This window comes from Varroa jacobsoni, unplaced genomic scaffold, assembly GCF_002532875.2.
Source record: "Varroa jacobsoni isolate VJ856 unplaced genomic scaffold, vjacob_1.0 contig00059, whole genome shotgun sequence".
NCBI lineage: Eukaryota > Metazoa > Arthropoda > Arachnida > Mesostigmata > Varroidae > Varroa > Varroa jacobsoni.
Genome location: NW_019214402.1, coordinates 81178 through 225356, shown reverse-complemented (window position 1 = coordinate 225356; position 144179 = coordinate 81178). Strand labels below are relative to the sequence as shown.

At 39.6% G+C, this 144179-nt stretch overlaps 3 protein-coding genes and 2 long non-coding RNA genes across 17 annotated transcripts in view; 4 read left to right on the top strand and 1 right to left on the bottom strand.

Annotated features, from left to right (window-relative positions):
* LOC147752099 (uncharacterized) overlaps nt 1-7702 on the bottom strand; it is a 10229-nt gene extending 2527 nt beyond the window's left edge. Inside the window, exons 1-5 of one of the 2 annotated variants that reach the window (XR_015315037.1) lie at nt 7454-7702; nt 6123-6290; nt 2060-2220; nt 1511-1678; nt 524-881 (exon numbers count right to left, since the gene is read on the bottom strand). Coding sequence is in view for 1 of the 2 variants with exons in the window: in XM_086972587.1 (XP_086828713.1) it covers nt 774-881; nt 1511-1678; nt 2060-2220; nt 6123-6290; nt 7454-7517 (669 nt within the window). In the remaining variant the exon portion in view is untranslated. Of the gene's footprint in view, nt 882-1510; nt 1679-2059; nt 2221-6122; nt 6291-7453 lie in introns of both variants that reach the window. The other variant, XM_086972587.1, reaches the window with a different exon arrangement.
* A 26421-nt stretch (nt 7703-34123) lies between these two features.
* LOC111270695 (serine/threonine-protein kinase SBK1) lies at nt 34124-74382 on the top strand. Its single transcript, XM_022851065.2, has 7 exons — nt 34124-35025; nt 58151-58810; nt 61542-61676; nt 64530-64862; nt 67977-68158; nt 69870-70001; nt 70779-74382. Exons 2-7 carry the CDS (start codon nt 58610-58612, stop codon nt 71071-71073), a joined length of 1278 nt encoding a protein of 425 aa, XP_022706800.1. The 5' UTR covers nt 34124-35025; nt 58151-58609; the 3' UTR covers nt 71074-74382.
* Nucleotides 74383-78984: 4602 nt separating this feature from the next.
* On the top strand, nt 78985-96092 carry LOC147752098 (uncharacterized). 6 transcript variants are annotated; one of them, XR_015315033.1, is made up of 5 exons: nt 78985-79481; nt 80607-80751; nt 81673-81834; nt 93929-94101; nt 94565-96092. It is a non-coding gene; the product is annotated as an uncharacterized LOC147752098 (long non-coding RNA). The 6 variants fall into 6 exon arrangements; XR_015315035.1 differs by having other exon boundaries at nt 93929-94222; nt 94568-96092; XR_015315032.1 differs by having other exon boundaries at nt 93929-94222.
* Nucleotides 96093-99204: 3112 nt separating this feature from the next.
* On the top strand, nt 99205-112124 carry LOC147752097 (uncharacterized). The gene is made up of 4 exons (XR_015315029.1): nt 99205-99501; nt 109555-109839; nt 111311-111483; nt 111831-112124. It is a non-coding gene; the product is annotated as an uncharacterized LOC147752097 (long non-coding RNA).
* A 10000-nt stretch (nt 112125-122124) lies between these two features.
* Nucleotides 122125-143782, top strand: LOC111270687 (DGAT1/2-independent enzyme synthesizing storage lipids). 7 transcript variants are annotated; one of them, XM_022851036.2, is made up of 9 exons: nt 132470-132610; nt 132713-132884; nt 137363-137461; nt 138378-138562; nt 138746-138861; nt 139430-139551; nt 141624-141699; nt 142402-142465; nt 142783-143782. In XM_022851036.2, the coding sequence occupies exons 3-9, from the start codon at nt 137431-137433 to the stop codon at nt 142885-142887; spliced, it is 699 nt and encodes a 232-aa protein (XP_022706771.1). In that variant the 5' UTR covers nt 132470-132610; nt 132713-132884; nt 137363-137430; the 3' UTR covers nt 142888-143782. The 7 variants fall into 7 exon arrangements, with proteins under 7 accessions (XP_022706768.1, XP_022706771.1, XP_022706774.1 ...); XM_022851039.2 differs by having other exon boundaries at nt 137363-137575; XM_022851032.2 differs by having other exon boundaries at nt 137290-137461.
* Nucleotides 143783-144179: the final 397 nt, after the last annotated feature.

Sequence of the window (144179 nt, the reverse complement as noted above, 5' to 3'; positions counted from 1 at the left end):
GGCTGACATGCTACTTGAAATCGCTTGATATTTACATGACAAGTCATGATAAGCACTGAAAGAATACACACTCATAACACATTAGCACATGTCGTTTTAGCGGGCCTAAACCTTCTGCAGAGAAAAAGGAATCATTGGATCCCGAAAGTATATGGGAAGAACAATATAAACGGCTTATCGCCAACGATACAAAGTTAACCGGTGTAAATAGTGTGGAAGTTTACAATATTCATGTGTAAATCCATGAGAAATAAGATGAAGCATACTGTCACAGCTAACGTGACAAGTTTTATACCGAGTGCTTTCTAGAAAGCGTCCCATAAATCGAATTTCGGCACATGAACCTAAAGTACGTAAACATCAATCTAACAGCAGCCGAACACGGGTATCGTAAACAGTCCGTCTTCGTACTTGTTCGCTATAAACATGGCAACTCTCGTTCCTCCACATAGTCTCCTTCAGCTACTGTGAGCGTTTTCAAAAAAAGTCATATCTCTCTTTTATTTCGCACAACAAATCTTACCTTTTGATTTTATTAACGGGTCAATGGCGGTGTCATATGCTGGCTTGGTACACTTTTGCATTCGTATTAGTGCACTGAATGGAAATTCAGCCACTCACATTCTTTGCTCTATAGTAATGGCTAGAGTTACCGGGAGAGACCAAAGTAGGACAAGCTGTAACAATCCAATGAAGTGTTTTCCTTTGCTAGAGCGGCAGTGTTAACGACACAACGAAAAAGGGATTGTGGTGTATATATATTATAGCAGACGTTAGCAAGTGGGCAAACCAAAAGGGCACAGTTTAAATTTTGAGTTCCGTGGGAAGATTGGTGTGACACAACTTCCGAGGCGACATGTGCCCTGACGAATAACTGAGAACTGCGAAGGAAGACGGCGGCGCGTACAAAAACAACGTGAAGCGAAGTTAGTGCACAGTGGCTAAGTTTGTTACGTATGAACCTCATCTAATATAATTATTATTGTTTTACGCGTCCTGTATATTTTTTCTAATATCAAATGCATTATATCGCAACCATTAACAATAATAATCCTCGTTTGCATTATCGGTGTTTATATAGACTGGCCCAGTTAATAGACAGCCTAATATGTTTTTAGATGCGCAATCGCGGCCAGATATCTAGGTGCCCGTAGCACAACCGGTCTTGGCTGTGCCACGGGTACCCTAGGTCTAGGTATCACTAAAGGTAGGACATTGGGACGGGCTTTTATCGCCTGAGTTGGACAACTCTTACGGGCTTCTATTAGTTAATCTTACTCATTTCGGTAGACACGCGCTTTGAGTACAGAAGTGATCTGTGTTAAGTGGCCTGGCACTAGCAGCTATGATGTATTATCTACAATCAGGCGTATTGACATTTTGTACCTCTACGCTATTAGCGTTGTTTCCGTCTCTTTTGTACACAAAGAGGTTCTACCATGTTTTTCGTAAGTACCTAGCGTTTATGTAGCCTGCTATAAGAATCCTCTAGGAGGTAAAGGTTACTGACAAAGTTTGTCGTGCAGTTTGTGCCGTCCGGAGCAGTAACTATTTTCATGTGTTCCTTGAAAGCTGCAAAGCTAAAAGATTCAATGCTTTTCGTGCACTTTGCTAGACATCCCGTACAGAAAGACATCATGTAGCCTTGAGGACACTGAACGGCTCTCTGTACACAGTCCTATAACGTAGAGACAGTTAAATGAGAAAAAAAAAAAAACACGCTATGCTATACGTTATATGCCTTTATATTTTCGATAGACTCATATCTTCGTCTAACGCCCATAGCCCACTGTAGATGTGCGAAACAAAATTTATCCCGAAGCAAACGGATTTTTCGTACCTACAGAAGAGGTCCTTTAATGCCTAAATTATATTTTATTAAATAGGCTAGTCTTATCACTAGAAATATAGCTCTCATATTCTACAATTCATTGGGGTATGTCATACACCCGATTATACAATATATGCCTATTCTGCACAGTACCTTTTTCAAAAGCGAACGCTTACCTACTGTGTGGCAAAGGCCAAGCAGCATGTTGGCGACGTGAACCTGGCTTACCTGTGTGCTTAGTATGATGCTAATACCGTTACCCGGACCCCCAAACCCCACAGTGCCTGTCACAGAGGGACCAGAGTTTGGTGAGGACATATTGAATGGCGATCCGCTGATGGTAATTGAAGGCGGAAATAAATTTCCACTGGCTGTCACCGTCGCCAGACCTGTTATCATCAACAGCAAAGCACTGCACTAATTAATGATGTTTTCTTTAATAAGGGTTCGATTAGGTAATTCTTAGGGAAAGCAATGAAAAAATAGACGATGCTGCAGTAATTAGTAAGCGTGGGAATTAGGACAGAAGAACGGTCAACGTATTAAAGCCAGTTCAAGCATTAGCAACTATGGCTATGCCAAAACTTTGAAAAACTTACTCGTATCGTGCTCACGCCAAGGTACAATGACCACGACTGAAGATTAAAACTATCAGCGCAATTAGAAGCATTAAGGCGATCGACTATACACAAAAGTTTCTTTGAATTTTTCGCAGCATGGCCTACATATTTAACGACAGTATAAATTTAGTTTAAGAAAATATGACAATATTTAGAGGATATTTTTTATATCGTACACATCCTTACTATGAAAAGATTATAAAATACGAAGTTCTTCGACTGACCAGGGCGTTTCGAGGTAAGCAGCCCACTGCGTTAGTAGAAATCATTCTATCACATCCTCCTATCACGCATGTAGCCTTCAACATCATTGATGGCTTAAAATCAAACAGTCCTATGCAATGATAGCAAATGCAAGGTACAAAGGTTTCCCTCAAATACAAGTAAGCGTTATCACAGGCAATGACAGCACATACATAAGCGTAGAGTTTTAATGTACTTGATGGCTACGTAAGGGTAATGTTCGTCATCATTATGCGGCTCCTAGAGCAAATCGAATTTGTACGGAAGATTAAAGGAGGGAGTCACAACTTATCGGCTTAACAATACCTCGACTATATATTTCCGTGATAGATTAGTGGATAACGTGTTTGCGTGTCGTGGTCTAGGCTCGAACCCATAGGACATAGACAGACTTGTTTCGTGTTAGGGTCCAGCTGTAAGATGGATGGAAAATTCGAAATATACCGTAATACACATCCGACATGTTACGGAAGAATACCACTGGTGATTTTTATACATTTATTGCACTGCAGATAGCAACAACAAGCGTGTAGAGGATTCTTTTTATGAGACTGCACGGCGGAAATTCAATTTATATTTCCGGCTAAGTGCTGTAAAGGAAGCCGGGCTGAGTGATGCAGAAGATATATTACAAGCAAGAGGAACAAAGGGTTGGTTTTTCAGAAACATGGCCAAATACTAACCTTATTTAGATTTTGTGGGAACCAAAACGTACACGGTGTTACGTGTTGGTGCTAATTACGCATAGTTCTGTCATAGAGTTGTAAGCAACAGTGTAGAAGTAGCGTTAACGTTAGACGAAAACAAAGTTATCATCTCTTTCTCACCTTATTAGCTTCTCCAAGTTACTAATTAAATAATTGACTAGAGGTTAGGGATAATATTCCTGTTTGATTCGTACGTTTATTTATCCGGTTAGGTCGTAACTATTCAAGATTTTGAGTTTGAGACAATTCTTTGCAAAAAAGACTTACAAAGCTCTTGGAGCGATTCTAAGATTTTTTGTTCTGAAGTTATACATACTTCTATTCATGGCCATCATAAGATACTGAGTTCAAAATAATTTAGCCTATTATCAAGATAATATTGCATTATCTACAATTCGTTACCTCTGGGTAGTAATTAGAGGTCAGCTCAATCAATCAAATAATAAATCTTAAAACAATAATAAGCAATAGCAGATACTTGAAAATAGGACTTTTGTCCTTTTTTTTTTTTCAATTTACAGCATTGGGTGCATTAAACGTATTAAGTGAAATTTGCCAACCATGTGACCAAACAATAGGCAAACGTTCAAAATCGGCTACTCAGTGAGCGGTTAATCATGGGCTAGCACGATGAAGCGGAAATTGATATCTGAGCAAACATCGATGCGCTGCCCATTGGAGAGAAAAGTAGACCTGTAGGTACCCTATATCGAAGGATGTATAGGAACCGATATCCTCTAGAACGTATAGAATACATGTGATACCCATATAGAAAGAAATGAACGTCCTGATTCCATCAATTATATATGCTTAGCTTATAATTTTTGATGATTTCGATGTATTTTGAATGGCACAGATTAGCGAAGATTTTTCCGCAACCTTGAAAATTTTGTTCATGAAAATGCCTTAAGCGTGAAAATAAGTTTCCCTTTTTCTGACGCCATCCCGTTTTCCAGCAAAAAAACCTAACGCTCAAAATATATATTGTGTAATCGCAGACACCCTTTCATTATATCTGATGAACAAAAATGTACACGAAAATAACGAAAAAAAAAGTTTTAAAAACTAAGGCCATCTAATACGAAACTGTTATTTGGCTCATGGCAATGGCAGTGTACCAAAAGCAGATGGGTAAAAACAGATGCAAAAGGGTAAGAATGTTGCTGCTTGACACTTTTACGCGAATGTAAAACTAGCCGAAATTTCCTGCGACCACGCTGCTTCAATTGCGGACAAAGCACAAATTATATCTATCATTTCCTATTGGTAAAAGTGATCTTTCGAAGCGTACTAAAATCAACTAAAAATCAGAAAGGCCATGACAAAAGTAAACTTATTTAATAAAACTAGCTTATCTCATTCTACATTTCTACAGATGATTAACAGAGGATAACACAAAAACACGTGCGTTTAATCGCTTGATTCATATGTTTTCGAAACAGCGAAAAGCTAACAGGCGTTGTAACAGAATCTTAACTCAAAAACTCATAAGAGTAGGACTATATATAAAGTTTTCGTCCACGTAGTTGCGGTTTGCCTGATAAATAGAAGCAATGCGCCCAACAACACGAAACGCTGTCCCAGCAGCGCAATTATGTGATTTCGGCCTTTCTTCTAAAAAATCAAAAAAAAAAAAAAGATCTTTGAAGACTTCAGTATTTGTATATAAGAGTTACTAAACAAAAAAGTATTCCATGTTTCGGCAGAACCCTGATCGACCGTGACGCCATGATGAATTCGTTCAATGCACGCAACTAGGGGACTGCACGATGTTCACATATCAACGTTAGAGCAAAGTTAGATTGATCACTGGACATGCAACGTTTAAGGGGCTTCAATGAACAAGCGTAATTATCTCATGGATGTTATAAGATCTACTTAGAACTTAAAGACTGCATTTATAGCGAACGTAGATGAAGCAAAATATATTCCTAGATCATATTAGTAACCGACAAAGTCTGCTGAGAACGATTAAACAAAAAATTAGCAAGTTATATCTACCATGTTTACCATATAAAGCATACTATCCATGTAGTAGTTCTAGACAAAAATGCTACAAAACATAATATATAATTAACAATATATCAAGATGAGAAAAATCGTTGTTATTCTGATTATAATGAAACATTATGGTATTAAAGGTTGAACGGGGACAGGCGTTCTTGTTTGAAGTCTCTCCCCCCCCCCCCCCCTTACCCACACGTAAATACTATAGTGCGTAAGTAGTCAAAGTACATTTTTTTAGTGCATGGCCTTAACAGATATCATCAGATTTCTAATTGGACGAACAGTGGTTGATAGTAACGTTAGAATGATTTTAGCTGCTCAAAGCTATTGATCTTTTTCGTGCAGTCCATCCTGAACAATTTCACCAGTGGTATATGCTGCATAGAGAACACAGACGTGCACAAATGGCACACACATCTGGTCCACAGCCATCGGAATCCCGCGGACGGTCTCACGCGGCGAATTTGGACATAATACTAGCATAATGTAATCTCTTTGTGTTGTATACTTCGTCTCACTCTTCTCCCATCGTTCGGTTGCGCCTCTTGCGTTCTTCTTATCTATTGTCTCATAGGACGGCGGCGTTCTTTTTGCGCGTCGGCCAACCCGGGTGCTCTCTTTCCCTCCCTCTATCAATCGCTGTCTTATGACGGCAAGCAGAAAAAAGGAAACGAGTCCGAAGGGCTTATTGTCCTTTCTATTGGCTGTACGTACCCGTCGATGGAACTATATTTATCGCGCCGTCACCACTTGAACCGCCGCTACCTGCACTCGAGGCTCCCCCCGGCGTCACGGGTGGCACCATGGGCGACAACGAAGAAATAAAGCTAGAAGCTGTTGAGTCTGTAGGAAATCCTGGAAGCTGTGTGGGCACTGGTCTGACTGTGGACGAACGAGTAGCCGAAGAGTAGGCAGAAAGTCGAGGTAGTTGATATTACCGATGGCGACACCGCCCGTTCCGCCAATGTCAGCAGGACGTGAAGAAACGTGAAGAAAAAAAAACAAGTCAGAAAGCGATCGTAGCAATGATGAATCACTGATAGCAACAGTTACAATAATACAGCAAGTACTATAATAATAATAATCACGATTGGAAGAACCAACATAGAGCTCTGTTGGGTTAGTCAGCCTTATGTAATATCCATTGGCGACATAGAAGGAAAGGAACGGGGCAACTGTAGGGGTTTCCCTATGTCCGGCGTTTGAGAACGCTTTGCTCACTGTTGACTGTCACAATACGACAACGAAAAGGAAGGTGGAACTGACAACAACTGTTTAATGTCCTTGGCCCTCTTACCTGAGCTATCTCATTATTTATAAAGTTCAAAGGTGCGCACGAGCGAACATTATCGTTGCTTCTATATATAATAACTGGGTGTATATAGGCGACTTCAAGGTATTGAGCTTCACTTCTTTCAGATTACCTCGTTTACTTACTAACTGATAGTCATAGAATACAGAATAGAGATAAAAAAAAGTTGCCATCCTTTAATTATATAAAAGTAGGAAACGTATAGGGTTGGTATAATCAAGCCAAGATAAACAGTAAGCATTATGTCGACGTCTACAGAAAGCAGAACGCGATTTCGATTGGCAGTACCTAGCAATTATCTTGCTAGTGGACATATAAAGTTATAAGTCGTTAATAAACAGATATCCTAATAAATAACCTCGAACTCTGGACCTATGTGTTCATAGTCTAAAAGAGAAAGTATAGTGTCTGTACAATGTCTTATTAAAGTGCAATTGATTCACAGTGTCTTGCACAATGCACGTAAGACAAACGTACAACGACGTATAGCGAAAATTGCCTTTCCACTTAAAGATGAATTTAACACCAATGATTTTTGAGGTTGCTTAGCAAATACGGTGTGAGCCAGAAGAAAAGCCTCTTAGGCCTATTATATATCTATGATATTTAGCAATATTTATATCATGAATATTGTACGATACAGTGCGGCTTCAGGTAAATATACGTAATGTACGACGCATCGAGTTCTGCTTAGCGCAATAAAAAAAAAAAAAAAAAAAAGCGAATTTCTTACCCTGAGCTTTCGTCCCGTGGAATAGGAGCATGTACGTGAGTAACGCTCCTTTGATAACATACATCGTGTCTCTAATAGCGCTCTAAGCCTGCTAACGGCAAGATATTCCTCGCTTTGTTAGAATACACAGGTTTGATCGTAAGTTTGGAAATGTGCCTAAAACGTATTGAGCAGTCACGGCTTAGCTTGCTTCTGGCGGGCCCACAAACTGTGCCCCGGATTTTATTCGGCTAGCAGGGTCTTACCCGCTGTCATATACTTGCATATAGTAAATCAGACGAATCATACGTCAAAATCTGAACAAATTGTATGGACGAAGACCCATAGACTAAACCAATGACAATACAAACCAGATCACTTCGCGGATGATGTGTATTTACGCGAAATGATGATGCTGCTACACCTGACTGAGGCGACGTGTGGTCGCAACAATTGAAATGACTTGTGATTGAATGTAGAAAGCCTGCGAAACTGAGGGTGATGATGATAATGATACCAATAATAACGCGATTGCTGTCGTAATAACAATACTCAGCAATAACAGAAAGCAAACCTACGCACATCGGTCTCCGTTTTGATCTAGCTTAGTTATCTATACGAACTAGGAATACTAAGCTCGCCGTCCATGGAGCAAAGCCATAACCGCTAAGGAGATGATGGCAGCAGGGGCTACTTGATGACACCCGTCAGTTGGACTATAATGTCCTTTTGAGGGTCCTAAGCACGTTGCCTATGTACGCTTTGCTTATAATATATACAGCAATCACGTTGGTGGAGTGAAGGCTGAATGCATTATCAGCCCATCTATGTGAATAGAGGAAGCAGGCGTAAAATATAAACAGATAGACCCTACAAAGTAACGCCATATGTTTCCAGTTCAGCAGCAAAAACCCACCAGCGCTCGCCAATCCAGCAAACAACCAGAAGTAGTCAATGCTTAACTACTCAGTCCTTAGGCATCGTCAGGGCAGCATGCCAATCAAAACAAACTGTTTGGTTTCTTCAAGATGTTGCAAAGTACATGGACGCAGGAACACACATTCGTTAAACCTATTGTGATGAAGGTTGATGGGGGCTAACTGCTTGGTTGCTGACAGACGACGAACGGAAGGCCTTTTCCGTTGCTGTCGCTGCTACTGAGACCCAGCTGCTTGGTTTTCTGCTGACCTGCCTAGCTACTTGACGTCAAGCGGGTTGGCAGCCGCAACGACAACGATAAGAACAGTGGCAGGAACACAGCGACGCCTGCATAAAGGCCATCACGATGACGTAAAGCCAGTTACCCATTTAGCTTTAGCGAGCTAGAAAATACTGGCCGCTTAGCAAGTTTGAGTGAAGGATGAAGCATTGCCTGTCACTATTGACATATGTTATGCCTCGGCGCGGAAACCGAACGCGAACGAATCCGACCTGAGAGTCTCCTTTCGATACGAGGTGATATTGCGAAGTGGTAGGGAAATAACGTGAAGCTGGTAGCTGATAGCAAAATGGTTGTTTAATCTACGTACAAAAATGAGTGAACAACTGTTGAGCGAGAGATTGGGTGGTCATTTTGTAGATTCTTAAAATCAAACAAAATCTCTAAATAATTTAATAACAGATTCGACAGTTTGTGAAATGCTCAGGTCCCGCAAAGGTTACTCAAGCACAGAAAATCGATTTTTTTTTTTTGAAAATCATAAATATTAAGGGGACGTATATTGGTTAAATTCAATACACAGCATTATACGGCGTGTAAATAAGCTCATGTAGATGTTTGTGCTGAATTATATTATTAGTGATAAGACGCTGCATTTTTTCTGTGATCGTTTGTATTTACTAACTCATAGTAGCTCTCGGCAACGAACACATCGCGTAAAAGATAAGTTTTCATTGGTAATGAATAACGGTCGTTTAAGCAGCGTACCCGCTGACTTGACGTATGGCAGTATATTCTTAACCGTAAAGTCGCTCAATTTTACTATCGTGATGAAATACGACATTATACTTCTCAAACGATCACTTTTCAGCATAAACTCATGACGAAACATTGACACAGTTGAACCACGAAGTACTCCCCCACTGGCATTTCCTAAATACTCATCAATCTACAAGTGAGTTTGTGCAGACTAGATTTAGCGGCTTCAGCAATAGCTGCTTAAAGTAGTGCATGTATAATGAGGAGATAGATGAAGCCATAAATGAGACTTATTCGTACAGTGTGTAAAGTTCCGATTAACCGATAGTGCGTGTCCCGCCTCAATAAGGTCACTCTCTAAAATATGATATCGGTAAGTACTTTTGAGTGCCTTATTATTATTATTATTTATTCCAATTTATAATCGGAAAGGCTAACTATTTTCCGAACCAATTATGATTGCGTACTTTGGCATATCTTCGAAATCTCACGTAGATATGTTCTGCCGTAGATGAGACATTTTTTGTATTCCGCACGTTTGCATTAGCCTTTTTGACTACGAGCAAACTCGTCTGCCGGCACCTGCATCAGAACTAAATTGAGTATCAAACTATATAACAATTTTATCGAACACAAATAATCGCTGCTCTAAGCGGGTTTTAAAGTAGGACGATTGCAGTAGCAAGATACCCTTGCGGAACTGTATCAGTTTATTCAGATTACGGCCTAATGATAGTCCTTGTTGCAAATTGCTAGTTTATCCAAATGGAACGGCCAATGATTTAATCAAGACTGGTGAACCAGTCGTAACTAATGATGCCAGGCTAAGCATTCGACAGTAAATTCATTTAGCATTTTCAGGGCGATGTTTGCTTGCAGATATCAGGAGAAAGAACAAACTTTCCCGCCTTGTTGGCCATGTTTGACAGCTCTTTCTGCTGCATATGATGATCAGGGAAATCATCACCCTCGCTCCTAGTTTGTAACGCGCGTACCTAAAACAAAACTAGCTCTGGTTCCTACATTTAGTGATTTTTAGTGGCAAAAATGAAGCGAAGTTCAGAAAATTGTAATAATTTGTGTCAGGTATACACAAACCTCGCTTGTTGTGATCGGTACGCTACAGGGGTATGTATGTATGTCCTTCTTCGGCTCTTCTACTTCACTCGTCGGGTGCGCTATTTACCTGCATTCAAATCTGCATCACTTAAACATTAGTGAGCATTCAGTAGACGTACGTTCTTGAACAGGTCAATTACATAAACAGAACTAACTAGGCTAGACATGTCGAACGCCCATGGAGACATTCTGCTACTTTACTAAACTGCTATTTTTTTAAACAACTTCTAGAAAGCATCGTACAAAAAAAAGGTATAGTTTCCTAAATATCGGCCATGTGAGATAGAAAAAAAATTCTCAAATGTATGTCTTTCTTTATTAAACTGTGTAGCCTTCTGGGTTCAGAACCACCCCGCTCTGAGTGATAAAACGCCTCTAAGCGTCTGTGTAGAGGGACTGATCGATGGCGATCCAGCCGAGCATTTGCGTTGCGGAATCGCGCTTACCTGGGACTTCCTATAAACGACTCAATTTATTTTTTGTTGGCGAACGCACCTAAAATGTCTTACGAATCTATTACTGCAAGAATTATACAATCTCTATAAACGTTTTGGACGAAATAGAAATGAAAAATTTATTTAAGGGCAGTTGTTTCAAAGACTATTAAGAAGTACTTGAAAGGTGATCTTTTAGTTATTCTACCGATTCTTTCTATATTTTGCTGGCTTTCAGTATATATATATATATATATATATATGTATGTATATATACTTAAAAATAGCATAACATTAAGGTTAGCGACCACCTTGTTGGAGTTGTTCAAAGGTAGCCATTTAGAATAATAATTTTATATAATAAGTCTAATTTTTTTTATAATTTTCTAGCTAATTTTTGCTTAATCGATTAGATAAGTTAGTATAACATGCAAATGCTGGAAAATACCGCGGGTCACATTTAGAAATTCGTTCAAAAAGGATTTCCTTTCCTACCGAGACGCGTTCACATGGAACTGCTAGTCTCGGCACGGATTTGCTTGTATTTCACAGTTTTTCGGTCCTGTCTGATCAATTCTCCTGTGTTTTTCCAAGCCGTCTGTCCAATCTAAATGTTTCAAGCTTTGCATCCGGTGTTGGCGCTAAGTTTTGCAGACGATTGGCTTTTACCACGCAAACGAGTTCAAGTACTGAATTGAATTAAAGCTAACGTGGAGTTTTTTGGCGCTTCTAATTCAAATGTTTCTGAGAAATCGAACAGTGAAAGATACTTCTTACGATAAAGGCACTAAAAACGTTTGGGATGTAGCTGATACGCACTCATAAACTAGAAATGTTCTGAAAATTCTAGCCTAGAAAAAAAAAAACACTAAAAGAAGCTGTTTACCAAGACGGACTGTATCGAATCTGACAAGCGTCAAGCTCTTCCGTTGTACGGTACATAAAAGCGCGCTCGCGCCGTGTAAGCCTAAGCAAGGACTGCAAACCTCAGACTCGTCAGGGTTAGATCACGTCGAATTTTTGCTCATATTGAAAAAAATGCTCCCGTCGAAATGGTGAGACTTTTCGACACCGAGGAATCTTGATATGACAGCTTGGTACGTCTACTCAAAGTAGCCCATTATTCCCAAGTATGATGGATAGCTAGGAGCTACACACCTCCCTTATACTTAGGTAAGTGGAGGATCCTCGGAATGATTGTGTTTATGACAAGACAAAACCTCCGACAGCTCTGTGATATAACGTATGCGAAGTAACCTGTAGAGCATGTTTATTATCTAAACTAAATTTGCGCCTACAACTCCGTCTAATAGATGAACAGACGCCGGTTGCAAATATACTCGATCACAGTAGAAGGGAAATGTTGGACGTTACCAAGGGACGCTGCCAATGGAAAGTGAGTCATATCATTTTTGCAACCGTCTTTTACAGACATTTTAAGAAACCAATACTGCGAAGTGAGCTGTGATCACGTGTCGTTTTATGACATTGGTATATATTACTTACAAAATTAAACATACGATACATATCTCTGCCAGTTGCCATTATGCAAACGTTGCGACTTCGATCTACTTTTAACGAACCTCGGTAATTATAAAACACATACGGTTACTATTACTCGGGCTGGATAAATATCTAGGCACAATATATTTACATCTATAGAGGCGCCCGAGGAAATAGGCCTATTCAGACCCGTTTTTATTGTGGTGAAACAACCTAAGCAATTCCTTGTGAGATTCAGGAGACACATAAACGTCGAGTGGCGTTCACCACTCCGTGCCTGGGTCTGGGATATCGAGCATGGAGGGAGGCCTATTTTCCTTGATATTTATTAAACTAATTTTTTTCTCAAGCGTTATAGCCATATATCATATACACGTACACGCATCTAGCGATACAGGCGTTCCCATAGTCGCGACCACTTATTCCCTGAGTCCTCTAGAAATCACTACATAGCAATCATATACATAGCTAGAATTATATACACGAAACGTAGAAAACCAGTTTACTGATTGGTCTGATCTGCAACGAATGAAAATGACTTAGCTGGAGGTAGTTGAGTCATTTGAAGTTCTTTCAACATCTAACATCTTTTCCTGACTGAACTTGAAACAGATAGCAGTATTTAGTGCAGTACGAAACAAGCAGGGCCTAATCGATGCCACTGGAATAACTGGCGAAGCGAATTAATGAGGGATTATGATACCGACGATAGAAGGTAACTACTCGCTACTCCGAAAGAACAACAAAAGGGTAAACTTTAACAATAAACAGAAGAAAAGCGCGTAGCCTTTTTGGAATTCAAGTTAATTCAGTTGACACGATAAAAATAGTGTAATTTTTGTATTGAAAATAAGTCAAAAGGCGTTTCCGTTATACCGAAATATATACATATATATATATTTCGACTGTTCCAACTTCAAACGATTCATTTATTTAGGATTTTTCCTAAATATTATTTAGGATTATTAGGAGAGCTTGATTAGCTATTTAGGAGAAAGATTATTCGACAATGTGATATATTTGTCAACTAGAAAACTCAGCAGTTGCATCGCTGAACGTAACATTCTGATCTTATTTTCACCTAATTTTCGCTGGCGTTTGCAGAAAAGGTGGATGAGAGGGCAAGGCAATTTAAACTCCTACCATACATATGTGAACGCAAAAATTATGGGTGGCTTCTAGCGCTGAATTAGCTTAAATCTGAAGCATTGTTTCGCAGTTACGTTAAAAGAGCAGACGGACATCGTTTACCTATTTCAACTTTTGATTTTAAGAACAAGAGTAGGAACTGAAGAATACTTTTTGCATTACACCTCGCCAATTTCCTATCTCATAGCACAAGAACGACCCGTTTACTTTGGGAAAAGGATTCCGAACTCAGCGACCAACTAAACAACCTCTGACGACCTCTACGATAGCGGCGCTTGCAGCTAAAGCTTCTCACCTCACACACAAAATAGTTCGGATATCTTCACGTGCTTAGGAGTACGTCAAGATTAAGCTGATTGGGTACCATAAAAGCCCAACTACTTGGGGCGTTGCATTGGACAACTTATCATTTGAAACATACTCCTGGACCATTGGCAATGGTTACTCGACGTCTAGTGAAATGTCTTTTATTTATTCATTATTATTTTTAAGCAAAAATTAGCTTTTTATTTATCTGGCCAACCGATGATCCCAAGACTCGACTTATCATTGCTGTGCCACTAGAGTTGAAAGGCGTTGTGGCGAGGTTTGTCGGTATTTTTCGCACGCCTTATGTATATCTGTTTAGTTATGCACACTACCTCTGTAAGGAGTCACGTATAAATAAATAAAGCTTCGTTCGTCCTAGTTTATCCTTATTTAAGTTCAAATCATTGCCAAAATTTGATTTAGTCTCCATTCGCCTATAACTACGATAGCAGACGAACTTTTTAAGGGAGAGGGAAAAATGAAGAAGATGACGGATGGTTGAAACGGTTATTTCTTGCAAGATTGTTGCCGGGTGGTGTGTCTAGGCTGAGAAAAAGGCCCTATGTGTATAACATGAAAAGGAGCTTCTTTAATAGCAATGTTATAGAGCTTCAGCCGTGGTGTCACGGACTTGTTCAGCCTGAGCGACAGTAGGACTGAGAATTAGACGAACAGCGTAAGATCGGCCATCATAAGACCTGAAGCATAAGACCGCTAAGAGAGGCTGACGCAACGTTCCATTTAGCTTCTACCAGCAGTGGTCGATCTCGCACGAATAACTTGTCCAAACCGATGAACCTCGTACCGCTTTTACATAGAAAATCTGCATCTTCCCGGCTGGCCGGCGCAGCGGGGACAATTTTCAATTGTCCAACTGAACGTTCGCTGGCTAACAACAGTGTAATTATCTTTATTCGATCGTCGACGTGGACTGGCGTTAATAACAACAGTTAACGCATGACTGCTAGTAACTGGAATAGAGGTCAAGGTATTGCTGGGTCATCTTTCAGCCGGTAATTGCCGATCCGTTTTAAACTCATGTGAGAATGACGTGCGCTTGTTGTCCATTCACAGAGTTCGCTGTCACTCGATTCTACAGATCGCGGAGATTAGCAGAATAGAGATAGATTTTTCAGGGAGGATCAGTCTTCAGAGCGAACGCCAGGTAAATTTCATGGTATTTGTAAAAAGTAAGATGTTTTACAATTAAACATACTGACAAATTTGAACCGATTAAATATGTATCCGATAAAATTAATGTCTCTACAAGGTACACGCTATATCGTTTTGGCTCAACTATGCTAATACGGCACAACTATAATAGATGACCGTTTGAAATTTTCATTCTTTGATAACATACAATGTAGTATATTCCAGTGACGAGGCTAAGTAAAATGAACGGAAGAATATTGCCACTTAGTTCCGCTCTTTTCTTACGCATACAACGAGCATCAATGACTATGTAAGAATATAAAAAGACTATATAAAAGACTATGGGCGTGCATATGCTAGTTGGACGAACGGCCAGTCTTCCAAGAATTTAGCGCGAACGGAATCGTCCTGCCGCCAGCATCTTGCATGTCGCCCACGGCTCAGATTTAGAACTCTATACAGGACAAATACCCTAATTACGTTTTAGCGCAGGATCAGCACCGTGTCCTTTGTCGAAATGGCCTTTCGGAAAGACAAATGCTTTTAGCAACTATATAGAACTAGTTTCTCGACTCAGAAGAAACGAAAATAGATTACATAGCTCCATACATATACCTATACATAACTATACGTCTAAAGTTTGAAAAACTATTATATTATTTTTTAAATGAGTTTTTTTGGCAGGTCTCTTAGCATTTCGTTTGCGGCACTCCCTTGCTATATAGCTCATTCTATACTTATCGTACTATAAGTGAGCTCAAATAAAAAAAAATTGTATTTACACTTTTTTTTTCACAGCGAAATAATACTTCCCATATTAAGCAGATTGCCCGCCAACAACACAATCTCTGTGACTACAGAAAGTTATCAGTTTTATATCACATAGATGTTTCCTTTTTCTTCTGTCCGATTTCGTAAACAACGCCAGTACTACTGCACTATCACGGGGATCCTCCGTCCAGTTGTGGCACGTATTTTAAAAATATAACCAATTTGAATCGGACTCCATCACCTTCAATATTGAGACCACCATATTGCTTTTTGAAAAAAAACAACAAAATCACTCATAGGAGATAGAACTAACTGGTCAAAAATATTGGAAGAACACAACGGTGATGCCATCTTCCGAGCGTTCACGAAGACGAGCAGATGACTCATTTAGGCTTTTATCCTATGGTCGTCCAAAGCGAATTGCTATGGCGCGTCGGCCACGTAGAGCTCCACGTCCAGACGCCGTTCCCGCGAGGGTCATCAGAGGCAGTCACCGTGGCCCGTTACGTAATCGGAGACACAAGCGAGCTCGACGGATCACAGAAGTTATGCATCCGCCCGCACCTCCACCTTCTCCCTCTGTGAGCCTTCCCCGAAACTCAGCAACTGCAGAAGGTGGCGATGGATGGTGTAAAACTTAGTAAAGCTGAACAGTCCCCTCTTCAGTCTCGACTAAACCGACTGTTTATCCGTCCACTATTGTTTACAATAAACCAACAAAACTTATGGCCCTAGCTTAATGCAAACAAGATTGAAAAGCTCGTGACATCTGATCGCCATCATGAATGTGCGTGCTAAGGGCGCGGCAATTTTCAAATTTCCCGATGAATCCCCCGAAAAGATGTGCCGGTCTTTCTGGGCTCGAACGAACAAGTAAATTTAGAATGAACTCGCGCAAGTTCATTGAGGAAGCTAATTGAACCGATACCAGTTCATCTGTGGTTTTCAATGATAGGAATCAACCTCTCCCTCGCTATCATTTTTCATTGCTCGTGTGGCACTGATATGCTGATCAATACTTTACTCGTGATTCAGTCGATTCAGAGAGTAACCGGCTGCCTCTTACGTCTTCTGGGTGATAATGTATGAAAGCCCTAGGCAAATGTGTCGCTGTTCCACCCGAGTGACATCGACGATGACTTCAATACGATGCGTTCTACGGATTTTTTATAGTAAGCGAGGTGTTGTCATAGAAAACCATAGCTACAGCTAGGTAAGGATGCGCAGAAGAAATTCTTACAGTCGGAATTAATCTCGGGGTTACGACTTTTGTAAGTCGAAGGCCATAGTGATCGATTGGCTTCTTCTGCCGGCTGCATGAAAGAACACGACAAAGGATATAACAAAGGCAACCAAGGATACTTCTAGTAAACGAACAGATAGACTTGTACTAACAGGCACAGACTGCGTAACAAATAAACAAGTCCAGCTTTATCGAGCCATAAATGCCGCCACCGTTGACCCAAGTAATGGTTACTTAACTTTCGATAAAACTTTAGGTTCTCCGCGACATATTGTAAGTATCCATAGGGCATATTAGGACAGGTCATAGTCGTGGGTTTTCACGAGATAAGCAAGCAGGCTCGACCCAACAAATTGCTCAGACACAACCATGCTGCACTTGTTGTCGTATGTATGCTTTGAGAATCGCATAGTCGACATGCAAAATAGGTGACTGGACCAGGATTTGGATGGTAGTCGTGAAGCGTTGTACAATTCAGCCAATCCATCTATGAATAGGGAAATTTTCGATAAATATGGCGTTTTTCTATTTCATAGCGAAAAAGGACATTACAGGAACAGACTTGTGCGTAAACGAAGATAAAACTGACAGTTTATAGCGTGGCTATGTATTCCAAATACTTACGTTTGTTTTAGATAGTAGTATAATAAAATGTACGTCGGGCTCCATACTTCTCCTTACATAAACAATCGGGCTTTCCATACTTCTCCTTACATAAACAATCGGGCTGCGTGCTCAATTGTCCACACATCAGTGGCCTCACGCAAAAGTTGTTATGCAGCACAAAAATATACAATTAAAAAACTGTAGAAAATAATTTATTAAACATAAACAGAGTAGAAAAAGATTAAAACCAACGCGTGAGACTCTTTGATCTACTAAACTACAACTGATATGATAAAAGGTTAACAGGTACAAGCATGAACAGAGTTTTTTAGGTTCACAAACGTTTCCCAGTTCCGATCTTAGCTAGTGTAGTATGATTCAGGCGAAAAAATATTACGTTCCAGTTTACGTCTCGCTGCTTCTCTCTTTTGACGCGCACCCTTTTAAGTGCACGCTAACATGAGCTCACTCACATTAGGTAGCAATAAAGGACTATATGAGACTCGCGTTTATATATATTATATATACACAGACGTATATTTATACATATACCTGTTGCCAGAAGAAATACCCTTTCTTGATCTACTCCATCCCTGTTTGTGTGCTTTGACATTTATGTGAAATAGCCTCAGGACTCCATTCGGTTAGCTGAGCGGCGTGACCCCGCCCTTCGTCCTCCTATCTGGACATACGCTGGTCCATCGCTGCTGCTACATCTTTTGTGACGCGGCTTGTCTACCGTCCACCAACGATGCTGACGACTTCTGAAAAGTTGACGAGCTGCATTTCCACCGTAACATTCCCTTAAGCTGCGTGCTACCTAGTACGCACATTCGCCCATGCTGGTTTCTTTCCGTCAATTCTCTTTGCTTCTGTTATCATTATTCTGCTGGTCCTTACCCAAATCAGAATCCCATTTCAAGACTCTGATGAGCCCATTGCCACGTTGCTACTGATAGATATGGGAAGTCGCTTCGGCTCGTATCCTGAAGGTCGACCGACGTCATCGACCACATTCAGCTTATTTGCGTCTGAATACGTATGCATGTTCTCATATATATGCGGATACTTGCTGGTATACGTTGCGTGTTTCGATAGTTTGACCTTCTTTCGAAGTAAATTCTGGCGCATATTGAAGTTTATTTCTTCGCTCGCCTTTACTTTGTTCGTTACCCCATACTCTAGATGATCCTAGGCTTCAGTACTGATGACAACGACACCACATTCAATTATCGCGATGAAAATGACATTCGGCGACTCGCCCGTTGAAAAACAGTTTTTGCTCTTGTAGCACCCCCGACGAAGCATGAGGGTGAGTTAGGATGAGGTCATCCTTACAGATGGGGACCTAAATGTGGGGCCGTTTCTGTATCTGTGTGCCGACAAGTAAATGCTGTGTAATTTGGGCGTTACCGGTGGTCGCTATGCGACCCGCACTTTTCGGTAGTGCACAAGCAGAGTTGACTTGCCCTTTTAACATTCGCATGAATTGCTAGGTACGATTAGTAAGGTAATAACAATATCAGCGTTACAGGCTGCTGTTTGTTTGCCAGCCGGCGGTAGTATATGTTAGACGAGAAGTAAGAAAGGTATGCTATTAAATGGAGCCTTGTCTTTCCGTCTGTTAGAAACTTCAAAATGAGAAATCTGTGCGTGGTACTACTGATTGTGTCTGTTTTCGCAGACGGGCCACCCGACACTGAAGCATAGTAAATTTTAATCAGACCTATTGAAAGGTCCTTGGGTTTTCATGTCCGTGATGTATCGACCGACTTACGGCTGTTCTAACCTAACTTCGATTATGCCTGGGTAATACAGACCACGAAAATAGCGGTGAACATGTAAAGAGCTCATTGTTTCCGAAGTGGCACAAACAACGACGGACTAGATGTCAATTTTTGTATTTTTTTTTCCTGTAACGTTATAATTAATCACCTGAGATTGCTTATTTGTCTTTTATAATATTTACTTCTGTTCGCGTATATCTACTGTTGAGTAACTGGATCCCGAAGAAGCTAGCCATGCCCACCCAAGCAAGCAATTCTTCGCCGCAGACAAGAGGTGTTAAATGCAAAAAAAAAAAGATGGTGTAACCGTTCAATTTCCGTCCAATCTAGAATATTGAGACGAAATGAGTTTTAATTTCTCTTTAATTATATTACACCACCTATAGCTCCCGCCTGTTTCAAACTGAATCCTTTCTATTAATTTTGTTCGGTCCTTTTTAGGTTTCCATAACTATAGATGGCTTCAATGGAATCAACAGCACAATCGTTCCGTCTTAGAACGATGTTATAATAGCGACTTCGACGACCTAGGTCCATTCCGTGTTTACGATGACTATCTATTTCTTTAGAAAACACTCCAAGCTTTTTGCATTTTAAGTAGTGCAACACTGCTTAAAATGATCTTTTTTTTTTTTAGACGTAGCATAAACAGTAACATTGTAGTATTATAAAATAGTAGTTCTGTAATACGTATTGGTAGATTCTCACATCTATATCATAGTTATATTACGTTCTTAATAATCTTTATAAAGGCTTATCTAAACAATTAGTTCTAACAAAGCGACAGATCTCTCCAATCTGCGCTGATTGATCCTCCACCAGATCACCTGCATCCTCGTGTTTTCCAAAAAAGTGGCGAGTCGTGTGATGGGTTAATTGAACTAATATATTTATTATATCTGTATATTCACATAGCATGTTTATGCCGACTATATATATATATAGTAGCTGCATATAACTACTACTTTACTTTAAAAACTATCAGATATTTTCAGTCATATAAGACGCTGATGCTGCGGTATTTTTCATCCTAAACACCAAAAACTGTAGTTTCTGGCGGCTGGTATCAGCAATCTATGACCACTAGCACTTCATTTGTTGCTGCGTTACTATTTTTATCTCGAAGCAGTAGGTGAAGGCGACTCATTTTACGAAAACGACGACCCGATTTATTATCTACTACTCAGCGCTGGCTCGTTTGTCGAGCGCGCTTTCTATTTCCTCGGCCTACTTTTGCGCCCAGAACTTTGCTTTCATTTATTCTACTTGTCCACCTGTCATTGTTTTTCTCGGATTTACTCTGTGAGTGCGGAGAAGTGATCCCTTGTGAAGGATCGACTGTGCGTTCTGCTTTGGAAAGACTTCTAGCTCGCATTGGTCCTCACACCCTTGGCCTCATCTACTCCCGTCATTTACTTGTCGATCTGAGCCTTCCATCGTCAAAACGCCTTCAACTATTTTAATGTCAGTTATCGCTTCTGTGTAGACTGGCTTGCGCAACGATAAACTGAAGATCTTTTGTTTTTTAATGTTTGTTCGGAAACATTGCATACCTCTCCACAACAAACGATTTGTCGAAAGACAGATAAATAACACTTGGAGGGGAGGCACGGCCTTAATCGGGCATTTACACTTTCCATTGCAGCCACTTCGTCCAGAGAACACAATGTGTATCAACCAAATCATATACTCGCGCGAAACTCACGTGCGTACAAATCAAAATTATCGCTTCCTAGCTGATAGAAGATAAGTGGATAGAGATTTATGATGACCAAGCACGTGCCTGGGATCGGTAGCTTATTGTAGGTAAACTACACGGATAATAGTTAGAGCACTTGATCTCTGAATTAATATGTCTGCTACGCGTGAAGCTTCAAACATCGAGCGTCCTTTGGGTCTCAGGCAAAATGGTCAGGATTGCCATCGTAAAACTAGATTAGAGCGAATTTTTAGTGTTGTATTCTACTTAACATCAACTTATGTGGCCGCTGCTACTGCTATATGAGAGTGCATCTGTGAAGTATATAAAATCTATACGAGTGGGGGGTCCCCGTTTCGTTTCAAAGAACTCAAACGGGAGGGGGGACTGCCATCGTTTGTAGAGATACTTACGTCAGGATAACGTTGAAGAGAAACTGACCTTTTACAGGACAAGGTGAAGGCATACGTCATTTTAAAAGTTCAGGTGTTTACACTCAGCGAAATATTTGATATTAAATCAGTTCTTCTAATGAAGGTAAGATTAGTTCTCCTGGAAAAAAGTTGCTAGACCTATTTATGATCCTATTAAGGACGAAAGACCCACAAGAACCATTTCTGGTTCAGCAATAAGCGGATTTTTTATGCTAATTAATACGAAGTAATAGTGGAGGAAAGATATACTCTGTTGGAGAATGTATTCATCCGCAAATGGTCCGGAAACCTCCTCGAGCTTCTATATTGGATACAGACAATGACTCCCGAAAGGATGTTTCTATGTAGAGCGAGAATTGTTAGATTAAGTATTATATATAGTCAATGAGAAAAAACGTTACGTGTTTACTGAAAACCGGAACGTTTTTGTCTGAAAAAGTTTGGATTCCATAAACTACTACAAACACTAAAAGAGGGCCTTATCTATATACATTCGTTTCCCGTCATTTGTGTATTGCCTATACCGGTGGATCGGTCTAAGTTCAAACTTGTTCAAGGGAGAAAAAAGAATCAATGCTAAACGAATGGAAACACTATAAAATATAATGATATACATGTACGTTATTACAGCACGATAATTCAAATTTTTCAGTTAATAATTTAACGTCCTTCCCTAGCAGTCGGACGACGTTAGCAGTCCATCCACATCGTCACTTATAGCTTACGCTGAGGTACAATTCATCGATCATAAAAGTGTTTCATTTTTACAAATGCGACTGTTGAACCGAATGTTTGAACTACTTTTAAAAAGGCTGGCTTCGTTAGACTTCGTTAGACCATGCCGCACCATCATTCAACTCCTCTAAATTTTTAATCGTAAACCTTCATTTTCAAACAAACGAACGACCCAAGTCTAAGCCCTGATAAGTGGTTACCCCTGCATAGGTCGATCGAGGGTGTATTGGCCCTCCTTGCTATTGGTAGCTAGCGAGCTGCTACGCTTACTTTTCTCCGGCTGCCTTCGTGATCCTTTCTGCGAGCCTTTCTCTTCGCTGTGACTACAGCAAGGCCACGATGCTAGTGCATCACGGCGGCTTCAGTGTCCTTGTCGTCATTATCGTCGATAAAAACTGCACCAACCTACCAAGGACAGGACGAAGCAAGTACACATCTAAATCGGGTATGTCGTGTGATGTCTGTATTCGACTCGAAGAATTTCCACATGGCGACGCTGCCATTTTTACTCGTCTCAGTACCAAACGAACACTCTCGGAACTCACTCGTCGTACAGTTTCGACGCCAAAGCAGCTGTTGGCCGACTGCCAGCCGTGACGTCAGCAGATTGGTGGTATGCCGCGGCCTTCATCGAACCCCACGTCGTACTGTATGTTTTTCTGTTCCCAACGAATTTTTTTACTCCGTATGCCCCTCTGTCTCGGATGGATGCTTGAGGTAGAACACTTCTATAGAGTAGATGGCACACAAACCATTGTGTATTGCGCGCGGATATATGTACTAGAGTGTGCTAGATGTTCAGACGCATACCACCAGGAATCGGTTGGTGTTCGCCTCTGAGGTTTCGGTGTTCCTTTCCCTCCTCTATTGCGTTTCTCTTTTTCTATCAATATGTTTCATATCTTTGCCTCGGTTCGCGGATCTGTTACCTGGTTACGTAATTCGTCAACTTCGTCGTCTGCTGTGAATGGTCAAAAATATATCAAGTACATATAAAAGAGGGTATCTATATAACACTAAAACAATAAAAAAAAGTATATAGATTTTTTTTAGCAATAACTTTTATTTATTTAATATACTATATACATTTAGCGTGAGTATCTGCTGGGACATACACCTATGTCGCTGTGAAGAAGGCAACACGTTTAACCCAGATCTGCCTGCCGTCAACAAAAGTGCCGCTTGTCTGAAAATCTCATCCAAAAGAGTAATGAGCAAATCGCGCTTTGGCCCAAAGTGTGATAGAATTATAGATAGCCATGCATCGACTTGTTCTTGATAGCCAGTAGCTTTTTATAGTTTCTACAGGTCACCGACATCATATTCTAGTCTACAAACAGCCACATATGTATGCACGTGTTGCAGGAAATAACTAATGCTTATTGTTATTTATACGCTACATAATAAAGATAGGTTTAGAATCTGTTGACAAATAATTTAGAATTCAAGCAACATTCACGAGGAAGAGCTCCATTTGATCTTTGTTTATTTTTTCCCAATGGAAAAACGACATACACGTTATATATTTTCATATAGCAAGCTGAAATTCTGTCATCTATATTTGGATAAATATAAGCATGATTCTTCATATGACAGTTTAGTACCGTGGGTGATCAGCATATCGTGAATTAAGGCTACACTGTTTACTACCGTTAATTTTCACTAACTTGAAATGGTTCTGGTTCTTAAAATTCTTAGTCCTACCCACCGAAGAAGGGTAGTGCGTTTCGACAACCGACGTGTTCCGTACGAGCCTATCTAGCGTCGGTAGCAGTTATTATTATAACATATTATCTTTTTAACTTTATACGTTCCTTGAATCTATCCAGTCGAGCATCTTCAATGGGCCCAATCTAAGGAGTTTTCAGCAAACAATCAGTGCGAACGAGTGCTGCACATTATCAGGTGGCTTTATTACAGAGGTGTCGCCTCCCGGACCTTAACGAGCCTGTTTTTGAGCATCGACAGCCTTTCAACTTCTTGTCGACTGGAAATTAGTTCAGCGTAAATAACTGGTACTTGTTTTTGTACAGGACTATTTTATGACACCTCATATAAATAAACTATCTATCTTTATCAAATACAATATCGCTAGACCTACCCTAAGAAGGCGGTTGACTGTGAGCACAATCTTCAAGCATTTCTAGACGCATTTTAGCACTAGTACATTACTCGGTGATACCCCGTAACGCAGTAATAAAGTAAACAAATACCCTAGTTAGTGAACCTGCAACGTCTATATGATTATGATCTGATGATGATTTTTTTTTGTTGATTTTTGTTAAGTTTAAAATAGGTTTCCACATAGCCCTGCGCGGCTTTTACGCGTGACGAACCGTAGGCCTGGTTGGTGTTCTTGTTTAGCTCGAAGTAGTCCTCGTACAGGCAAACCAACCGCTACATTCGTCGACTACCTATCTGCAACGCCTCAATACAAAATAATAGAACGGACTATTGGCGATATTATGATTCTACCAGATCTGAACCGGGAACCACTTACCATTAGTAATTAGGCTTCTTCCTACTTTCGTTGTCGAACTGGCGCTCTTTACGTGACAGAATTGGTCGAACTGCCGTATCTCTTCTGTCAGTCTCATGAGCTTCTTTATTGTTACTGAGAGACTCGAGAGTTCTATTCGAGCTCCATACACGAAGTTGCAATCAGTACGTCCTGTTTGCCACAGGCACTGTGACTTCTTTGTCAGCAAATAGCTCTGCTAGCAAGTGAAAGCGAAACATGCTATCGAATAAGATTCTCCCTTCGGACGCTAGAAGTAAATACGGACAACCTGAGCGAACCTTGACGTGACAAGCTGGGCATTTAGTTGATATATCCCTAACAATTAAATACAATCAGCACCTTTTATTTAGGTCTTTTTATTTAGTAGTTGTAGTATCTGTCTCTGTTTTATTAGGAGAAACCTATCAGGCTCCAGACGTCCTGATAGACGCTCCATTCACTTTTTTGTCGTGTCAACAATATATCCTTGATGACATCAGTGGATCACTAAGCTGAACGGGTAGTTTGTGAAAATGATGCTGGTTAACATAAAAGGAACGCCGTATAGGTGTTAACTGCGTCTCACCTATGTTGGCATCATGACTGAGCAGCACACTGTAATCCCGTCAATAGCTTTATTTTATTATATTTGGACTATTATTACTATGTGAAAAGGTTTCTGAACTTATTTCTCTAGAGATGGCCAGGCACTTGGATCCGGAGTTGGAGCTAATCATACAGTAAGTTTTTCTCAACAGATCTATGAAATGGCAAAATAACTCTCTGTAACAATCCATTATAATAATCATTTTCCGATTTAAACCAATAATGGCTGCATGCTCATTTGCTTATGGCAAAGATAACTATTTAGATTATGCTATTTTATTATAGCAAAAACCCTATGCAGATATCGATATAGATTAACCATTGCGATACGTCGAGCCGATTGCGAATGCCGGATCACTTTTAATCTTGCGCGGGCTTTATCGTCCTTCCTATGGACAGTTCGAATAATACTGGCAAGAACGTTATGTCTGCTATCTGCTAAATTTCGTTCAGCTTTTTTGAGTGCACGTAGATGTTTTATCAGGAAAACATGGTCGTGGCACGACAATAACTAATAAGAAACATAAAGACATACATACTATATTAAGTTGTTTTGTCGATGTCAGACTGCAGAGTTACGGTGTTAGAGTTGCCCATTTCTACAAAGAACATAGCCCCTGTAGCGTGATTTCTGCGGACCGTTGATACCGTTTTTTACCTGTACTCTACGCTTGTCAATTATAGTTATCTTTGCAAGTTAGAGCAGCTTCAAGCTATTCGGACCCGTATCTACTATAAGTAATATTCTTTAAATCTAATTTTTTTCATGGCTTCTTTAATACGTCACATACAGATACGTGACGGCTTGAACGCGTACGCGATTACGCGCTTGAAACAATGTCTATATTTGTCGAAGCTCACCGTTTGCATATCTCTCTACTTGACGTTTTCCCTTAATTTACTTCTGCTTTTCTACGGTGATATACTGCAATTGCTTCCGAAAACGGAGTCTGACTAATTACTATGAAAAACTTTGATTGGCATTAAGCATCAGAATTTGAATCAAAGGGTCAAAATTTCTACTTACAGATTGGGCTACCGCTATCGTGCATCTACTACAATAATTGGAATAGGGACTTACGCTGCTTACTTAAAGAGAAAATAGAAAAAGACCGCTTACGTTCTCTCAACAACTTTCGAACTGAACAAAGGTACGCGCAAAAGATCATAATGACTGGCGATACGCATTAGCGAACTTGCGACTCCTCAACGGCAACTTCTTGCGTCCGTGTGGATATCCTAAACTATATCGAAATTGAAAACAACGCCTACCTGATCTACTTTATCTGACATTGCTATTTTGTTAAAAAGAGGAAGAGCATTCAGCACTTTAGCAAAATTATAGCTGAAATACTATTATTATGCCTAAAAAAAACTAACTTAATATAATATCAAGTTCCTCGATGTGTAGCAGAGGTCTATCGCAGATAGTGCTACAAGGTATAATATGTTTTCCATAAGTTACTGCATCTTGATTTCAAATTTCATTAAAAAAAAGAAATGTACAAGGTGTTACCTTTTCAGCGTCAACTTCTGTTGAGATTTTTTTTCTCTCCGACAAAGCATTTTTTACCTATATGATATCATTCGGTGTTTATACTGTGTTTTGTAATACTGCTACATCGAGTTTACCCTCGAAAGCAACGTTAATTGGGGGTACATCATAACAATTTGGGTTTGGTAATATGTATAGCGTTCCCGGCTGTGAAGAGGGTCAGCTTTGAAGTATAAAGGGTTAGCGGATATTCCTTCAAATACAGACAGCAAGTTCCACACTTGGTTCTACCTAAGGGGTGTTTACGGAAATGGTGCCTGATGTCCAATGGGTTCGTCCACTCGCTGTCAAAAAGGTTGATCATATAAAGCGACTGGAAAAGCGTACCGCGGATATTATGTCTATTGAATACATGAGATCACAAGAATAGCGATATGGCCAGAATAGGCTAGAGAAATGCGTAAATCGATATTCAGACAACAAAAAGTGTGTCCGTAGATTTGTATTTCCTGTGCAATCAGATTAACGTATTGGTTTGTATCAGAATATCTATACTAAGGGGTGCTGGTATATATCTATATGTATAATAATCGTAAGGATGTCCTGTAATTTATACATCAGTTTGGTGAGCGATTTTGGTGAGTTTGGTGGCAAGATCGAAAACAGCTGCATTCATTAAGTTAACATTCTAATTATCACAGTTAATTTTTAAACAATCCAGGGGCTTCAAAAAATCGAATACGCAGAAATTAATGGAAAATGCGTTTTTTTTTTGCTCTTAAGTCAGCAATGGCCAGCTTTTCTTACCGTACTTAATTCAAGACATTGGACTTAAGCAAAAGCAGCTAATCTAATTACGAATGTTTCGGATTTTACATCCTATTCCCCCGTTGAATACTATTCTAGATAAGCAATTTAATAGGCTCGGTCCATCGTATCGTTCTTTGACATGTTTCGTGCCATTATACACAAGGTTCCCCGTTATTCTCACGTTCTGCGCTCTATTAGTTGAACGAAACCGTCAATTCTAAACAGGTGCGTTGTTGTAACAGGTGTAACAGTTGGCAAGGCAGAATATTCAGCAGTTCAGGAAACGTTGCTATAGATAACTAATATCCCGTAGACGCTCAATGTACTTCAAACTTTTCCATCACCTATTCTCAAATAAGAATCATTCCTTTCATAGAGACGGCAACAAAGGCGCTTAACGAATAAAATGGTTCACTTTTACTAAGAAAGCATTTCATGGGCCATATCCGCTGGTCAAGAACTAAGTATGTGACACAGCCCACGTATTTATTCTAAACCACTTCGTTTGTTTTTTGGATTATGTATGAAAATAGAATCTCGTTCGCCCGGCACAATTGGCTTACGTTACGTTACGTTGTTGCACACTCCCGTATCTCCCACGTAATCATTGATATTATTAAACGTTCAGCTCAGTCTTGCATTTTTGCTGCCAACAAACTCCTACAGTCTACTTTAGCGGTTCCGCTATATAAACTTGTTACAGCAACTATAATTACGGTTATTGATCGCCGGTATAGAAGCGACGCAACGTCACAGATTGTGAAGCCTGTCATAGCATTGCACCGTAACGATCCTGGTGGTGCACACTACACGTCTACGATGTGGATATGTGCCTAGGTGTAACTATATGTCATCTTAATAGCCACAAAAGCTGATAGAGGGCGCTCGCTGCCCGTCAAGGTCAGCGTTGTTTTCCTAGCACTTTATTCCACTTCCCATATTCTCTCTCTTTCTGATTGTTCCAAGCAAACATGGTGTAAACTTTTGATGAGAAATGACCAACCGTTTAGAGTTCCCTTCATTCGGCTATTGCTGAAGCTATCTGAATCCCTGCCACTTCCATTTTCGTCGCTGGGTGTTGGTCGTCAGCGCGATTTCATGCACAGGTCAGATCGCGCGCTCGTAGGGATGCGTCAAACGCGATCTCCCGCTCATACACTTACGGACAGATAGCTTTATAGGTTTTTCTAGTCCCCCGATTTCTAGCCTTTGCTAGGGCACATGCCTGCTTCCCTGCCGCGCGTTACCCTCTATTGCCAATGGCGGCCGTTGTGAGAAGATATAAACGGCGCCTTTACGGTTTGCTCCGGCCTACCGCAACTGTATCGAAAGGCCAAATACATTTCCGTCACCACTTTAACATAGCCTTAACTCACAGCTGGGAAAAAGATCAACAGTGTTAGCAAACGTGCCAGGTCAATCTAGCTTGCAGCAAAGCCACTGCCGGTCGATGGAGACGGCTTGGGTAAAAAAAGATGGTATCTTGCTAATATGGCTATTTTTAGCTGAGCCATACACCGACCTTCTGAGGAGGTTAAAAGGTCGCTGGAATACCAGACATTAGGTATTTTTTAGTTCCACTAGTGATGGTTGCTGTGCTGCACTGACTGACCTGACAGTGTGCCGAAATGCGTGCTCTGATGATTTTATGCGATCTAATTTAATAAGAGCAATCTGTGAACGAACCCCACCAGCATTTCTACTGCTAATTTGGCATACCCAAGCACGCTGCCAGGTACAGGAATAGACCTCAAGTAGGGCTACAGAGACGGACACACATGGGTATTTGCATATATGGAGAACGGATATTGGATAGGAGGCCAAAACCGATGTATGCATGACATCATAGTTCGTATAGGAATTCTTTACAGTATTATACGTAGCTATGAAGCTAACGTTTAAGTTACGGTTAGGCGGATGTAACGGATAACTTAACGCATGAATGAGCGTACTAACATGCGTTGCCACCTAAATGCAAGAAATTAGAAGAAGGAAAATTATCTGATTATTAATTCAAGTCATGTAACTAACTAGTTGTTACCGGGAATTGTCATGCTGTGATCTCAGCTTCCTACTGAGATTATCTTAAAACTGCGCCGAATTCATTCATGTGATCCATGTGAACATAGAAACGTAAAATTCATGTTTAGCGTACGCTCATGAGGGCACGATATAAGTTGATTACCTTGAAAATAGAGTGTTCATTAAAAAGTGTTGATAAAGACAATGTTAGGTCGCTGTCTGTCCTTCATCAACAGACATGTTTTAGTGCATGGTACGTAGCCATTCCTTGGGGCTATTGTTTTGTGACGCTTTCATAATTTGTGATCTACGGCTTTATAGACAGATATGTCCATGGACATAAGGGTGCTTCTCCATAAAACCTCCATGTTTACCTCGTTAGTGTAGGAGGTGCATTTTATATAGGGAGACGATTTGACCGGTTTTATCTTAGTTGTGACATGACGTATCTCATAGCTCATATATCTCGGAAACGACTTTATAGATCATTTACTTTGAAACTGTGTCGGCACTTTGTCAGAGCCGGAAGTGAACCAGGTCTATCTATAAAATAATATATTCGTACTAGTCTGTACAAAGTGGGTAGAATTTTCAGTGAAACTTCTACATCATCAACAACTTAATATCGTGATGGTTAAGCTACTACTCACAAAACTTTGGCCGATCGACAGCTACCTAAGGTTTTATGTACTAATTTAGTATTTTCACCTTTGTAGAGAGCGGCGATTATATCCGGATACATTCTTATTCCACCTAAACGATATTAGGGGTCTAGCAAAACTTACGTTTCACCAAGTATGTTTTTACCAGGCAACAGTCGACTAATTTTCAGAAGTAACCATTTATCCCTCATTTTAGAGCTATGTTTCAGTTAACGGATCGTTCTCTAAGCAACACAGATGTACAAATACTAGAAAATACCATAGCAGACATGATCGACATACACATTTTTTCGTCGATACCAAAACAATTTGCTGTATTGTACGCAGAGAAATAAATATGCAATTTCTATATAAGATGCAGCCATTGTGCAGTCGTTTGCTTTGGTCTTCAGCAACAGTTGCGTACATGGGTCGACAGAGAAGTTAAAGGGTCTTGATAAGTAGTTGGCGGAAAGCGTGTTCAATATTAGATGCTAGCGTATGGCCGAGAGTAGATCGGGGGATACCGTTTTCGCGCAGGAACATTTTGCCTGGGCCAAAAAGCTGCGGTTTTTCTACTTTCCGTAATTGTGTGGGTAGCAATGGGTCACCAGGCGCTGGCAGTGACTGCTAGAACCTTTGTTAAACAGCAATGAATGATCTTTCGACGGAATCATCGGATATGGGAAGATACTTGCAAGGTAGCCTAGTATATACTCTAAAAAGAAATCATGCCGGACAGCTGACTTGTAGTCAGTATCAGCGGTAGCGTTTTTTTACTTTGTTCAATAGTTATTTAGTTGCGTATAATGTACCCGCATAGAAGCAGGTTATACAAAAAGTAAAGCGAAACAAAGACTCTGTTCGGTAAAACTGGTCTAGCAGGTTTTCTGTGTTTCCTGAAGCACAGCGAGATGTGTTGTGCACGTCTGTGTGGTGCACGTCTGTGCGGCGCACGCAATCAGCAAAAAGATTACGCAAGCCAAAAATAAGGGTTGTTGTGGCCTTTATATTCGCTGTTTTCGGATCCCAATTCGAAAAACAAAATAAATTTTTCGAGGTTGCCAGATAAAGCATACACTTTATCCAACACAAGGGTCTTACGCTTCACCGAATATTTCGATGAAGTTAGTTTGTTTCAGTGTGTCTACTGGCTCAACTCAGTCAATCAATTACCTTGCTTCAGTAGCTCTGCTTATGGTCTAGTTACTATTAATTTACTCCACGGACCGCATCCAACATAACTATACCTATATGAGAGTTATCCACCTGAAAAGGTTCAGTTATCGCAGGGTTGCAGTGATCGCGTCCTTTTCATATTAAAGTGCCTACTCATTGCATTTTTCATTTTTTTTTATCAGTTAGGCCATACTTCTCGTTAAGATATATTGTTGTTCCACTGCGATTATTCCATTATCACGTTGGACATATTTCATCACCGAATAGAAAAGAGCTATGAAACTGTGATTTAAAAGTGTTCAATATATACCCAAAATAAATTTTGGTTACGCCTGCATATTGAAAGCTGCTGGTAATCTTACCTTGCACACGACGCCAGTCTACCGCTGAGATCTCAGCTAAGCCAGACTCTGACGCAAGCGGATACTTAGATTGATTACTATCCTCCTCAGCCTCTTTATTCCTGCTTTCCTATTACATATTCTAGCGAATCGAACAGCTTACGGCATTTGTCCTATTTTCCTATATTTACCACAATCTATACGTTTCTTAGCCTCTACAAATATATAACTCAATAATTTTGCTAAGGATTGCTATTTTGATTGAAGCATCTACTTTCGTTTCGTAGAGTGCGCTTTAAGCATCTATTCAATCTATAACTAATGTCGTATCTGCAAGTTACTTTAAGACGAAACCCTATTGCGAAAAACCCGATCGAACTAACCACTTTACCTAGACCATGTTAGGGGAGCAAATTATCCAATATTCATACTCGCAGATAGACGCTCTTTTCGAATAATATAGTAAACATGAAAGCTACAATATTTTACACGGAAAACTGGCTGCGCCATTGTTTCTTCGCCGTGAATGGTGACCGAGGCCATTAATTAAAAGTTACACAACTCCTTGTAATAAATTACACAGGTCGTATACTATATAGGGAGCTTTTTCATGACAGTATGTTTCAAATTCGAGATTAACGAAAGATAAGTCTTGGAATACGGAAGGTCATATATAGGCACCAGGTTAAGGATGTGTCTTCATGCTAAAAGGTCTTTTTTTTAATGTGCGCGGCGGCTTCGACCGTACGGGAGATCGGCGTTGAAGAAGCTTATTGAGGAATTGTCAATGTATTTTTCGATGTAATTTCAATGTAATCGATCGTACCGTTTGTTTGTTCTACTGCTTCACATGCGCGTACTTCTGATTATACTTGGCATAATTTGTTAATTGTGTACCATAAATTAAATGTTACGAAAGAAGGATATCAGCTGAAATGGGCTACCACTTAGATATGTCATACATTTGCTTTCTCTGAAGCTATTTCATTTTTTTCCACGCAATCACTACTGATTACTTTTGTCGTACAATCCGAATACGCAATTCTATCGATGACCTTCACTAGTGTAATGCCAATGCTGAGTAGGCCATCGTGAGTTTGGTTTGGGCTAAAGGCCGGCCTCGTAAACCTTTCTCGAACTTTGACCTTTATTGGGTCGATGGGTACCGGTTACGCATCATTAGATTCAACAGCATTGGGTGCAGTTGTGCAAGGTACTAGTATACCTCGTTGGTCACGCAACAGGAACCTTGTATCCAGGTATTTTTACCACAATTGAAATTAAACCTTTATATATATACATATACATATATATTGAGGTTTCATTAAGTGAAGCGGAGCTTAGTCTGGTTTCGGCTCGACAGCTATTCTGTAGTAGAAGTTCGAAAACCTTTACCTAGCCGGACAATCATATTCATGTTAAGGCATTTACGGTATAGAACAAATAACAGTTACCGCAAAATCGATTGGCAATTGTATGCCATCCAGCTTTGTACGTTAGCAGCAAGTCAACTTCAACCTGATGGGATACCCAATCCTAACGTGAGAACCCTTAATGAAACTATGTGGATATGCATTCTTTTGATGCTTTAGTATCTTTATTGCAATACGTTGTTCTATACATACGTGACGCAGCCTACCTCTTTTCATCCTTTTCGTTTCTGCATATCGTTCTCTTCTCCCAACACAGCAGCTTACCTGAAGTTCAACAACATCATACGCCTATGCAATCTGTTGCAAGTGCACTCCATTTTGCTCCGTTAAAGCACAAGCGCCGACCATGTCCTGTACTTTGCATTGTAATTGGCCGCATCTGCGTTGGCCTGAGTCCGTCTATTTTCTTTTAGTAAACGCGAACGGTTCCATTAACCCTATACACTTGCTGCGATGAAAGCCACATCCCATATCCTTTCCATTTTGCTATAGCATCATCACGTTGCGGACCAAATTGCAGAATAGCAGCGGCGACAATGGTTGCACCGTTCGTGTGGTAGCGTGCGTGCCTAATTTGCGTCATCTACAACGGACTACTGGTTTAGGCTCCGTAAGGTCCCTCTATCCCTACAAATGTCAGGGGTCACCGCCATCCGGTGCGTTCCTATGCAGATCCTGGCTCACTCCTAAGCAGTTTTACAGGTTATCAAGGCAAACACTGCTGCCATCCCGCGCTTGTGAGGTACCCTTCGCTTCGTTGGAACAGACGAGCAGCCCATAGCTAGCTGCCAGCTAGCAAGCTCTTTAGCGAATGGCCTTTCCCTCAATAGGGAAAGGCTCGCCGAGCCTGGCGAGGGTCTCCTTCTTCAAACCATGTAGAAGATCCTGCTCGACAGCCGGCTGCTTTTTGGGGGGCACAGAAACACTGAGCCGTTTGCCACGAGTGGTGTCCGTCACATCGAATGAATGCGCGCCCACGACGCGCTTCCGTCGAGCAAATCGTGCAACGTAGAGTAACAGCAATGGTACTCGTGTTCGTGCGCTATTTCGTATCGTACTCGTGGAAGTAACTTGCAAAGTGATGAAATTTCGAAAACTTTTACCAACGTTCAGCAACCCGTCAATCTTGCTAAAGTGATAAGAAAGCGAAAGGGGTCGAGAGTGAGGAAAGGAAAAGTGTGTCTTGTTTTTTTGTTACAAACATCAAACCCAAGCAAATTTAGCAGCTATTTTCGTTGATCTGTGTCGCGTATGCAACAATGCGATAGAAGTTTATTTCGATCACGTTTGTCCCAACGAAAAGACGTAATTAATTCATTATTCATGTGCCTGTGAGGACGACGTCCACTTCACAGATTTAACTGAACTGTTGGCGCTGCCACCGAAAGAAGTACACGTAACTGCACACATGTATGGACCTATTTAGAGTCTTGCGTTATAGGTCAACAGGCAGAGAATCAAAGGCATAGCAAAGTGAAGAAGCCCTTTCATCAGTTGTTCGAAGTGGATTGTTGTGTTTGTTGCGAATCTTTTAGTAGCTGGTAGTTTGTTAATAGGTCGCGTACAACAGGATACCATCGCGTTGGCTTGCATACAACCTAGGAAGAAATATTTGTGATAGTGTCAATAATTGGCATCGTAATAATAAGACATCGACAATAACAATAGCTAAAAGCACAGCTGCCAGCCAATCGGTTAGTCTTTACGGTTAGTTTCAATTTCTCGATAAACGTTACATTTTTGCATAATTTCCACTGTTTATAAGTATCTTCTTTTGGCGCTCGTTTGTGTAGACGCTGCACTAGTAGTGTCGATGTACATTGAAACGTATATGCATTCTTTTCCCTAAAATAAGTTAACTCGAAACTTACCGACTAGTGGAACTGTATAGACGCAATGATACTCAGCTTCCTTACTACCTTATTGAATCCTATAAAGCGCTCTTATAGATCTATTACATAATTATGCGTCTGCCTACGAACGGCTCAACGCGTTTAGCAAAGAGCACTGTCCGACCGCTTGAAACTAACTGGTCGGGAAACAGCCGACTGCTTATTTGTATTTCTTTTCTTTAATTTAGTATGCGCGTGTCGACGTCGTCCGAGCCCTGAAGAACTTTGTACATTTTGGGCATACAGAATCACCGGGCTTGAAGAAGTCGATTTAAACACTCGATTCTATTAGAAACATGGGCTTTTTTCATCGTTCTCCTTCTTCCTTTTTTTTCTATTGAGTTCATTCGGACGACCATCGTTGCCCACTCGCGAGATGATCGTGACTTCGTGTTCAGGTCTTCTCTATTCCAGCGACTTTTAATGCAACTAGAGCGATAACGGGCGAAATACGGAGAGACAGCGACACGGGCAAATTGCCCGGCCTGGTGCGAAAGGACCCCACTAAATTTGATTCATAATCGAGAAACTTCAGTGGTCATTTTTACGCTATCTTTGATTCTGGCCCGGCCAGCGTCGCTTCCACCACATCTCTTCTAACATTTTATCCGATGCTTTGTTGTTGCTATCATCCCTATGGACCTCATCTAAAATATGCTTCCACTTCCGGAAAGCACCGGTAGCTTCGCCACCCTCTATTCTTTAGTACACTGCGGCTACTATCGACAGGAATTTTTGCCCCCTTATCAATGGTACAATATTTGACCATGGGAGGGTTTAAATGTAAGCTTGACAAAAGCGTTGGTGACGCTGGTGATAATTAAATGAATACAGTGATTCAGTGAATGGCGATTTACCTTCTTCTGTCGAATAAAGAACTGTCAATATTCTAGGGTCCAAAACCTTTAGAGAAAAGGAAAATTATTTTAAGTTCCGATATGTTCAGTTGGCAATTTAGGGGGGGAATTAAGCCTATTTGTAATTAAAGTGTCCGAAATAAAGGCATGGGCAATTTTTGTCAACTAACTGACATATCCTAATACATTGAATACGTTCGAGATGATTAACAATGTCTCTCTCACGCTACAATGTTACGAAATTCACTGCGTATCATTTGAGAATTGACACCGGTTATCTTCCGTGACACCTTCCTCACAGAGCGCTTAAGCTTACATGTCCAGTACTTTTAGACGCACGCCATTGTCGTATCTGCGGTTCGTGTTGCACGTTCGGACGTCGCAACCGTTATCCTTGTAACAAATACAAGCCTCTCAGTTAGTCCGCTGTTTGCGGCGTGCCTAATAAAGTCCATATCGATTAAACTTCATAGCCTTCTACTTCAATCGCAAACACTTTTTCTTATAAGCACACTACGCCGATACCTGTACAGTCGTCCGCGAGTTATAACGGTTTCGTCAACAATAAGAATGAATATCAAGATCGAGCCCCGTCTGTCGCGTATCGATCCGTACTCCTCGTTCGTTGTTAAGTATTGCCATTGACGACATTCGCCTTGCTAACTTTTACATACAATATACGTGATACAATTATTTCCCCTTTGTTATTCTAGCAATGGACATACGCGATTCTATTCATATCGTGCTCTAATAGGAAACAGAACACGGATAAAGCACACAAGTCTTAAACACTCTAATGAGAAATTATCGATCTGTCACTTCCTTCTTTTAGCACGCACCCACCCAAGGAGGCTTTCAGTAGCTTATTAGCGTATCCTGTAGCGTAAAACTTGCAGTTTTAAAGTGACAGTTATAATTGGCGAAGACCTACCCATCGTCCGTTATAACCCATGACCAGTAATAGGGATGGCGGCAGAAGAGTGTTTAGAATTTAATAAAAATACCATGTTGTTTAAACTAGCTATTTCGATTGGCTCTTCACCTGTTATTATTGTTAGTATCAATCTTTTTTTTCTTCCTTAACATCTCTGTTGCCGCCGGTAACATCTGTCTGTACGACAATGAGGCCCGTTTCCGTAAGGGCCATTTTTGGGGATTTGGAATTGCTTGCTTTATTTATGCTCGGCATTATTTTGTCGGGGCTGAGCGGTACATTAATTTTTTTTGACTTTTCAAATGAAGTGCCAAAAATTCAGCTGAGAGCTATGTAAAATCTGAAATTTAGATAGAAAAAAAGATACTTTACCGCAAAATTAGATTTTCATCAAAGTTTTATAGTTTTTTTTTGCAAATTTTCCTCATCAGGGGTATTACAATTTTTAAAAATTTATGGAATATAGCAATTTAAGCATAAATATCATTTGAAGATAAACATTTAAAATTTAGGTAAAATATACCTTTTTATGCTGTTAAATAGTAGATTTTGGAGTGGCGAATTGAAATGCTATAGATAAATTTATATTTTCGTTTCATATTGCCCTCTGAAGGGCAACATTTTAACACTGTGGTTTATGGGAGATATTATTTTTTTTTTCTCTTTCATATGGTGTGTTTCGAAAAATTAAGCCAGAATGTTAAATATATGTTTATATATAAAAATTTACAGCTCATGATATACAAAAAGCCGTTTTCACCTTTGTAGAACTTTTACCCATTTAGGGACATAGGCTATTTTGACCGTGTTCTTTTAATACAACATTTTTATACACGTCGACTGCAAAGTTGTACGACTGACGAGAGCTATATTTAGTGGTGTACCTATTTCCTTGTAGTGCCTTGTTAGTAAATAATAATGACAATTTGACAAAAGCTTCTAGAAAACTCTGACATTTTCGGTCCTTAATAGTGATTAGTAATTTTCGGTGGGTATAGCTAAAGCATAATTGCTAAAATGGATATTCGTTTTGATAACGCCGAAAGACCCATTTTTAAATTAATTTTCTATGTACATGAAAATAACGGTTTTTAGGTATTTGAGTGCTTTTCTGAACAAACTTTTAATAAAAATGTCGATTGAAAAGTTATAACTACTATACATTGTGGCTACCATCTTTTCACTGGAACTGCTTTTTAAAATATTTTCTATGTTAAATATAAAAATATAATGTTTGTCTAAGTCAAAACAAAACGCTCTTTACAGTTTTTTTCGCTGCCGATTGAAGGATTTCGACAAACTGACTGAAGATGCAATATGTATTCGTAGAGTGAAAAGGGGTGCGCTGGCATAAAAAAACGCATTATATGACCTGTTGTCTGTCTTGTGTAACAGTAGTATGAAAGTACCTTCTGAGCTATTTTTCATTGCTTTCGCACATTTTTTTAAAATGGAAGTCTATTTGAAAGTTGCAGCAGTAGGTGTGACAAACATTTTTCCCTAAAATATAATTCATAATTTTTTTTAGATAACCCCCCTTTTTTTTTTCTTTGTAAGACTTCTCTGTGGATGAAAATTTTTCTGCCGAGAAGTCTATGTAAGGGGAATTTTTCCTGATCCCAATAAAAAGGTCTCAACCAACCTAATTGAAAAGTGATATAAGTCTCGTTTTTAATGTCGAAAATACTGTTCATTCAAACAAACCATTCAGTATGGCGTCTCTTTAAAGGACGTTTTTTCTGCTGCCATTTAATAAATCTTGACGAGCCATGCAAAATGGCATATGTGTCATTATGACTGAAGTTTGTTTTTTTGAAGTGAAAAAAACAAGAATCCGAATGTCACATTTGCTATAACTCATGCGGTCAAAATGCCTTTTAAGAGCTTCCTTAACTGAAAACTTCAATTATGACGTCTCAGGAACGGTATTAATATCGCGTTGGTTAGTAGGCTAGAAAGTTGTAGCTTCTGTTAACCATAAAACTGATTATAAGTCAGCAAACGGTCGAATTGATTAAAGTATATTGTTGCAACATTGGCTGACCGTAGTCGTCATCAGCCGACTGCTGATTTTCATAGATGGCTGACTACATACACGTGCATCACTGCAATGTCAGCCGATGGCCGACTCCATTTACGTGCGTCAACGAAATGTCGGCCATCGGCCAACTTTATTTATGTACATCATTGTAACGTTGGCTGAGCGTATTCGCGTGCTTGCCAGGAACAAAAACAATTAATTAACGTACGTTCCTGAGACGTCCGCCGATAACCGATGGTATACATATGCGCCTGAAAAACAAAGTCAATTCAGAAAGCCTCCGCACGTCACCAAAGCGCAAAAATTTAGTTACCATTATTATTATTATTATTATAGTTCCTAATTGACACACAGCTCACAACTTCGGAAAATAGACTCTCGTGATTTACATAACCTAAAACAGCTCAGAGCATCGCTATAGGGCAGCTTATTCAGTAAAGCCGCTGAACTTCGTCCACTACGTTATCGCTCGGATTCGTTTAGGGAGCATATTGTTCACGTCGTAAGGCAAACAAACAAATCCGTGTCCCTCAAATAACTCCATTTCGATAAGTATACTAGCGGCATGTCAAAGTATGCCAATAAGTCACATACTGGCAACGCGTCGAGAGGAACCAGAAAGTATACTTGCACTGAGACCGGCTCCAGCATCGCTTGGGTTAAGTCGAGGTATTAACGATGATCTTCGAGGTAATGAAGATGAACACTAAACTAGCTGACTGATACCTAATTGCTGCGTCTGCCACTTTGTCCCTGTCTCCAACACTGTAGTCTTCTATCCCATCTCCCCATTGTGTATTCACTGATCCATGTTAGCGAGCACCGTTGAAACCGGCGCCTTCCTCATGAGCATCTGTATTTACATAGCTTGCTGCCACCGTATGAAAGAAAGAGCAGAGTTGGCAGCAGCTTTGGTGGCGTTTGGTTGTAGCAGAGACTATTGGTTTTTTTCGCCTCTCACTGGGCCTCAGTTCTCACGTGGTTCTTCTGTTTCAGGGCGGTGCCGCGTATACAGCACACGGGAGCTTGTGGATATGCGCAGGAGATCGCTTAGCCCCTTACCTTCTGCTTGCCCCCTTCCTGTTTACTTTCCTCGTAACTTCACCCCAACCTTGCTTGCTCTCTGCCACTACTTCCCAAATGCCCCTAATTCCGCTAATGAATAAAGTGCTGTGACTGCCACCGTTCAGCCTGCTATCCATGCCCAGCTAATGAGTACTCTCGTCGCTCGTACGAGAAAAACGCCAAAGGCATATTCATTGATATGAGTCAACCAATAATGACAATATCACAATTTTAGTCTTGTTTTTTTAATTTAAGGAACGGCCACCGGGGCTCATTGCAGTACAATAGCACCAGGCAAACGGTGCACTCATGTATTATAGTACGTCCATAACGTATCTTGCGTTCTTGCTCGCTTAGTAAACATATATACATGTATACAATATTGTCTATTTAAATAGAAAGCACTGAATGAAGCACCGCGTAAACAAATACGGATGACCGCTGCCGTTTTCGTTGTTGTTATTATATCATATAACTGCTGAAGTTTGTTAGAATTTTTCAATGGCCCATAATAACCCAGAAGTATGCGGTTATAATTTGATTTTACCTAGGTGTTAAGGCTTTGTTAATGGCGCGTATAGTAAGTCAGCATAAACGATAAGCTCTTTGAGAAAGATGAATGTTTTTAGGGATGCGAATTTCCGTGAGGTATATCAATGCATAGCATGAGAACGTCATCGCTGTACGGCCACCGTAATCACGTCTGTGCACAAGTTGCGTTGTCTCTAAGGCTATGCGAAACGGAAAACGTATTTCCTATTATAGATATTACATATGCATATGATGAAGAATCGATGCTGGTGACCTCATGCCGCAAAGCAACACTTCAGCTATCGTCTTGTAAAATTTCATCATCAGCACGAAGCTTCTGATTACTCATCGAATCCACTAACGCAGTTGCTAGAGTCGGTAGACGGTCAGGCAAATGCACCAGACCATTCCATCATTTAGTCTATATAGTAGATAGACTTATAGTAGATAAGTGCGAACAGTGAGTACTAGCTTTTATTGTGTGGATAACCTGTTGTTATCGGTTTGTCAAAGGGCTTTAATTGGCTGTAGCCTTGACTGCCGGCCCTATGGGAACAAGGAAAATAATACTACTAATATTGTGATTGTTTCGCTTATCGAAAACGCGCGAGCTGCTCAACTCTGACGTCAGTTACGCGCTGTTACCGATACTGAAGCCAGCAAAGAAAACAGCAGCAACTAGATATTGCGCCTCGACGGGCATAAACCCATTCTCACCGATAGCACTAATGTATAGTATACCGCCGATTCTAAAACAGTCTTATCTTTCGCCGGGTGCTGTGCGACCGGTCAGTTGCTGTCGACAGTATCCTTTCGTTCGCTGAATGCAACGCACAAGTGGTCCGGAAAGCAAAACAGTGGGCACGCCGTAACACGTAAATAATGCACCTTTTTAATATGGACTGTATCTTCAACGTGGCGGCGGTGATGCTGCCTATGTTGTTTACATAGGTACATATTTAACTGGCGACGGAAAAGGTAGCAGAGCTGAGTCTTTCCGCACTGCATTACTTACGCTCCATGATGGCTGTTATCGAATTTTGATCGAGTCTTCTTATATGTAAGCGACGTTTACTGCGGCTAGTATATATGTAGTTTTAATAATAAGCATTTTCTATCAACTAGTCCACAGATGATAGTTACGTATATAGGAAGATGCGACCATACATGGTATGAGAACAAATGACGTCACTTTAAACTGCGAACATTAATGATCGTCAGTGATTTCCAGAGGTCGTGTAGTTGACGTCTTAGGCTAAAGTTTGAGCGAATCTGCGGCCACTTTTGATAGTTGGTGTGTGCCTGCTCAGTAGGACCTAACAAAGGGCTAGCAAAATCTATCCTCTCGTAGCGACAATATAAAGAAGAGGGAGCGAGATAGACGGGGAAATTTTTGAAACTCTCTAGGTACGTATGAGTGTATGTCGGCGATAATCCAAATATACTTCTATACAAGGGTGTGAAGAGACGAACCACAGGCCTGTGGCTTACAACAAGAGTGTCTGACATACCTGATGCAAAAAGACAACCAATCACTCGTTTATCAAGGAAGAGCCGCACTAGTGTGCTGTCAAATTATAGAAAATACGAGATATACACAAAAGGTAATCGAACTCCATAAACAATTCCAGTGGCGGCTTGTGTAGAAGCGATTAACAAATTGGGTGATCGAGGCATAGAATGCTTAGTCCGAATCACTGATTGGGCTTGATACGGGCTTCGTTACTGCTACTAAGATATGTATGAGATCAACCTTCGGTTAGGGGAAAGAGTAAGAATAGAGTTATTATAGCATTCGTTAGCATTAGCATGAAAAGTGTCCTGAAGTAAGATGAAATCTAGGACCGAGGGCAGTGTATTGTAGGTTATTCGAATTAGTTGAATTCTGCTGGTGTTGTAGTGGCCTTTACTTCAGTGCTTGACCCACGTACTCGACGGCTTGATACCATAACTTACCTGTCACTAAACAATAACGTCTTATAATTTAGTCAAGAAGTTGGCAAACGCATGCAGCTAAAAACTGACTGCCAACGGCAGACGAGAACCGTTCAAATGATCCAGTTAACAAACCCACAAAAAACACGGACGGAGGTAGTACAGTAAGTTTTGATTCAGCGTGACGGACCAAGCTGATGGCTCCTCGGGGTTGTTATTATCCCCATCCCCGCCGCTGCATTTACCCGATGTAATTCACTAAAACCACGTTCCTGATACGAAGCTGTGCTCATAGCGTAGAGAAACGCGTCGTTAACAGAGCAACCTTTGTTGTTAATGATGCACTATAAATAGCTTTCTTTGTCCACTCTATAACACTAGCTAAAGACAATTGTGTAAATAGTCTAGATTTATATAATGACTATCGGGGAATCGTTGGCCTACATATTAGCTGGTAGGCACGACGCGGCTGAAGGGGCGTAAGGAAGCAATTTTAAAGGAGCATTTTTTGCATTGGTAAATGAGGCGAGAGCAGCAAATGAACGTTCCTTTTCGCTGATAACCATTGTGCAACAGCAAGGCGGTCGCATACGTGCTCAGTGTATTTTGATGTATAGGTGATTTGCACGTAGCAAACAGAACGCTTCAAAGTGCTCATGATGGGGCACAAGCAGATTATTATATTTAAAGATCCGAAACTTACTATTGCTATCATTGGAGAGACAGTGAAAAACTGATCTCGGCCCATGATACCGTTATCAGCATTGGCAACGGCCACAGAGGCTGCAGCTTCAGTAGCAGCAGCGATAGCAACGTGTCCAGCTGTAAGGGCAACAGTAAATAGAGTAGCAGATAAAGGTCTGCAGATGAGAGCACCCATGAACGCCGAGGTCGGCAAGCTGTCAACATTAATACTAACAATCACTACAGGCAACTTTCCTGCCACCACTACTTTTGTGAAGAAGGGAAAAATTAGGTATTTTCAGACAGCAAGCCCCCGGAAAAATCCAGAAGATTCACATTGTAGGAATCCAACTATACATCACTCAGAAACAGAAAAAAGTAACAAAGAGCCGCAAAATGTCGGATTGATCTGCCCAGTTCTAACGAGGAGATTACGCCTATGCGCCGAAGGATCAAACCAATCCGTAGAGAAAAAGGTCGATGGAGAAAGGAAAAAGAAACAGCGAGGACATCGGGTGGCTTCTGTCTGACCGATTTCTGCTTATTAGTCGGTATCTACGTGGAATAAAATTTTAAAGATCATCCGATAAACAGGCTAACCGGTTTATTCAAGTTAAGGATTAGAGGCACTGAAGAAATTGGGCACTCGGGCGAATCTCAGAGATGGAATCAAATACAGGGTGCAGCCAAGCGAATAGAGAGATTTCAGATGACGGTATCTCTAGAGTATACAGACCGATGCAAAATTCGAGAAAGTCTCTAGTACAAAAATATATTTGCGAATCGACAATACAAATTGACGCTAAAGAGACAGAGTGTGTTCGCAATGACATTATGTGTCTATACGATAGTGTCTCTTACTGACGTTTCGAGCTTTTTAAGGGTTGCCTCTTAACATGCCTACGCGCATAGACGATCAAAGATTTGTCGTGCTGCTGCCACTGGTCGTGTCTGGAGCAATAAAAGCGTTGAGCCAATTTCTTTTTAGCAGAGTCAAGCAAGAATGTTACCCGATTCTGAAGACTTGATCCAATAAGCCTTTACTTCCTCAGTGGCTTAAGGTAAAGTTGGCTTGACATTTAGAATAAAAATGAACAGGTAAGTACATTTCGCTCTGATTGGCGCCTGTAATAAACGATTTATCAAGGCCGACAAATACGGATGAAGTTTTCTCAAGTGTATAATGGCTCGAATCAGATACGTTTTTAAGTTGAAAAAGTTCACGTGGAATTGGCTTGAGCATAAACCTAATTTTTAAACTGATCGGCGCTCATTTCAGAGAAAAGTACATGATTTTTGTGTTTGCAACGAATTATATCGGCGCCACAAAGATATAGAAGTGCTAACTGGTTTTAAATATACAAAAGCATCGATGTTACAATATGTTGTCTGGGGTTCCATGTACAGCACCGAAGTTCGAGAGTTTTCCAGTCTTAATGCGCTATTCTCTACCAAGTCTCCACACAAGAGATAAGCTCTTGAAGGATGTAAAACGGGTACAGTGTGGTAAGTTGGTGGATTCGCTGAATATTGCTGATCAAATACACAATGTAGATTTAAGAGAAAATTCTCACATATTGCAGGCTAAACATAAGCACACGCTGTACACACGTACGAAACGTTATCTAATTTGGTCAAAAATTAAGCTGGGCATCCGACCAATTTCTGCTGCTGCTTTCCACAGACAATTCATTTAGCAGGAAAAAGGCAGGCAACGGTCCGTTCCCCTATGTCTCCATCGACCACCGGTTGGCGTTAGAAAGAATGGCGACCATACTAATTTGGGAGAAAAAAGCTAGGGTCGTTAGATCTAAGTAAGAGATCTACTTTCCTTATGCTTTTTAATGGCCGTAAAAGAAAACGAGAGGCTCTGACTTCAATAGATGCCCCAACTAGATCAATCTTCTCCGAATAATATTGTAATGAACAGAGCTACCACCAGGGGACGTGCACCCTGAATACGACATAGTACGACGCTTAAATGTAGCTTGGCTTGATAGCTGAGTAAAGCGCAAAAAGAATGATAAATAAATATAGATAATTATACACAACGTTTTAATCCGAAAGCTGCATTGCTACTTTTAATTAAAGCACTTGAAACACCATGTCGGATTCCTTTCAATAACCGCTTTATTTTGAGTAGCTCAGTTTAACTGGAGCTGATATGGTAGCATGTTATATGGCAAGGGAACCCTAACCCGTTAGACAGTAGACATCAAAATTGTACCTAAAATTAAAGCTCATATCTGTAAATCAACCTGTGTAAGAATAGCAACCAATTGAGGTTTGTTAAAACTATGAGAATCAGTTTAAGTAGAACCTGTGTGAAAGCTGTCTCCAAATCAAATCTGCTAAAGACTCCTATATATAATCTGTACGATACATAGACGACAGTGATCAGCTTTACCCGAGATTCTATATGTATATCAGTATGTACGGTAAGTCCTGTATATCTTGCCAATCCTTGAGGCTAATTTTGATACAAATAAAACCTTTTGTCGATAAAGGTTGGAGGAAAAACAGGTCTGGCTGGGTAATTTCTTTTACATGATCTCGTCATTTTTCTACAAAAAGCATTTAACTACTTACGAGCGCACCAACGAATAGTATTGTCCACGTTTGATCGTTTTGTATAATAACCAGTCAAACACAGTCAACAACTTGATTGCGTGAGCACAGGCTTTTTGCCCCTTAACGCGAGAATAGCTTGGAGCAGCAGACAAACTTATAAAAAAGTTTGGAACTAATTATCGTCACAAACTTGGATTGAAAGGTCCCTTTAAAGATCTTTTTTAATGTATGCACATATCGTTGAATATAAGTGCTAGCTATATATATATATATGTCTGGCCAGAGCTGCTTGGGTGTACGATCGAAAGTCCCAAGAATTCTCATCAAACTTCAACGACACTATTGGACCTGGTATCAACTATAACGCCTCAAAAATGATGATCGATGCCAAAAACTTACTGAAGCAGGAGGTGAGTTAGAAGTATATGAAGCTTTGAAAAGCTTTTGTTCAATTTCTTGTTGAGAAATCTAATAATGCTCAGCCTTAGGTTACATACTCTTATAATGACTGTCGCCCAGGTCAGGAAAGGCTCGAAAACATGTATTTAATTTAATAGGATCTAGTTAAAGCAGTGGTCAAGCACATAACTTACACAGCAATTAGAAAAGTTTAGCACGAGGGTAGATCGATGTAATACTTTGTGAATAGATTACATGCTCGAACCATACGTAAGGTAGTTGCCTGAGCCGATCTTCCTAAATACGAAAATCACCTACGACCGGAGATTGTAATTGAAGTAAAACCTTAGCCGAAGTTTTGTCTACAAGTTTGATTTACGTCGTTACAAACACTTTATTCAACGATATGTTAGTTATTGCTCTCTGCAAATACACCCCCGCAGATATTTTGAACATATCTTGGAGGTGCGTACAAAACACATTGCGTATGCTTTTCTTAGCAGGTGTTCCAGCTTAAAAATGATCCATGGACCAAGCAGATGACCTGAAGTACTCGCCGAATAAACACAGCTGTTTTTTTTTATAGACCTTAGGTGCCGGAAGATTAGTTAAAATCAGCCCCTTATTACTCCGCATTTACAAGCTGCTGTTTTTATACAGCGACTAGGGCTGCGTGCAGTAACAAGTCTCTGCAATCACTTGCCCTAATAACCAGGCGTCAGGATCTTCAGCTGTTTGTCCCCTTGGCTCTTAGATATATTGCTTCCAAATAGCATGTAACAGTGTTATTAATAGAACAAAGCAAAGTCTACCTTTCTATAAACGTTGATATTATCACAATGAGTAAAAAGGTAGAGGCTGCAGTTCTGCGATGAGCAGGGGAGTTCTCAAAAGAACCACGTAATATACAAGGAAAAGACAAATTTTCTCGCAAAATGGCACTTTAACATTAATATTCATTTGGGTAGTCTTTTTATAAGTGCTATCGTTACCGTGATGAGAATACGAAGTGACTGTTGTGCACGGTATGGGTGGCTTGGAGAAAGTCGAAGTTATTGGCTCGGATACGATTATCAACGCCACCTACTGGCCGCTATAGAACGACACCGTCGACCACTCCATTATCCACCATCAAAACCTGTTCCAGCTGTACGGGTGGGGACAGTATACAATATCTGTATGTGTATGGCTGTCGTTGCTCGATAGAATATTCTAAAAGTGATAGAACAACACTAAAGTATGACTTAAAGAGATTATTCATTTTTAAAAATAGATGCCTCTACGAGTCTCCAAAAATTATGTAAGCCAACGTATCAGCCAGCCGGCATGGTTAGGGCTGAAATACGAAGTGGTTGCGAGGTTATAACGTCAACTGGGTAACTACATTTGTGGGATTATTCTGATCTGTGCGGAAAGAAGTATGGTGAAACCAAGTTCTGCCCCTATAGATCTAAGCTAGCTTTAACTGAAAGGCGGCTAAAAGGTAAGCAGTCCTTCGAGGGGGTTTCTTACGTAAGTAAATTTCCTTTTCTCTAGTTAACCGCCGAAGACTTCAGGTGAGACCTGGAGCCGGCTGGGCTCAAAACGATAGAATCGATTCTCATAAGAATTCGTAGAAACAGGCGACTGGCTATTAAATGATCGCTTATCGAGGTTTGCAGGCTTATCGGGCGGTCTGCTTATGGACAGATCCGTTGGTCTGAACCGCTACACAGTTGAACCGGGCAGAAATAACGATACAACAAACGGTACACTTATGGACATGTAGAGTCGTGGTGAACTAAAGTCATCTTTTCCATTTGTAAATTCTTTGAACATCGACAAAAACTGCAAGTATGGGTTTGCTGACATTTCCCCAACTTGTGTATCAGCTCCGATACTTTCCAAAAAAGTCGCCTATTTTTAGCATTACGGTATAAGTGTAGTCCCTTCTTCCCCCATTTTCGGTGGAACCTACTATCCGATTTACAATATTTGTAGGTATCTTGTAGGTTATTTGTAGGTATTCGTGTATTAACTTCCATATGCGCTATCATCGCGTCATAATGAATTTTGTGAGTAGAATAAATATCACGTGTGACCATGAAATACACACTGAGCAAACATAGTATATGTGTCACTGCATAAAAAACAACAAATTCTCTGTATAAGTATACGTTCCATATAAGGGCTTTGCAAGTGACTGGTCACTGGGTAGCAACGTGAATCCGAATGCTGAATTGCGAGCTCTCATTGGGAAACTAGCAAATGTTTTCTCCGTATGTAAGCGGCACCACAAACCCATGTCGTCTATTCTGGCCTACTTTGTTGGGAAAGGTAATTCACGTAAGATTTTCTAACCGGACAAGCGAAGCGCGCATCCGCGTGATCGTGGTATATACATAGGAGCTTGCCTTCCTCGAGGATCTGTCAACCAACCATGCAAGCGTTGCACCGTGTGCATGAACAGGGAAGCGAATCAGTCGATTGACCTACCGATTACCCCGCCTTTTATTGGGTAACGAGTGCTATTTAATAACCTATAGGATTTAGGAAGTATTAGTTTGTTTTGTCTACTTAATTAATGTGACGCACTGCTTGTGGATGATCCAACCTCAAGCAGCTTCTGAGGTATCATGGCCTTTCGCCAAGTCGAACTCGTTCGTACGTATCCAGAACTAACTTACGCAATACAATCTCAATGCAGGTTAATGCTCTGGTAATAACTAACGGAGAGCTCTTAAAGCCGTGACTGCAAAAACGCAACATGTATTAAAAGGTAGTCGCAAATAGTAAATATATAATAATGTTCCGTATAATTGAGACTACGAGATACAGTCGAGCTTCGTCGACGTTGTTATTTCTAAGTGTCCTTAGATTAAAGGTCAAAGTCTACTCGTACTTGGTATCAGGACAGAGATGCTATAAACAAATAACGACTTTCGATAGCGAACAGTTTGGCTAAACAATTACATTGAGACGTAGTGGTTGAAACTCTCACAGGATAGACCTACATAATTAATATGATCAGCACACCCAAAAATTATGTGCCGTTACATGAAAATTGACATGTTCGTTTCAAGCAGCATGGTGGTAAGCTACAGCGGAGTTCGTGTGAAGCAACTTGATGGCGGAGTGTTGAGGATCACTATTTGGCGGTCAGTTTTACTATGTGTGTTAAATGGTATGGCGGTAACGTTACAGTAAGCTACAACTACAGTAAGTTAAAACTGTAAAACTTCATGGAATAAGGGAAACATAGCCGATCTGCTCTTGTCAGCAGAGCCTAGTTTCTGGACGGAACATCGCACATTCGAAACCGACTTCGTTTGTTGGCTACGACCATGTACTTTATCAGTGCTTCAGATATTTATAAACGTGAAGACGTCAAAAAAAGCAAAAAGGTAGACACATCAGTAGAGCCTTACAGTCACAAGATGAAAGACATGCGGTCGTTACTGGCCTTGTGTACGCGTGTGAAGACGTATTAAGGGCTATATGGTTGGCCTTGGCTTCAATGTTGACGGAAGAACCGAGTTAGCTGAACAACTTTGGTTATCGAGCCAGAGAGTATACTATGTGCATGAGATAAGGGGTATCCGTTGAATACGGGGATTGTCGATATCGATCGCAACGCTGGTAAACACTGACATAGGCTACAACAGTAAGGAGAGCTCATTGATTGCTAATCACTGCGAAAACTTTTAGCATGATGATAAACATCAGCAATAATTGGCTCCAACTATCTAACATTCACTTTAGTCTGTTAGCAATGAAATGAGGAAATGAGTAAACCATTAGAGCCCTCCGATTGTCCCAGTGATATTTCATGGACAGCTTGTAACTAAGATCTGCAACCCTTTCACATCAATAGCAGTGATATGCCATTGCCGTAAATGAAACGGCTGTCCGACTTGTACTGCACGTAACGCACGAAAAAATATGATCAGCGTTATACAACTAAGTAAAGCTGATAGCGTGACAGAAAGTGTCGACTCTAGACATTCTATGTATACATAGCAACTTATAAACAGTTATCACAACAGTCAAGATCCACGTGGTGATGATAACTTGAATATAACGTATGGAGTCGTCTTTGAACTATTTAAATGAAGAAAACGTTTGGCGAACCTGCTATTTTAAATTTGGCAACCCGAAGTGAACGGCTAGCGGAAATTGTCCGGACAGTAGCGGAAATCGAAATGTCACTGCTGTACAATCTGCTAAACCGTACCTTACGATCGTGGCGGGAAACAGTTTCACTAGAACGAACTATCATAATTGTACAATTTTTCATTAACTGTAAAGAAATGCGAGAAGCGACTTCAGTTCTAAGCTCTACAACCTAAGTTCCAGGGTTCTTGATTTAGGGTTATATACCACCGGACGAAAGTGCTGAGGCTTATTTTTATACCGAATTATGAAATCCAGTAACTTCTTCGAGTGCTCCATACCGAGCAAAGTATTTCAGAATAAAAAGTCATATATCTCACTCGCCTTTTCCTGTGTCCCACGAACCGCGCATCTTTCAAAAATTCCATCGCTTTTTCCTGCCCTCGTCGGAGCTTACCCCACGATACGCTTGCCTCACTACTTTTCGCCTAACCAGCCCATGGCAACCATAAGCCGTTGGCTGGCGGCAAAGGGAACGGGCATACCACACCTTTTTCACGCCAACTCTTGGCGAACATAGCGGTTTATTGGTAGAAACTGGTCGGTATTTATAACAGCTGTTTCGACCATTTCGTCATCTGAAGGGGAAAGCAAAAAAAGTGGCTAGAGGTTTAAGACGTAGATGGTGTGTTGATCCTCTCTAGTGAGCCAAATGCTAGCAATAAATCATTGTAAGAACTTTGTACAGAAAGGTATGCCTATTGTCGCTTGTATTGCCTAAAGTGACGGTACGACCTCTACTGTAGATTTCGATATTGCCATTCAGTTATTTTCCCTGGTAATTATACTGGCTGTACTACTTCTACGAGTCGCGTGTTGTAGTTCGCCTGATATATCTAATAACCTAGGACAATTAGAATCAGAATAGCTCTATATTTAGTTGGTATTGCTCGTGTTTTGGCTGCATATTGTACTTACCCATGCAGACACTAACGTCTCTATTGTCGCTCACAGGGGCCGTTTTCGCCGTGAGACAAGAGTTTGCAAGATTGCGCCAGCCCATAGCTGCAACAACTTTGAGGGGTAGGTTGAACGAGAAAAAGGGCGAATGAGTTTACATTATGTCCTCTGACCATTTCCAGTGTTTTGCAGGATAAAACAAGTTAGCAGTGAAGCAAGCAAACAAACCACTTATGGCGCCTGTCGTATCGATATTTTGTTGTATATAACAGTGCCAAGTCAATTTGCTTCTTTAACACCAAACCCAACGTGGCACCTATGTTATATCTTTCCTTGCCGCTTTCGGGTAATTTTTATTGTAGTCCATTGTTTGTTGCTCTCGTTACTTTAGCTGCTTTCGAGATCAATACTGTCGTCTTCATAGAGCAGCAAATGCCGTCCAGGGTACGCAGGTTAGGTCAACGTTGTGGTTACTCTGGCTCTACGAGCTAACGTCGTGGTCTTCAAGCCTGGTCCTTATTAGGAACAGGATAGTGAGCTGGGTGACAAGATGACCGGATGATCTTCTTACGTGTTGTGTCGTCCTAGACGAGTCTACTTTCGCCATGTTTCTTTTGTTGACGGTTAATACCATTGTATATTACGTAGCCGTGGCCGCTATAGCTATGGCTATTGCTCGCTAAGTGGAATGATCGTTCGGCCTCTGTCTGTCACGTCTTCCAGTGATCCGCAGTTGCTACATATGTCGCAAAAAAGCGTCTTAAGGGTCAGGTGAATGTCAGAATAAAAGGACAGCGAACGGCTACGCTGCTTAGACTCGATGCTTCACGTGGGCATCGCTTGTAGCGAGAACTAAAGACTGCTTCAATAAACCGCACTGCAGTCTTATGTCGGATACGGCCATCCGCAGCGTCACCATCCTGAAAAAATCAGCCGATTTTTTCCTACGTCGATCAGTAACTTTTAGACAACTGAAACGACCGTCACAACGGAGTATTGCTATACTGGGCTGAACCTCCCCACCCTCAAACAGTTGTACTGTTAGGCAGTAACTCATAACTTAGATGTGCAAACATATATATGACAAGAACTTAATTTTTTTTTAAATGTTAGTTTAAATATCAACAAAGTGGAGATTTACAAAACTGTTGTCTGTATGAGTACATTACGTGCGAGAAGGAAAATGGGGAAAAGGAGTCCAACAGTCGTATGGGAAAAAAGCTATTAGGAAATACACTGTATTCTGTTTTAGCAAGAGTACGTTTGATACTGAAAAGGAGCATTCCTTTAATGATTAGTCTGACTATGAACGAAATGTTTCTAAGAGCTTTTTGTCACGACCATAAGAAAGTAACTGCATGATCGAAGTGTCGTTGTCATGTATGCATGCGTGTAAAAAAAGCTCTGATACCAATGGTCTTACAGAAGACGATAAAACCGTTTTTAATATTGGCCGTTAGATTTCACTTGTTAACCCCATATACGCGTTGTTTCTATTGCCAAAAACGTTGGGTATAACAAACCAAAACCTTCAGCCTCTCGAGAATACGTTAGAACACAAAATTTAGCAGTAGCAGACAACTGTTTCACATAAACAATACAAGAAAAAAAGTAGAAACTGCATAGCCACAACGTATTATACCTGCACTAGTCAAGGACATAAGAGAACGGCTCGGATATTCGAAAATGTACGATAATGCTGATAATACCGCTCATGGTAACGGTCCTATAGGAGCGGAAATGATACATTTCAAAGTGCATTTACTAGCAGAAGCTTCTTAGTGTAAATAAATAGCGGCCTATCGACGTTGAACCGATAAGGATGCAGTTTTGCTTCGACATCAATCAATGAAATTTATCTTTTTTCAATACTGCTCACAGTTTCCACTGCGTTGCTTTCTCCACTCGCTTTCAAACAAGTCGTTTTGGCCATATTACTAGATGTGGCTGCGCAATTATTACTAACAAGAGCAAAACTTTTAGTAAAACTGATCCCCTCAAAGCAAAAATCTCACAAACGAGCCATTAGGTAGAGCAAAAGTTATGTCGGGTTCTGTCTATCCATTCGCTGTGTCAGCAACACGTCCTATTATAAATTCTCGCATGCTATTCGTAGCTAACATAAAGGATCCGTTCCGTCCGCGAGAGATTTACGTAGTCACCCTACTTTCTACTCCTTTCACACGGATCAGTTTATTACAAATACTCCTTGTGCCTCCTCCAATATCCGCAACACTAACTCCTCCATACATTTCGTTTTGTACTTACTTCTCCTCATGGTAGCCATTTCATGTCTAATGCGTAGTGGCCAAGTAGGAGCACGTAAAGCAACCTTACATGCGCCGTTTTTATTCCTGTATGTTCGTTTTTCCTTGGATTCAACTTCATACGTTATGCGCTGAGGCGTCCACCTTCGATAGTTTCTTAAGGCAGATAAGCACGTAGCTGCAGTAATGGCCATAGAGCCCGATTGGCCCTAAAGCCCCTTCCAGCTCCTAGGATGGCCGTTGAAATCATTTCATATCTCGTTTTCGTTGCTCTCTTCGCCATACCCACTGTTGCTTATGCGTCATCATGGTTCCCTAAGCGCATAATGTTCGTCTGCCGGTCTAACGGCCCTAGCAGTTCAAGAACCTTCTGTAGTGTTAATCGCTTAAATTCGAGTTCATCTAGCCGTTGATCGACCTGAACGTAACTCTGAACGATATTACTTATCTGCTGTCCACTTTTCCCTCGTCGTTAAGCGAAACGACGGTAGTGGCAAATTGCCGACTCTACATTACGGTGAGTTTAAAAGGGCCACCCAACAAAGCGAGTACTACCGGAGCCTGCTGAAAACTTCGCTTCGTCCTCGCTGTTTCCCAAGGGTAAGATGAGCGGCCACGCCGTAGCTGGCAGCAACTGTAGCCTGTAACTTCTGATGCAACCCCATCGAAACAAGTAGCGCGGCAAGGTAACCGGTATCGTCACGGGCTGCAGCTATTTCTGTTGTTGTTGCGTAGTAGGACATGAACATGATCTTGCGCCAAGCCGGCTATGAAGGCAAAAAAGAGGAACTACAAGATCAGAATTCAGCTGTTGAGCAGCACACACCTCACGTCATTAATAACCGGCTACCTACAAGTAACACATGGTCTTCGCTTGTAGTTGCAACGTTGCCGCTTGCCTCTAACACTCGAACGCTGGGCACTGATTGTAGATTCTGAAACCGAAAACGCCCAAGCAGGCGAACCGGAAGCTTTTATGCATGATGCCTCACAGGATGTAACTGAACGTCTTTGGTCCCATGCACGTGTCCACATGCTTCCAAACTCTGATAAAAGCCTTATTTCTTTTGTCTCCTCTTCAATTTAAAATCTGAGTCTGCCCGTTCCTGGTTCTATTTGTCAATAAAAAATCGTCTACGTATGTGGCCTATGTGTCTTGTCTAAACAACAAAAAAAAAGACTAGTTCTCTCCTTCGAACGAACATAAAGCTGTTTATCGTTCAAGATAGTGACTCTTTCAAGCAAAAAATTCTTGTAAGAGGACTTGAAATGACGACTGAACGAAAGGCCAAAATTGGCCTGCTTTCGAGTGTATATTTCAACTGCGTCGCTTCCTTCTTCATTGTTTTTTTTTTTTCGTTTTCTAGAAAACTGACACGTTCATTGGTTGAGTGGAACTCTTTCTTTGCGGAAAATTAAACTTCATTACACATTAGAAACCGTCATCTGAACAAGGTTTTTTTGATAGATACCGATAACTTCAGTCAAACTAAAAGCAAACATTTATCAGGCCGAGCTATCCGTTCAGCTGTCAATTTTATTCCAAGGAGCTTTTTATCATAAATAATTTTTCAACAGAGTTATTTGCATGGTCACTGTTGAAGTCTAATAAGCGATTTGAACTACTGCAACAGATCGTACCTAATACAAAATAAGGCCTAGAGTAATAAGCGATACCCTGTACACGTCGAAAGCCAGTAGTTGCTAATTGAAATATATCTTATATGACGAATAGTGTATTTGACTTTAGATCAATACAATTGTGTTGTATGTACGTATAAACTAAAAAATTATACATCTTAAAATTTGTGTAGCCATCAAAAAGACTGTTCTACGATCCTCCGGTGCACGACGGTGCATGGTTCATTGTTGAAGCATGTTGAATATGTTATTGTAGAAAATGTCAAAAACCATGGATCGCATCGCATAAAAACGGGGAAAATTTGCTGTATTGTATTTGATTTAAATAATGTAGTAAAATTATAGCAACGCGCCAAGTCTGCGGGTACGTAATCACAAGGAACATCATGTGAATAGGCGCTTCTTCTATTAAGTAAGCTCCTTTATAGTTAAGTTTTTAACAGGCAAACAGGCTAATGACCGATGCCAGTTCGATAACAACTGACAGAACAATTAAACGACATCGATCCCCATGTATAAAGTAAGATATATCAATTGTTTTGTTGAAGCCCTTCTACTTTCCTTATCTATGTCGCAAAATAATGATTCGATACATTAGGACACATATCGAAGACTTCCTAATATTCAGGGTAATAGCCGCTCTTCTTTAATTTGACAGAAACGCTCTAGTAGTTGCGTTCCTTCGATTAGTGGCACGGTCCATGTCGTTCCACATTTCGGCAGCCTCAAAAACAGTCAAGACATTAAAGGAACTGCCGGTGTATTTTCGGTCGAGATCTATGGGTGCTGTTTACATACTAGCCGCCCGTTATACATTGCATTCCCCCAACTCATTTTCCCTGTTGTTTTGTGTCCCGTTGGCCTTGAGAGCAGACTCACGCGCCGAGGCCAGAAGGACGGACCAGAGGAATCCGACGATTGCTAAAACGAAAGCTCCACGTTCGAACGTTGACCTCTGAAAGCGTCCAGGATGCACAAACTAGTCTTTTTAGTTCTGTTCGATATAGTCGTACACACGTAGATAGCCTTGATCGAGTCCTCCTCTCGGCGGGAATAAGATCGCGTACATGGGGCCGTGGATGATCGAAGCTTGCTTATTTGAAGAGAGACGAAGGTTTGACACAACCTAACCAGAGTATGTTTCACTATATACAGCATCCAATGAAAGGTTTCACCGGATCATTCGATCTATCGGTCAAGATCACAAAAGTATATCTATCATCCTTGGCGAGGCCCTTGGCCATTCTTAACGTTCGCTAACTCTGTTTATCGTACACTTTACCTATACACTAAACATATTTGTTTCGTGTTTTGCTAGGTCTGAACGATCAAAGGCTTATACCATTCACTGTGAACGTTTCCGACTATATAGACTTACGAAGTTGCCTGTGACTAGCTACATTTGTTCTTCTTCGTAAATTTATACAATGTTGGAATCCAGATGCTGAAATATTTGGGGTAAGAGACAAGACGAAACGAAATTTTTCGTTATTCGTTGTTTTATGTAAGCGCTTTCGATAGCTAAAACGAAGAACCAAATACAACTATTTCTATTGCCAGATGCCTTTCCCATTGTTTATAATCTATGTTGTCTGTCCCGTCAAGGAAGTTTCAGTTCAGCTCAGTGGAAAGGGCTTCGGTCGTGACCTCGCCCTCTAAAGTTAATCCTGCTGTTTTGGCGGCGAACCATGCCATTTAACTCGAAAAACATCCATTAGGTCACACGATGTATAGGCATTGTTCGAAGGAGTTTTACGGTAAAACTAATACTACTTAGTAATGCAGACCAGGACAGTAATAATGTTTTGTTTAGTAGACTGATAGCAAGCGATCTTGTAGACTTCTCAGTTGCATAAAAAGAGCTTTGCAATAAATTTCTTTCTAAAGCGTATCTTGGACACAATTAGATCTGCTCTTCTTACCTTCGGCGCAACAAAACTTTTCGAATATTCGTAGGAATAATGCATTTAGAATACCTTTCAAATTCCAGGTTGATTGATTAAGGCGTCTCGACCAAGACCACCTCTTGAAGTAGCGAAAACAAAATAATCGTGTATAAAAGTATTGTAGTAGCTGAGCTGAAGTTGTGAGCGCGAACATTCGGGCCGCATGTGATGATCCATGCAGTAGGTCCGCATAAATAGATCGATTCGTTTACCTAGATGTATGTGTAAATCGAATTCTTTTCTACCTTTTTTTTTTTTCAAGTTAAGGCCCTTCCGAATTGATACGATCAGAATGTGATTTGCTTTTAGCTACTCCTTAGCTTTTGTAAAAGTATTTTTTCCATAGATGTAAAAAAATGTTTTTTGTGAAGCGATAGCCACTCTAAGGAAATTCCCTAAGGAAGCTCTATTCCCGTCCGCATGCCAACACCGCTAATGTTTCAAAGAGAAGCTTGCAATAGTTTAATGTGATTAGCAACGATGTTCGTATGAAAAAATGCCTATTTGCCATGACGCTCAAGGCAAAGTACTTGCTATATGAGATAAACGAATCTAAACGAGCTAACTTGCGGTGCCAGTATTTTATTTAGCGCAAAAGACTCGAAGGACCAATGGGCTTCAAATCAACGAGGTCTATTCAATTTTCGAAGGGAAAAACTGAAAGCATTATTTTGTCGTGTTCTACAAATAAAGAAAGGGAAAAATCGTTAAAACAGATGGCTAGATCAGCATTGATCAAACAGTATCCTAGTAGTGACAGTTATAGTATATACAAGTGATAGTAACGATCAACGCATAAGTATTCTACTTTTATTTGTATAGAAGCGGAATATTTGCGGAAGCGGAAATATCGGTTCGACAAGAGAATTTAGAAGAGATGAGTGCGAAAGTCATATCAATTGTTTTTCAGTATCAATTAATCGTTTGCAGTATTTCTATACGCCATTGCACTATCAGGATTTTATTTCCTATGTTTCCTAAGCATTTCGACTATCTGTTTTTAACTTCATTTTTCAGAAAATCCGATTTCCTGCTAGTGCATCTGCTATTTACCGCTACTACAACAACTAAAGGCAGTGTCTTTTATATCTGCCCGAATCTGTAGTTTTCTTCTGACAGTCGTCCACTACCACAGCCATCAGCAGCGATCAATGAACACTTGTTTTAACCAGCCGACTGAACTTATCAAACGTCATAAACAGTTTAAGATTCAGCCGTAGTGCGTTGTTTGCAATGAATAATGATCGATGAATCCATCGACGAACCTCATCCACGGACCAGCCTACTGCGGCTAGCCTCGACTCCCAACTTATAATTGTTGCTCTTTCAACTATTTGGAACACTCAGTGACTAGCTGGTCCCACCTTATGTAATTGCTGCTGCCGCCGCACTTGCCGCTGTCCAGTAGATGCTCCGCGTTGTAACGCTCAACGTCCAGTCCCCGTTTCGTGCCACCTAAATTCCGGCTCCGTTGAAATGCCCGCTTGCAATGTGACCGTAATGGCAGCCCCACATAGTAACCATCATCATCATCAGGAGGGAGGACAACTGCCAAGCCATCCGGGTCCTCACCAGGGCCACGGACATCAGACAGTGGCAGTGGCTCATCTACATCCAGGCCACCATCCCTCACAGGGTCATCTGGATGCCAGCGGTGCGGCACATTTTAAAAGACAGGTAGGTTTATGCAGACGTACCTTCACACATGTGAAATGCACAGATCCATGTATATATGAATCGTACTTTGCGTGTTGTTATTCTACGAAAGGGAGGCTGTCAAGCCCCAGAATTCACCTGAGAGGTACCGTTTTTACCATTGGAATCTAATCAGTATCTACGTATGCTGCCACAGTCCTGCAAATCTGTCTCATGGTGACTAAAAATATGTGCCATACGTATCGGCTAAATCGTACAATGTTCGCATTGTTAACGAACGGCGCACCCTCATGTCCCAGCCTGGTTCTCGTTTCAGCCGCGTCGTCTTTATTATGTTATACCTTTCTAAGTGCATTGTTGTTACATTCTGTCATAGGCGCGCACACAGACATCCATATTATTCCACATTTTTTTTACAACCATAACCTATATGGAATAGGATTATTTATTTTGCTCCCATCTGAATCCCAATCCGGTTATTCCGCCGTCATTTATCGAGGTTCTGACCGGCAACGAACAATGTTGTCTCAAATATGTGACGTCGCCGCCAAATTTCGAATGAAACTGAAAATCGATTTGAAGCGGAAGTACCTGGAGGATAACGCATCGATATCTTAAGCGGTGTTGTTTTTCGGTTGAGACTTCTAGTAGCAGGACCAATTTCGTTATAGCTAGTCAATGAGTCCTTAACAGGCCAGTCGATGTGTGTGGTCTTCGTCTCTCGAATCGATCGTTGATCAACCGTTCGCGTAGGCGTCAGTACGACGCGAGTACAGAAATACTTTTTTAGGAAGGATCTTTGATATTGCAATACGTTTAGAAAACTTGTCGTCTTTTGCCTTTTCTTTCTCGTTTCTTTGTCTTCCTAAATTGATTGCGTAGACTTGAAGTGAGAAAGAAATTATGAGCAAACCCTCGCTCTACTCCTCCGTCTACAACTGCTTGCTACCATGCTTCAAAACACGTTCATCGAATAGATTGATTTTTTGTTTCCCCCGCCTGATTATCTCTCTCTATTCCGCAACGCTCAGTTATATACGCCATTGTATTGGCTTCAGCCGCCGTAGGCTTGGCTTGCTCCACGGTGGTGAGGTCAAACAAAGAAATGAACTGAACGTTTTTTTGCAGTGACAGTAAACAACCTGTTCTTTGCCATAAAACCCCGTCCACTGTTATAGTCAAATCGATTATCCAGCTACTTCTATCCTACTTGGTTCTAGAGATTTTGACAATCAGCAAGAGGGTGCCCCACGTACGACTTACGCCAACTCAGCTGCTTGACTTTCGTAAAAAGGCCCAATTCTTTTTCCTAAAATAAAGAATTTTCGCCTAAAATCCAGTTCAACATTTGACAGCAATTTATAAAACAACTTGGAAAAAAATGGAAACAATGATCGTGACAATAAATAATGCAAGGTGCTTTTGTGATTACTGTGACACATGTGGTTTAAAGTTGTGCTGAATTGATGAGGCTAATGAAATCTGTCGAAATACGGCAAAGTTTCAATGTTCTTCCAGCTAAGAAACAGAAATGTAAGACTGTGGTTTCGTTAAACATGAAAGCGTCTATAAGTATATATAAAGTAATATACCTTACGGTATACTACTAACATTACTACGCTAGAACGTCTCAATATTATAGATTTTTTTGTAGACCCATAAAAGTGGCCAGTTCAGTTTCCGATATACAGTACATATGAAGTCCATACCTGATTTTAATATTCGAACAATATTTGATCGTCAATGAACCTGTCGACACGTGGAACTGTTTACCCCTTTCACTCTTGCAACTTTATGGACACTATATGATACGATAATATATACACTGTGAATTTAGTTATTAACAGGCGATTTTTTAAAGCTTTTCTCTTAAAGTTCTACGAGATTATCAGTGATACAGCCTTGAAATATTGTATTGACAGTATTGAGGTTACTTCACTATAGTACGGCTTCAAGCGTTCGTCAACGACGTCTTAAGCTGACAGAGAATTTCACATGGGATCCTAACGAGGACGTATGATCAAATCATTGTTTCTTACATCCTAAACTTTTTTGTCCGTTATTGAAACGAGTTGTATGTAATGCTTTTCGACGGACTTGGTTAATTACTTGTATGAAAGGCATTTTTCCTAAATATTTTCTATCAAAGCAATAGTTTTTTATCTTTAGTAAAATCAGGTATTGATTAGGCCAATTACGTGCCAGCTTACGTGGCGCATTAGCCATTTTATCTGTTTTCGCTGAACGATTCTCGACGTATCTACTTGCAGAGCATATGTTCCCTAAAAGGACGCCTTTTATATAATAAACTAAATCTTCGTCCAATTTTTGTTGAAAACAAATCGATCTTATTTTCAGACTAACCGTATGCTATAAGTCGCTAAATTGCTTGCTTAACTCTTACTGTTTCATGTACCATAATACATCGGTTTCCAGACCAAACACCACTGTAAGAAGTTTTTAACCCGATAAATTTTTAAAAATAATTTGGCCCATATTGAAAAATTAGTTTTTACCCGTTTTCGTTTGAAAAAAAAGGTCAAAAAAATACCATTGATACTTTTTCCAAGCGTTTTCATCGCCATTAGTCTGTGTATTGTCGCAAGATTAATAAGCTGAGTCGATGAACTTTCCGGACATTCATTCGCTTGCTCGTTTTTTTTTGTTTCTTTTAGGTTCCTTCGTATAGGTCGACTCAGATAATATCATCCCGTTTACACAAAATTTTTACTTTTCTCTTTGCTTGCCATAGGCGAGCATTCATCGGGTGCGAGATATTCAACCCCAATCGCTGACGATGGAGAACGACTACGACGTCGTGAAGGAAATTGGCGCCGGAGACTATGGGAAAGTTCTGCTTGCTAAACACAAAGTCACCAAAGAGGAGGTAAACTATTGAAGACTGACATCGCAAGAAGCTACTTGTCACTGATGTTCACACTGTAGGATATCGATAGACACAATGGTTGCTGCTTCTTTGGTAGATAGGTAAAGATATGATAATAATAATAAATTGTACGTCTACTGTTACAATTTAACGGTACCGATCTAATCCTACAGCATGTATGAGATACACTAATACTACATATTCGATGTCTACACATTTTGACAATGCCTTACTTCCATGAAATTTTATGAATATATATACACTTAGCTTTGTGTAGCACTAATTCCGTAACGGTGACCTCGCCTTTGTCCCTTTGATTCCATCGCTACGTCATAACATGGTGGAACGTACAGCGACTCGTATGTGCTACAACGAAACGAATGAAGACACGTTGATTCCGTCATGTTATTTCTAAAACTGTGCTCGCTCGCTCGCTCGCTCGCTCTCTCTTTATTTCTCTTTCTAGTTTCCAATTGGGAGTATGCAGTGCGTGATCCATCTAATCGTTGTTTTTGGCCGAGGCATTACAGCTCCCGGCCCAGTCCGCACTACGGTTGGCGACAATTTATATATAGCGTTCCTCTCTCATTTTTGCTATCGCATAGGTGCCCAGCACGTAGGCTTCATGAGCTTGGATCACGACGTCGACTTGGGCTTGCAGAATATTTAGGCGAGTGTTATGCTACGGCGAACGCACTGTGTCCATGCGGTGTCTAGAATAAACGCTGGGTATTTATTTCCAATACCCATACCATACAATTTTTCTTATTACATAAGGGAATTTATAATTAGTAGTGGCAGACTCGCCTACCTGTACAAACTTATGCCATACGTTTACATGGATCCACTCATATCGTGCAAAAGCTAGTGTTGCATGCAGACAACTTTTATGTATGTTCATTTATAAAGAACATTTCAAACTCGCATCAAAGCGGGCACCATTCAAAGAAATCGCCCACTGCATGCATTGCGTCACTGTATACTTGCTTATTATTTACATAGCAAAAAACGCGACCTTTCAACAAAAAAGACGGTGAGCTTCTCGATTTAATGTTCTTAGCTCTTATATGCGTCAAAGCAACAAGCTAACATCGTACTTGCAACTGGGAGCTATCTTCAGAAAGCTAACCGCAAATCGACGTTTTTTTTTATCTTAGAAATTAACAGTGTCTTAGATGTGATGGTCGTTGATAAAAGAAAACTAATTCATTCGTGTTCTTTTCGTCTTCCTCTGCTTTTTCCCCTTATCTATGCAACGCACGCAATCCAAAAGGTCAGTTGTTTTAGCGACGAGCGGGGTAACAAGCAAGAAAAGATCGAGACAATTTGCGTTCGTACCTGTTTCGTCTTTACCAGTCACCCGGTACTTTTGTTGGCTGACGCGGAACTTGGGCGCCATTCCCTTTGTTAGTATCTTCCAGAAATGCTAGCATCTGGATGAACAGCTGCGCGGTTGCTTCGATGCGCCTTAGCATCTCTTGCAACCAAAGCGAAAAGGCTATGTGGCTATGAAGCAGAACAACAACAAAGAATGTCGACCTGCTCGTACGTACGTACAGTACGAACGAACACAATGGAGATGGAGGCGCAGGTGCAAGCGGCGTGCCGCAGTCAGAAAATAGCGACGGGACACGGTGCGAGTTGCAAGAGCAATCACTGAGATTAGGAAACGAAACAGGAACGAACGAAGTGCTATCTAACGAGAACAGCATTTCGCAGCGTATTTCTCCAAAACGCCAGACTCGACGCGACGGTCCTTCGTCGCTTGGCTTGTTGATAAGTGGCCAACGCAAGCCGATGGAATGACCCCCAACCTAGTACGAAAATACGATAATAATACAACTGTACAGTTTTGTGTTCAAAAGAAAAGAAAGAAAAAAAGAAAGGGGAGGGAGAGAGAGAGAGAGAGAGAGAGAGAGAGAGAGAGAGAGAGAGAGGGAAACATCGCAAAGGGTCTGCTCTGAGCCTGCTGAGCATGCTTAAAATAGTTTGGATCGTTTCTGCGAAAAGGTCTATTTTTAGTTCATGACATTTAATCTGGCCGGCTGAACGAACAAGCGACCCAGACAGAGGAAGGGGGGAAGGATCAGACTGTAGCATGGCAACAGACTCTGTCTGTCTCCCATCCGCGCGGATTTGAGGTCTACACTGAATGGATAGTATGTATTACAAGAAAGCCGTTTCGCTAAATAGGGGTACGATACAACTGAAATGTTGAGTTGGAGAAGCGGATATATAATAGTTCATCTTGAAATAGATCCAGACGTTCCCTTTTAAGACGCGTTCGTGGTATATATGCGCATATAGAAAGTCGGTTCGCAGACCTGATTTCGAATCGGAAAATGTTTTCGGCAACCACAATCAAGACTGCGACCTCAAGAAAACCTTGTGAATCATCAAAACGACTGGTGAAGTTTAATAAGCATCTGACGTAGACTCATGTTACAGTTAAGGGGCGGCCCTACTATTACGGGTGTTTTCATATATCTACTTATTTAAAAAAGCGAAACTTATTTATTAGTCTCAGACAAACCAAACAGATAAGACTGCTTCCTTCTAAGAATAAGGTTTCTTGGATGAGAAAAACACTACAATTTTTTATGAGGAGCCCTTCCCATTCAGATAAATAATATTTATCCGCTAAGCAGCTAAAAAAAGTATATACAAATAACTTAAAGTGGGGTACTTCTGTCACAATTCAATACTACAGCAGCAGTAGGACGCTAAGTTACAGGTTTATGATAAAACGAATATATTAAGAATGGAAAATACACAAAAAACAAACAGAGTTCCTGACTAGCCTACAGTTCGCGTCTTACTGTACGTATTATATAGAGTCATTTGTTATTTCAGGTTGCATTAAAAGCTGTCCCGCGGGCAACGACAGCGTTGCGAGACTTCCTCACTGAGTTTCACTATTCGTACTTTCTGTCACCACATCCATCTGTACTGGACACATATGATGTCTGTTTTGAAACAATTGACTACTATTTTTTCGCCCAGGAAGTGGCACCGTTGGGCGACTTGTGGCATTGGATCGAAGCTGCAGGAGGCCTGGACGAACAAGATCTCAAGGACATCTTACGACAGGTCGTACCTGCCCTTGAATTTATGCATAGCAAGGACCTTGTGCACAGGGATGTGCGCGCCGAGAACGTACTCGTTTTCAAGCACGATTTCTCCAAGGTGGGCGAATCTGCAAGCATTTCTTGTCGGTATTATGTACGCGAATGCTGAATGTGTGCTTGGAGGATCAAGTCAAAGGTTGGATATTGGGGAGGATCTGTACAATTGCCAGCATTTAGACTGAACATGAAGCTGTTCCGGTGTTGTAGGAATGCCAGCCATCGCAAACAGACATTGAATGTTCCCAGGTTTCAATTCCTTATTACAAGAAACATCTATTGACAGAGCCGTATAGATATGAGAGAGATTATGGTAGTATTTGGACTGTCCTGCATTCAACTCGGATAGAAAAGATCAGGTCTTCAGGAGGCAAGCTAAAACAAATTGATGTCTAATACGAAGCGAACGTTTGATATCAATCTGCTTTTAAAACGTTACTTCTTACGCAGTATCTACGACCTGATGACATGGTCGGCGCCTTGTAGTGCACTATTTGCTTAGGTAACCGTGAAGCGTTAAAAAACCGTAAATATCTTCCTGATTATCGCTTGTTCAAAGTTATAATAAATCTAGTTATCGTTTTGTGTAAAAAATTAATATGAGATCCTTGCTTGCCATAAACGAAATAATCCGAGCGTCAAGGGGTACGAGTGTCACCCTTAGTCTAACTGCGTTTTTCCTTTTAGCTCCTATATGCAACTGTCCTTTAATAGCAAATCGTTTACGTATAGATATGCTACATTACCGTCAACGCCATATGTGCGTTAGGGCATTTATAAGACATCTAATGACTATCGGTAGCTGATCCGTCGCTGAGAAATTGTAATAATTTCTCATCTAAATAAAGTTAAAATTAATCGCAATAAATCAGATTCTTAGATCACCAGTAGTCCTTAGTTGATTGTTCGGATTAGTCTGTCCTTAGAGCCGAATAGATATATTTCACACATTATTACCAGGCGTATGCCCCGAAAGCCTGAGGCGTTAAAGAAGCTTTGCAAATTTTGTGCGCTTAAGCAGAATAGACAAAGCTTTATAGCCAAGCTTACAAGCCTCCATGTACATGTGTTGTTTTCTGTTCTTTCCTACAAACTGTTTTAGGCAGTGTCCCCTGAAACCACTGTTTTAGGTACGCTGCTACAAGTAAATTTTTTTCTGGCGTGAAATATATTTTTCCACTGCTGGAAAAAATCTACCGGAAGCCGCAAAAAAGCCGTGTGGGCTTTTGTACAAGATTTTGTGCTTGCTGTTTTCGTTTATTGGCGGGCTGCCAACAACGAGAGGTTACATTCATGGGGGGGGGCCGAAGCTGACACCAAGCAACAAGAGCCTGTCTGACCGTAAGATAGCAAAAAGAAACATTCTCTATTTTATTTAAAGCAATACGTACGAGATATTGTCGCCAATGGCCCGAATCTTGAAATAGGCGTCAATGTACAACCTCAAAGAGCGATTGGTGCTGCAAAAGCGACTACGGTTCACTCCAGAGGCATCAATAGAAAAAGTAACCTTGACCATCAGGTGCATTGTGTCATGCGCTGTGGACTTGAGATCATGGAATTCTACTAATAGGAAATTCCGTTTTAGAGTTTAATATAAAGAATAGTTTATTTCGGCGGCCGCTTTGTGACCTTGACTTTCCATGGCCAGGATCGCGTAGGTCGATGCAAACGGCCAAAATCAAATTATGAATGAAAGCCATGGTTTAGTGGTCGCCTGTCCATTCAAGTTTGGTTGGGTATTCTAACTATGTACTATAGCAGAATCTGAGACATTTACTCCCTCCTGCTAGTCCTGAAAAGGCAGAAGCAGTAGCAGCACATGACGAACTTTTTATTTGAAATTCTGGTCAGAATTCGATAGTAACAGAAAAAAGATTTGACGTCGGTTGACGTCCACCAGCAGCAAACGTACAGAGGATCGGCTTTTTTCAATGCTGCGGATAGGAAAATAAAATTTTTGTAGGTGTCGTACACCATTGGTTTACTGCTAGACTCAGGAAAGAGATCCGGATGTTCGAAAACTCGTGGGATGTGATAACCTGCTCCGCCGAAAGGGCTATGGTCATTCAACTTCATTGAAGTTACCTCCCTTCCCTGCTCGGTGTTGTATTCCGTACCAAGTAATGCTAGCAATGTTTCGAAAATTATATATCTACGTATTGAAGTAGGAAATCAAATACATCTATTGCGCGTCGTGTAGGATGCTAATTGGGATAAGGCAAAATACGGTGCAGCCTCTCTGAGCGTTCCTTGTTGAAAGGAGCGGTACGCAACAATATATATCGTATTCTAGACAGATGCCTTTTCGAGGTGAATTAAACAAAGCAAAGTCTGCATTGAGATCAGTGTCATGTGTATGGGTAGAGAGGACAACTGATAGAGTTGGACTAATTAAAGGTTACCTTTTTGTCAGATAAGTGACAAGGCTAGGATTTTGGTTTATCGTAGATCGCCTTGAATTAAATCAACGGGATAGCCAGGCTGTAAGGACCAAACGGCAAACAATTTTGTGCCGTAAGGCTTTGTGGGACAGCAAAGGCTGATGTATAAATAATATGCATTGTCCGCTTAAGTTCATACCGTAAAGGAACTAAATCCGATACAGAAATGTAGTAGCCTCAGGAAGCATGCGTTTCGTAATACGGATGGGTTGGAGAACTCTAGAGCACACCGAAGATGGATTCCGGCACCCCGCGTGCTCTGAGACTAATACGCATAAAATCGTTGGGAAAATCACGCAGCTTCAATACGCTTAAATACTCTATGTTCGAAACGTGTCTCAAGAATTTACATAGTAGCAGTAGAATTGTTCGACAATAATAATTATAATTATAGTACAATGTATTTAGATCTTGTGAGAACTGAGTTAAGCTATAACCTTTGCGTTTGGCTTATTATGCTCATTATATAATAATTACTTTAATCATTTGGAGAAACTAATTATACCAAAAAACGTTATAATTGCGCTGATTTAATTATTAAAAACAATGCGCTATTTCCTAGTAAATGTATTGTTGTTATTTTGCTTAAACTGAATAGCTGATAGAAGTAATTTTTCGACAAACTAGCACATCTGGCAATCGACGAGCGCTCACCAAGCCGGTAGGCTAGGTGTAGGTGCACTGATACGTAACGATGCCTAAATGCTTACTTTCTATCTGACCTGTCAAAGGTCAAATTGACAGATTTCGGTCTGACGCGTCGCGCTGGGACGCTGGTCAAGAAGCGCGCCCGTTCGTTACCCACTTGTCCGCCGGAAATCTGGGAGATGTTAAGCATGGAGGGATACACTGTGGAAACAGGCTCCGATGGTTGGCAGCTCGGGATGCTTGTTTTTATCGGACTCACAGCCAGGTATGTTCCGTTCAACACGTTGATTACTCCAACGGATGAGGGTATTCATACACTAAGCAACATTAGTAATAGTATAACAGCAAATGATATTTTGAATATCAGGCTTTACGGTTTCCAAAAGTATCTGGTCGCCAGCGGGTTTTCTATTGGGCGGTTCTGGATTCGTGGTTATGAATTTACCCCGTTTCAATAAAAGGGGAAAGGCAAGTGCCAATTTGAGGTATTGGTGTATGACAGAAATATCAACCAAACGGTTATTTAAGAAGTGCTGTTGTCTGTCTCTTTTGCCCGTGACGACAATGCCACACATTGTCAGAAGAACTCGCAGTTAATAATCGGACAGCCACCCTTTTCGGCTTCCTTGAACCCGCATTTATGATTTGATGAGGATACAACTTCATCGCTCTTCTGTAAATAATAATAAAAAAGTGAACTTAGCTATTGTTAAAGGAATGTAAGGACAGGCAAATGCTTATAAGGCTTTCATTTGTTCCCATAGCAGTGAACGAGTAATAGAGCGTCAAGCGGATTGGCGAATTCAACTCTTAGCAATAGCGAAAACGATAGAGTTGCGAAAAGTGCCATACAAACGGGATATGGAAATGTACGACATATTAGACATATTTGCAGGCGTTTATAGGATCATGGGCGACGCTCCGAAGACACCACTGGGTAGACCGAGCAGTTGATGGACAGAGAGCACAAACCTTAGACCTAGAGGGCCCTTAGACCTAGAGAGAGCACAAACCTAGAGGGCCGTAGAAAGCATCGGAGATGGAACTAATGGGACGTTGTCAAAACAGTGGGTGTTGAGCATTTAACAAAAATCTGTGGGCATAATCTATTTGCAATCGTATACTCGGTAATTAATTATGGCGTAAAAGAAGTGCTTCGAAGCTGGTAAATTCATTATTCTCCATGAGTTTACAACTAAAACTATCGTTTAATTAATAATCTATCGTAGTAGATTTTTATTGAACAGAACGTGCTTTATTCACTAGTGGCTATACAATAAACGAAGAGAAGATTAAATCAAAATTTGTTTCTACAAATATTTTATAAATAAATATACCCATAAACTTTATAATATCTACAATCCAGTTTTGAGGATATCTATGACGCAATACATCGTACTTACGCGCTGATTCGCTGCAGGGATGAAAACCGTACTTGATATAGCAAATTTTACGTAGAGTCTTCATGAGATTGCGTGGAATCTTCCAAAGTGGAATTTAGAGACGAGATTCGGGGTTATCAAGTACTCAGGATAGTCATGAGGTTAAAACATTTTAATGTTGAAACAATTGAGGTCATAGACTTGACATCCCTCAAGGCAACAGAAGTCGCTGGTCTGCCTTTAAAAGTGGTCTATCCATCGAACTGAAGCAAACATTGGTTGGCAAAGATAGATCTTATTGTGATGAGTGGGTTTTCCATTTAGAATAAAGAGGTCCGTGTATGCCATCGTCGTCGGTTTTCCTATTGAGATTAGTAGCGAGCGGCCGGCTTAAAGCTCTTGAGGCCTAAAGCAATGTCTGACGGCAATACAATACGGCCAACATAAAACTGTTCGGCTAGTAGGCTATGAACGCAGCGCCTAAAGGTTCTACTTCCAAACGTGGTTATTTGGGTAAATTTCCCGAAAAGGTTATTTGCAACGTTTTCTACGCGCTTAATTTCAATGGCCTGTTTGTTGAATGTGAATTTACAGGTTTCCCTGGGAAAAAGCCGACATTACCGATCTGCGCTTCAACGAATTCATGGACTGGCAAAAACGCAAAACGATCCGTACTCCTAAGGAGTTTAAACGTTTTTCGCCTAGGCTTCTTAGGTTGTTTCGAAGGTGAGTCAGCGCTGAATATACAATCAGCCACTTCGTCGTCGAAATGCGCTTCGTCGAGTCTACCGGCTTAAGAACCTAAATTCTTAATAGATCTTCAGTACTAAATGACAGCGGAAAGTGGAGGATGTTTTCATCGACCGACGATCAAGGGGCCGATTCTCCCGCCATCCCTTCTTCATTAAATGCACTGTAGAAGAATCGAGTATTTATTTTTATACGTGGACATAAAGCCAGGGTATCTGATGATGAAACTACAGCCTTTGCTGCATATTCCTCCATATATACATACTTTTTATTCACACTAGATCGAACGAATTTTGCAGCCCGGAGCATCGTGTGGACCACCTTGAGATTACGAGTCTCTTTATCGCTTTGGCTGATATTTCATATACGGTTTATGTATTCCCACAAGCTGAACGCTGAGTTTTCTGTATTGTATAATGTAGCAAAGTATGCAAAAACTCAATTCGCTTTACTCAGCTCGCTTTACTAATCGTTGTTGCTGGACTGTTGCGATGCCAGAATGGTTTCTCTATAAGATAACACAACCTCGTAAACGGAATGCCATTTGCAAACAACATGTATACTCACTTTTATTTAGCCCTCCCTAGCACATCGCTACGTATACAACTAGAGGCCTAGTTGACGGTTCCAGCATAGGTCGTACCATCGGTCACCTACGTAGATTGCTATTGATAGCTCGTGGTGTTAGTTATGTATGGGCACAGTGTAACTTATGTCTATTACCTATTCTTTTTCTCGTTTTACTTATATTAGGCTATTGGAGCAGAAACCGAAGAATCGATACGAGGTGTCCGAAGTAAACAAGTACTATGACGACCGGTGGTTAATGAATCGATCTCCACGGACAAGCAAAGTTGCAGAGATGTACGATTCGGGCATGCAGCCCGGCAAACACTCGGGTACGTCTTCGGGAACGACGGCAGCTCAGACTGGGGGGGGCAATTCGCATCTCCTGTCGCCCCACAATTCTTCGAGAGAGGATTCCCACTCGCGTAAGAACTCGTGGACAAACAAATCAAGAGAAGCTACGCCCTCACCCGTTAACTAGACAATACCACTACTCTAGGCAATTATTATCAGATGGTTAATAATACAGACTATAATAATGAAATTCTAGTTTACAATACTAATAATTGTTAAGTTCGAAAGAAACTGAATTAGCAGTAGTCATCGTAGTCTTCTTTTTTAAAACCATTTGGCCATTTAGCAGATGATGTGTTATAAGCAAATTCACTACTGATCTGAGGCAGCCGGCTCTTACGCTGTTCCGGCTAAACGAAAACTAAGAAGAACCGATCATTCAAGCAGCCCTGTAGAAAAAAGCCTCATTCTAAAAATTGAAAAATCCGTAGCCCATTGGATTCAGCTAGCGTACAGGCATGTAAAAGTAGGAAGCGAATTTTTTCAAGAAATAGGTGACGGGAACAACTGGGCTTCAAGCTGGAACAGGAAGATATTCATTGCTTTCGAGTAAGTGCGTTATGTATGTAGTTTTCGCTAACTACGTTGGCAACTACTTAGACAAATTTCATCGACACTACGACAGCTATGGTGCTGCTCAGACAAAGATAAAAACGGGTAGCGGTAGCAAAAGCAGCAATAATATAATCGGAAGCGATCATAAAAGCAAACGCGTAACAAAAACGTGTGAAAAACGCCGAAATATTCTCATCGTTTAACGTTTATGATGAGAAAACAACTATTTGACGATCGTCAAGGACAAAGATAGAAGGAGAAAAAAATACAAAATAAAGAAACACAGCTGGAAAGAACTCTGTCATTCTAGAAAGTATCTTGAAAGCTGGCTTCCGTCGAATGCGGCAAAACCTGTTAACCTAACAAGTAGCGTACGCTAAAGATGGAGGCATAATGCCCTTTCAGATCATCTCATAGTCCTCTTAGCTGCATAAAATGTATTGTTGTTACTATTATTATCATTATTTAGTACTTTGTGCGTTACTATTACTACACTCGCATTGTTGTTTGTGCCGGTCCCCTTATCTTTAGAGATGTGAGCCACGTATCGTGTACGTGCGCATCGCATGTTTCTACCTAATATGCTACTCCGTAGGTAAGTACATACCTACAGGCGTACCTTGTCCTTATTATAGAAATGTTGAAGTATAAAAGTTCTTCATTGTAACCTGACTCACAGAATTCACAACATCTCCACAGCCGGTAGAAATACCAAAACCCGCATCAGTTTCAGTAGTGATGATGTAGCCAGGCGACAACGTTCGACACCAAGTAATATCGAGAGCCTGGATACAGCAGTATTGAGATCACAGGACACAAATATTTCCTATACATATCTGATGTTATTATAGGTCAGACATGGTAGCAGTTTAATATAGGAACGTATTTATTACATAGATATTCGCTAACGACCATGATAAACGCAAGAGGAAAGAAATGCCGCACATTTTTTACCGCATAGTGCAATAAGAATAATTTAGAAAAATGCAGTAGGGAACACGTTCGCGAAAGCTTCCCGCTTCGTAACTATGATTACAACAGATTCATCCACATAGCGGTTTCTAATCAATGAAATTGTATTTATGACAAGGAAATTGTTCGAGCGAAAACGAGAATGACAGCTGTTAGCTATTACAGCCGTTAGCTACGTTGTTTGCTCGCGTGGCTGCTCTTCGAGACCGCCGATAGGCATGAGAGCGATCGATACGCTCAATTGTTTCGTTCCGTTCTCTATTCTTTTCTGTGTCGTTCTACTCATAGAAACGTTACTTGAATGCTTCTCTGTTATCCACAAACTACATGCATAGAAGAGTAGTAAACACTGGTCCAAATCAAAGGATATGTGCGGACTGAAAGCCGGTAAGGAGCAACAATGTTCTGGTAGAGTTAAAAAAAAACCGAAATGATCCGCAATTGTCGCTGTATAAACAATGTATATAATCAATAACGCGAAACAACAAAGAAAACTAAGATATTTACATTAAGTCATTATTGTTACAATTAAAAAAAAAAAAAAAGAAAAGCACATGGAAAGCATAAGACGTACTACAGGGCCAGCGTATGACGATGTATATCAAGCAAATATATTACACAAAAAATAAATATATATGTATATGTTATGGCGAATTATTATTATTATTATTATTATGAATTATGCTGCCGTACAAACCGACCTTTGGTAAGAGGTAAGATTCGTAGACTGGAAATTATCTAGCAAAAAACCGCAGCCAACTATGAATCGGAGAATGAGAGAAAGAAGTCTTGAGGAAAATCTGCTGTATTGCAACAACACTATGAAATAGCCTATGCGACTGTTGTTGCAAACGCTTGAGACGATTACGGATGAACTTCAGACAGATGCGTGGACTGGGCTTTTTATCCGCAGGCATTCAAAGTTAAGGAAAGCAAGTCACCTACGGATAACGATCTATATTTTACTTTCGTTACAAAATACTAAATAAAAAATCCTTGTGGTTATCAAGCGTTATCGAAATCGCAAATGATTTTCATATTAAATAAAATTACTTCTAACGTGTAAGGTAGCGTACCTTTTTTCAGTCGATAGAGTTTTCTTCGGCTGGCGTACCGGATATATATAAATCTCAATAATGTTTCTCGTTAATTCGTATCTACGGGGATCCTATGGAAGAGAACAGAGAATCATCTACGGTATATTTGCTTCGTTTTGATATTATTTAAATCAACGCCAGGCGGTGTTAGAGCAAAACTTCCATCGATGTCGAGCCACAATTAATTCTCTTGTCCTTTCTTTCTATCTTCTATTGTGTTGCTATTTACTGCAGTAACTTACTAAACTAGCTCAAATAAGGGACAAGGAGGAAAGCGATAAAAGTTACTAATCTGCTCTTTTGCATTGCGTCGTAGGAGCCGTGCGGGGGGCAACGTTTACAATGCTAGAAAGAGAAAAGTGGCCTAACAGATGGATGATATCGATAGTGCAGAAGATAAGAGGTCGTATAGCCTGGACGCTAGCACGGGGCATTGTTACGAAGCACAGACGCTATCTCTCATAGCTTTCGATCCATCATCGTGCCAGATGTATCCAGCCATAAAAATAAACTACATAGCATTAACAGTCCATCTACTATATAATTAAAGATGATCAATACAAAAGTTACTATATACGGTTATACAGGATGGTTAAAGCGGCACGCGTGTAGAAAAAAGAAAGTGTAGCATTGTACACTCATGGATCGCATACATACACGGTTAGCGTATAATATATAGGTTCGCAAAAGAGTCATCCAATGTGGGACCAATTTTAAACTGGTCGTGGAAATTGTGTAAAAATATTGAAATATTTAAAAAAAAAAAGGTAGCAATATAATAAATCGATAGTTTCGGTGACATAGAACAAAAAGCCCAACTGTTTTTTTTTGCGGGATTAGTACACAATTGGCGGTCTTTTTAAAACGCTATTAACATGCACAACTGACCATCATAGTTCGGCAAACACGTTATTCAATCTTCAACTAAGATAGTATTCATATAGTACAAACAAGGCTTAATAATGTCTCAAGCTGTACGTCCGACACCATATTTCAAAGCTCACATCAGCATAGGAATTGGTGTCCTTTTTCATTTATTTGTAATAAAGTACATTATAGTTAGGGATAGTTTGTCTTTGAGTTTTATTTTGTTAGTGTAATGCATACATAATGTACAATCCCCAATAGGGCAACTTGGGCATGGAATATTTGATATGTGGTAACACGGGGCAGTTTATTTTGCCATCTGTTATTCTAAGCCTCGAAACTAGGAGCCTTAATTAAGTTCACAATAGTGACCTACAAAATAGGTAGTGTATGATAGTTACAGATACCAAATATACCTTTAAACAAAGATATTAATTTATCGTAAATGTTTCTATAGTATCGTATATGTATATGGGTTCGCTTTTGGGGAATGCTTGTAAACCAGTATGCTTTGAAGCACGTTTTTTTTGGCAACAAAATCTTAGACTTACATTTCGCGTCTCATTTTACATCGTATGAAAGGGGATATGTTTAATCCTATTCCATCTGCCAAGTAGCCACAGTGTGGCAAAAAAGCTGCGTGCTAGGGTAATAAACGTTGCTTCGAACGATATTTAGCTTTGTAAGGTATACCTGGGCGGTTCACTATCAATAGCTCCTCGGAAGCGAAGGAAAGTACTCTCCCCGTTTATCCCTTCGCTGTTTTCCTGTGCTAAAAGGAATGGATGATTTTGGCTAGTCCACTCGCTCGTCCATTTCCCCACGTAGGTTAGTTATCGGAAACAGAAAACAAGATCTCAAGGACTTAATCTGTTTCTGTAGACCAAACTAAGGTAACGTATAAAATATGTATACATATCTATCCACATATTAGCATAATGCTTAGCCGAAATCCCTGTTTCAGTTGAAGACCGCTCACTCTAAAAGCTCTTCACTTCGACGATGAACTTTCCAACAATATCAGAATATAACTTTGACTATCAAGTTACAGTGGCAAATAGAATTTCCGAATAGAACTATGTATCCGACCAGAACGTATAGAAGCATAGCGGAGCAATTCAATTAAAAATTAGAATTTTTTGTAAATTTGATCAATCTGAGTGGCGTTTTATTTATAGAAAATGGAGCCGTGTGTCTATCTAAAACAATAGATTTTTGATTCCCTGAGATGTTTCACATATATATCTTATGAACGTGTGAATGTATACGCGAAAATCAATAATTAGTCAGGGAATTTTGCTTAGTACCAATACCGAAAACATAATACTAAATCGAGCTCAAATCTATATTAAGACTATATGATAAATCAGATCTCCAAAAACTCTCGGGGTTGTACATGATTTTTTAGGATTGAATTAATCATCGTTCATAGTGGCCAATCTTGGAAATCATTAGGGATTGCAAGAACTAACAAGTTAAGTAACACATTTTCATGGAGAGTAGTTAAGCAGCTTCGGTTATGATAAAATCTAGTATGGTACATGATTTGTAGGCTCGTTCTTGCTGAAAATATTATTACTTAGTATATTTATTTAGTAATATTATTACTTAGTATATTATTACTTAGTATTATTACTTAGTTTCTCAAGTAGTTTCATAAGCAAGCCTTCCAATATATTTTATAATAAGTGGGTAATAGCCGAACGAATTTTTAGTAGGAATAAAAAAAGCTTGAAATCCATTCAGGCTAATAAGCTAGTTCACAGAACGTACGACCTGTGCCGAGGTGGTTAGTAACTTAGACCTGAGCAGACCAGCAGAAATGTTACGTTTTTGGCAGCATATGGCCTTGAGCTTGGTCCTCGAAAGAAGCGAATGGTCGCTGTGCGTTGTTCTCTGCAGTGTTGGACCCTCAGTGTTGAACTTAAACGATTGCAAGCTAAGCATAACCCAGCTTAATTTGTCAAGTAAAAGCATTTTTATAATTCAATTTTCTAATCTAAGTTTAAGCAATAGCATTCAATTCAGAATTGGGAATTTAACTGTCTAATATAAGAAATATTTAACCATTTAAAATAAGGAAAAAGGTGCGTTCCTAACTGGAGATAGACATGAATATCAAATGGATAATTAATACGCCAAAGATCAAACTAATCTAATAACAGGTTAACCCCACATGGGTCCTGTTACTACTGTGGTGAGAGAAGTACACACAAGTGTTCATAACATACAACCCCGGTGTCCGTTCATGCTAATGTCCTGATCACCTATTATTGCTGGATACAACGTGCCTATAAACCATGATAGCTAGCATTTCGTCTACTGTAGACACGGGTAATTGGAAAACAAACCGGCTCTCGGGCACTATTATTATGTTGATTCTGCTATTTTATCGTTAATTGCGTTGGCTATCTAGCCCCTTGCAGTGTTAAGAAGGATCTGCCAATGTTCTAGGCTTTCGACAATCTTTTTCGAAATAGTTTTTTTCTTGTCCTAAAAACATTTTTTAAACTCAGGCTACGCTTTTCTATTGGGAAAAAAAAAACAAACCCGAGAAGCATTCGGCACATGCCCACTACCTAAGTACTTGTTAAATTTAATACTGGGATAACTCATGAGCAATGACGATAGATAACATGATTAGGTTATCGTCTAAAGGGAAAAACATTTCAGTCCTATAGAGTTACCTTACAATTTATCAGTGCCGTTTTGGTATGACTGTACAAGTTCAAACCTTCGTCTACTAATTGGAGTAGGCGGTGGCGATAAGAACTTGAAACTACCGGTTTATAACAGACTGGCACAACGATTTACTTGATATCGTAATTGGTTTTTTATCGGTCACGCACCTAATTTCAAGGCCACAATCTAGATCTTGATAGAAAAATTCAAATTTTTTCCATTTGCAACAGGATTTCCTGCTCGAACGCCGTTACCCAAGTTCGACAAACCTTTTTAGATTCACAGCAGTAATGTATAATTTGTAAGTGTCAAGCATATAAATATATGGCCATGTAGCTCTGCGGAGTTTGCGAAGAAACTAAACCACTCGCTTTCTCCATGTGAAAGTTTTCTCAAAAGTAGTACCCTGTTTGAGAGTTTATACTTTTATCAAATGGCAAAACCCGAAACCCTATATGTATCTCGAAATTGGTGATTGTACCTTATGTTGGCTTAAAATTTTCTAAAAAAAAAAAGAGATATGAATAGAGACGAAAAGTAGAAATCGCACTAAGAAAACAGTTACCGATAAGGTTCTAATGGAGTTCTCTCACACATAGCTGCATTGGCACTTCATCAAACTTTATCCTAGAATAGACCTAATTAAATAGTGTATCTACTGAAAAAGGAATTGTGTGAGCGATTTCTCAGCGTCAAGTAAATCACATTTATGGAAAGCTTAGGAAAACAGCATAAATCATTAGCAGAATAGTTGATTCTGTTCAATAGACGGGCTTTTTGTCACATGTCGTTGCATAAATAAACAGGGAGTTCCTGGCAGATTTACTTGGTCGGGCAACCAGAAATCTGATAATAACTAACTAATCGATGATTAAGGTTCAGTCTAAAACTTGTAGTTAGGTGCCAGCACATTCTGTTATATTATTATACTGTTTTTCTTGTGCGATGTTGAAAGTTCCTAATTTCTCTATTCTCATTCAAATCCAATTTGAATATCCGTTTACGGTTAAACGAAACACTTCGTTCATTATTAATGCCCGGGTTATTTACATCTTCAAAGTCAAAACCGCTCGTTCTCGTAGCTGCAAAACGTAGTAGGAACTTTTTGTGCCAGATACAAAAATTCATTATTCACTCGGTATATACTTGTATCTTTTTTTAAATCCTTTCTTTAGCTTGGCGTCTGCACGAGAAACTGCAAACTGCTCGCGGAGAAGGTTTGTATCACTACCCGTCTTTAAGGCTACTATTGAGCCCGATCTTGAGATCATCGACATTTTGGTGGTACTTCATATTTTTCCGATAGCTGCCCTAAGAAAAGCGGACCATTCGTGAATTTCCTTGTGCAATTTTGCGAAAAAATCACATTTTGAAAATTTACGAAGACGCCTAAAATTCACAACAATTCCTGCCTGAGGTCGCCCATAGCGAACCTTACTAAAACTAAGTTTAGAAGAAGAAAAAATCAATAGTATTTGGATTTCGGAGTAAATCTGAATATAGAAACGTATTTGCGAGAAAGCTCGATTGAAGTGATATCAAGGAGGAGGAAGAAGAAGTGTTGTGTCTAAACTTTTGCGAAAGTTTACCGTAGCTTTAAATCTGATAAACATCATCTATTTTATTTCGAAGAAAAGGAGTTAACTGCGTTTCGACGTGATATCATATCTCCCCTAAAACATGCAGCGAACATGTTTACAGATTTCGAAAAAAAAAATGCGTTTACTCCTAGCACTTAAAAGTATCACACAAAGCACCACAAGCCCACGTTTCCTCCTAGCATGCGTCTATCACAGCTTCTTTGTAAGCTCTTCTATACAAATACCTACAATCGCAGCATCGTTGCAAGTGTTTGCAGTGCCGAACTGGCCACAACCGCGAACCTAAATGTCAGCATGAACAGAGTGATTTAGTACCACACAAACAAATACACCTGATTGACCCAATGGTTATGAAAGCGGTGTTTATTTTCATAACACTGCTTTACGGACACGAGTAACACGTTTTAATGTTGGAGAAGTAATAAGAGCGGCTAAAATTTATTGACGACTCGCCTTGGGTCGATAGCAGATTCCCGACGAACTATACCATAAATTGACCGTCATGGCGCTTAGCCCATAGGGAACCCTTCTTTTAAAAAAAGTCTGATATAACAGTGCGTTGTGTGTGCGTCGTGCAGTCTTAACAGGCTGAATAATAATACTGTATAATATCTACTGAAAATTAGCTAGAGCTGAGCTTTTTTTCGGAGGGCTGGCTGTTTGCGGTACAAAAGAATGTGTATTTACGTCAAGTTTTCAATCTAGACCGTTTCACGTGGTGTTCTTCGGGCTGATACTACCGCTGCGTCATTATCTGAAACGTTAGTAGTAAAGTAGAGGTGCACCAAAAAGATCTAGTAAAAAAACAGTAATATTTATTTTTCGCTATTGATACCCTCAGAACTATTTAGAAAATAAGAAGCAACTACGTTTTTTGAAATTGCTAAATAAACTATTAGAGTCAATCCAGATTTCTGTACTTGACGCGAAGTAATAAATTACTCAAGAAAAAAGGAACCCTGCTTTAGGAACGCCTATCCATAGCATTTGTCTGGATGGACTTTTTGTGGTCGTAATTTCACAATCCATCGGTATGCTGCGATTGTGACTGCAAAGCAGAAAAAGCACCCGAATGGCGTTCTAGTGCTCATACGCGATATAGCCGAATAGAAACAATATAGGGTGACTGCAAAAACTCTCCACAAACAAACCTACACAAGAGCCGCACGCTACAAAATGTAGATGTGCAAGTTCTAACGTTACTATTTAACGCGACTTCACAGAGATTGCTTGTGCTTTGTTATTTGATTTTTTGTTCGTTACAGTCAGAGAGTGCTAATAGTGGTTATTCGAAAAAAAAAAAAAAAAAAAAAAAAACTCAAATATGTTGGTTATTCAAAGCGAAGCTGTCGCTAAAAAGATCAAGTTTAAATTTAGAATGTTTAATACAGGTGATGCGTGAAACGTATTTCGGCTCCTCAAATCATTGGCCTAATTCAATAAGAGATGGTAAGAGGTTGAGGACAAAATCAAATGCAAAACGTATTGACACTTTAAGGTATATTTCAACTTATCTTAAACAATTACCCATCGTATTCAGGACACCATTGGCATTTTCGATGCCTTCATTTGGCGTAATATAATAATCGAAGATCGCCTTGATATATTTCTACTAAAACGCAAAGAGACACTTACGTACCTAGGCAAGAATCATCTGCTGATCTTTTACACCTATATATATATATATAGTTCTGTCGAATTTATCTTATCACTAAATTTAAGCGGGTAAGTGCCAGTTAAATCAAAATTGTTGCTACATTTACATGTACGAGCTCTGTTAATTGTTTAGAAAGTTACAAGACCGTCGTTTTTCTATTTTTTTTTTTACTTGTACGTCATATATATAATGTAAAATATCTCGCTAATTAAACAAGTTCTCTTTTTAGGGCTCGCAAATAAAAAGCAAATCGAGACAAAGTTCTTCTAACTTGGCTCATAACAATTCGCGGCAGCGCTACGCGAACTACATTCGAGGGTGCTGGAAAATAGCGCCCATACGATCACAGTCAACTACCGTTGTGAAATATAGAGGTAACCATATAAGTTTCGCATGACTTACAATTCAACAATTAGGAAACAGGTAAAAGTTTGTTTTCACTTAAGTTAACAAATTCGTATGCTTAGCATTTAATATATGAAAAAGTTAATTTGGTTTTGAGGAAATTGAACTAGTGGAAGAGTGAAGACAGGGTATAAGTTTAGCTAGAACAAAAGCTATGACACACAACGTTTTCAATGCTCTAGTAATTCTTGACCTATGGAATCGTTGCTTTGAAAAGCATACACTTAACTCGATATATAATGCGGATCTTCTAAGAAGTATAGCACAAAATACCGAATACAAACTACTCAATCGTCACACACAGAATAGGGTATAATCATGTCACCGGTTCTAGTCTGCTCAGATTGATATGGTTCTGCACGCGTAAGTTATTATAAGCAATAAACACTATTATCGTTGTTCTATGTAACACATGAAGTTCTATGGTTTGCCTTCTGAAATTACTATGTTAGGTAAGCTTAAATGATATCGTCGCGCTTCCTAGTCTATAAGCTAAGCAAAGCTATAAGAAAACATAACTGCTCTCTTTATCTACGTTATCGTTGAGTATCTTACGACTAGCAGTATTATTCCAATGAGCTCGAGCGTCCATGGGTTAGGCGCACCGCCATCTGCACGGCTAGGTCGAGCATTTCCCTCTTGGCCACTGCTGAATCTCGGCTTCATACCGGTCAAGAATTACAGAAAGGGATATAGCGCGATTAAAAAGGTCTTCATCTGAACTATATAGCCCCTGAACCCACTCTCTAATGCGCTGTGCAGTTTCTATTCGTCGCTGAACAAACTGAACCTCTTTCAAGGCAGTGGCGCATTGTCGCCTATCTTCACGGTTGCTGAAGCTGCGCTCAATAACAGTTGAATATCTTTCTTGCTTTATGTATTCCTGCAAGGAGTGGATCAACGCAGCGCACCTTGTATCCGTTTCATGATACCATACCCGTGTAAATTTAACATTTCGTGGTATTACGATGACTTCCTGTAGTTCAACGCCGCCCTCGTATAGGATCGCCGGTGTTGGATCCATCTCAAGGTTCTGAACAGTTTCAGACTTCGTAAGTAAATGTTACGGTTATTGACAAATAAACACTGAATGCGATCGTGCTGCTTGCAAAGTCTGAGCAAAAATTCACCGAAATCAAATATTCGAAACGATCACCACTTTTTTTGAGAGGTCGGAAATCTCTGATTGTTTAAGCTTGTCAGAATCAGATACCTGTAACACTACGAAACTAATTAAATGCAGGTGAACGCATTGTGTTCCCTTAAAACTGCAAGTGACGAGCTATTACGATCGAACGTGTCAGTAACAAGGACCTACATTTTGTTTCGAGGAAACAATTAACTTTCCTACTCGAATCACCCATTGAACACTCTCAGAACTCAAATATAGACGTAGCGGCCTGCTTCCAACTAACACTGTGAGATCAAAATGGCGGCCGTTTTGTGATAATTGCCACAGCTGAATTATAAGCACGCAGTGTTGTACACACGAAATGCATAAACTTAAGAGATCTTTTTTGAGCAGAGCGTTTACCGCGCATCGATGGCGCTATTCAGTATGGCGAAACGGATCCACTGTAAGATTACATCGAAATAAACCACTAGCAGATAGCTCGTAATGTATATTATCTTTAACGGTAAACTAAAGGATAGACGCCATATCACTGCGTGATATGAGACTTTGTCAACTGTGATGATAGGACGAGCTCGGTCTCTAAGATTCTGCTCTTTCTCAAGCATTTTAGTTAGCAAAAAAAAAACAAGTATATGGAATAAACAGTAAATAACGAAAAAAGACACCTTAAAAAGAAGAACATCATGTGTGCATGTGCCTAAAGACATTATCTGCAGTAGCACAAAATAATCTTTTGTTTGACAAGAGAGATACCAGTTGGTGAGCTGGCCTGCATACAAATCATGTTAAGATTATTACCAAATGATTCATTCTTAAATGCTACGTCTCATTGTAGAGAAAAAATCTATATACAGCTGAGTTCAGTGTGTGTAGTTTTTGTCGAGTGACATTAATCCTAAGCACACGGACAGATAAATCATAGAGGTAAATAGATACGTAAATATTCCCAATGGCCTCAGGATATACGAGGCAAATACCTAAAAAATTGCTCAGCGTTATAAGAATATAGGTTTCATATAGCAACCATCTTTTAACTGGTGCTCACGCTTTCGATCAAACCCCGAGAACAGCGTGTCATTACACACAAACGTAGAGGATCGTAGATTTCTAAATTTTGCTAGTTGAGAGATATTTAGTATCTTAGCGGCTGCCGCGATAGACGGGAGCTAAATTCTCAATATATTCTCGAAAAAAATCAACCAAAACTAGCGAATTTGTCGTTAGCTGTTAAACTCATTTGCTATCCTCTAGCAGTAGCTAAGTAGATGCAATAAAGATACGACACTTACTAGCATTACGTAGCAGTATGCACAACATGAACGAAGAGCGAATTTGATTTCTAAAATACGAAGAGCATTTGGAGCTGTATGGCAACTCCTCGGCAGCCTGATCGCCAAAAACTCCAGGAAGCAAAAGGACTACTACAGGGAAAATACGTCTAGACATAGGCATACGCATCCACACAATGATGTCGCTACATGAGCTACACTCGCTGGATGGAAGCGATGGCGCTATGCTCTGCATCTACCGGGGGGCTCATGATCCTCTGGAGTCATTTCAGCTCGACCCGGGTTCTCGTCATGTATGGTGGATCTTCCCACGGCAACTGCGTTGCTCTCTGAATAATTACTAGAGATGCAACAACTGTCAATTTACGCCTCCGTAATTAAGAGCAATCTGAGGTTAGCAACGCTCCCTACAACGAACGTGTCCCCGAGGAATTCGCCAGCCGTCGACAATGGCTAGTACAAGGTTTGCGCAAAATGGTTCATCACCTGACAGGACGGCTACCACGAAACGAACCTAGCAGCTTTTTTCATATGGGATTGACAAAAGCGTTCTTCCACGTTCGCTATTTTCAAGCTATCGACTAAAGGACGGGAGCGAATCCACGTACAGAAAACAAGACTCGTAGATAAATTAAAAAAAACACTACTCCGCTATAAAATGATTGTGTTCTACGGCTACAACCAAACAATAACAGGTTATCATATTGATGATGATAATAATCATAATCATAGTAACAATAACAATAGATATTTTCGTATGTGTGTCTCGTAAGGTTTCCTCTGCACTAGAAATAGTGTTCAATGGAGAATGGCAATTTCCCTTTCGTTCCGTCTCCTCGGGGCTATTTAATAAATCAACTCAATACCATAGCAGCATTGTAAACCCCTAGCTCTGACGATTATGATTTATGTGAAAGAAATCGAGAAAAAAGTAATGTTACTTGTAGGAGAATGTTTGTTATCATAAACCCTTTTCTATGACAGCTGCAGGTATCTAGGTCGTCGACACCGACAATATTGAAATGTCGCCTATCAGACGATTGCGTATTCTACCATTTTAACAACTTATTATTATATTTTTCTCTATCTTACGCAAAATAGCGTTGTTGATAGTAAATCATAACAAAAGATCTAGATAGGACTGTCTGATCCATTTCTAAAGTGTCCATTCCATTCTTGTTCCATGTTTAAAGTTGAATACTATACAATACCACGAGTGAATTATTTTTCGAGTCTTCTATATTCTGAACCGGTCTTTGCGTTCGGACAGCGACTGCGTGCTTCCAGATTATAGTGTAAATGATTTACAGAGAAAAATGTTCGTCAAGGTATCCCAACAAGATATGATACAGCAGTTTCTACGGGTGGCAAATGGTAGAAATTTTTAGAGCTGACCCTTAGAAGAATTTCCGTTTCGGTTGTTAATACATCCAACTTATTTAAATGCAAATGCATCGTAATTAGCTGGGTTCAATATTAACTAAATTGAGTAACTCTCTCGAGCAGAATGAATAACCTATTTCAACAATTCCACCGATTCGTTGGATAACTTATATCGGCGACATATCGTCAGGGCGGTGTCCGTAACGAGCATACCCTACGAGAATAACGTATACCATATTTGAAATGTGTTTTTTCTTCTACTACTTGAATGGGTTTGAACTTCATTAACTGTCGTGCTCCTCTCGATAGAGACTCGCTTTCTGAGTATTAGCTAAATGAGTAGGAAAATGAGTTCACTGACTATATAAAATGATACTATTAAAGTTCTTCGTATGCTGACCTAGGTTCCTTGATCTTGAAAAAATATGTCCTGTGATGTTTATCAGAGTGGCCTGATTGGACAGAGGGCAATATCACACTGGCTATAAATAAACCTGGATTAGCTATAAATAATATAGAACTAATTAATTTTATAACGATGCTCGTAACGGCTGCTTTCGCAAAGGGGACACCAATAGTGATAGTATTTGCTTGCCGTAACGAACCATCACCAAAACCATAATGAATATCGTACTCCAACGCCGAGAACAAACAAGTAGTGCCAACTAGCCATGTTCTATCATATGGGCCTATGTCTGGTCCATGTTGAGCTTTGCCAGGTTCGTCGGGCCAAAATAGGCCACAAGTTATACGAATGGAGATATACGTGTCGCAATTGTGAAATAATCAAAGGTCCGTTTACTTAGTGTCATTCCTGTACATGCCCAAATATACAGAATGTTTAAAATTAAATATAGCTTAAATACAGTACATCGATGGTTATTGAAGAAGCAGGGAATCTTGTAAGCATTAATTTTCCAAGCCGACTGAAGTATTTGCCATTCATAGACATTCGACATAGAACTGTGGCATTTGTGTTCGATATTTTGTATATTTATATTCGAGCACCATATTATAGGAAGGAAAAGACTATAGTCTTGACATATGTTGGGAACCACTACAGGGTTTGCAGAATACTTGTCGATATGAAGCCCGCAACACTGATGATCTTTAAATAGAGACTCTATGTAAGGTTTTCGTGGGGTGAGCTTACGTGCTCGTACGATGAACTCCTATGTTGTTGAACGTATGTTGAAGAAAGAGGTAATGTTTATGCTAACGTCAATGAAATAGGGTGAGGTTACCAGGCAGGGCAGCTATCTCCCAACCGATAAAATACTTCAATCTGAGATCCTTTACAAGCTACAATACTTGTTAGCCAAAGGTATGCGATATTCAAATTCCCTTTCCCTCAGCTTCTTACTGTGGCGCATTTACCTAAAAAATGCCTCCTAAATCTTAACCCTAAATGCTTATATATGGTCAACACCCTTTTCCACTCTTCTTCTTCTTTAGATCTTCCGTCTGAAGTTTTTATATTTATCCACAAATCCCTATTTGTACGTCTGTTTTTTATTGTGTGATGGTTTTAGGAGACAATAGCTGTGAAATTGGGCAGGCTCAAGTGTTACCAGGTAGTGCCCACGTACCATTCCTCCGTTGCTTCTTCATGCCATCTTGTCACTGTTTACGTGCTCCCCTTGATGAGTTCCAGCTCCATAAACTCTGCCTCTATCTTTTACCTCACCAGTCATATCATTACAACAACGTTTTTTCCAACGTTCGCAGTGTGTGCTTTATTCGCCTGGTCGCACTTCCCCGAACGCTATTTACATTTTCCATCCACAAATGTCTTCTGATGTCAAGAACCGGGCTAGTAAATTCGAATAACCTGAAGCTCTTCGCCACCGATCGGTTAAAGAAATATTCAGAGTATTTAAAATTTCGGTTATTAGAATTTACTTTACGGTGCCTATGAGTATACCTTTACTTCTGCCTAGCCACGTTTCCTTTTCTAGAAAAGAACTGAAGGTTTCCTTTTAATTCAATCGATTTAACTGACTTATTCGTCGCTTCTTGTAGAGCGTTTACACTATAATCAAGCTAAAGCCCCAATTTTTAGATATTTTTTATACGGTAGATTTATATATATAAATCTATATATATATATATATATATATATATATATATATATATAAAAAAATGAACTCGACGGAGAAAAATCAGTACTCTACTTAAATAAATATGTGCACAAAATGTGTGCAACCTTCTTGAAGAGGGTAAGTATCGATGGCGGAATGGCCGAACTTTTGCATTTCATACAGACAACCGGCCTGGCTGACTAACGCAAACAACTAAAGCTCACTCATGGTTTTCATTTTGCTGAAGGGTCTTCCTGATCAAATATGAAGGCCGAAGATCACTCAATGATATGTGAGCCTAACAGGGGCAAGTCCGGCATACTTTAGTTCGGCTATACGCGGTTTGGAACTGGCTGCAAAGCTGACCTAAACAAAGGTAATGAGTTTATGTCGGCCGCGAATCGTCTTATCGTTTATCAGCTCTCAGCTTGTTCTATCTTGGGATATCTACCATCCCAATATATAGAATACGCATAATTTAGGAGGATTTTACAATAAGGAGCCGCAAACAATTACAGCCTCGCTTCTCAAAAGAGCGCTGAGGCTATACATAATAGGTCGAAGTAACCTTGCGTATTTCCTAGCCGACTTGCTACTGCTGACCGAGGACCTACGTCTTGGAAGTAGTTAAAACCAACTTAACGAACTGGAAGCAAACATTTGCGATTTGTTTGCTTCGGGTGAAATGAGCAACAATGAATGAAAAATGGTGACTCAGCTTAAGTCCACATGTCGTCGTTCGTTTTGTCGTGCGTAGGTGGGTCCCACCATAGACCACGCAGGGAATTGGAGCCCGACGAGACATCTAAGTGTTTGAGATGCGGGTAAATTGTAACAGATATCACGTCACTTGTTGCCTCTGATATCGTCTTTAGGACGTTTGGCAATTCTCTCAACTAAGTTTTATAAACCATTCATATAATCCATATGATGCAAAGTGTTTTCATAGTTTTATATCCTCACTCTGATCTTGGGATATTGTATTTTTGACATGAAGTGTTCTACTTAAAAAGGGTGACGAAACCAAAATACATCGTGCAGTCAGTCGTTTAGCAATTATTTTACTACGAGTTAATTATTTTTACTTGAAATGACTGGATAGTAACTTTCAATTTGTTTGCAATCAATAAGGTTATATTAAATCCTCTAATATCAAACGGAGGTTCGGAAGCCAGCCGTTGTCGTAATTCATAGCTGTTGGCTTCTTAATGCAAACTTTTTTTCATCATTTCCTTTAATTGTCGATAGTAGATTTCAGCGGCGATCGACCAACCGGGATTTACGAAGCTGTAGTAAATGACACTTACAATAGCCCACTGACAAGGCTCTTGTAGCTTTTGTAAGGTGGTGTCCTGAAATTCCCGTTCCGGAATTTAGCGAGCTAACGGCTTACCGTGTTTCTATATATAAGACTTACACGGTGAGCTGTCTCAACTGCCGCAGGTCCAAGATAAAACTTGTATTCGTCAACGATACGAATTTTTTATATTTGTCGTAGCTTACTGCAGCTCGCTCGCTAAAGTCTCGAGTGACGGTGCTCGAGTGAGTGGTCTTTAACTCCAATGCAGAAAAGTGTCGTGAACTCTCGCATCGTTATAAAACAGTATGATCTTCTATTACGAGATTAGCATTTGTTATGTTTTATACTAAACGAGATAATATTTCATAACAGTATTTAACAGTTGCTATTTAAAATATTTACCGTCAAATTGACTATACTACATGCCTCTACTATACTTTTGTTATTATCTCTCTGCGTTAGTTTTAGGGTAAGATATCGTCGAGGATTATATGGTCCTTCTGAAAAATACAAAGGTGAGTTGTATGCTCAATAAAGGATCTCTCGCAAATAGTTTCTTGTTGTAAAGTCGGTATTTATATTAGTGAGCACTTTAAAACCTATACAATTACGCTACAGCATAGCCCAGTGTATGTCAAACAGGAAGCTGGTGCAATGCCCATCAGTCTTTTTTCACGTGACATTTTGACTTAAGGAAGGGTACGGCAGCTTGACTTTCCTTTTTTTGATTTGCTGAGTCACGAACAGCATTTTTGATCAAATATGCTGTTTCGCTTAAGCGAAAGTCTTGTAGTTATTCCCACAGTTTATACACGGCTTCGGGTTTAGACCATCTCACGAGCCCTTAGGCTTACTAAACAAGCACTTTCGTTTATACCTTGCTTCGTATTCGGCGCCAGCCGTCTAAAACGGTTCTTAACGGCAGTACAGGACATGAGAACCCGAGACGTTCACGTAGTTATTCAAACAGTATCTGTGCCTTTAAAAATGGCGCGGACGCACGAATCAAGTTTGCGATCTAAACGCACACGGATGAGCAACAAGCCGAAGACGACCGATTTGTTTTTCTGCTGTTATAAATAACCTATTTGGACTAAGTGCTACTGAAAAGTAATGGGTCTTATAATTTTTATTCGTAAAAGTAATTTCTTCAGTGGCTGCTGCAAAGAAGCGATAACATAAGTGATAAAGTCTCAAGGGAATAGACTAAGCAATAGGTCTGGAGACGGTGTAACTGTATTTCCACTTTTTCTTACTTTTTACTCTGGCGGCAATTGCAGAAAACCGACCCCCGACTGCTATTAAACTTCATAAAATACGAATTAACGTGTAAGTAAATTACAACTTATAGACATCTGTCCGATCCGAGAATATCGCTTAAGGTACAAAACGTATATCATCGAACGGCAACATATGCTAAAGCACCCAAGTCCGCTACTGAAACGGTGGTTAAGTTAACATATTATTGATATATGTATTCTTTTATGGTACGTTTGTGGTGGCCACGAACCTTTTTTCTGCTTACAGCAGATTATGTTTTTGGCAAACCTACTAGGTTTAGGTACACGATTTCAAACTTTTAGTGATCACATGATGGAGTCCCAGGGTCAATTATTGCAATATCAAATCAAATCCCCTCAAAGTCTCGTCTGATCATTATACGAACAAAGGAATACAGCTAAAAAGCAGTTCGCACTCTCAATAAGCGATAGCAACTTTGCGGATACCGTTTGACATTTATAATTAGTAAGCTGGTAGCACATATCATCTTTTAAGCTATATTCACAAGTTCTTTACGGCTACGTACCACGTACACGCATGTCAAATTGCCAGCGTCAGACAGTTATCCGAGTAGCATCTGTGCACAACTCGTATTTTCGATCAGAATAATGTAATTAGCTATTATAGTGTACCACACAGCTATATATATATATATATACGGATATGTGCCGGTTACTGCACCGAGAAAGAAACAAGACTTAGAAGTCTTACTTGCTCGTTTTTGGCCTATAGTTCAGTAACCTGTGGTGACAACGGAAAAGTGGTATTGTGACTGCTCTTCGTTTGAAATGTCCATGATATTTATATAATACGCTTTTTGAAAAAGCTCATAAAGGCCTGCGCTTTTCGAGACGTAGATGTTTGGTTATCAGGAGTTTTTTGTTGCTTGTGCTCTGTTGCAAGAGATGCCGAAATCCTTTCCTTTCCTTTGTAAACCGGCTACGTGACTGCCGCTCGCAGTTTCTTTTTCCATACCTCCTCATGTATCAACAGCCACTTGTTGAGGATGACAGCTTGTTCAGTGTACTCAGAGCGCGAGATCAGTATGCCCCTACGTCGCAAAAATATTTATATCTAAAATTAATGATAGATCAATGTATTACTATCGAAGAGCAAAATGTATTGCAAAAAAATGTGTCGAACACAATGTTGAGCTTTTTGTCCGTTTTATTTTCACTTTGAGACGCTAATCGTACGGCAGATCCTTATGGTTTACGAAATGGAACAACTTTTAAGAAGTAGAATTAATGCGAAAATTAATACAATAGGTATTTATTTATTTATTTTTTTCTTATTATTATTATTTATTTATTAAGAGATACCTTTGAGAATGACGTCGTTATAATATATGAAATAGGAAATGTTTGTCACATATGCCAATTTCCAGTGCTACACATATGAGTATTAGGACTGCTTAAAAGTCATATAGCAACGATAAGTTTCCAACATTTAAAAATGTTCGTTTACAACGTAACCTCGAATCTGGCTAATAAAGTTGTTTAGATTATGCCTAGTCTGTGACCGCAAAATTATGACCGTTGGGAACAAGCTTACTTATCAAGTAATGGAACGGTCCCAGTTCTATTTGATTGCATTAGACCTAAAAACTACTAGTCTAGCCGAGGTAGTTTCGAAAGGTTTCATTAAACTATTTTTTAATACTCTTTTTTTATTTCACTACTCATACCGATAATATGCGAGTGGTTCGGTCTTTTCTAGAAAATCTGTTCTGAAACCGGTGGCTGAAGGTTGAAGTAGAAGCATATTTTTTTTCTTGTTCATGAGACACCAAACACTGATTTATCCAAAATAAAAATCTCGAGTCTCTATCATCGGCTCAAGGGTTTCGAATTAGAAAAAGAAGCGCGTTTAATGCTATTTGCATGAAGCTAGATAGATTTTTTGCATCCTCGCATGCTGTTCCTATTTACTTTTAACGTTTCTTGAAGATGAATAAGTGGCAGGTTGTCTAGCTATTCATCCACATTATCAAAATGATGCCTAACTAAGGTCAAGTACGTGCTCACTCAAATAATTACTCGTTTGCTACGAAAAAGAAAAACAGGTATAGATGAAATACATGCGCTGGCCATGTTTGAGATACTAGCAGTGGCAGCAGTTTAACATAGATAGGTCTTGTGGCTGTACCTCTCGAACAATCCGCTCTACTAAAGTAGTCCAATATCTTCAGGGGCCTATTATAGAATAGTGCAATGGAGTGGCCCAGGTCAACAATTAAATGCCTCATAAAGAACGGGTCCTTTAAGGAGTTAGCAGAAGTGGAAGTGATACAAATTTTAGACCAGTGGGTTAGTGCAGGCAGTGACAATAAACAAAAAAAAAAAAAAAGGCCAAACGAGAATAAATCAGAGGAATGGTAACGGTGTGAATGAAAGGGGGAACAGGACAAAGTGTGATGTCAAGTATGTAACTGCATCTACATAGAGGTGTACGCTTCGGACGCCCGAAACGGCTGGCGCAACCCGTGGAGAAAAACATTATGACAAACGACGCTGAAGGCGAAAAGAATACTCTGGTTTGTTGGGCATTGGGACTGCTGACTTTCCTGTTTACAACTGTTCTACTATTGCCATGCTCGTTAGCCTTATCAAAACGAGGATAACACTTGCTACTGTCGCATCTAAATCGTAGAGAAAGATCACGACATGGGAACACAGAAATTTAGAGCAAAAGTTTCGAATAGATCTGAAATAGCAAACGCAGCATGACGAAAGGTGGTTGAGCGGTCGGATTTCTGGTAGGTTACGTACGGCACCATGTCGTATGTCTAAATTTAGAAGTGGGAAATTGATGCAGGAGAGCGAAATAACGAAATAGCTATCTTTAGTTGCCTTCTCCTTGTTCTTTTTCTGGCCAAGTTCATCCGAGTTCAATCGCACCTTGTGCTGGGATCACATACGAGCTCATTACCAGATCTGCATCTCGCCGTTGATGTCTACGCATAAACAGCGTCGCAACGCAAACAATGACATACAGAGCCGCACATTCGCGCAGAACCATCAATCAAATAGCGCTATGACAACTATAAAACGTTAGGAGCGAGAAGGCTGTTGGGTTTATTATCGAAATTAGGAATTTGTGACTGCGTTCGTAAATGTAATCCATGTGCAATGTGTGCATCAGGGGGTATTTTTATGCCCGTATGAGTAAAGTGTTTATTTATTTAATGACGTGTAAGGTGGTCTATGTTGGAGATCGGACGCACTTCGTATCGTGGTACAGACAAGCTCATCTGAAGCAGTGTATAGCGGTTTTACGGTGCACTTCGAAACGTTTCAGTAAACCTAGTCTGAACAGAGATAGGTCAAAGACAATCTATCAAACGATTTTTATAAAAACCTTGGTATCGCATCGTTATGTTATTTCTGGCCTCTATCACCTGTTTATGGTGTATATGCAAATGCAAAATATATGTTGTGAATGTTATTAGTAGCCTTATGATTCATGAAAGAAGTCTTCGCAATACCGTGGGCATCGATCGAAAACAATTGGAATTGAACGGAATCTATTGGAATCGGTATGCCAAAACCGAAATAAAAGATCAGTTTGTCGGGATCTTGATTTTTTTTTTTTTTTTTTTGAAACGAAATTGATTTCTATCATTAGAAGGCGTACGTTTCTATCCGTAGTTAGTAGAAAAGTAAATTTTTCCGTTTTTGCTCATGAAACGACATAAAGTTCTACGAAATTATGGAAGATGGAATAACCGATACTGAGGTTCCTGCTAAAGCTGTCGTCAGTGCACTCTAACTTTTAGCAAAGCAACAAAAGACAGTTTAGTCGACTAAATAAGCACTCGCATTTGGATAGTTGGAGATCGCCAAAGGGGCAACAGTACTGTTGTTATTTGTTCGAGTACGTCATATAGCAGCTAGGGCATATTACCACGCTGTAATGAGGGAATTGTATGAGTTAGCAGAATAACACTGATAGTCATTTTGATGCCCTTGCAGCGACTCCATCCCTGAGGGCAATACCTTCAAGGCTGATGAACTGTTTTTGTTCTAAATTCCAGAATAGAATTCTGAAATAGAGACGCTGGCTTCTTTTTGCGTCAGCAATGCTACTCTAAAATATGACAGAGTAACACGAACGAAACTTGTATAAAAGTAAGTAATCGTTTACGTATTCGATACCGTCTGCCTGCTATTGAATCAAGTAGTAACTCACAGTTTTTATATATTTTACAGTTGTTGAACCTGATGTATGGCAAGGGTTCGTGGTAAATAGCATAGTTATGAATGAGCAGGGTAGCGGTGTTACCGTTTTGTTTACTACATGATATTTACATTGGTTTCAGCTTGCAAACCCCGGCTACTTCACGTTTTATCAAAATTAAAAACTACAAGCTATTCATAAGCACTTCACTAATATATACACATGTATATATAATGTCTCATTGCTAAATTTTTCCTCTTTGATCACCTCATACAGACACGCATGGTTCTGTTGAGAATTTGTGAAACGCCAGCCACCATTTAGAAGGCAGTAATAACTGCGTTAGAGTCCGAAACCAAAAAAGACAATCTTGACGTCGTCTTCAACTAAACTGGCGAATTATTGTGCTTCAAAAAACTTCAAGTTTCATAAGCGTTCGCTTAAAATTACAACAATATTAAGAAAGACTTATTAGTAAGAGAGTGTTCCTCTTTACAGGATCCGGAAAAGTCACGCTCGGACGTATCCACACGCGACTGTGCTAATGCGAACAAATTGCACAACAAACTCAAAATGAAGCCTCAATAATGACCCTTCAGCGATCTGCTGAGAATAAATAGGACATTAACTACTGGAGCACTGCCCGATATATATATGGAGCTTTACGTCTGGTACTGTCCTTAAGCATTGCTTCAGACGATTAATCCTCAGCACGGAACAACAAGTGTCTTTATCAAGTTTCCAGCATGTGTCCTCAAGTTTAGCGGGGAGACACGTCACCATTGGGCTATCGTGAGGCAATTCATTTAATTAGACTTTAGGATAAGCTTTACTAGCTGGTTTTACGTAATTTAGCTGGTACTACGAGCTACTATGTAGGTATGGAGTTGATACTAATGTCTTCCTATGGCGGTTATGACATAAGCTATACCTGAAGAAGCTTTGTTGGGTCAACGGTTGCCTTTCAAAGACCGTTACTACAAATGCTCCCTGCTTGTTACATTGTCTAGTTGTTTCAAGGCTACTTATGTCGATATCAAAAAGTCGACGCTTTCAAGCTTCTGATCTTTATCTGCTTGGGGAAATATCAAAATTACTATCACTGAGTGAATGAATTAATTGTTTTTCTTGCAGCAGGCGCCTCTTCAGCAAAAATGTCCACACGTTCCGAGTTATATACGAAAAAACACTCGCCAGAATATCGTGTCAAAGTATTCGATCGTTTAGTTAATTCTGTTTGCCGAAACGGAAAATGAGGCCTGCTCGTTTCCTGCATAGGACAACGCGGATCAACTTGATTTCGCTCCTAAGTAAATAGGTTATTACAGGATTGAATGGCCGAAACGTTTTCGACGTGAGCTACTCGTTCCATGGAAACACTTTTATACTCTGTCAGAATAAACTAGTCTCATATGCTCACGCTTAATTTGAGACGCACTGCACTCATCTCGCTCTCGTCTACGGTAAAATAAAGCCCAGAAAATTATGCTTGTTGAAGAATTGCGACAGCTGTAGCGGTAACCCGATTTTTGATGACTGCCTTTAACGGATGTGCTAGGCTTGTTCGATTAACAATACAGATAGTAAGCCCAAGGCAAGCTTGTTTGTTGCGAGTGCGTGCCATCAAACTCCAAATTTTACATATCCAAGTTCATGTTGAAGGGAAATTTACTTCCTGTTGTTGGAGCCACCAGCAACATGCGGCTATAACGCATCTACGTTTACAAACAGCGAAACAAAAACCCTCAGTGGCTAAATTTAGTATGCGAGACACATGCAATGTTTGTAAAAAAGATTGCTCTTCTATAGGGCAACAACAAGCAATGCTTTTGGGTGACTTGTGAAACTTATCAAATTATCTTGAATCAGTCTTATGGTGATGCATGCGATGACCTAATTGAAGTCCAGTGGAATATATATAGTTGACCCAAAGCAGGTCAACAAACATCCGAGCGATATGACCAGAGGGACAGCATCAAATTGTCAGACGCAGATATTCATCCGTTTAGATTTTTGATACAGGACCTTAATACGTGATTGAGCTGCCCAGATGCATTCGAAACGTTAGTTTTTAAAAATTTTTTTTATCCCGTTTTAACCATTTTGAACTCTTGCATTTTCTGAGGTGTGAATTCTACGGTTAGGGCGAAATTTGATTAAAGCGGCATTGTAATGAATTTATACCTAACCTGAGGTGGTTTGGTTTAACCATTAAACCAAATTATTTAGGAATTACTATTTAAAAGACCCCCGAGTCGAAGCGGTGTGTTGTGTTATACTGAATCAACGCGATCGTTGGGGCGACACTTTTAACAGATGCAAATGATTTCGTTGAAATGGCTGACTTTGTTGAGATGCACTTTTAGAAACAAAAAGGAGGAAAGATCCTACATTTGGACGTACTATTCCATAGATTGCAGCTAATACATCCTAATATTCAATATATTTACTTAAACGCTTGATCGAGCAGCATAACTAAAAAGAAAAAATGTTGTTGCGCGAAACAGTTATTTATTAAAATCTAGTTAGGGAAGAGGTGCGCTTTACTGTGCCAAGCCCTCCCTGGCCTTTGGATGTAGGATCCTACTTTCTCAAATTCTAAGGACGACAAATAGGTATTCCTTCAGCTGCTGTATTTATCATAAACTTTTATAAGTCAAAAGCGCGCTGTGTTGTTTTTACATTCGGCTCATGAAAAACGTGCAATGATTTTATAAAGCGATATGAATGTTTTTCATTGTTCACCATATTTTGCACCAATCAGTATTTTTTTTTTTAATACAATGAAACGTTTTCCTAAAAACATACTTTTGAAATGTCAGCTTTGCTATTGCTGTAAAACATTTTGGGAAAGGAATGAACGACGACCATCGGTGCGAGTCGATGCGTTGTACTACCCATTGGTGATGATCGATTTGTATAAGACTCGATGGAAACTAGTTTATAATAGGATATATTTTAATATAGAAATAGAAAACACATTTTAATTCCTCTTTTTTTTTTTTTTTTTTTACTTATAGCGTACTTTTATTTTACGAGCGTACCTTCTAGGGCTAGGATCTATCTACATGTCCTATCGATTCGCTTTTTCATACAGACTAAGGTACTTTAACCTTTACTCCCCTATCATAGCATTACTTCTAATTGCTTTTAAATGTGCTACTTCCTGAATGTTTCGCTTCCTGAAATTTCGCTCGCGAGTTCCAGGGAGACAACGTTTTCAGTACAGGAATCGATGGATGCATATCTAGCCTTATTAATTTAACGATCAGATCTAAATTTCACATCGGTTTACCTAACGCTATTTTTTTTTTAATTTATTTTTAAGAGAAAAACCTACCAGTATATTTCAGTGCAGTTCCTCTCATTAGGACAAACTCAATTGAATACACCTATGCCGTTAACACTAGGTACAGTTATATGCTCTTATGACGCAGGATAGAGAAACGTATTATTATTATCGCAAAATTAGAAAGGTCTTACGGAAGAACTTACTATAAGTAAGTCTACACGAAGTTCCTTCGTGCGCCATAAATGTAAGTGCATTTACGATGTTCGAAAGCTAAAGAGGAACAGTAGGTGTATGCGTACCCTTTTCCAAAGCCATTTTGATCTTACTAAACATCGTATGATTCCGTTTTAAAAAACCATACACGACAAGATATGGTCGATCGTTGTGATCATTTTTCATCTAATGTATGAATCGACGATACTGTTTCCTCAAAATGATGCTTTACACCAATGAGATGTGGTACAGTTTGAAATATGTACACACATGCATTTCTAATAATCTGAATTGTACATTGAAGCCACGTGTTTTTTTTTTTTTCTTTCTATTTCTTTGTAGAATTAGCATCGACAGCATCCGGTTTGATATACGCTTGAAATGCAATGGCCCATGTAGCCTCGCCACATCCTAGCCCAAGTGACCCCCAAAATCTGTATGTTCTATAATTCAGTATAGTGACTTTATAAAACGTAACTTGCTTTCATTTTTTTTTTTTATTTCCTTACTGTAATTTAGATTGCGTTGCGAAAAAAAGAACCGCTTATCCCTTCTTCCTCATCATTCAGCAAAGGTTCGATGACAGAAGGGAAAATATCCACTTGTCCCATATAGTTCTACTATTCGAAATTTTAACAAAGAGAGAATTTATTAATATTAATTGCATTACATTTCTGATCCCCGTGCATATCGCAAATTGTAAAAAAAATTAATAGTATCTGAACTTAAAATCAGCGTTCTCTTGATAGAGAGCCAGTGATTTATATATTATCTGCGCTATATAGCCTCACTTTTTCAATTTCCTAATATTTTTTATGTTTTCTTTAAAAGCTAAAGCGGTTTTTCGTAGTGAAAGCGCACTAGAGGAATGTACTTAGCGGATATGCATAGTTTTTTTCTCCTTTAGAAGTTTTGACAGGCAGTACGGACATTTTTTACGTTAAAGGTACATCCAAAATGTCTCAGTGTTTTACCGAATTATAAGACATGTAACCTTAAAATCTCCTTAATTCAATTCAGGTGACATACCATATAGGTTCCCATTTTTTCTATAATACTCCAGAGAAAAACCAGCCCGATCGGAACTAGCCTCCGAATTTTGATTTGTGCCAAATCATGCCAAAAGTAGAGAATTTTAACAGTATATATGCAAATATATAGTCTGCAACGAATTTGGCAAAAAAACGACTTCTTACATTTTATCTTCTTCTTCTTATTATTATTATATATTTTATCATATTTATTTATCCTAAAATGCTAGAGAATGTCTTTATAATTAGTCAATTAGCAAAATTTAAATTCAATTTGCAATGAATATACTTAACAGGTATCTTTTTAATTATATGATTTCCTTCACTGTTGTTTAAAATCACTCAAACGTCTTCAGTGTGACAATCCAACAACGTGAATAAATTAAATTTATTTTTGAATTAGATTGCGTCTTGACGGTTAAATCTATGCCACACAAAGTACATGAGCTTAATCGATAAAATTGGTCCTGGAAACAGAGGTAAGCTGACGAGCGACTCGTTACTGCGAGGGCAAGTTTTCGTTACCTCGAGTAAGAATTCATTTCCTTGAGTTTTAACGGTAGCCGCCTAAATAACGTACATTCAGATTAGACCTTTGTTGAAGAAGCAGGACGTCTTTTCGTTAAATCAAGGTCTACAGGGTTACTTCGTCCTTACGACATATTGTGTGCCTTCGAAGAGGGCAAGTACGAATTGTTGCTGCTCACATATAGATGTGAAAAGTACTAAATATATGCTTAGTGTATAGTAAAGACTTAATGTAGCGAGCATCATACAGCCACGAGTAAATAACCATTAACGAGTTCAATGGAATTACTTCTGCTGCATAATAATTCCTCATTACTATACCTAGTAAAACATTATCGAATAAGCATGAAACATAAGCGGACAAGTTATCTTCTATTGGGAGTAAAAACACAGCCATTACTTCCTCGACACGCTGTTTCATTCATGATATTATATTATATATATCTCGAAGAATCTTTGCGCCGTTATCTGAGAAGTCAGAAGACACGCAATTCCCGCTCTGTCTTGTATGAATAGCGCTTGCAATAGCGGACAAAGGCTAAGGTCGGGCTCAAAGCGAGCGCGTCTACTGTCATTCGCCAGTGAAGGCAAGAGATTTTTGTCCTGCTATTATCTATCCTTGATAGGCGGAATCTTATGAGTAATGTAAAACGATATAGAATTACTCAGGGTATAAGGAAATGAATCGTCGCTGCCACAGGTGACGGCAAACTATCCTAGAGCATTCGATTAAACTTGGCGCTAACTACAGTTAAGTGCCATCCGTGTTGGCCGACGTATACACGTACCGGCGTCACAGTAAAAACTGAACAACTTGTGTTAATAAGCGATGTTTTTGGCAAACTTTCTAAATAAGTCTTCGACAAGGCCGCCTATAAGAACATTTTTTATAACAGTTTATGATTCTATGTTGATTTGGTTGTTTCGAGTGAATTTCGAGTCTATAGAGGAAGAATCTCTGTTGCTCATCTGCCCTCGGAAATTCAGCGCGACTGGTCACCAATAACGTATGTATTTAAATGCCCGCTTCAATTATCTAAACTTATCTTTGATTAATAATAAAGAAGGTCAAAATGAGTCAATCAAGATCAATATATTCAATATTGAAGTGGACCATGCCCACCATGACGAAGGAAAAGCCACGGCAAAAAGCCTGTAGACATCTTTTTTTACATTTCATCAGCGAAGCGTTGATACCATAATCTATCAATGGATCAAACCTGATGGTTACTACTCGTAGATGTCAACATGACGTAAACAGTTTCTCGGAAGGCTCGAGCTCAATCTCCTAAATGGAGAGTCGTTCTTTCTTATGTTGAACACACAAACAGCAGATAGAATAACCTTCTTAGAGCGGATTTGGCCAGCGGTTGCTCTAGTCGATACTTTTAGCATGCGATGGCGTAGTTAAGCTTAGAAAATCAGTAAGCGGATCGATCCCCGAAAGATTGAAGCACCTCAGCATGGCCACTTGAAGGGGAGCTAATTATTTTCGGACAATTTTAAGTAGATCTGTATGTCAAATAGCAGCAAAAGCTAACGTCAACATGTTATTTTTATGTCGATGTTTATAGATATATTTCACAGATATGCCCAAGTGAAATATTTGATTGCCTTCAAGCTATTTGCTACTATATTTATATTTTATATCGGGAACGAAAAGAAAGAGTTTACTAAAAAAGACGAAAAGAATCACTATGAAATACTTTTTTTTTTCATTTTGAGAAAGACATATAATGTTTATAATAGCCGTTTATAATCATGACTATTATTAACACTGTTGTTATTATTTATTCTATTCTAGATTTATTTTCCTAGACATCCGAATGAATCAATGACGGCACTAAATAGAATTGAATATAGAACTAAATAGAAATTGACCGTAGCAGAATCTGTTTCGCCTATATTGGTACCATATACACCCCACTACGCTCTGACGCAGCTGAGCTCGAGTGCCCGTACAGATTTATGCATAGGGCTCTTTTTTGTCTATTTTTATTCTTAATTTTATCAGAAAACATACATGACGGTCAGCCCCATATTCCATTGGCATGTGTAATCTAGTATCGTCATCTTTCGTATCGTACAAGGCTGAATGCGGGCCTGCCTATGGTGGAAGATGTGAGGAGTATGTTGCCTATGAAATTCATTTGTACACTTACATTCAAATGTAAGTTAGTATTTGGGTAAACTCAGAATGTTATTAATTAGGACAGTTATACAATGAAATCTAATTATATTATAAAATGGTATTTGTCAGCTTGGGTGGGGCATTCCGCGTGATAACAGACATGGACTTCCTGATCTGAACTTCAGTTATTATTACGATTTTAGGCCACTGTGGTAAACACGTTTCTCAGGGATGGTTTTCTAAGTTTTTATTCTAAGTTTTTGCTCGCAGTTCACCATCTTAATTTTGCTCATCTCACTTCTGAAGGATACGATTTCTCCTAAAATTCTTCTTCCTCGGATCCGGAAAGCCCCGTGAAAGTAACATCAGCAAAAATGTTCTTCTTTGTGGAAATATGCCTTGTATAAGAAGTCGTCTGAGCTTGAACAATATTCGAGAGACACAAATAATAATCACCCTTTCAGATTAAGCAAAAACGTTGTTGAGGGAAATCGGTTGATTGACGTCAGTCGAGAATCATTAGCGCACACTTTATTTTTACTTATTTATTGATTGCGATCATCAAAACTGTACATCCATAAGTATTCTTCTCTATTAAGCATTATTTAGGTACAAATCAGCAACAAAAGTCTGAAAAAGTACCTCGAGCTCGTTCAGGAAATTCAGTAACAAACATTTTTCATCATATATATATTATGCCCTCATATATATATAAGGGCAAACTTAAATCATCGGTAATAGTTAAACGCTATTTTCCTCGCAGTCATAGAGGAGATACAAAACGTTTGTGTAAGACATAATCATAACAATGGATGCATCCGTATTTCAAAGTCCAACACGAGATACATTGATTCCTGGTATAACTTGATCCTGCTTTTTATCTTGTCGATTTATTCATTAGGGCGTTAAAGCGCAAAAGAGCTTTTTTTTTTTGAAGGCACCGCTTGTGCCAGGATCGTTAAGAATAGGCGGTAGGTCAAATGAAGGCACACGGTGAACTCGTTCTAGTGCGTCGGACATAATATTTAATTTTTGAAATTGGATCGAACGTCAATTGTAGAAGTTAGGTAGAATTTCTGAACGGCGGCTGATTAAAAAACTTAGTAAGTTTTGTAAGTAGAACAACATTTTGGGTTAAATCACATTTATTGTATTTATTCTCAGATCTCATATAATATAATAATCAGAGATGTTTATCAGATTTAACGTTAAAGTACGCATTATAATATTATAGTGGGTAGTCACAACGGAAACGCACTTCTATGACAAAGCATTGAAAGGTCATCGCGTTCGTATGATCGACAACTGGATAACTATAGGTCTCTCTGACGATCGATGCCTCGCAGAAATTGGCTTTTCATGTGCCTTATGCCCCTAGTCACCTTTCTACGATTTGTGTCTTGATATTTTCGTGTATACGAAAAGTCTTGTTTCTTCGTTTGGAGGAATCTTGTAACCGCTAGCCAGTACATACTTTATATTTCAAATGTACCTGCGTGCACGGCATGAGGATTACCGTAGTTACATTAGAAAGGAATCATTAGTCTTTTTTTAAACTGGCATTGATCGCGTTCCCTTATGTTTAAGTGAATATATAATAAAACGACTTAAATAACAAAATGGATGTCTAAAAATTAACTGACACCTTCAAACCTGACATCATAGAAAAGAAATGCACGTATTCAGTATAGTATATTACATTCAGTATATCAAGGAACGTTGTATGTACTCTATTGGAGTCTTTAATGGCTATATAAACAAGCATAACTTAACATGCTGCCCATCGTTACATAACTTTAATTTGACAATAATTTCTGTGCTTTTCGGTCGCACGCAAATATTGTTACTAAGGCTACAAAATCACAACCGTAGACTGTCATCCAATCGCCGCAAATTATCACGTATTTTTAAACGTCACTCTAATGTCCAACCCATTTCACGTCGAGGAAATGATTCACCGAAAAGTTCTATGGCAGACACGGAACTTCTCGTTGTAATTTTCAAATAACTTATCCAACTTTTTTTTTTTAAATTTTACCACTATTGTACGATGGTGGAAACACTTGGCGAAACTCTTCCGGGACGACGAGGTGCGGATGATAGCAGTTTACTTCCATGATCATTTAAAAGTTACGTAAGGAAGATAAGTGATATACATTTCACTTTTCACTACCCACTATACCATATATGTGCGTACTGCTTCAGATGGAGAAGTGGCTTGATATAAGTCTCCGCTAACTAAGATATATACGGTGTAGAAAGTAGACATTATCTCGAGTAAATGCTTGTGATAGAAATGTTATGTTTCTTTTTCTTAACCATACAATTATTTTATACTCAGTTTAGCTGAAAAAACTTTGTAAGATCTTTACAATTTATAGAATTTATTATGAGTTTATGTAAGAAATCTTCTTGAATCTTGCTATTTACGGCTTGTGTGTGGCTAATGTATCTACAATACATTAGTAACATATAAGCTCATAAGGTTAACCAATAAAAATGGACGAGTGTCTTTCGGGTGAATTTTTCGTAATCGATGTTATCTGAATTGTATGTAGTGCACGATGTCTATGTTTCTTCCAGCACCTCGAAGAGATGCCTTGTTTCTCATTCGAAAAAAAGAAACCTTTGTACGAGGCCAATAGAAACGCGTGCTGTATATACACATAGCCTGCCCAGAAAACAAGACGGACAAAAGAGATATATCTGCCTATACTTGTTCTATTCATTCGCACTACAGCGGATAGTGCTTTTTGCCTTATTAGCGTCTTGCCCTATCACATAGGCAATCAGACTAGGCAACCTCTACATCCGCTTAACGCGTCCATCCTACTTTGGTTCTACAATGGCGCAAGCAAGCTGGGTCGTTTCCTACGTTCCATAACGTTTTAGCAAAAGCCTGGAAACGACTGTTGCGGCGTCTGCTGAAGGGCTAACTATTTCAGAAAGGCACGTTAATTGCAAACGAACTGAGATAAAGGACAGACCGTTTTTTTTTTTCAAAAACAGGCAATGCTGTTTTATTTGGCAAACCTCTCCTTAAAAATAAGTGTTGATTGTGGTCTAACACTACGTCTGTTTGCACGAAAAGGACGATACGAAGGTCGATAGGACGCGACCGAGCGGACGCGAGTATGACAGCACTCAGGATTAGCTCGTTGATGGCGGAAAAATCGATTGAGTAACAATAAATAGCCGTGTTTGCACTCCAAGTATACGACATATGGCGCCGGACTGATTGGTAAAGAGCGTCAAGAAAGAGATATGAATATTTGAAATATCGGTTTCCAGCGATGTATGATTCCAGCAAGTAAGCTTCATAACAGCAAACCGCTCCGCACAAAATTGAATCAGTATTGTCGCAGAGGCTGTCCATCAACATACAAGGGAATGTTACTTTATTCGTACCTTAACTTACGATCATAGTTTTTCATCCTATTAGTTAGCGCTAGCCAGATCCACAGATCTTATCGATCAATATATGTAAATCAGTATTCGAGATTTTTGATCAATTGATTTATTTCTTTCGCTTGACTTCATCTAATAATCATCGCTACCTTTAGCAGGTTCACCTTGACCTCACTGCATTAAAGCACGTGCAAAATTGACTACTCACAAAAGACTGTAGTTCTTGCACTTTACTTGTGTACGATAATAATAATTTCACCGAGTAACTTTTTCGCCAGGGAAACGTTTCGCGACCCAACATGTCGCCGGCTTCCTATTCAAAACAAGACTATCGCGTCTCAATATACCTATTTACGTCTAGCCATTTTACTTATTTACTCGTACTGGCTCAACCAATCCCATTCAAGAACGGTTGTAGATATAGTAACTGAGTACATTAGAGATATGGTTACCTGTTACAACGGTTCGTTTCCCTCTGCCTATTTGAGCTATGTTGGCCGCTATTTGGTGCATTTTCATTCCATCTGCAGCAGCGTCGGCTGGCAACATCGCTTGCTGCTACTGCTACTGCCGCCTCCACCATCACTGTTCTAGAAGTAGACCCCGAACCACTATACTTCTTGTCCCTTAGAGAGCGCCACCGCACCTACCATTGTCGCTACTATTTCGGGCTTCTGATCCCCGCTGGGAATGGAATAGCCTCCGGCTGTTTTCGCAGCGGGCGAGGCAGGAGTCGAGACTGACAGCAGTAGAACTTCCACACGAGAAAGTAACAAGCAGGCAAGGGACCTAGATACGGAAAAGAAGACAGTCAACGGACGATGTAGATGATGGGTCCCCGACTCGGACCTTCCTTTTTCTTTTACTCCTGCTGCTGTTGCCGAGTCGCTGTGGGCCTCTGCCTTTGTGTCCTGCTGGTGGGAACGACGGCGGACTTTTCGGAAAATAGGGAAGGGTAAGGCAAGCAGTTCGATGACGACACGGCTAAGCTGCCTCAGGCTCTTATTGGTAGCTTGGACCATCTTGTCGTCCCAGTCGGCGATAAAGAACAAACGACAATGACGAGTTTAGCAGGTTGATGTGATCAAGTCTAAAAAATTTCATGTGGTCGGCGGTTTTGCTTTGGGTAACGCCCGCATGCTATATTTTCCTACGTGTGGGACAAAAATTGCTGCATCTGCAACCACGACGCTCATTGTTTGCGTCGAAACGTCGTAATGAACAAGGGCATCTCTTGGTATCCATTGATACTTGTACAGTACTAAAACTTGAGCGAATCCATACGGCTAACTATGTAAGTATATAATTACTGATATTGCTCTTGAAACCGTGGCAAGGGCTTTTGCGCTGGTAAAAAGTACTTCTCAGAAGATCTCGTCTTGTTTAATGTGTTTTTTGGCGTCAGAGTATATTTGATTTGAATGTTATATAAATAAATAGTCTTTCATATACCGCTTTACTAAATATCAGAAAGAACAATAGCTTGTCTTATTAGAACTGAATACGCACTACACAGAAAATGAAGGGAATCCTATGGCAAATAACGTCTAAGCGACCTACAAGTGTAGTTATGAGTAAGCAAGAAAAAACGATTTTTCAAGGTCTGATGTCTGTGATTGCCCTGAAAGATCTCGTTTGTTCATTAAAAAAAAAAGGTTTATACTAGGTCCTATGACGAAGCTCTCCTGTTCATGTTACTCCATGCGGATCCTCTCACTCTGACCGGTTTCCACCTACTAATACTGTAAAAAAGCATTAATGGCACTCCTTGAATAAAAGCGCTCTACAATAAAATAAGTTTTCTTCTTCTGGGAAATATATGGTGTTACATCTATATGTTATTGCACTTATTTTTGGTAATTTGTATGGTTGAGGTGACCAATTGAAGTACGATAACTTAAACCATGTACTCATGAATGTAGCATTCGAGTTTTTTTTCGAGAAGATCCCGTCAAGCACCGCGCAGTACAAATTGTCTAATAATGTAAGATAAAGCACTTGATAGCATACTTGCCGCGAAACGTGACCAGTTGCGCCTACACAGGCTCGTGGACGCCTTTGATCCCCATATCTACCATTCATAGCCTTAGGTATATTCTCTTCCACATTTTTCCGTCCCCATTTTATTCAACGCGAGCCATAAAACACTGATGCGGACATCGATCAATTCTTCATTTATGCTATGTAACGGCATATTACAATAGTGGCATAATATGTCATACAAACCTTGCATAAATCTACCAGGAAACAACGATCATGTCGCAAATTAAACACGTGGTATGACAGTGTTTTTGGCATGGCAAACCATGTGTTCACAGTTATTTCAAAAAAAAAAAATAGAGAAGGTTCTTGATACAGATAGGGGTAATCATTTCTGACGATAAGGAACACACCATACAAGAATTTTTTTCTACCAAACCGAATTCGGACAAATCAGAAGATCACAAAAAAGGACCCAAAAGTTATTTTATTTCAGTTTCAAAATTACAACAAATCTTTATTTATCTAAATATATGCTTCTATCTATTACATAATTAAGCTTATATGGATAAAGTATGTAGTAAAGATTATTTATGAAAGGCCCAAGCCCGGGCCTTGTCTAATGTGACTACGAGAGAAACAAATGGTCTGAATTGGTAACTTTTTCAAGCGCAGACCAATAGATTAACTTGAGGCAGGCTTGTTTTGGCTCGCTTCCGTTCTTAATAAATGTTGTATGCGTCTGTGAACAACACTCGATACGATGGCCTTGCGTCCAGTCAAAATCGAAAAAAACATCGGTCTAAGTTAACCCTATTTGTTAGATGTGCACAGCTGAAGTGAAACGTAGTTGATACTAAGGTAACCAGATTGGTTCCAGAAACGGCCTAATCCTACAACAGAAAATTCCTAGACTCCCAAATCTAAACGTATTCGGATATCGCGTTTAAACGCCGCCACGTAAAAGACGTCGTCATGTCATCGCTTGTTTTGTTCGTAGGGCGTTATTTTGGTCATGTGGTAGTGTAAAAAATACTTAGATAACGTTCTACTACTGTCACTTGTTGCCTTCTATTACTGCCTTGTAGATATATAACCTTGTTTACAGTTAGGCTTTATAGCTTTTATATACATAATTTTCAGATCGAAACCCAACCAATTCTTGTGTTGCGAAGAAAAATAACGTACGATCTAAATATGAATTAATTAAACGCATAATCTGAATATGTTCTTTGTTTCATCTAGCAATAACGAATGGAAACAAAAACAGAATCTTAATTCTGCATGTAGTAACAGTTCCTATATAAGTCGAAGGGTGTTGATACATGTGACTCAATTGTATAAACGCATTGAAATTTTAATTTCAAAAGAGTTATTTCAGATGGTGCTATTACTTCAATTTGGGTCAGGTACTAAAATATTTCAAAATAGGGAACGATTAGAAAGCGAGCTGGTGGATATTCAGATAAAGCTTCTGAGCTAAGAGCTTCGCCGCTCCGTTCACCGTAAGTTGTTACGCAAGTTTCGCGTTCAGCCGCTGTGTGGAGAAAGATAAAATTATGGAAATTCATATTCAATGCAATTCAAAGTTTCAATATTATCAAACCTTCGGAACTTTCAAAATACTTTTGTTAGACGAATTTTTTTTTTTAAACCACAGCTTTATCTGTTCTAAAGCTACATTTTCAAAGGCAAATTGAAAGTAAGTTACGTTATGTCGAAATCAGTATATTGAATTATATTACGTGATCACCGAACAAGTTGGGATGAGGTAAAACTATATCAGCCACTGAATATGAAACCAGATACGGTCGAGGCCTAATTTCACGTAGACCTCGGAAGAAGTCTCAGAGTACAACTCAGATTCGTATATATGTCAAATTGAGCTGAGGCATCATATGTTTACACTCATGATGTCGCACTTCGACAGCTTTGGTGGCATAACAATGTTGTTGATATATACACCACCTCATATATGGTCATGATCATGGATTCAAACTTACTAATACAAGATTAATGATGGTCCATATAACCATCTCTAACCCACTTAACCCCACATTGTAAAGCTGTATAGGCCAACAGCATAGATGTCTTCAACTATTCTGAGGAGCAAAGTGGTGAGCCCATCTAGGCCACTTGATAAGAGAGCCTTCGACAAATCTACTAGCATCATTTTTCTCGTCTCGAACAATGGTTCCAGGCAAATTTTGGCTCATGTGGCCTTACTCCCCCCCCCCCTCCCCTACATGACGATGACGTTGCTTTTTGTCTGCGCTTGGCCTTTCCTAGCCGGTTAAACGCGCACAAACAGTTTTTTCGAAATGTATTTTAATGAAATCCACACGTATTACATACGCTCGCTGAAGGTAGCGTTGATAGCTAAGCCGCTTGTCCTGCAAGATATATAGTATGGGCTGCTAATTTACACGGAGCAACTAGAAATTTACCGTTGCGCGATTTTTGCACTAATACCTATTTTGAATATCACCAGAGACAGGCAGGCTTTCAGTGATTTCTGCAATCACTAAGCGAAACTTTTAAGCTACAACCATAAATTTTTTTCATGTTAAAAACTGCCATTTAATGAAACTGGTATCAGAAGCACGCAAATCGTTCCCAGCCGTCATCAGCACCTAGTCTAATTCACGTTCAAGGCTACACAAGCCATAGGAATTACGCTAACCGGCCTTAATGGAAGTTTTCGAGCCACACTACTTATTCGTTTAGTTTGGACGACGTTCCCTCCAGGCCCATGCTTCTCGATTGTTTTTCCTAGCGACTAACTCACCCTATCTAGGCTATTAGCACTTTAACAGAAGAACAAGGAGACAAATATATGCAGCCAGAGCATGTAGGCCAGTTGGTTATATATGTGCTAACTATACTCCCACTTACTTCAGCGCCATGCAGGACATATAAGGTTTAGATCACACCGTACCAAACGCCTTTGTGCACTACTTCTGTTTTTCGGATCTGTCAACTCCATGCGGTGGTGTTCTTACGACTAATTGACGGCATAACGATTTTGGCTGTACCTGAACAGCGTGAACCGTGGCCAGATGGCAATATTTGATTGTGTCAGAAATGGTTGTACACATAAGCAACAATGAAAGTATACGATGTAAACAGCGCCAAATTATGCTCAGGAACAAAGGGAAATATTTCAACTCATGCGTAAAAGTGGGCAGATATTTTGTATGTGAATTTTATCACGAGCGATTCCGAATTCGCATAATTCTATTTGAAATTCTGATCCTACCTAGTACATTACGGACGCTCGGATGGAGTAGTAGACCAAGGGGAACGCATCTTAGGTGCCTCTGGATTTCCAACAGTGGCCATGTAACGCACAAAAAAGACGAACAAAAGCAAGATCCAATGAATGTGGTCTAACCAATTCCAGAGAAACAACCTTAACGACGACAATCAAAATACTCTAAATCACTTTGTGACGGCTTAAGACTACTGCATTAAATTTTTGAATATAATCACGCCAATGTTGGATTGCTCTTTAAGAAGAAAAAGCGATTCTTTCTTTCAGCGCGTTCATGGCCCTTTCGAATCGTTCCTTGGCACGCCTTGGTCCAGAATTAGGCCACTGTGCGGCTGAATACCAATGAGTGCATTGGGAGTAACAACTGAGAGAAAAACCCATCCTCAGCAAAGTGGAGTAATTTCCGTCTTTGCCGTATATCGCCCACATTCACGATGACCACACTTTTTTCCGCCTTCGGGATGACCGCAAAGTCTATCCTGACAGATGGGCCTGGAAAAAAGCGTTTACTAGACTAGCATCCAAGACCTTCGCGAAGCGGCCGTTCTCATGGTGAGTGAATATCTGTAAAAGGTTTATCTTGATTTCACGTCATTGCTAGATCAAATGCTATTCATCTCATTGTGTTCAGTATGTATGCTATAGTGGAAATTAGAAATTCAGTCGACTTAAACACAGTAGATAAATGTCAAGCTCAAAGGGGCCTGGCGTGACTTCTTGTAAAATGGAGGAAATCAGAGTTTAGTGAGTCTGACCCTAGGCACCATCAGCCGCTGGTGACGTATGTACATCACAGATCTCCGAAACTTTCAAAATCCAACAGCAAAAATACAGACGAATATTGTTCTGAACCAGCTGTGTCAATAATGTGTAAGATCCGAAAAGTCTCAGCAAAGATGCCACTATATATACATCGATTTGAAACATACTACAAGTAGAGAGTGCAATGGAAATTGCGAGGGTCACACATAATTCGACCAAAAACATTTTTGGCGACAGCGCTACGAGGATCGGCTCAAAATGCTGATACTTCGCCTTTCTAACAAAAAACGATATCGAATTTGCCACTGTCGCTTGGTGGAAGTAACTTATCGTTAACGTAAATTTATTCGTTAGCGTAGCTTGCTTTAACTTCAACAAGAGGCAAACTGTCTAGATTAAAAAACTCACTGTGTTTACATTGAGTCTCAAAATGCTCTGGGACAATTTGCCATTTGTTTGTCATTTAATCAAAAGCTCAGTGCTCGTCTTTGTGCTCGAACAAAAGACCAAGGGTCCTATTTACCCTACAGTTCTCTGAATTTGAAAGCTTAATATACAGACACAAAGGAAATCAAAGCAGAGGCAGCCAAATACGCTATAGATTTTATCCGATACGTTTCCCTGCTGTTGTCGTTTGTTACGGAGGTATTCGTGTGAACGTACGCATCCGTTGAATCTATGCATATTCTCTCACATGCGGTGGTAATACACGGCTGTTGTCCAAACGAACCGATTACTAAAAGAGAGGTCTACGTCCATGAAAAATGAAACTTTTAAACTTGTTCTATTCGAACATATAGTACAGTTTAAGAAGTAGTTTAGCTTCGTATACTGGTCATAAGACGAGCTTATTGGGTCAGTAGAATTGTTCTCTATGCCACTGAGCCTTAGACGGCAACGTAATCGTTCCTTCCGGGCGCAAGTTACGTTTTCCAATAGTTATTCAACTAGCGGATCATTCACAGCAAGTGTTGATGCGACGTACCAATATGTTTGCAGTCTTACCCCAATGCTCGCTAGAAGTAAATGCCGGCGTTCGAAGCAGTTGCCTTGTGGAGAGAGCAAGTTTCCAATGCAGGCGCCAATATGCTCCAGCTTGGGCCGGTGCAGGGCGCTTTAGTACTTCAATTCAGAGTCAATTAATCTCCCAGAGCATAACGCATTTCCGCAAGCTTTAGTAGAAAGTGATTTGGCCAAGTACTCATTATAAAATACAGTATAACAATCTTTTACGCGTCTTTCGGTTTCGTTGACTTTGCAGTAAGCAGAACATGGCTTTTAGTTTCTGTGCCGTAACAAAGCGTAATTCCGCGACACGTGGACATGCGGCATGCACGCCTTTGTCGGATTAAGCCAGATAGGCTTGACCGATGGTTTATCCTGGATACATACAAGTTTAATAAAAATCCCGGCGTCAGGACTTACTAAAAAGAGGTACCTAATGAGCATGAACCGATTTGTGTTAGAGAATTTTGCAAGAGTTTTCATTATTATCTTTTATCCCTTTACGAAACTGAATAGCTACTGGATCTAATGTAGATAATATGCCACATAGACGTGCCTTCTGATGTAAACGTTTTTCTAATTTCTTGAAGATTTGTTTTACGAGTAGAATGATTGGCCACTGACAGTATAGATAAGTATTAAAATATTCTAAATATAATAATTTTTTTTAAAAAATAAAATACATTTCCTAGATCTTAGGTTATACCTATAATGATGTCGCTTACAGGGTGTTTGTTCACTGTGCTTTTTTCTGCCTTTCTTCATATAATAACCAGCAACAATGGAGGCGCTGTATTACGTACGTTGATAATATTGCACGATAATGGGAACTCATTGGACGAAGTAGGTGTACATAACAGAGTCTAGTATGAATACCTATTCTGATAGCGTAACCGATCGCAAAATACATCTTCCGAAGACTCTGCGTTGAAGCCGCACTACAAGGGATCAATACATCCCGGTCTACGAAATAGCCCATAGCCAGTTACCGTTTCTGGATTATTATTTCCGTACTTGATATAAACACCCATTTATTTCACTGCCTGCAAATATAACGGTGCAGTCGATGATCAGCGCATAATTATTTTATATATACATTATTTCTGCTGAATTTTCGTACAAGCCACAAACGTTACTCGGCTCAAAATGCGTCAACGGGTACTATGACCTATTCTAGTAGATGATGTCCTAGAGTAACTCAAGCATATTTTACAGCTTTCGAAATTAATTTAGTATTTATAGCACAATCGGTAGCGTGCGCTCTACTCGTATCAGCATTTTCTTATGACATTCTGGCGCTTGCCTCAAGCGGCCTCCACAACTTAATATATCATGCATTTACGCAGCGAAGATCGACATTATACGCTCTTTTATATACGCAAGATATCCATAAGCCTCAGCTCGACTAAGAGCCAAAATGAAGGATAACCTTTACTGGTATATGAATAAAAAAACCTTACCTCGCTCAAGAAGCTGACTACTTCCTCTCCGAGTGGTCTCCGAGGACTTGCTCAAGCCAGGCTTTCCGGATACCATTTTGCCAACAACATAATTACATCAATTTTGTTAATGCATGCTTAGTTCTGCCTGTTTATATCTCGCCTTTAATTAACTACTACGATACTGTCAGGGACTTTTCCTTCAGGAAACAGCTTGGTAACATTGGGAAAGGCTACGAAACACAGTTAAATCGACATGCTTTCGCCTATGAAACATCTAGCTAACATCCGCAAAAAAATGTGCCTAGAGTAACTGTAAAAGTAAGCCTATTGAGAACGTACTGGCCAAAGTCGAGGACAGCTTGAGGTATGATTCTTGTGAGTGCTGTTGTCAGAAAGCGTTGTTTAAAGCCCTAAGCTACTCTGGCAAGCACCTAAAGTAAATCCAGTGAGCGTGAGCCAGTGTTCTTAAATAGAATATACCTTGGAAACTAAACCTGCGCTTAAATTGAATCTATAAAAGCAGGCATAAAAATCGTACAATTAAGTTTGCAATTAGTGTTTTTTTTATTCGTAGCAAGAATTCCCGCTAACTTAAGTGACTAGTACTAAGTTCGTACGTTAAGCCACTCGGACCAAATTGCACCCCTCACTTCGGTATTTAACACGTTTCAGCATCTAAAATATCGCTTTCTGGCTAGAGAACCGATACAAAATAGTCTCATCATAGTTATACTGCTACCGCTACGTATGACCCCTGTCGGAGGATATCTGATGGTTGACAAGGTCGGTTATTTTTAAGAGAAAATAAGACGGCCCATGTTGTATGATATGATTGGAAAAGTTCACCTTTAAGTACTATAGTTTAATTGTAACAGAAATATTGTACATTTTAATTGATGAAGCATTACAAGCGTGAGCTAGCGGTGATGTTTATCACTTTATTTGGTATTCTACCTTTCTTAGAATTCTAAGACCGAATCGTAAAATCATTATTTTTGCCAAAATTACCGGAGTGTTCCAAGGCACAATTGCATTATTTACAGCGCAGGCAATTAACTCGGCAATCGCTATCCGTAGCCTTTATTTCACCCAAGCAAGTTGTACACTGTACAACTTACTTATTACTTACTGTCAAAGAAAGAGTGGAAAGGCGGCCACCGACGCCGACTAACCCCATGTCCTGAAACGTACTGAAGCGAGAAAATGTTATCAAAATAGCCGAGATCGAAGTTAGGCTGGGCCTCGTATAGGGTTAGGACCCTCTATTGGGTCAAAGCCATCAAATGATTTGTTGTTTTTTTGCGGGATTTTTGTATAAGGTACGTGTCGGGTTTCCACTGCGATAATCAGAAGCGGTAGCACCGGGTACTGTAGCCACTTATGTGGAATATATAATGAAGCTTATTTATATAGAGAATTGGCTTGGTAAGTGCTATTCGTCGCTTATATGCACCTATTTAAGTCCTTAGCTAAAAGCATAACAACCTATAATTAGTAGCAGTAAGCGATAAAATAACTGCTCTTTATATACGATTGGATTCCGCAAACAAAAACGTAGCGTTCCAAAACAAAGGTAAATGGTATACGCTTTACTCGGCACATTTCTGCTGAAACAAAGGAGTGCGAAGCGATCGTTGAACTTGTAAAAAAAACTTATTTACCAACAATGAAAAACTCTCTATCTAAACAGTCTATTTGATCTTTTCACTGCCAGTTTCTGTTAAACTATCGTAAATCGGCTGGGAAATTGCCAGCGTCTGTACTACTCCCGAAGCAACCTTTGCATATTGATTATAATTAGGCAAAACGTATTTCGTACTAAGACTAAGTATGCAAACGTCCCCCTAACGGAGTGTTACTAAAGACCTTTACTGCTCTGTGTCTGACGATTGTTCGACCTAAAAGACGTTCCGCTTAACAAAGCATACAGATGTATATATAATTTCTAAATAATATTCGTCTTTGAGAAATGCATAATATACCTTGCAGACACGAAGGCAAAGATAAATGGATAATGCAACGAAACAATAATTGCGTAAAATTATATGTTCACTGAAACTAAAATTACACACTACATACAGACAGACGGTCTGGCATATTGGTACGTCGGAACCTGATTTGATCGTAATGAACAATTGGTTATTTCGTTCGCTGGAAATACGTGTACTGGCATATACGCAATAGCTTTAACTAAGCCAGCGACGACAAAGCAAAAGCTACACGTCAAAAACTACACGTCCAACGGACAGCGTGGGAAGTCCTGTTGATGATCACGCTCTTACCCCATTTTCACCTACAAAACACGCATTTCCAGAGCCACGCTTGTGGGACTGAACTAATGTTAATTACGAATTTGTCGCACTCGTGATTAAGAATCTCTTCCAGCGTAGTATTCGAGCGTCCTTTTGGCGGCAAGGCAGGCGTCGTTCAATCTGATAGGAGCCGGTTGGGTCTTAATGCAGCAGCGCAGGAATTTCATGGAATCAAGGCTATGTTAGTGTAATCGATATTATACGTAAGAAGGCGCATTTAGGGGATGACGTATCTTGCGTGCGGTGCTGACTAGAAAATCCTTTGAGACGCCATATATTACAGCCGTGTATACGTACTTTAATCATCTGGAGCGTGTGTATGAGGTTTTGAGGACTTCGGTCATGTGTTAAAGGGATAAAGCTCAGTTGTTTTACGTGTATATGCATGTTGGATATGCGCATTTTTCAAACATTGTTGATGTTTAAACTCAGCTTTATGGGACCGTATTTACTAACTGACTAAATCAATTTCTAAAACACATTTGGTTCTTTATCATATAGTATTTAAATGCTCGTATCTAGAATTCCTATGGTTGTCGTATACCATAGTGTCACCTCAGCCATGTATAGAAGAACGCTTTCATTGAGTACAGTGAGTCATGCCTTTGGGGATGTTTGACTGTAATTTGCAACGCTACTTGTTTAAGCGAAGAACACTTATCGTGATTTCAGAAAACTATTCCTTTGCAGACAATCCACGAGAGCAGTATATATATATATATATATACATTTTTAGCTCTATAAAACAGTTGCATTTTGTAGTCCGTAAGTTCTTCGAATTAGTGTTATTAGTAAATAATAAAATGCAAACATTACGCAAGAACATAACTATATTTTGAAACCCCTCACAGATAGCCGTATTATCCATTGAAAGGGTTTAGAAGCTCGTGTCCCATAAGCCACTGTATTTCGTACATTTCGTCTGCCTGTAAGCCTTCACTTTTTTATGCTTTCGTTGTTCTATCGTTCATTGGTAATTACGACTGACCAAGAAGACTGAACGTTATCGTACTGATCGAAGTTCGTTTACGTTGAAATTATGCCAGAGTGCTCCAGTTGATGCAGCGAGGGCTGCTCTATTGAGAATCCGGCCGAGCATTTTACGGGGAAAAATATGACGATCTTTAAGTAGGGTGCGGCAGGACACGATGGAGTGAAAGCATAGCTTGAAACCGATTCACATTACGGTACAAACTTCGTAATACATATTTCGCCGTGCTACACTTGTATCACGCATTTCAAGGCTTCCTGATTCATCTAACCAGGCTGGTCCGCGTCCTGCCAATAGCATACATTGCACGGCAGGTCCAAAGAAAGGGACACTTATCGCACGAATCAAATATTTTTTCGGTACCATGGAAACATTCTTTCTTCAGTTACACATACATCTGCTATACCAGGCCTCCGTCGCGTCGGCACGGACAATTGCAACCGTGTGAAATAAGAAAAACTATATCAGGCCAATGACGTCAACAGGAAAAAAGGGACAGCTATTTGAATGAGATTTTCTGCCTTTGATGTACAGCTTTCATTCATTTCAGAACTCTTGTTAGAGATTTTTTGTTTCCAAACATTCTCTAAATAGTTATGGCCAATGGGAGAGAATCCAACGGATAGGTTTTGCTTACTCTGAACCTGGTCAGACTGTCGGTATTCAGGTGGACGACGAAAACGCTCTTTCTTCTCCGTGGTATTTTTAGCTATCGCATTTTATAAGAGAATTTAGGATCGGCAATGTTCAGCATAACTACGTAATCATTAGCGTATTGCAGTTAGTTGTATGTATTTAACCATTGTGCAAGAGTGTCATATAAGTTTCAATCGAAGAAAATAGGACGATTACGGTATCACCCGTTAGGGCAAATACGCTAGAGCATAAGAACGGGATCTGGCAAGTTGAACGGGAAGTGGTGTATAGAACGCTAAATTTTTGACAGACCCTCACGCAACCACGCAACACAATCTGGCAGAGTGACAGGTTGCTCCTATATCCATTAGGAGGTGAACACGCTAAGAATCGCCGGGTAAACACCCACATGTAGAATGGTCATTGATAACCTGGCTGGCTATATGCAAAATGTTCTGGTACTAACATTTCTTCTTCTATCATTCCGTCACAGTGTAAACGATAACCAACCGATCAAAGTAGCCGATGTGGGCTATTCACTAGAGTTTCGCCTTGCGTCCCTACTTGTTCATTTTGGGAGCAAGCTATCAGCTTATTGTATGTGCGTCGTCGTCCTTGTGACTATTTTTGTTTGGCCATCGAAGCACTCCAGCCTAGCAGAAGGTCCACTAGGCGACTCGGGAATATAAATGTTTTCTACCAGCCTCGTAGCTATTTCGAGCTTGCACGGCGTGTGGTACATCGTTGTATTATGGCTACTAGTTACCATTGACGAGAGCCGCGAACGCCGCTGAACAGTCACAGCGAGCCAAGAGCATATAGTATATGAATAGATGCAATGTTTAGAGTCTGCGGAAATCGTGTGGAGCGTACAAAGCTTTTATGGTCAAGCTGTTGCTCGCAGTCTCGACATATTATTATGAAATATTGAAAGACGCGAGACGAAAGAGTGTGCGAGTCACGTGCTTGGAGGTAGATAGAAAGTTGCCGTAAATTTTATTTCAGTCTTTGTATCAAACCGTGTACGTTACATTACATTGTTCGAATATTGTATGGACAACAGAACGTTTAAGGTGGAACAACGAAAAAAGAATGAAAACACGAATGTCAATAAAAAAAACAAAAGATTATCTCGGTGTAAACGACATGACCAGCTTCAAGGCGTAATTGGTCTTCCCTCGACGCATAACGAGCTGCCCGGACAGTCGTCGTTGTTTATGTGCTTCGTGCATTTAGGGATCAGAAGTTGTCTTGGATGCCTTTATGAATGCGCTTTTCAAAAGTGCTACTGTCAACAGAAACCAGAAAATATTCGGGAAAAAAATGCTTATAATTTAAAGATCTGTGTAAAATCTGTGTAGAAATGGAAAATAATCAATACTTTTTTTTGTATTTCGGCGTCTAGGTGAATAGGGTCTTAAGAGTCGTTGGTGTCAAAAAGCTTTTTTCTCTAGTAAGTCGCATTCAATAGGATCTGCCACATGTTGCCTTATTTTATGAGCCTGCAGGTTAAATTCCAAATCTACATCGACCTGAGTATCTTTAGTGTCATACGCAAAGTGTTGTTTACTAGCACTACCGACCCTAAATACTACTACAGACCTTCAGCAGGTCGCGCACTTCGTACGATCTACTTTTTTAGAGTTCACGCATGCGCTCTCGTGGTCAGCTGTTTTATTTATATAGTTTCGATTGTGAAACAGTTAATTACACACTATGTACTTATACATATAATGGCACAACTCACCGTAGTTACAGCAGCCGAACCTGACATTGCTGTGCAAGCTTTTGCAAGCAAACGCTCTTCGTTAAACATGCTCATCGACTCGATCGGCCGTGGGGACAAACAACGTACGCTGCCGAAAAACTTTTATACGTCAACGCGTGAAGTTAGCCTGCGTCAGGGGGCAAGAACATAGTTATCCCACGAAGGCCAGACAATAGTTTTAGCAGCAGCAGCAGCAGAAGCCGCTGTAGCAGTAAGTGTGAGTCCGGCGAGTGTGTCGACGTGCCTAGAATTCGGTGTGAGGCTGAAGACATTCTTCGTGAAATGCGTAGAAAGAGAGAGAGATGGATGAAGGGAAAAAGGAAGGAAGAAGGGGGAGTGTATATACATTACGGCTAGCTAGGTGCGCGACAGAACAGATGTACGACCATAAACACAGTACATATGTGCGCGGGGGCCTGTCAACGAGTTAAGTAGATGGTGAACAACGGAGAACGCTGGAAAGGTAGTCATTATGAAAATGATAAGGTGAAAGCATATTTTTTGCGAGCAGGTCAGGACGAAATTGAACATATGCTTATCTAGAAAGAAGCCAAAGGAAGGTTGATTTGTCAAACTCTGATATTATATTTTAGTAATCTAAATACATCTCTGATGTGACCATACCTAATCCGAACCATAAATAAGTTTATATTGAATGTCAGTATTTTCCTATCAAGATTTTGCCGTACTGTGATTGTTGTCTGAAAATTTTCACGAAACAACAATCAGAGAATTACATCACGCAGTCGTCGATGTAGACCCATTCGTAGTTTCTTTATAAACAACTTGTAGATAATCCCGCGGCTGTAAATTCTGTGCGTAATATTAGTTAATCTAGGTTACAGATAAGAAACAAACATCTGTATTATTTTAAGTCTGTGTCCTCAATATACCCTTTAGTATAGTAAAGGTAACGAAAACCAATATCAAAGCTTCGGGTGTTGAGCTTCGAGATGCTTCGGACCGCTAATGATAAGGAACAGCTATCAAACCGTTGGATCACTAAGGAAGCAGCTGGCGGTCTCTCATCGACAGATTAAACATTACTTTTGCATAGAAAGCTGCTTTTTTTTTTTATACAGAACATCATATTTTAAGACGCACAAGTATATCTGGCTGTCGTCATCTGTCGACGGAATCCGTAAGAATTTCCTTATCAGACACCAAAAATACGCGTCGGCTTTGCTCCCAGTAACCACTATTCTGATTCATCTGATTAGTAACTGTTACGCTTAACCAAGCAGAAAACGTGGCTGGGGTACGGATTAACTATAGTTTGTTTAATCGTGATTGTTCTCCAGTTCACCTTTCATAGCCGTTCTGTGGTTTCTGCCATATCCACCCATTGGAACATTCTAGCAATTTGAACGTTGTAAGATTTCGAAATTATGCTTGTTTTGTACAGCATTCGCTAAACAGTGAATGTCTGTTTGGTTGAGATACTTCAATTGTTATTTTGTTATTATTACTGTTAAAACTAGATTGCAGTCTACAACTGCTACAAAACTTATGTTATTATGATGTGAAGTGTAAAGGAAAAAAGTATTATAATCGATAGGCGACATGCGAGCGAAAAATCGACAAACATCACGTTTTGTCTGTCATATCACGGCAGGTAGTCGGTATAATTTTTTTTTTTTGAAATCAACTTGTTGTAACGAAATTTGTTTAACTTAAGGCGACGGTGTCTAGTAATCTGTGTACGGTATCTTTTGGTTATAGTTTCGTTGTCTTTTACGATAATAACACTTCTTAAATATGATTTCTCAGTCGTTAGGTTCTCAGAGCTTGCTTGTCTTCGAGTTCGTCTCAAAGTTTTCGTAAAGAGTAACGCTGGAAATCCTGCCAGTGAGTCATACGTACCGTGTTGAAACGAGGTCCTCGCATAGATCCAATAATAGACCAGAGCCCGTTTCGACAATATCGATCAGTTCCAATATTAGGTTTCAGCGTTCTCTCAGACTCTTCGTCAGCGTCAAGTTTGTGGTATGCCCACAATGAGGTTGAGGTAAACGTCCTATAAAGGCAACTTTAAACAACATAGGTCTTTTCATATCAATTCTTTCACGGAAAGGTAACTCTTCACAGGAGAAATATAACATCAAATGTAGTAAGAGCTTAATTTTTTCTGTCTGAATTTTCTTCTGAAATTCTAGTCTGATCAAATTATTCGTTCTGATATGGACCGTCACGTAGATTAATGACCTGAGAATTGATTGCCTTAAGTAGGCCTTCGCTAAGGTCACGTCAGAAATATAGTCAAAGCACGGAGACGTCGAGCTCCCCATTTCGCTGGCCGTTGCCCCCTCATGTGCATTTCTTTTGTGCTGCCGATAAAGCTGGTTTCAATATAAACAGGCTTGCCATTCTATTCATGCTGGATTGGTTGTAAAACGCAGTGCTAAGGAGAAAAAGTACTAAGGAAGTCGCTCAATGGACTGTCTGGAAGGACCGTCAAGGGGTGATTGCGACGCGATTGCACAGACCGGAAACATTATTTCTTTTGAACGCTTTCCAGCAATCAGTTTGCAGGCGTCGGAAGAAGGACGGCCAGCGATTACGGCAGCGGAGAAAATGAATTAAAGGAAAAATTTAAGAATTAAGAAAAAAAATACCCGAACTTAATGAGACGACGACCAGTGAGTTGAAGTGACAGGCAGAAAAATCCAGACCAGCGAAAAATTTTCAAGAATCAAAAATTATCGAACAATTAGTTCTGTACAGCCATCGATGCGTCGTTTTAAATCGCCCGTATTTACCTTGCCAGGTCCAGTAGTATACTGAAGTCGTTTTTTTTTAGAAGAGGCAATATCGTTTGGTAAGTAAATTCTAAAAGCCACTTAGCAGTTTTATTCTTAGAGGCAACCGAAATTCAAAATGGCTTTTTAAAAATATGCACAGGTATTCGCGGTGGTGCTCTTGTGGTACTAATGGAAATCGTTTGCGTGTATGTGTAATGAATTCCGCGGGTAAAAAGTCTGTCTGTTTGAGACATGTTTGTAATGATTGTATAGAAAAAAAAGGCTGATGTAGCAAAGCAAAGCGCCATGATTACAGTAAACGTTAATGTAAGGCATTACAGTGGTTCATCATGTCGTGAAGGAAACACGTTAAGTCGTTGCGGCTTATCGACATCCGCGAAACGATAGGTCTTTGTATACAGTTCGTTCGTAAAAAACAGTGTTAAAAACCGCTCGGAATGATCTTCAGGTAAACAGTTTCGTTCGAAGGAAACAGAAAAACATCTTTTTTTTTTTCCAAATAGAACACAGTATTGAACCTGTTTTTTCTAATGAAATTCTAAAAATGCTCGAAGTTAGTTGCTAGCACAATGCAAAAACCAAGCATAATCGGACGTTATAACTATGTGCATACTAGGGACCATCTGCACATGCGCATATATAAAGTAACGACCAAAAATTCATTATTTACAGTTTAGAAATAATAAGGACAACACACGATACAAATGATTGCTACGTTCTTCTCTAGATTATTATAGCTTATTATTTCAGATACGTTGGATTTCCATTTCCAATGCAACATTGTTCGCTTCACGGAAGATGTGCGAACAGAGAGAAATTGTCAAGAAAGAATGTATTGCCTGGAGCAAGTATATATTTGCTAGTAGCGTTGCTTGACAGGCAAAGCTGGAAGTGGTAACCTTAGAATTACGCCAAAGACATTATGCTGATGACAGGGTGATGACTCCTCTACTTGTTTGTGACGATGCGCTATATTGTTTTACAACTAATTGTCTGTCTTCCTCTGCACTTCCCCTGAGGTCTCTGGTTAAATTATATAACAGTGAATGATGTGATAACATCTAGGGAAAGACGAGAACGCAGTAGACGTTTTCCTCACAGATAGTTGCATCCTTTTAAAAAATACTCTAGAATCACGCGAATATTAGTACTCTGTATAAATATAGTAAACGACACAATATGTCAATACTCTGTAAGGAACTGCGTTTTTTGTAAGTAACACTTTATAGAGCGTTTTGATAATTATATAATAGAATTTTACGTTGCCCGTAAATTAGTAAACAAGGAAGGAGGAATCAATGACGCGTGGTGAACGGCAAAGTATCTATTAATATTTTCCTATTACAGAAGTTTGGTATAAAAGCTTGGGCAAGGCACCTGTCACTGCCTGTTTACTAGATATTACCATATGGAGCAACGATGTAGAGGAATCGTTCGCAGAGGAATTGAGTGTCACTCATAGGTTCAACCCACCTTGACAACCAACAATATGTAACCTGCCTTAGATTCCTTCGCAGAAATATCTGCCTGGCATGCCTTTTAAAACAAACTTCCTGAAGTACGGAGCATCGCTATAACTAAAGTAAAAAAATAGGGAAAATACGTTGATGAGATTCTTTCTGAGGCATTCAGGAGAGTTGTAATCTGAATGAAAGTATTCTATGTTTTGCGGCGTTTGGAATTTTAAGATTTAGGTCTGATAGGAGCCACGCACATTATCCTTTCCTACTAACATATTCTCTAAGTAACATACACGCGTATATATATGTATATATATATAAACTAACTAGTATGAGCATTACCCTAGGGTGATTATGAAATCGTTTCTTTGTCAGCACAATTCTCTTGAACACATGAAGATATTATAGGCTAACAGGCCGACATTGCCAGGTTGTTAAAGTGCAAAATATTTCGGGTTAACCTTGAAGGATCCCGAGGTAATTTTACCCCGTCGGTTCATTCATTTTAAGGACAAGCACTTTTCCATATTTATTCTCTAATTTTGATATTTTGCAAGTTCATTGATATTCTTCGATAGTTCCAACCTGTGTTTGATATAATTATCTCTTCGGCTAGATTAAATAGATCTTTTCATGCCCCAAATTACTATACTGCGGTTATTTCTGCTAATTAATTCTTAAATCGTTTGTAAATTTCGTATCGAGCGTATTTAAAGTTTATTTTTTGAACATTCTTACATCTTATGGAAAAAATCCATTGCTGTTTAAGATATACACTTGTTTTATTTTGGGGATTGATTGAGACTACCTAACGTTGCAGGAATAAGAGGTGTACGATGAGATATTGGCAGGTACCCTTCAACCAGAGAACACGGGGCTAAAGAGATAATAACTTATTTCTATAAGTGTGTGACTTTTGTTTGCTTTGAATTAAGACTTGTGAGTAAATTGTTCAATTTTTTAACATTAATTTTCAATACAATGAAATTATTTTAGTTATAAAAACATCGAGTGAGATTAGTTTTTGACCTTGTTTCATAAATAACGTCGAAAATTCTGTTCAAATCTGGACGACGATAATAATTAGGCAAATCTTGGGGTTTTCGAGATAAATTCAAGACAAAACACTCAGTAATTTTACTGTCTACACAAATATAGAACTAAGTTTTACATACATAAATAACATCGGTTATATTACTATTAATAGGACATTCTAGAACAGTTGTAACACTTATATTAACTGAGTGTTTCAACTTGTTCATTTGTTAATACTACCGGTCAATTTCAGCGTTTGTAAAAGCTAACGCATCGAAGTCTGCGTTATCGAAAACCATCATTTAGTTATAAAAAGTCGAGAAGTAATAATAAGTATCGAAAGAAAAGTCAAAAATAAGCATCAATAGATTTAACCGGATCTAATGGTAAATGCCAACACCGTAACTGCTATGCCCCGATTACTGAAGGCATTGCAAGAAATGCTCGAAATTTTCGAGTATTTATTTCGAAATATATGTAAATATTCGTTTTCAAATATTATCACTTTATGGATATTAAACAAACTTATGAGAAAACACTCTTAAGGAAGGAAGAGATTAGTTTTTGCGTCGTGACGGTCCAATGTATTCTTTAAACACCCGTTGTCGTGATAAACCGTTGTTCCCTTGAACTTTAATGAGCCCTTTCTTTTAGGTTACCTCTTGTATAGCGTTATTATAGCGCGCATCTGCTACAAATGACCCTTAGCTGTGCTTTGGACCGCCACCAAGATCACTAGTAATATAATATTCGGATAAATGCTAGTTGCGTCTTGTCCTTGCAAGCTGTAAGCGGCTCTCTTGCGCAAAGCACCTTGTGTCAGGCATGCCTAACCTTCAAAGTCATTGTACTCTAGGAAAAAAAGTCCTTTGATCTTCATAAGATGATTATTATCATTGAGCAAAACAGTGGTATGACTTTCTGCAAGGCTGTTCTATTGATATAAGCAAGCGTTATGTTATGCGGTTATGGGCGTTGTTTTGCTACTCAATTAGATAACAATTTTTCTACCTATAGTACCCTACTACAAATTCGACCTATAATAATAAAATAGTAATACCATTATGTATAATTATTTAGAACTGCATGTTCCCTCTGCTACTTCGAGCTGTTTGTAAACTATACAATAGCAGATTAGTTCTGGGGCTACTTGAATGCGGCTGAGGTTCTTCCTCACACCCCTTTCTGTCTTTTATTCCCGCCATGGCGAAATGGCAACGTGCTTACTTACAAAAAGGACGAAGGTCCAGGCTCGAAACTGAGGGTAGATCCCCTAGCAGAAATCTGAACAGCAACGGGAATGGCGATGAACATAGTCAAAATGTATTCTCCGGCTCGATCCTTTCAAAGTTCTCGTATCGGACCCCTTTCTTTAATAGATCGTTGAAGCAATGGTAAACAGCACTGCACAAAAGAGATAGTTGAAGGTCAGCTACGGCAGAAGTTACACTTCCGTGATCTATTTAATGCGAATTATTATCTCTGCCATCGGGTGCAATGTTCTATTTACTCTGATCTTGTAAAGTTATCACGTCACTGTTGAATCCAAATGCGTCAGCTTGGAAAGTAAGCGTTGCCGATTAGTACTGCCGCATATTTTTTTGCTTAACGAAAATTATTGTTTGCATCAAGGTGTGTTGCCTATCCCCGTGGAATGAAAGCAACATTTCTGCATTGTTAGCATGGTATTTGCCGTTGATTTCTCATACTGGAAATTATGTTAAACCTTATTATTAACGCCCTTACGAAGGCCGCAGTATGAATGCCAGTTAGTACTGCATCCTTAAAAGAGCCTTTGCTAAAGGCAACAGCTCTATTTGCAACAGGAAATCCTTGTTGAGTTTGATTTATTTTGCATGGAATTGGCGTTGATATGGTATCATAAAGGGGTTGATATTAAGACCACTGGCCGGTTTACCAAGTAGAGAATTTTCTATGTAAACAGGCACCCTCTCCGGTCTTCTATTTTTCCTCTGGGTATTTTATGTACTTAGCTTTGATGGACTGATTAATTGATCTACATTTTAATAATGCATCGCGTTCATTTGTAGCCTGTCATATAAAATTAGCTATCCAAGGTTTTTTGAAATTATATTTTTTCGCTTTTTCAGGATCCTTAGACATAGCGTACCAAACATTTGATCAGAGGCCTCGTGTAGAACTTTGAAAAATAATGATTAATTATTATAATTAAGGTCTTATAAATAAATCAGATGGACCTCGAAATTGAATAGCGTTTGCCTGAAAAATTACCCGCCATTAAAAGACGAAACTTGACTGATAAATACTCCAGTCTTCTAGTAACTTGTAAGTGGAAACCGATTGAGTGTACTCAGCAGAATATAGAGCAGCAGAAAAAAACATTTTTCAGTTTTGAAAATCAACACACGTTGGCAAAGTTTTTATTCTTCGGAGGCCACTACGCCGCTGAAGGTCATCGAAACTTGGTGAGAAAAAAGGCCTTAAATGAAAGTGCAGTACGCATTGCCTCTGCAACCAAGAAGGCTCTTCAGAAAGTAGAGCTTGGAACCTCATCGGCTTAGAGGATTATAACCCATATAGTAAAAATGCGAAAACTGAGTAAAAATAGATCCCTAGTAAATTGACTACAGGTCGACTGGAAATGCGCGTGTGTACGTACGATTATTTGCAGAACTTCGAATCGCCTGAAGTATATGGTCGTCATAGACGAGGCATGTTTCAGTCTCTATTGCCAGCCGAGGAGAGGGAATGGCGTCGCTTTAAAAAAAAATTCGAGTTCGATGCGAGTGTTGAGTAGGTTCATATATAAGGTGATCGGAGTACCTGCAATGGTCACCTGTTACTATGAGATACTCGCTGAAAATGAAACGATGATCGCAGCCCGCTGTATCGAGTTCCTCTTGAGGAACTCTGACAATCTATGAGTCTCAAGAGACTCATAGGTTGTCGTCGGTACGGCAATCGAAAGGACGACTCCACAAGATAGAGCTCCATATTCCATCTAGAACTAAACAGAAATATCTAAATACCAGTTTGCGGGATATCAAAATTATATCAGTTCAACCTTATTTTTAATACAAATTATACCATAACTTACCAAATTTAACTTGATGTTCCATATGATATGTGTATTTCACACATTGTATTGTAGCACAATCGTGGTTAATACTGATCTGAAGCTTAGAAGGCGTTAGTTGATTTTTATTTATTTTTCAAAAACCAACAATTAGATTTGTTACGTTTTCACTACGTTAAAACTGTCAGCATCACTCTTGACAACAATATTACGTATAGGAGAAAAAAATTGGTGTTGTCTTCCTACGCAGCTTTCTTTAGCGAGATGAAGAGACAGAGAGAGATGAGAGACAGAGTATTATGACAATCTTTGCCAGGCATATTGAAAGCAAATTGTAGCGACGTATAAAGCTACACCGTTTAGCCCTTTTGAACTGCAGAATTGTTGATCTTCCTCGTGTCCAAGACTGGGAAACAACGTAGATGATGGCATCGGCAGGACTATCTATTAACATGCCTGAAAGGCCACGCATCTTTTCCCGCTCTTACCTTGAGACAGACGATGGAACGTAATGACCGCTGTTTCATCAATTATATATGACACATCGAAGAGTCAGCAGTAGTCGCCCTGGCACCGCCTCAGCCAGTCAAGTTGAACCAATCAGATGTCAAAATTCAGAAACAAATGCGTAGAGAAATGCACATCAGTCTTTCTCTCCTAAATCTTTCCCTCGTATCGTCCTGCTTTCAACCCTATTTCTCGCGTTTTTTTTTTGCTTCCGGAGCACTTGCCCTTGGGGATGCTAACCCTCACAATTCGGCGGACGCGAATCGTACAAAATACGAAACAGCGGTCGCGCTCTTATGAGTCACATCGAAGATGGAAATCCTATGCAGAACTTATCGCTGCAAAGCTTCTCTTAGTAGAAAGCGACCAAAAAAGAATTTTTGCTTTTCGACCAAGAACTTGCTAGAGTGGACTTGGGCGAAGGTTGACGCAGTCCTAAGATGCATTCAATTGTCTGGTGAAGCGCAACAGGTAATTGAGCAATAGTTGACTAATGAAGAAATAAAAACACCACCTTTGAATGGACGATGAAGAAGAAAAAAGATGGCTAAAAAAGCCCTGTGAGCGAACATCGGATTTTGCTTTCATCGCAAAGTCGGCCATTTCAAGAGCGGTCATGTGGTAAATGTAACTTCATTCAATACTGCGCTGTCCAAAGTCATTGTTGGACCTTATCGACATGATTCAAGCTAGTTCGGCGGCGAAATTATAGAGATCAACTATTTGATCTAGGATATTCACTAGGCGAAACAACATCGTCCCGTTAGCTGGTGTGCTCTGAGTGCGCCATGCCTTAGGCTTATTTTGTGTTGGCTTGTAGAATGATCAACTAAAATGTAGTACGTTACCGTACCTTGCCGTCAAATGGACGATCATCTAATGCAGTCTAGCATAGTCTCACTTTAATTGCCATGGGGTTCTTCAGCTGAGATTTTAATCCTAGTGAAACTGTGCATATTCTCACAAACTGATGAAGCACCCTATGCCAGGCTCTTGACTTGAAGCTTTGTTATTAATTACTTTATTTTTTTTGCATGTATCTCACCTAGGGAGGGTATATTTTTTCTGTGAACTTTTCCCTTCTTTTTTTTTATTATATATATATATATATATATATATATATATATATATATACATATTAATTATGTAGCCGCATCCACTGCCTATTCTTTGACTTTCTGGGAGTGAAAAATTCAAAAAAGCCCATTTTCAAAAATGTAGGCAGATTGCTTTGAAATTAGACAAACTAAAGCTTTGAATCGTATTCTATTTTTGAGCTTCTCGGTGGTTCAGCTCAGTGTACGTATCTCTCTGTACGATAGTGATTCCTACTAATTACAGCTTTGGATAAATCCATTAGTGGCGAAACGTAGTGCATGATAGATTCAACAAACATTCAGTTCAAACAGCGGTGCCAGTGTCTTAAGAGGCTGTGTAATTCTGGCCGTTTATGCCATAGCTGCGACATGACCAGCTGGGAACTGCAACCGCTTATACTGATAATGGCGATGGCAGATCTGTTATTTTCACAGCTAATCGCCGTGAAAGCCATTACGCCAATTCTTGATGGATTCGATGTCAAAGAGTGCCAAACACAAAAACAAACAACGAAGTAAACACTTCGTTATTGTCAAGGGTGGCAACTAGTTGAACTTGTATGATGCACTTGAACCAAATATGGCACCCCTACATAAGCAGTTGAGCACTTGCTTTTCTCTGATGATGTGCAGCTGGAAAATTCTCTCTTTGCTTTATAAGATAATTTCTATGTCATGAAAGCTTGCCTGAGCTTCGAACGCAAACAATTTGCCTATCGAATAAGACAAAAAGAATTTCGATGGGCTTCTGCTTTATGCGACATTTGCCCCAATGTAAAAAAAAGCTACAGCTCTGCTTTAAGAAAATAGAGTGCATATATACAAGTTGATTACTAGAAAAAAAAATTGACAAAAGTACCATTGCCTACGCATTTTGCTTATTTTGCTTTAATAACATACTGACTGCAATGGGAAACAAAACTGGCCTAGTTCGAATTTTGGATCAAGGTTGCGAATTGTTTGTAAGTACTTGGCTGTCATCATTGAAGTCCATATAGAAGCCGGGATATCTGTGGTACATGCCGTAAACTCAAATCGCTCGTTTTAGGTAGCGTGAATTGTTCCGAGAGTACACATTTTAATAACACAAACAATTTATTTATATACAAAAGTACGCTATTCACGTGGACATTTTAATCAGACGAAGATCGAGAGACATGTTACTAGGATTTGCGATTTCTTCTTGGACGTGATTTGAATAAAGCTATAATTAATTAAATCACTCACTTAACAACCACGAGGACACTGGACCATACGCTCTCCTGATGCGTTAATCTGGCTTCGTGCGGTACGATACGATACGATCCTGTGCGAAGTAAACTTCGGGCTGTTTTCGTTTACTTCAACGCAAAAAAATTCTCTACGAACAACAGAATCGCACATAGCCACCAGTACCTAGGCAATTAAAAAAGTCTTGAATATTTACGTTGCACGCGTACCGCTGCATAATAATTATTTTTATTATTACTGATTACATACGATTATTACATGGTAGCTCTATGTGAGCACCACGTTTATTGTTTGGTTTTAATAAAAACATACGTAATCGTAACAAATTACTGAAATGCGTAAAAATATCTTTGAGATGAGAGTGTCTCGTGTATGTGTTGTCCAGAGTCGTATACAGATAACCAGTTTTTCAAATGAATCAACTCCACTCATCCCTTATCTGGTCTCTCATCACTCATCCCTGGTCTATTGCAGCTTCAGAGGGGAAAATATCCAGAAAACTAGGAAAGGGCAGCGGAGAACGCGAGATTTCAATCGTACAGAAAGTACCCAAAAATGTTCTCGTCCACTTATTAACTACGAGACAACTTCACGAGTGGGCATAATATGAGGATCGTAATCACTGGTCTAGTCGTCTTCCTGTTTCTTACCTTATGCAAGAGATGCCCTGTCCCACTAAAAAAAATGACGAGATCGACCAAAGGGCATGAAATCTGATTTCCGTCTTTTCTGCATTTTGCCGAAGTGGATATCGCAAATACTTATTTTTTTGTTGCTGTTATGATTTACTTTTTAGATGGCAGTTATGCTTTCCCACCGCAGCTTCGATTAATATTTTCCTATTCTCCTAACCGCCAGTTACATAGAATAATACTATTTGTTTAAAAGACTGATGCCACTTGTAGCGTGTCCAGATGTGATTTGGCGCCTCGTTCTTAATTCTCTTACTGAGATGGGTGTTCACCTAATTCGTCTATTTAGCTGTCATTATACTGATTAATGATAAACTTGGTACCGAAAAGAAGGTACACAGATATGATAAAGCGAGTTTTGATTCGAGCTCAACTTAAAGTACGTAGGCTTTAATCGTCCTCCAAAATTGTTTGTAACCTTCTAGAATTTTTTATTATTCCACGTCATACAGACAAAATTTCATACTCAAAATGAACATACCTTTAGTTTGAGTAATTCAGCCGAGGCCAAGTAGCCCATACATACCAGAAGATTTCGATACTAGTCGTTCAGGGCACTGCGGTACGGGGTTCAGCTAGAGGCGCATGCCGTTTACCTTTCCAACTTCCTTCGTTTCTTTCTTTAATGATATAAGTCGTAGTGCAGTTATTGAGCCATCAAAATGAATCCTAAACGGTTTTTTTGGAATTCGTTGTTGTCAGCCATTTGTATTTAGCCAGAGCTTCCCTTTCGCTTTTTAACTTCCTTGGTCTAGTTCGTACTGCTTCCTAGCCGTCCATCCATTACCGAAGAGAGAGCCGATTGTTGGTGATAGCACTAGCTGACGCGTCGACTACCAGATCCGTGTTTGGCAAAAAAGGTCTCCAAGGCAACGTAGCCGTTAGCTACAAGCAGTTGAGCCAGCTTAGAAGTGCACATCACTTCAGTAAACCCAGACATACGACGATGGCTCATCAGTTCATTTACTTGCAAGAATTGTAGTGTTGCCTAAATAGTCGGCGACCCATGGCTTTATAACGATTAGTACTCGCCCCAGGCCTTGCTGGGTCCCGCTTTTTTCACATGTGGACCTGGCTGTACTCAACCCTTGGAGACTGCACGTGCCGCCAGTTAGACGTCTAGGTTTAAATGTCACCACCCTCCGTTTTATTCGCATGCCATATATCCCTCTGTTTCCCTCTGTTGACCACTTCGATCAACCGAAAATAATTATAAGAGAAAGTTCGGTTGACAGCTGCGCTCGGGGAGGATATAGCCAAACCGACGGATTCAGCTGACGAAATCCAAACTGAAAGTGGACAACGAAGGCGTGCTGTAGGCGGATGGCCGTCTGTACAGTAGTAAGGCCAGCAGGACGTTTCTCTGGCGAAGGAACGAAATCGCAGGTCGGAAACGGTGGGCGGTGATGCATTTATAATTGTCCAGCCAAAGATCCAGCTACAGATCCGACTGGATACATGGGCGCTCGAATGTGTGTGTGTGAATACTTTAAATTGATCCGATGACTATAGCTTTCTATAGGCGATTATAGACATAATGCCCGAGTACTATGGGCCGGTGGGCAATAAATACAGTATTCGATATATTGGACTTATATATACGTGATTTTGCAGCAATGTGTCGTCGTTCAATATAAAAGCAAAATGCTGATAAACACATATCATACGAGATTGTGTGATGAAAAGCCTCTATTGGAAAATAGATTTTTTTTTAATGACACTATACTGGTGCGTGCTTAGGAAGTAGATTTAGATGTAAGAGACTAAACGCATTTAGTTATTTTGGCATAATGTCTATGACAGGGTATCTTATAATAACTGTCGTTAATAAGTTGCGATGGTAAATGAGATGAAACTATGCTAACCTAAGTATCTTGGAATTGTGGATTATTAGAGATATAGATGTCCTTGTACATATCTTCTCAATTTAGCGAACCTCTTCTTATTGGCTTTGCGTTTCTCTGCTCGTTTAAGCTTCGAGACCGCTGTAGTACTTCAGCTTCTTGGCATATTCACTTTAACAAACTTAGTCCTTTATTTTAGATTTATACTGGAATCAAGTACATATAATTTGTTAACTCTTTTATAGAGACTGTTTAGGCCCGTTACGTAGTGATTATCCGTACGTCGGTAAGGAAGGGTACCTATTTTACCTGACCCTCAAGAAAGCTTAAGATTTCTCTCGTAATAATATTGTTTTGAACGTTGGATAGTTCGATACTATATTTAGGGGTAGGCTTTTCTGATTCCGCCAGTATATGTACGCACATCATCTCTCACATGTGTATATTCTGAAGTGCCATAAAAACAGTACAAGCATACGAAGACAGAAGATTTCTATGGAGTTAAAAAATTTCCTAAAGTTAGGCAAATTTCGTTGAGCCGCATGACGTTTTAGCTTTCCACGCGTCTTTCATCTTCTTCGAAAAATTCTATTCTCCGCACGTTCGCCTATCTATGGCCTGTCGCATGGATGCGCTACGATCATCGATTGCTCCGTGTCCGTGCTTCAATCCTGTCCCGTCAGGGCCCATAGCAGCAGAACAGAAAGGACGTTAAAGATAGGGTGAGCTGTTATTTTTCCTTTCTAGTTATATTGCACAGTGTACTGTTGTCAAAGTGACAGTACATAAGAAACAGGCATTGAGACGACATATGCCGTTTGCAGACAGATGTATCGAAGCACAGACACAACGAAACAGCAGAGGAGACTGGCAGATAGAGCAAACAATGTCGGGACTGCGGAAGCTGAAAAATCACTCGCATGGTTGACTCGAAGATAACATTGGCAAGCGGTTGCAGCTTCTCATACAAAGCGTTCGTTTTGCGTGTATGAAACGGTAATATTTTTTTGCACGATGCGTCCCCTCTGTTTACATATTTCTCTTAATTAAAAAAGCTCGCAGGACACAGAATAGTCTGATATACACCAAAACGACACTATGAATGCGATCTCTGCGTACGAGGATTCACCTTTACATTTCGTATTTCTGGGGTCAGGATACGTATCTATTATATTGCATTGTATCTGTAGAGCACCTGTCGACGCAAACACCTGGTTTGGCCACGTTTTCTTTACCCGCTTAGCTCTTCGCGTTATTATTATTATTATTAGTGTCTTCTCGATGGGCGAACTATTCCCATGAGAGCTATATATATATATATATATATATATATATATATATATATATATGTAGCTTTGGTGGTCGACTGCGATAATTGAGAAACGTTTTAGTAATAAGTGCGCGTTGGACCAACGCCAATTACGACGGCTCGTCACATTCAGGCTTCAGCTATAAATGCAGGAATTTCTAGGTCTGATTATCAATACTGCGTTAGCTGATGCGTTAGCCTCTTTTTGCGGATAATAATTATTATTCTACTATTATTATAATAACTTTGGTGTGAATCAAACAGCAGACAACTATTTAGCGTGTATTACCCTTTAGTCTGGCCGTAGTGTTAGAGCCAATTTTTGCAATCGATCTGACCAAAAATGAACACATGTAATAAATTAAATATAGCCAATAGTTAACTACTGTTTCCACCGTACTCAATCGAATGCCCGTAATCGACTCGAAGGCACTTCGTACGAAAGAAGCTCGGTAAAAGCTAAAATCAAAATAAAGTGTGCATTTACGTCACGCTATACGTCAGTCTATGTAAGAGGGGCTGCTATGACAGGTTATGAAACGGCCCATTTCCCAGAGATGTCTGTCACGTTGATTTTCGCACCATCTGCAACAAACAGGATCCTCTGTTCTGACACAGTACCTCCAAATGCATTGAAGACACTAGCGAGAAAAATAAATCGGCGTTACCCTATCGCGTGACGTCGCTTCCCCTTCTTGTTTGTTTAATTGAAGCTCTTGCCCGCTGCCGTGCTGACGTCATCAGCTTTGTAGTTCGATGAGGCCTGTTAATGCCATGTTAACTTCATTGGATTGTATGGATTCTATAGGACACCCGTCGGGTGTATGGTCACCACTCTGACTGATGCAACTATTAAAGCAATATTAATAATCGATACCATAGAGCTTTACTATAATATCACTGATTGATATGCAACTTTAGGATTGGCTCATATTTTCTCCATAAATAGACGAGTAAAAGTACCCCGCGCATATACTTTCTCTACTGTGCCAATAGTGGTACTAGCTCCTATACCTAGCTAGCCAATATATAATCCTATAACAATAGTCAAAGTAGAAAATTCTTGCCTCCCATTGTGTACTTTTTGTTGTTATCATCAATTTTGTATTTGTGTAACGCCTCCGTGAATAGGTTTAGAGGCTGCTAGATCACTAATTGCCTAGTTCTGGCATGGTTATTTTTTTACACAGACCGTCAATTAGATAAATAAAATCAAATGAAATAACCAAAGTAAATAAATGAGAAAAAAAAAATAATAATATACCACTAAAATGATATCAGCAATTTACCGTAGTTCTAATTTAAGCCTTAGGGCAACGAGAGCTGTTCCCATTCATACAGAGAGTGGAAATTCGTAACAAACAAAAGGAAACTTACAAGCGACATCATTATCTGTTAGACATCATCATAAAAGCCCGGGTATTATGGATCAGTCGAGTACCAATACAAGATGCAATAACTTAGGCGAACCGTATTTTACCGCCCTAACCGCTTAGGGTACACAGAAGTACGGAGCAACCTGATCCCAACCACTGTGCGTACATCTAACTGAGCCATATTTTGTTCACAGTTTACTGAAATTAGGCCAACTAAATGAAGCTAATGCAATTTAGTCAAAAATAGTTGACCATCTAGCCCGAGCGGTTTCATCTTAAGCCCTACGACTATGCTGGATAGGTGAAAAACGGTCCATTCAGGTTTCTGGAACTTGTGGTTCCCGTAGTAACTATGGGCCCTGGTCGAATAATCATATTACCAAGGCTTATCAGAATCAGCTCCTCAATGGTAGTGTGTGATAACATGAGCGGATTTATAACGTTTAGGTTAGAGAAAGCGAGCGGCGCCTTAATCGAAAGCCTTTAGGGTACACGTAGCACTATTAACTATCGTGCCTTCTTATGTCTCTCGTTGCATTTCCATTGAATTACCGATGTTTAAATGGGACCCCACTGTCTGTTACGTATAAGTATTGTCTAGTTGAATATATTGTGTTGACGTAGTATGTTTTTGGAAACTTTAAATCGATGTCAAGCTTTCATTTCCCGACAACAGTCCCCCTGTTATTTGTAAATATCGGAAAGTTGTCTCTGAACAAATATCGGCAAATAATGACTAATATATACACGATCTTACCTTTTATTACAACGTAAAATCATGTGGAGATTGATTTTCTATCGGCGAGAGTCTATGACCTCAAATTACGGTTTTAGTGTCCGACATCCCGCATTTTCGAAAATGGCTTAATAAATCGGTATAAGTTTCTACGTACGTACGCGTTACGGTCACGACACACTGACGCTTCCGTGTGTAACCACATGTGTTATATTGCAAACGGATATACTAGTAATATCTAATGAAGGAAATCTCATTTATGTCAATAATATCTCCTATTGTAGTGACATTTGCGCAACGCAGAGTAATGCGAAAACGGAATTAAACGTTTTTCTAGTTCAAAGCTTTTTCGCTAGAAAGTAAAAGACTGCCGATATGGGCTTCGCCGTCCAACACCTATATAATACAATCCTAGAATATATTTTAGCTTTTTTAGCAGACAATAAGCCAACCAATGCTAGCAGCGTAACAATTGAAATGCCAAAGGGTTCAGTATGCTGAGAGAACGATACACCATACCGATGATACGTTTTTGCTTGACGAAGGTTCGGCAAAAAAGAAAAATTTTCTACAACATCACTGTACCGTTTGGGATGTGATTTTTTGCAGTTCTTAACAATTGACGGCACGTTAAGCATTCATAATATGGCCATATTAGGTAAATATTTTGTAGCATCTGGGCTGCCAGGTACAAAGCAGAAGTCATTAAAACCCTACGTTGTCTATACTTTTGCTACCTAGATAAATGGTATGACTAATAGTTTTTTGAATTTCTCAAGCATTTCCATATCTCCAATTCCATCGTGATCACCATCATTAAGAACAAAAGAAAACAAGGAAGGCAAGATAGCTGTAGATCATTTTCCTTTATTAGGCATAGAGAGAAAAGCTTAATTAGCTTATCTTCATTCGGTTGATTGTAGCTCGTTTTCTTGCCAGAAAACAGACGTCTGCGCTGTCTTCGGTCTTACCTTCCGTCAAAGCGCTGTCCTCCTGTTGCGTTGTCATCGTTGTAAGCTACTAAACAAAGTCAAACCGCTTCAGTCGACAGGAAAGAGTCTATGGGATGACAGGTCAATGTTGTCTTACAAACTAGGGTATGTCCATCGTTCTGTCAGCCGAATATATGCGGATGTGCGGATTGTGACGGCGTTCATTCAATAATGTTTGATTGGTTCGCGTGGGTGTTCTACCCGTGGGTACTTATTGGTATGCCCTATGTGGTTTACTATACTTGGTCATATGGCTTTGTTACTGGTTGTTTTATCGTAAGTACTACTTTATTCAACTTGCGTGCACGCAGAGATCTAAGGTGAAACCTAAAGCTTATTACAACTTATTAATAGCTTCTGTTTCAGTAAATGATCGATGTAATAGTAGATTATTAGATACAGAGCGTTTATAAGCTATTGTGTAGAAAGCGAACTGACACTGTAATTTGCCGCCTGTCTAGGATGAGCCCAATTCAGTCGTAGCATATAATATGTTATCATTGTGATAAAAAAAATAATTAATGTGTTAATGTAATAGCATTGACTTTTAATTTTCTATTAATTTTCGGTCGCCCGCGTCTCCTAGTTTTTTTTTTTTACTTGTTTTATTGTATCTGTATTGTATTCGCACGGGAAAACGTACGCTAAGCTCAGGGTAAATTTACTACATACATGTACGACGTGCTTTCAACATTGTTCATTAACAGATATCTTTTTTTGTAAGAATTCAGTGTTTTTTTTTTATGGTTTTCTTAGAACATCTCGCATATCGTAACAACCCTTCATGATAATTATTATAGTAACTGATTATATGTTGCCTTTTTATAGCAACTGCGAAAACCATGTTATATTTTACAATTGATATAATGACACGCGTCTGCGTAAATAGCTCTAATAACGCGTTTTAATTTTAGCTTAATATGTAATGTTATTGTTGGAGTAGAGCTCCTATTCATTTTTATAACATGCACTGTATTTGAATTGGCAGTTGGGCTTCACTGTACCGTACCTTTCGATCTATCCAACGATTTTGATGATTTTGCTGTCACTCCTTTACAAAGGCACAACCTTTTTTTGGGACGACAGTCGAGGCAGGCTGAAGGCGTGGCTTCATCGAGTGGTCAGCGAAATGTGGTGGAGCATCGCTCGAATCTATCACGGTATGAGAAAGACGCATAGAATCGTTCTCGGCTGCCACCGCCTTCGTCACAAGATAGTTCATTGCCCCAGTATATTGAAGCATTAAACTCATAGGACAATGGCCTTATTACTAGGTACATGATTAAATAATGATAAAAATACATGGTAATAATAATGATAAATGCATAAGCTAGGTACGAAGATCGACAACCCTGTACGACTTTGTTGGTGACATACACGATTTTTTCAGGGTTAGCCCCTGACCTTTGAAGAATCCAGTAAGATTTTTAAGCATTGTTAAGAACAGCAGCTTTGCACCACTCGTCAACTTGAATAACTAATACCGTGATTCAAATTCATTAAAAAAAAAATGGGAAACAGGATTATATTTTGGACACAAGGAAATGTCTGTAGTTCTAACCAGTGCTCGTATGTTACAATTGAAAAACGTAGCGCAGGTTTGCGCATTCTTCCAGCAACTTTTTCGCAATTCTCGTGAAATCGTTCGCGTAAAAAACGTTCTAGAGTCTGGACGTCAAAGCAAGCACGAAGTTGTAGACGAAACATCAGACCTTCCTAGAAGGAAAAAGCTTCTTTTTTATTATATTTTTTTTCTCAAATCTCGCTCTCGAGTTCATTGTTCTGATGTTAATATTATTGTAGTACGGCCTGTATGCCATGTTTGATTACTACAGAAAAGCTGTGCGTTGCAAGGATCTCTCGGGGAGGGAAACTGGACTGGTGCCTAACTAGCGTAAAATGTATGACGATTCTAGGCCATTTTGATTGCAAAACAAAGAATGTGGGAATGCGGTATAGTTTTCCATACGAATATTTTGCGAAGCTCAAGCTTTTTGCCCGTGGCAATTCTATGTGTTAGAAAATAAAAACGCTGTGACCCTACATTTACGATACTGTTGATGCACAATCTCGAAGGGTACGAGGTTTACGGATTAGATCGAATACCTGCGAAAGGTGCCCTAATCGTCTATTATCACGGCATGGTACCGATTGACGCTATATACATCAGTGCTGTGTTCCACAAGTTCCTAAACCAGCAAATCGTGGCCGTCATCGACAAGACACTTTATCGCACCCCTGGAGTCCGAATTATGGCTGAGGTAAAAACTGAGGTAGAACTAACAAATCTGTACGCTATTAATTAGTGACGTCCAGTCTTAAATATATATATATATATATATAATATTTAACCAGCAACACTTATTTATTTCAATACTTTGATTCCTTATTACTTCCTTATGACCGGTAAATATTTTGCGCACTTCTGTATGATACTTCTGCAGGTAATGGGAGCGACGTGTGGTAATCGCGCTCATTGCACCGAACTATTACGGCTCGGCCGATATCTATCTGTCAGCCCGGGCGGAGCGTACGAAGCTATGTTCAGCAGGGAATATTCGTCAGTAATATCTTTAGGCTGACGACACAGTATAATTACGTAGAAATCTAGCGGAAATCTGAGTAACTTATCATTGTGGCTCGATTGATAAGGATTCTGGGTTTGATCTGGGAAAGTGCGCACATAAGCTCCTATGTACTTTTCAAGCCTGCGTTGGAATGATATATAAAACCTCGTACGAAAAAATAGTTAGCTATTTTTGTCTGAACATATGTATTTTAAGGTGTCATTTGAGGCGATATGATGCAAAGAGAGCATGGAGCAAGAACGGGCATTGCATTCTACCAAGTTAGCCCCCATCAATTTTGCTTAGCTCGACCCGTTTCTTAAGAAGAGTTTGATTTCATAAACATGAGCTATATTTTCATTGAAGGGACAAAAACTTTTCTTCATTTTATGCTACTGTTATCATAAATTCGTTCGCGTAAACCAATAACAAGTTATCCCTTAACAAGTTATGAAATAATGATAGTTTCGTTAATCTGCATGTACCCTTGTTCGATATTAACTGAACTAATAGTAGTTGTATAAATAGATCAATATATATTTTATTGTATGTTCGGAACAGACTTGAATGGCGACGACGACGGGGTTTCGCCCAAATGACCAAGGACTCCGGTAAACCAGTTGTACCAATGTTCACACAGAATATTCGCCAATTTACTGACATGGTCTCGTTTTGCGCTGATGGTATGTACCTATTCGTATGATACTGGGCGATCACATGCGTATTTGGCAGCATTACATTACCCGCGACCCAACTTTAATCGTAATGGGTTATAGGCTATGGAACACGTATCTTTTGTTTAATACAGTTCGTTCCCGTAGGTATTGACAACTGTTATACACTAATAGATGTTTTAGAATTTTAAAAAAAATACCCTTGTCAGAGTAAGAACGATAGTTGCTAGTGTTAAGACCTTTTAGAAAATTTTGTTGGGGCCGGTAACGAGCTAAGCTTACGCCTTATTAAGATAATTATTGATATATGCATATATTTACGTGTAGGGTCGATGATCAAGGCCAGTCCGGGCCAATGGTAAATTGAATTGAAAAACCGGCAAGGATGGAGTTACTGCTCATACGTTCACAGCTTGTAAATTTTGTATAATTATCACATTATATAATCTAGTCAGTAAAATTATGGTAAGTATTATGGCTACTTGAAAGGCACTAATTGCTCTCGTCAAGAAGCAAAAAGTAACCACTACAAAAGCTTGTAAAATATCCAGATGCGGAGTTAGCGAACACCAAAATTTAATCAAAATCCGGATAACAGGGATGCTCGCTGTTAGAGGTTGCCAATGGGTTGAAAATAGTTAGTTTTCTGAAAAGTCAGAAATTACTGATTCAAATCTGGCAACGACGTAAGTTACTCAACGAATTTATGTAACGCGAAAAGTTGCTTCGAAAGAAAGTTCGAGGATAGGTTGCCCCCAACTGATTAGCTAGTAACATGTCCGTCTTAGCGTGAAGCCCCCAGAATAACTTGGTTGATCTCATCTTACTGACCGAGTAGTCAAAATGGACTACGAGTTTTGCTGTTATATATTCTAAGCAGTATGGGTGACACTTTTGTTAAGCTGAAGCAGGACCATCAAGATATGCTTCGAAAATACATATAGAGTTCGTTCCTCTGCGTAATCAGTCTCCAAATAGTCTTATGAATGCCAGACACTTCTATTTCAACAAACCGACCTCAAGGTAATGAAGTATTGAATGAAGTAGTGAAAAACTTTTTTTACTTTGTACAAAATTATTTTGAATACAATGACTTTAAATTGGCTTTACGAGGATCAAGAGTGGAATTACCTTGCAGGACGAAAACCGATTTGAGCGGACAAAGTTATGCTTGCAAGTTGTGCAAGAGGCTTGAATATCCAGCCTCTTACCAACTTATAGCGCCTGTTTCAGCTTCGAACATCCATGTATGTTAAGCATTATCCGAAAGCCATTTTAATTAATCCTTTGTAATAGTGGCTTTTTTATGGTCTGGTCGTTCTGCTGTACGTGTAACATTTTCTTATCGGGTAATTATTACCACTCAATATGAAACTACTTGTAAGCGTTTGGCATGCCAAGCACGTTTTCCAAATGCTAGCAGAGCAAGTTCGAGTACAAAAGGATCATTACCTATTTTGTTTTTACACGTAATACCCGGCCGGACACAAAGTTTAGGGTACTGTCTACTTGAATACCCTCGTTCCCCTCGGTTAAAAGATGTACGGACGCTTGGGCCTTAAAGTAAGCCTATATAGTGTAAATCCGTGCGTACGCAGTTTTATCCCTAACAGCTTCGAATGGCGACTGTATCGTCAGTTAGGAAAGAAACTTAAACGCAACTCCTAGGAGTTATGTGTTATAATTTCTCACAGGTAGTGAGAAGCTCCGGTTTGGTAATCCACCGAAAGGCACCGCATAGTCCAATCGAAGCGAACCGGATCAAACAATGTTTTCGAAAAACGGGCGATGAAAACGTTGAGCTCCGCCAAAATGTACCACTGTTTTATTAAAACGTTGAGGGAGACAGCTCGTCAAGGCATCATACAAAAAGAAGAGCTCAGAGCGCCACTGACTTCAACCCGGGTACCGGGTTGAAGTCAGTGGCGCGAAACCGGCTGGAGAATGTTATATCGCGTGAGAAATAAGATTCCGTTAGCTCCACATGACATACACGATGCAGCTTATTTTTGTTTCCGTGCACCTTGTAATCTCAAACATACTTATCATAAATATGTTACGCAATATTATGTATGTTGCAGGTCTAATACGGGAATTCTACGACAAAGTTCGATTCCCATTATGCATTGCCTTTGGTGGCTATCCCGTGAAGCTCAGGTAAATTCGCGGATAGCTTCGGTTTAAAGTAGCTAACAGATATTCCACTGTATCAAAACTATAAGTACAAGCCGTTAAACACCGCTTCATATCATTTTTTCTTACAACTCACTATGGCTAAACAGCTGGCAGAACTGCGTCCTAAAATCATGAATGGAGGTAGCATCTTCGCTTAATAACTACACCGAGAGCCTAAAAATGTGAAAGCCTAATAGGGAAGGCTTTTAGCGCATCCACGAATATTATTAAGTGAGTTTGGACGAACTAGTTAAAATACTTTACTAATAATTGTATGCTATTAACGTATCGTAAGTCCAAGTACCTTAGTAATTTGGCGTAATCGTAAGTAATGTATATTTCCCTCAGATGCGGCTGTTTTCTATGTATAATCGAGAACAAAAATATTACGTACTAGCATGCTTTGTTTGTAGGCAACTTGCAAGCTCATTGGGAAGCAAGGAAATTATAGATAACGATATATTTAAAGAGATCATGGGATTTTATTAAATGGACCTTTTCACGATCGTCATAGTAAGTGCAGTAGCTTGCCGTTTCCTAGAAGCGCATTTTTCCCCGACGGAAAAACTTGCTATTTGTGGTCTATAGTGAATGGTACAGTATCGAGAAAAAAAGATTTCACTTAGGCCTTTTAAATAGCTTTGCTATTATGCAATATGCTGACAGGGTTCGTTCGATTTGCAGGACGTACTTCGGTGAACCATTATACTGTGGCAAAAATGAAACAGTTGAGGAGTTTACAGCAAGGGTAACTATCGGATATGGTACGCCGGCAACAGCTGTCGTTGATAGCAAGATAAAGAAATGAAATTCCTGCTTATTACCAACAATTTGTTCCATGCTACGTGAAATTAAATAGAAACATTGTTGGCTTTCTTTCAGAAACAAGCATGGTTTCTTTTTGGTTTTTTCAAGCAGTTAAAGTGCAACTTCTTCAACAGTGCTATAATGTTGTATTACAGATACATAAATATTAAGCCATCGCAAGTTTGCCATAAATGTTCGAATTCTTTTTTCAGACTCAAACAACTACGCCACCTACCTGTGCCGTGTTTTTATTTCCAGGTGAAGTCAGCTATTGAAGAGCTCCGCGACAGGCACCAACACCAGCCTGGAAGCGTCCTCTTGGCCTTACTAGATCGGTTCCGAAGATCCAAACCCAAATATTAATTAATAAGAGTTACACAACAGAGTTCATTGCATTAAGCTTTTTTATTTACACCATGTTAGTGTTTTACATTTTCTGGCTCTCCAAGCTCTTCGGATACCACTACGGAGACCGAAAAACGCGCTTGCCCAGCCTTGTAGTTAAGTTATTTTTGAGTGTGTGTTTACTCACCATTGTTAATATTGTTTTCATTATAACTTCACACTGTGAAGACGCTTCGTTTGCCAGATTGATCTGAATATTAGAATTTGGATGTCCAGAAGAATATACCTAAGGAGCGCTATTCAACGGCCTTAGATTTCGCATAGCTTAAATGGTAAAAAACAGCGATCTCAACTATATAATAGATATTTAGATCTAATTTGGTTTGCATCTCCATTTCAAATGTGTTATCATTAGCATTTTTATTACACAGATTGATCTTTTAAATTACTTATTGCCTTGCCAAAGGATAAATAAGAATTTTTTTACCCCTGCGTACAACATCAGATTCAAATTCGCCGTCCATGAGGAAAAATGATCCTTTAAAAACTGTTTTCTGAGAATAGAGACCTCATAAAATGTATGTAAAGTTCGCCATAATTCCAAATTGGTATACAGGAATTCTGCTTGGTCAGCCTCTAAACAGGTACGTCGTGAACCAGCTCTGTTAACCAGAGAGCCCCTGAAAGTCAACAAATTGAAATTTTTGGGAACTGCAGCGCGTAATCAATCAGTTGAGATATAGCCTTAGTAGTATTTATACAACATGATAAAGTGGCAAGGAAATTAACCTACAGGATGTGTTCAAATTGTACGGTAAAGCCAAAAATAAGCAATAACACTAAACGAAAGAGTTTCACGGGATCTATTAAGCGAATATCATACTACTCAAATACAAAGTTTCTGTCAAGGTTATCTCTGTGTTTTTTTTAACACTAAAAAGGCTTATAGAGAAAATGATGCCAGCGATAACGTGGAAGGGAACAGCGACCACGTTTCTGATCGAGGAGCGAGCCATGCACTACAGATTTAAATACCTTGAATTATCAAAAGGTAGGATACAGGTGTCTTTATTAGTCGATCGATGGTAACGTCAAGGCGCCTGCTTTAACTGCCCTATACGGGACGATGTAACACATTGTGGTAGTTTACTTGAGGGACAATGATCTGTTAATATATACAAGAATAACATATTTAAAACATGCATCCGTCCCGGTGCAACTGGAAACAGCTGGGTCGAAATTCAGGCCGAGAAAAGCTGGCTCAGGTTCAAGTGGCAATGCAAAGCCGTAAGGTAAAGGCTTTACCATAC

Bases quoted from the DNA above. Each gene is read 5' to 3' on its own strand.
- LOC111270695 (XM_022851065.2), top strand. From the start codon at position 58,610: ATGCCCGCTTGCAATGTGACCGTAATGGCAGCCCCACATAGTAACCAT. The intron at 61,677-64,529 runs GTAAACTATTGA...TTGTTATTTCAG, and splicing joins ACAAAGTCACCAAAGAGGAG to GTTGCATTAAAAGCTGTCCC. The intron at 70,002-70,778 runs GTGAGTCAGCGC...TACTTATATTAG, and splicing joins CTTCTTAGGTTGTTTCGAAG to GCTATTGGAGCAGAAACCGA.
- LOC111270687 (XM_022851030.2), top strand. From the start codon at position 136,473: ATGTTTGATTGGTTCGCGTGGGTGTTCTACCCGTGGGTACTTATTGGT. The intron at 137,462-138,377 runs GTATGAGAAAGA...ACAATCTCGAAG, and splicing joins CATCGCTCGAATCTATCACG to GGTACGAGGTTTACGGATTA. The intron at 138,862-139,429 runs GTCAGTAATATC...TGTTCGGAACAG, and splicing joins ATGTTCAGCAGGGAATATTC to ACTTGAATGGCGACGACGAC.